Source organism: Pan troglodytes, chromosome 9, assembly GCF_028858775.2.
Source record: "Pan troglodytes isolate AG18354 chromosome 9, NHGRI_mPanTro3-v2.0_pri, whole genome shotgun sequence".
In the NCBI taxonomy this organism is placed as follows: domain Eukaryota; kingdom Metazoa; phylum Chordata; class Mammalia; order Primates; family Hominidae; genus Pan; species Pan troglodytes.
This window is the reverse complement of record NC_072407.2, coordinates 97,269,825-97,414,003: the sequence shown is the minus strand read 5'-3', so window position 1 is coordinate 97,414,003 and position 144,179 is coordinate 97,269,825. Positions and strand designations below refer to the sequence as shown.

Genomic DNA, 144,179 nt, shown 5'->3' with positions numbered 1-144,179 from the left:
CTTCCTACTTTTGCTGGACCAGATGGACAGGATATCAAGTCTTAAAGAGCAGAATGTTTCTAACAGAGCCACTTACCTTTAAACTCATCAAAGTCATAACCTCTAGTTTTCTGTAAAGTCCAGCTAGCAAATATGAAGTTAAAACCTGACATCTCAATAATTTCCCCTAGATGACACTGAACAAGATTACCCTTAACAAGGCAACTTTGGACTCCGGGGACCAAATTGCTGATCAGGCCATGAGCCTCAACTCCCCTTCTGACTGCGGGTACAATCTGCTTCTGTCTTTGGAGGTGCTGTGTTGGGGTTGTAGCTTGGCACCCTCCCCTCCCTGCTCCTCATTCTTCTGTGAATGTGTGGGCAGAATGCACTCAGGAAGCCATTAAGAGAAAATCTACTTGACCTCAACATGCCACGTTTCAGAGTACATGATGTTTACTGATAAGTAAATTATAAATATTTTCCCCAGGTTAGTCACCGATTCCCACCTGGCACAGTTCCACTCAGCAGACTAGCTCCTGGCCCAGCCAGCTTCACCCCTGGCTGGCTGGTTACTTGATGGATGCCATATGCCTTGGCTTAGCTGCTTGGCTTGGCTTTTTGAGCTTCAGGTTCTTTTTGACAGGGTTCCAAATGCAAATCTCCTTTTTAGACCCAAACTACAGAATCCATAACAGTTCCTTGCTTTCCTGGATTCCATTCCACCTTTCCCCTAACAAGTCCCAATTCCGATGCCTCACTGACAGACTGAGTTTAATAAATAATTGCTTAAGTCTCCTTTTGTCTTACCTCTTGAAAAGGGCACTATTCCACGGCTTCAGGTTAGGAAAACAGTGGTGTGGGCACGCGAAGTTATTTAGATAGATAGGCCTTGATTTCGTTAGATTCTCAAAACCTCTTTCTGCCTTAGATCTCCCGTTCTGGGAGGAGATCTATCCACTCCTGTGCTTTTTACCAAGTAACATGTCTCCAATCTTTGCTTTTAGTCAGGCTTCTCACCAAACCTTTTTTTTTTTTTAAACCGAATGAGAATTTTGAGTGCAGCACACCCCTTCCCACCTTGCCTTACCCTGCCTTGTCCTTATCCATTTATTGTCTGATCCTGACAACCCACTTCAAGTTCATTATAAAATCATCACCCCCCAACCACATTTGCATAGCACATCCATAAAGCTACCTTTGTCTTCAGTAGGAAGGGACTTAATTGTGCTGCACATAATTAGGGCAAAAGACTCTTCATTACAATCCTATATTTCTACAGAAAAGTAGATGAAATTTTCATTAGTTTCCTACTACAGACAATGGATCCAGATAATTCAGGATAGCAAAGGGCTGATGTTCTTTATTTCCAGATTGACTTTCCAATATCCAACAAGGTGACTTAGAAAGAATGCTGCATTTAGGATCAGAAGACTTAGGTTCAAATCCAAGCTCTGCCACTTACTAGCTGTGTGACATTGGGAAGGAGGTTTAAATGCTCCAAAGTTCAGTTTACCCATCTGTAAAATGGAGACAATAACATCTACTTCGCTCAGTCACAGTGAGGATTGGATGACCTGCAAGTACCAGCTCTGTGCTTATTCAGTGATGGGTTTAACCTTAGCCTGGTTAGTTTCTGTGAGCAGACTGGAGTATGACAGAAACACTGGCTTTGAAGATTTCCTTTTGCCCCTTAGTATTAATAGCTGTGTAATTGTGGGCAATTAATTACTGCAGCCTCTCAGAGATTTGATTTCCTCATCTATAAAATGAAGATAATGTCTCCTTCCCGGCTTATATTATACAGAACATTTTAATTTGAATTTGCTTTGTAAACTAAAGCACGTTGTATAGTGTTATGATGGTGCAGCTCCTTCCCAGGGAAGACTGAACTAGGAATTTTAACCAAAGTCTCCTCCTTCCCTATCTCCCAGACCCTCAACACTCCCCACTACCTGCACCCCCAGGTCTCCCCTGACTCGCTACCTTTCTGTGGCTAGTGTACTTCCCAGAAGATCAAACAAGGAGATCTTTACTGGCTCCTCTCTGGGAAAGTAGGGCAGATTCTATTAGCCTGGAGGGAGTTGGGCCTGAAATTAAACCCTGAGGCACTCCTAGGACTTGGAGATACTAAATCGTCAACCTTCCATTGGTTGGCCTGAGTGACAACTAAGCTCCTTAAAGTCCCCTAGAGAAATTCAGCAAGAATAAAGATTATTCATACTATTATTTTCATCCAGTACTTGTGAAAAACTGATGTGCTTAACAATACGGTTTTTATTCAATGGTGTGTTTAACCCTAGCTTACCCATGCAAATATTTTCCATTAGTGTATGTGTTCCTGGTTTATCACACCCCCTTAGATCCTGGACCTTCTAAGGAACCATGTTTCACCCGAAAGGCTGAGGATGATCACAATGGATGTCAGCTCTGTTCCCAGGAGACAACCAGCTGGGGTTAAATAACAAGGCATAATAATTGCCTTCAGGAATGCTTTCTTCCGAGGGGAAAAAAAAAAAAAATCACAAAACCTGTAGCTCTCCAGGACTCCTCCCAGGCCCTAGACTCTGACCCGGCTCTGCAAATGTCCACTCTCAAAAGGTTCTGGAATGGTCTACCGGCATGTTCTTTGAGGCAAACAGCCTGACTTCCGCCCTCCCTTTATGGGGCCCAAATTATCAAAGGCTTAGATGTCACAGAAAAGTGCAGGAAGAGGTGGGAGGAGAAAGGGATCATGTTTTGTTTTCTGATAACCATGAATTTTCGTTGTTTCATCTGGCTTTCAGCTTTCATCAAAACAAGTTGTTTACCGAGATTAATGTTGGGTATAATAAAGGCCCCAGACAGTTCTACCTGTGGGTACTGAGACTCAATAATGCCGTTCTCAAATTACACTCTTTGCTTCCATGGGGCAGCTTCAGTGTGTTATTGTGAGCTGCTTTCTGCTGATTTAAAGTGAGATGACATGGAAACAGATTAGTGAAAACCACAGACATTATAAATTGCAATTTGGCCTCAAAAGATGAATGAAGAAGAAATGCTTTGATGTGTGATTCAGAGCTGAGCTGCAGTATTTACAGAAAAACATGTCTGCAGGGAAAGAGAGAGAGAAAAAGAGAGAAGCACAGAAAGGAGCCTTTGGGTATGGAAAAGGATATTTTCTCAAATTATAGATGACCTAAATAAATCTGAGGGCTCAAGTAGAGAGTGCAGGGGTTTTCTTGCAACTTCATTAAGCCCATAAGGGTTGATATTGAGGGGATTTACACGATAGGACATCTGGTCTGAGAAAACATTGCAGTACCTAATCTAATTCTTACCTGGCAATCCTGTAAATTCAGGGCTGCAGAGAGACAAATGGCTGCAGGGACCCCCTGCAATATTTCTTTATACTTGCCCTGCTCCCCAGTAGATGTTTAATGGCCACTGCCTGATCAGAACAGAGGCCCGCTGGGACATTCATCCCTCTGCCCTTCTCCCAGTGCAGGATATACAGCCATTCTGAGTACTCTCTGGAACTCTGAGACTGAAGACCGCAACCATGGCAGCTCCCTGACCTTACAAGCAACTAGGATGTCCCCAGCCAGTGCCCACCTCTCCCCCGACTCCCACCTCAGGCCTTGGCTGATTTAGACTTAGTGGCATCATGAAATGTTAGATAAGAAAGGCCATTAGGGAATCAGAAAAACAATCCTCCTAAACTTACAAATGGGTGATCTAAGGCTCAGAGAGGTCACTTCACTTTCCCAGGGATACACAGTTAGCTCTTGTGCACCCCACTGGGGAACACAAAACTTCATAACAGAATGAACATAGTGAAGCCCTAATAAAAACAATGCCTAAGAAGTGTGTAATGCTCTTCCCTCCAGCTTCCTATATCTGCTACCTATAGAAATAAGGGGTGCTCAGAGGCCCTTTGGGCTTTCCCCTTTCTTGGGGTAAAGGGCACAGAAAAACATGGAATCTGTGAGTCAGATGTCAAATTAGATTTTACATGTAACTATTACTGCTGATATTTATTGAGCAGTTACTCTGTACCAGGCACTGCTTATATATATTAACTCATTGATTTCTCACAACTACACTAAGAGGTAGATACATTTATTCCCATTATACATATAAGGAAACTGAGATTTAGAGATATGACGCAACTTCCCCAAGGTCACACATAAGGAATGGCAATGCAGACCTCTACCCTAGGCAGTTCTATGTGAGCCCAGAGTCTGAGTTCTTTAACCACTGCCAGCAGATTTCAAACCCTGGCGCATCTCTGAACCACTTGGGTGCTTGTGAGCAACACAGTCAGCTGGGTCTCTCCCTTGGACTCCTCCCAGCACCTCCTAGTTCAGTGCCGCCAACTCCCAGTTCTCTCCCCTCTCCTTCTTTCATCCTGAAAACATTCCCTTGCCATTTGCATAGTTTATCTGACAGCTGATCACTCTCCCCTGAAACCTAACTGTGCCCTCTTGACTCCTCATTTCTTGTGTGATCTCTATTTTAAGGCTGCTCTGGCTCTCTTTTCATCTTTTTACTATACAGACAGTAATGCTTTATAAACACCAGTTTACATTGACACCTGTGCTAGCAGTATGCTTACTCTATTTGGAGGCGAGGAGCTGGGATAAGGGGAATTTGTGCCAAAGCCTATCTCCTTTTGATGTCTCCTGTTCACCTAGCAAATATTCATGGAACAATTTCTGTCTGCTGAGCACCTTGCTGCTGCCCACATAGAATTGAGTAAAATATAGCTCCTAGCCTCAAGAGTTTATAGTCTAGCTCTTCTACCTGAAAAATAAGAATACCACCTCCTTCTTCACAGAACTATCCTTCATTCATTTACTCACTTAGCAGATGAGTATTAAGCATCTTCTTTTGTGCCAAGCAACTTTTAGGAACTAGTAAGAGGAGCTTTGATCCCTAGGACCTTATAGGGGGAGAGGTTCTGTAGAGGATTATACCTCAGTGTAACTGTGGGAACCAGAGGAATACTTATCACCTGCCAAAATGAGCCAGAAATATGCTCCCTGCGGCACTCTGGAGCTAAATCTTGAAGGACTAAATGGCTAAATGAGGAAAGGAGAAGGGAAGGACATGCAGGGAATGACAAAGGCAAAGGCAGAGAGAGACATTAGAAGCAGATTGTGTTAAAAGAATGCATATTGACTTCTGGGGCTCTAGGTGGGGCAGCAGAAGGGGAGAATAGGAAGTGAAAGTGCGAGGGTTGTCTGGGGCCGAAAATAGGAAGACCTTCCCTTTCTGTTCAGCCTGCTTCTTGACCTTCCTTCACTAATCTAGGATGCTAACGTTGCTTCTCATAGGTTTGCGGGAGTGTGAGGATTTCTCTCTACTTACCACTTGCCCTGTGTATCACTTACCCATCGCTTTGACCATCTCTATGGGCATCCCTCAAGGATCCTTCTGTTTAGACAGTGACCTTGGCATCACTCTGCCCAGCACCTCTGTATGAGTCATTAGCTCACCACACAGACCGCCAACCATTTAGAGGTCAAAGCTAGTTTATTACAGCAGAAAGAAGTCTCAGCGCCCAAATGCTATACAAGTATTTAATTATGGGTGCACAGTTTAATTACTTAGTCCAGCTTTATATGACTTAATTTATAAATATAATTTACAGTTCCCTTGATTCTTTCTCAAGCCATTTAGTTCATTAATAGTGCTGACTATAAGAGCTCTTCAGTCCTTTCCTGCTGGGCTACAGGCCAGTGGTTACCAAGGTAAGGGGAAGGGGGGCAGGGATGTTGGGAGAAGTCTGCTCCTGCAAGAAACACTTTATCACTGGTGTTGCTAGGAATTTCCAGTGCATGGTGATAACAAAAAGCAGACTGACTTTTATTTGGTGTTATTATTGCTTTCAAAACCTGTAAATGCTAACACCCCCCTCCACCCCATTGCCTGCACCCAGAATAGACCACTTGCCCCTCTGCCAACCCCAGGCCTCTTCTCTAGGCACAACCTTTAGTTCCTCATTGAAGCCATTTCTCAGCAACAACCTTCTAGGGCTTCCTCTTAGGTCTCCCTAAGTAGCATTTGTTCATTCAGCCAGTGTTTATTCAGTACCTACTATGTGCAAGACATTATTAGCAATGAACTGAAAAACCAGGGTAAAATATAATACAACAATTAACAGTTACTGCACACTCACTATGCACCAGGAACTGGGCCAAGCTTTTGCAAACATTGCATTTAATATTTAGAAAAACCCTGGAAACAAAGCTCAGATTGTTTAAAACAGTGGCTGTTGACCCTGACTGCATAGTGGAGTCACCTGGGGAGGTTTGACGCTGGAGCCGACCCTCTAGAGTTTTTTATTTAATTGGTCTGGGGTATTTCCTGGTCATCCAGATATTAAAGAACAAAATAAAACACCTTTTCAGGCAATTCTAATGTGCAGCCATGTTTAAGAGCCACTGATATAAGTAATTTTCCTAAGATTCCACGAATAGAGCAGGAAAGACAGGCGGGCTGGCCAGCTAGCCACCTGAGCCCTACTGCATGCCAGACTCAGCAGCACTAGGTCCTTTTACTACTAAGGATATAACAAAGGACATGTGCCATAAAAAAGATAAGACAGTATTAAAGTTCAAGGGACAATGAACTTGGACAATTCTTCATGAAAGACCTAACTTATGGGTTATCATTGTAAAGCATTTGCAGGCTATGCAGAAGTAGTCAAATGGTAGGGCAGGACTTCTAGGCAGAGACAACCACATAAGCAAAGGTGTGGAGGTTGAAAAACATGGACAATGTATAAGGATCAGTGAGCAGACACCATGTGCGCTGCAACAGCTGAGGGCAATTAGGCAGGAAAGGTAAGTCAGGGACAGGTCGTAAAAAACAGTTCTTCCCAAACTTCAGATTAAGGCACGTGTAGAATAATGATCATATGTGTAGCGTACATCAGGGGAAAAGGACAAGGCTCTGTGGTGGATCAGCATCTCAGCGTATCTGGCACACCCACTGGGAAGTTTTGGTATAAAGCCTTGAATAGGATCCAAGAAGTGTGAGCTTCATTCTGTGGGTAACAGGGAGCTGATGAAGATTTTATATTGAAGTAGGAAATTGTGATAGGATCCAAGCTGGATATTTTTAATACAAATCTAGGCATGGTCACAATGGCCTTCAAAAGACAAAGGCTTGACTTGGTAAGTTTCTGCCAAGCATGACTAATAGAATACTTTCATAATATGTTATGATTTGCTATACAGGTAGTGTCTTTCCTGCTAGACTCTGAACTCTTTAACAAGAGAGACTGTTTTATCTCTTCAAAAAAAATTCCAGTGGTAGCACAGGGCTTGGCACACAGGAGGTATACAATTAGTATACCACTCATTAAATTCCATTCAGCAGGCAGCCATCTATTTCAGAGTCAGGGAGCAAAAGATGATGCAAATGCATGTATATTAAAAAGAGAATAGAGACTAGAAGGCCCTGGGCAGACAGAACTGGTTTTCGGGGGTAGTTTCCTTCCTCAAGCCTCTGCTCCTCTTCTGTAACAGCAACAATAAAAACTACCCAGCAGGAATGTGGTGAAATAACACACAAGGGGTGCATGGCAAAGGCTTGGCACACAGCTGTCCCCCATAAAGGGGCATTTAATATTTAATTTTCAAACGCTTTAAGTCAAATAATGAGGATCATATTAATAGTTCCGATTTGTATGAGTTACATTTTCCTTTGTAAATGTATGTTTTGTTAGATGTGTGTGTGGCAGGGTTGCTGAGTTTATAAGCCTGAAGTTCTGGTTGTTGCCCTTAGTTAGCCTTCCACACAATCACCAGGTGTGAATAATCACATTGACTGCTTGTTGAGAATTCACTATGTTTTAGGTCCAATGTAATGGACCAATACATAACATATATAGATAAAACATTAGGTCCAATGTTATATATTTTATCTCACTTACTCATCTAACCCTGCACAGGGGATGCCAAGTATGGCCCTGGGACTGCTTTGCATAGCCCTCAGGATAATTGTATATTTTTGAAGGTTTATAGAAACAAAAAGAATTTGATACAAAGACTATCTGTATTGTAAAGCCTAAAATATTTACCCTCTGGCCCTTTTCAGAAAAAAATTTGCCAATCCCTACCCTATAAGATAGGTACTAAAAGTGTGTCCAGTTTGCAAATGAGTAAACTGAGTTTTCGAAAGGTAAAGTAATTACCCAAGGCCAGACAGATAAATGGCAAGTCTTGGTTCTAAATCTAATCTCATACCCATGGCCTTAAACACTAGCTTTATTGCCTTAAATTACAGTAAAATGTTTCCTTTCCCTTTAATGTAAGCCCAAACTTGACCCATCCATAGCTTGTTCCTAAAGAGTTTGTGACATGACTTCTCTGTTGCCAACATCCCTGAACATGCTGCATCTCACCTCTCCTTATGTTAAAAACAAAGAACAGGCCAGGCATGGTGGCTCATGCCTGTAATCCCAGCACTTTAAGAGGTCAAGGCGGGCAGATCACCTGAGGTCGGGAGTTCGAGACCAACCTGACCAACATGGAGAACCCCATCACTACTAAAATCACAAAATTAGCCAGGCGTAGTGGCGCATATCTGTAATCCAAGCTACCAGGGAGGCTGAGGCGAGAGAATTGCTTGAACCCGGGAGGCGGAGGTTGCCGTGAGTTGAGATGGCACCATTGCACTCCAGCCTAGGCAACAAGAGCAAAACTCTCTCTCAAAAAAAAAAAAAAAAAAAAACCAAAAAACTGGCCCCAACTGTCTATCAGTTTCCTCTCCCATACTCCTCACAGAGTTTCCAAAGCAGCAGAGGGTCAAGGGCTTCCAGGAGAGTTACAATCCACAGGAGAGCCTGCTGAGAAGGAAACAAAGTTCATTGTCTTCAGGCAGTCTGGATTGTAGCTGTGGGGGAAGGAAGAGAACTAAGGGTTTCCTTCCAAAGGAAAGCATGGCCAGGGTCTTTCAGTAAGCATAAATCCAAGCCACCTCCTTGTCACTCTGTCTGGGTTTTGGGGGAAAAAGACACCTGAAAACCACACTGGTTCAAGCTCCAGCAGCTCACCAGCTGAGAAGAGCAGCTGCGCCCCTTTCATCTGTTACATATTCAGCAGGGTGATTAGCTTCATGTTCTGACCCCGAAAGAATGATAGAATGATGCCTACAGTAAGCGCTGTGCTATCCTGTCCAGCTGGGAAGTGAGGTGCCCTGTTTTATCAAATACACTGTTTCATGGGAAGCTGCCACATATACCATCAGTGGGCAACCAGGATGCAAGGACACAGAATTCATAAAATACACTTTGTACCTAAACTATGCAGAAGGTAATTCCATTTTTTTTTTTTTTAAGATGTTTCAGCAGTCATGGTGCCTCAGAGCACTGTCCTGGAAGGAAGAAGGTGCATAAAATGGAAATCACATTTATCAAGTTCTATGCTGCTGCTAATGCTGAACAGGATACCTTAAACAAATATGCCTTTTAACACTGACAATCCCCAATGCTTGTTATATCTACTTTATAGAAGAAAAAAACTGAGGTTCGAGGTGGGTTCCTTCATTCATATGATATTTAAGTGCCTCCTAGGGACTTCAGTACTGGGGACACTAAAATGAACAATAAAGACCCTGTCCCTGCCTCACAAAGCTTGCATCCTTGTAGGCGAGTGTCAATTCAACAACCACACAAGTAATTAATTAATTATGGTAGGGAAAGTGAAAATGCTGTAAGAACAAGTAGCAGAGGGAGCCAACCCAATCTGGAGATCCAAGAGGACCTCCCGGAGGAAGCGAGATTGAAGTTGAGACCCGAGGAATTAGGAGGGGGGCAAATGAGCACTCCCCACACCAGCACAATGGAGCCCCAACAGCAGAAGGAAGCATGGCCTTTCAAAGAAGGGAAAACATGCCAGGACAGGTAGAGCAGAGGCCAGAGGTGGAACCATCATAAGGTGAAGCTGGTGAGATTAGTACAGCCTCAGCCACCAGCGCCAGCCTTGCAGACCAAGCAAGGATGTTGGACTTTATTCCAGGAAGCGGCGGAGAAACACAGCAGTCCTTCAGGAGGTCAGACTTTCTAGTAAGAAGCAAGTGATCAAACCGAGGGTGGAGTCTAAAGTCCATGCTTTTTCCACTGTACCCAGCACATTTATGTGATGAAGAAAAAAAAAAAGTCTGCGGGTGTGATTGATTGATAGGATCTTCTAGCTCACAGAAAGAGTCTGGAGTAGAAGGAAAGCCCTGGAGTAAGTCAGAAATCTTGGGTTCTAGTTCTGCCTCTGGCCATTCCTAATTGGGCAGCTTGGCTACGTCTTTTAACCTCCACAGACCTCAATTTCCTTACTTCTAACAGAAAGGGTTGGACTAAAGCCATGCATACCCCATAGTAAATACTCAGTAAATCTTAGCGGCTACTTCTATCAGCCTCTTTGCTCTCTAATATTCTCTGACTGTCAGTATAAATTCCGTGACTATGATTGTACTTTCTCAAATTCTCATTTACCAGGCATGGTCATCAACCTTAGTTATCTCTAGAGTAAGGTGGTATAATTATTCTTTTGACATAATCCTGGAATTCTCAAATAACATTTAGGAACTCTCATCTCCAGAAGGAATCCTGGATTTTATGGCTCACTTAAATGTTCACATAATTGATTTGCCCCTCTTACAGTATTTATCCATATAACCCACGGGCAGAAATTGAATTATGGTTCTGAAGGGACCTACTGTTATAATATTGGCAGAGTTTTCATAGGTCAAGTGATAATTAAAGTTTAAATTTCACAGAGGTCACACAGCTTTTAAGTGTGATTCCCCCCACCACTATATTATAACAAAGACAATTTGGTTTTTGAAATGCAAGATAATCTTAAACAAGAAATTATTTTCTACATTATATGTAAAGTTGTGCTTGCTTTTATTTGGTTTCTTGATTTAGCAATAATAAATTTTCACGTGTGTGTGTGTGTGTATTTGTGTGCTACAACATATTGATGTGATTTGGGAAGAGCTAGGAAGGCTATATTTTATTATTATAGCAAATATTTAGCCCTAGACCCCTTCCTTTATGACTACCCCTATCCCATCACTCACCAAGTTTTTGGACCCTCTCTTTTCTTTCCCCAGCTGGTGTGTGCTTTCTCTGGGAATGCAAACTCATTTTAATATTAGCTTAAGCAAGGCATAATTAGGAACACAAATCTGCTGCTGCAAGAAAACAATGCAATTCATTCAAAAGCCAAGATTCAGTGACTTTTGGATTGTCTGTCGTTAGGCTTTCTTTCCTTTTTTTTTTTTTTTTTTTTTTTTTTTACATTCTCATCTCTCTCCATTCCAGTAATTGAAAGCTGTCTGCATATTTAAGTATGGAGCTGTAATTGGCCCACTAATATACTCTTCCCAGGCAAGCTCTGTTATTTTGCAAGAAGAAATAGGATAGCTCATCTCCCTTTTGCAATCTTAGTAGAAGACGAGGATGAGGTCCTATCTAGATTCCTCCTGTGACAGACACAAGAATAGAACTCACTATATGCTGGAGCTGAGTCACACATCAAGGGTAATTTTTATACTGGGTACTATTTCTTATCTTCCATAATAATCTTTTCTTGAGCTTTGTCTTCATACTTAACCATTTTCCCTCTCCTTCAACAGATTCATTTTGTCTTAAGACCTTGTGGCTTTACTCTTTTGTCGACATTACAAAGTAGTCATTCACCCCTGAATTGTCAATTTTTGTCATTGGAGGACTTCATAGTCTGCACAAAAGGGATCATGTCAAGTGCTCTTTCATAAAACTTTGTGTGTATTTGCGTGGATGTCTGTAAATGTGTATGTTAGCAAAACCTAAAATGAAAAATGAATTTATAACAACACGTCAAAGTCATAGAGAGTGTCACACCATGATTGGGCATTATGCAGGCAGAGGACCTTTATTATATAACGCCAGCAGGGTAACAAAATCCTACATGATTTCACTTCTGTGTTTCCAGCTTCATCTCCTGACACTCCCATGCTGTCTTCTCTATGCTCCTGCCATACTGGCAGAATAGAGCCCTTGAAATCCCTGCTCTCTGCCTCCTCTAGGCCTCCACACATGTTCTTGGTCTATCTGGAATCCTCTTGTGCCCCATCACAATCTATTTACTCCTTATTCTTTAGGCCTCAAGTTCATTAACGCTTCCTGTGAAACTTGGCTGTGGACCTGGATCCACATACAGTTGCATAGGCTTTCAACCACAGCAAACATTTTAAAACTCTTTCATTAGGCAAGTATGCATGCTAGGCACTGGAGGTAGAGGGAGCAGGGGAAAAGGGCTTCAGGGGATCATCCAAAGGCCTCTGGTATGCCCATCTATCGTACTTCCAGACAAACTGATCCCTAAGACTCTCTAAACTGCTAATGTCCTTGTATTATGAACCATCTGATTTGATGACTCTTTATGCCATTTTGTACAGGACTCTACTAATTTTTACATTCTAAATTCTTTACAGAAAGGATCTACCTACAAAGCTTAGCACTGATATGAACACATAAGAAATACCTGACAAACACCATTGACTAATTATCTATTGACATGCCACTGGGTTGACTTCCACATGAGTCACTTGGCAACCTGGTGAAATGCCCAGGGGATTGTAAACTACATAAAGACAGAGACCTCTTCTACCATATTCAGTATTTTCCTTAGGACTGAAGCAATGTCTGGCACACCATAGGCACTCCCTAAATATATATTCAGTAAATGGATGAATGAACAAATAATACAAAGCCAATGGTGAACACAAGTTCTGCCCTAAGGGAAATTCTAGCAAGAGACATAGTCTCCTCTCTCCTCCGTAACTCTTACCTTCATTGAAGATTATTTACATTTTCTCTCTCATTTATTCTTAAAGATCTTTCAAAATGGAGTCTTTACTCTTTTTATAGGAAGTCCTTGTAAGGAGAAATAATAATCTCCGCAGAAACACAAAAGCAGGAACCTTCTCCTGCACAATTTTAGAAAACACCAGGAATGATGGTTGGAATGACTGCTCTCCCCTAGAAGGCTTCACAGAGGTAAGGTTAAAGACAAGCCATTCGGTTTATGGCCTTGTTTTGCTTATGTACAGTCAGAAACAACCATTAATAATAATAAGAGAAAAATCTGCAATTCAATATAAGCCAACAAGTATTAATTCTGCATTGGGTATTTGAAATTTAAAAAGTGAAAAGATAAGTAAGAATAGAGTGCAGTGAATGAGAGAGAATGTAAACAACAATCATATAATGTGGTAATTGCTATGCTAGAGGGATGGACAGAGTGCTCAGAGAATAATGAAGATAGTGCAATTAATTCTGTCTCACAGCATGGGGAGAAACTTTACAAAGAAATTGATCATTGAGCTAGACCTTCAAAACAGTAGAATTTTGCAAGTAGAAGAGGTTAGATGGCATTTGAAATGAAGAAGGCATCATGAAAGCATCAAGCATGCATCATATTCCAGGAGTCACCCCCAGATGGTTGACAGTAACTAAGATAGAGGTTCCTTGTTGAGAAATTTTAACACCAAAGAGTTTTTTTAACCTCTACGTGAAAACAGTTGTAGCTTTAGCGTCCACCAATTGGGAATGCACATAACAGCAAAATTTACTACGTTTAGTAAAGTTTTTGAACAAATGTGTGTTTTATTAATCACTCTAACACCTACATACAGTAAAAGAAAAATGTGGTATATAATGTAAGACTTAATGTTCACATCTATTTCCATCCTTTAAATGTTTCACTGAAACAAAAATGAATAATGGTTGTCTAAGGAAAGTATTTCTAAGGAAATGGTTGTCTATGGAAAATATATATAATATATAAAATTATATATATTTATATATTATATTATATATATTTATTTATATATTTATATATTATATATATTTATTTATATATTTATATATTATATTATATATATTTATTTATATATTTATATATTATATTATATATATTTATATTATATATATTTATATATTATATATATTTATATATTATATATTTATATATTATATATATTTATAGATATTTATATTATATATTTATATAGTATATTATATATTTATATATTCTATTTATATATAAATATATAAATAGATAATTTATATAAATTTAATAAATAAATTTATGTAAATATAAATTTATATATAATATATAAATATATATTATAAATGTATTTATATACAAGGTATATTTTACATATAAATATATAATTATATATAATATATAATATATAAATTTATATGAATATAAATAAATAAATATAAATATAAATAAATACGTCTAAGGAAATGGTTGTCTAAGGAAAATCTTCCTGGAAAATTCACCTTGTGAGAGTATCAGAAAAGAAAACTAGGGCTTTAGGTAGTTCTTGAACCTCCCACACAGACATACAATAGTGTGTTTAGGGGGAAGAGGAGGAGCAAGTTGAGAAATTACAACGAAAGGCAACTCTGCCCTCAAGTGAAATACTGTCTTCCTAAGTTCTCTGCCACCAAAAAAAAAAGTCATCCTCCTTTGCAAGTGTAGGTAGGAACCCCCAAACTGCCTTCTGGAGGAAAACCTACTTATAAAGAGCCTAGAAGTAGCTCTTTAACCCAAGGATCTATACAGTTGCAGAAAAAGTATAGCTGATGGCATAACCCTTGCTCATAAAGATAAACTGAAAATTATCAACAGATATTGGAAGAAAACCAACAGCATATAAAGGACTAAAATCACAAAGGAAACAGAGATAATCCAGGGAACAGAAAGAACCTTTTCAAAACATTTTAATTAAAATCCTCAGATATTCAAGATGTTGCATCAATTAAATAAGAACAGAATGCTATGTAAAAAGGAGCAACCAATCCAAAACAGGAAATTAAAAGTTCTAAGAAGTTTAAAAAGTGGACAGGAATATGCTGAATACAGTGGACCCCAAAAAATACCTCAAAATAATTTAGATACTCAAAAAAATAAAGTCAAAAAAAGCTCCCAAAATGTGGATCAAAAAAGTGTTTTAAAAAGTAAAATATGAAAGAAAAAATAGTAGACAAGCAGGAAGAGAGTGGGCAATGATGTAGTGTTACTTTCTGATCTTTCATAGTCAATAATTCTCTCCAGCTGATGATAACAAGAAACAGAAGGGCAAGTATATTTTCTAAAGTTGAGTGGTTACCAGTAAAATTAAAAACACAGCCTGTCAATAGTGACTGCTTTCAGGACATGAAACTGGGAAGCTGTCTTTGGGATGAAAGAGTTCATTCTATGGACTCATATTTTCGTTGGGGAAAAAAATACCACACTACATTTATTTTAATGTTTTTCATAAAGTTATCATTAGAAATTATAAACCATTGAAAGAATTGAGACACCATTTCCACATTCTCCAAATCCTCACCACCCATGAGAATTACCTAAGGAAGGCAAAAATCAGTCGATTCTCTGCCAAACAAGGGGTCTTTTGTAACAAAAGAAATCCTGGAAAGAAGAGCATATCCTGCTGTGTGTCAGGGGCTTTTCCAGGTGCTCTGGATAAAACAGTTAATAAACAACAAAAATCCTGCCCTCATAGAGCTTACCTTCTTCCCTTAGCACATAAAGCCATAGTTATTACTTTGCAATTAATAGGCTCAATGTCATTTTAACTGAGGAGTATTTCTCAGGTGAGAATAGACCATATGATATTCAGAAGAAAAAAATTAAATATTTCACAATTGTGAAATTATAATTTAATATTAGGTAAATTCAGGTGGAACCCATCATCTCCCAACCCCGTTCCCTACAACACTCCATGCCAAGAAGAGACCTTCCCAAGATATTTTCCTTTTCCCAAGGAGAGGTTGGGGTAGACCACCCGTGTGAAGGATTTTAAAGAGGAAGTTTCAGGAAAGAGACGACATAGGGGAGATCAAGGCAGAGAATGAGAGAGCTGCCATGAGGGACTAGAAATAGGGGCACCTTTGTTTGGTGTAGGGGAACAGGTTAGGAAAACCACCACCATCACCACCACCACCACCACAACCACCACCACCATCACCACCACAACCACCATCACCACCACAACTCCCAATTATCAGGCTCTGTGCCCTTTAAGGCTGATTAACTGAACCCTTGAGTAAAAGAACAGCCTGCTCCTCCTGAAGAGTTTGCTGAGGCATGGTCCTGGGGCAGGTTGACATGGAGACACTCAAGAGCAGGCAGGCTCTCTTATCACAGGGCATCTTGCAGGTTCACACATCAGGGATAGTTTGAAGGATGCTTGTTTGGAGAAGGTGAGAAATGAGGCCAGAGAGGTATATTGGACAGATTTTGAAAACTACCTCTTGTGTTACACCAGAACTTCAAAAGGAAGTCGAGAAACATACAAAGGCACAAAATATACAAAAAAGAAAGGAGTAAGGGAGGAGAAGCCTTTTAAGAAAGAAAGAATATAATCAGATCTGAATTTTAGAAACATGATTCTGGTAGAACATTCACAGTGGGCTTGAAAGAAAAGAGATTCACAGGGAGCTCAGTTAGGAGGTTACTGTAATTATCCAGGCAAGAGATGCCCTAAACTAGGGTAGTGACAGTTGGGAAAAAGTTATATACCTCTTTTGTGCTATTTCAAATTCTTCCTGCCCTACCCTTTACTCTGACCACTGTGGCCATCACCATTTCTGCACAGACTTCAACTAGCTCTGGGCAGGTGCAAACAGAGCATGGAGCCAAGACCATGTACTCCACGCTTGACCTGATGTTACTGCATGGAATGCCCCAGGAACCCGCTCTGCACTCTCACATGCACAAGCCAGAAATATGATGGTTCTAATCCCCATGGGGCCATGGTTGAGTTATGGTATGGAGGAGTTCTCTGCATGGACAATGGTGATGCATTTCACAAGACTCTTTAAAAGATCCCACAGGATCAAAGATTTGCAGCGGTGGCCAACTCAGTAATACAAACTTGATTCGGCTGTTTGCTCCGTGTCTGTTGATTCTGCTATACCTTTCACTGCTCCCTGGGTCCACTCTCATATTAAACCACTGTATACAAGACTTGTCTCAGGCTTTGTTTTGGTGGAACCTAGGCTAAGGCAGATAATCACAGAATCTGGTAAATTATACCATGTTGGGGAAAGGAAAGAAGAAACTTCTAAGATGGCTGAATTTCCATTGCAGGTGATGGAACTGGCATGTGCTGAAGCTATCTGATATGACTGTGTCTGTCTCTGACATATGCATACACACACACACACACACACACACACACACACACACATACACATACCCACAATCCCCTTTTTATTTGTAGATGGCTAGAATCTGGCTTCTGGCTTGTGAGTAGCCAACTTCATTGTAGTTCTGACTTCCTTAAGGCTGTTTGCTTTCTGATTTAAATTATGTTGTTCTTACCCCACTCCTTCTTCTCCTCGTCCTCACTCTGTTCTCTTTTCTCCTTTCAAGTTTTTCTTTTTTACTCATATCAAAACCTAGTTTTGTGATATGAAGCTAGTGGTAAAATCCTAACTAAGCCAAATTTACATAGTGAGAGAGAAAGCAAATAATTACATTTTTATTAAAGACAGGAAGGCAAGAGTAAAGGTAATCCATCACTTTTCAGGGTAATTTGTTATCATCTTCTGGTTATTTGGGATCTACTGGGGACTGACCACCTAGGTTTTTGTGTCATGCAGTCATCATTTCATTTGTTTTACCACTCACCGGATGTGAAGGTGGCCCCTGTACAGGTAGGGTTTGCAAGCAGCCTGAACTCCCTCATCAGAGGCTTTGTCAGTGTGCAATATTGTGTTGAAGTGGGTGGTGCAGCAGTGTATAATTTTGTTTGTCAGTGAGTCATGTTACAATGAGACTCACATTACGCAGCCACAGTGACAAAAATGTGAGGCTGGAAATGTGAGCATTTATCTCAGTCCAATTTGTGTTACAATAACAAAATACCACAGACTAGGTCATTTATAAAGAAAAGAAATGTATTTCTTACAGTTCTGGAGGCTGGGAAGTCCAAGATCAAGGGGCTGCCATCTTGTGAGGGCCTCTGTGTTGTATCATCCTATGGTAGAACATGAGAGGCTAGAAAGCACATGGGAGAGAGGGCAAGAGGGCTGAGCTCATTCTTTTATCAGGAATCCATTCCCAAGATAACTAACCCACTCCTGCTTTAATCCATTCATGACGGCAGAGCCTCATGACCACATCACTGCTTAAAGGTTCCACCTTTCAACACTGTTGCATTCGGGATTAAGTTTCCAACACATGAACTTTGAGGGACTCATTCAAACCATTGCAACATTCAATTCAACAAATATTTATTGAGCAATACTTTCTTACTCTGCGTAATCAGACTCACTGGTGCAAAATCTTAGGCATTTTTAATTACACAGAGAACCCATTTCTTTATAACTCATACCCCAGAACTTGAAGTAAAGCAAATCAAAGTGGAGGCCAGTATCCTCCATGTGTAAGCCTCCATTCCCTTACAAATGGTCACAAAATTCCACCACTGCTTCTTTCCAGCCCCTCTGCCACATGCTCTTCCCTTTAGTTTCTCTTGTCCAGGTTACAGAAATCCAGTTCCTTTCTTATCATCTATAGAGTAGAGTAGTTCCCCCTTATCTGTGGTTTCAGTTACCTGCAGTCAACTTCATTCAGAAAATATTAAACAAAAAATTTCAGAAATGAAACGATTTACAAGTTTTAAATTGCATGTCCTTCTGAACAGCACAGTGAAATCTCACACCTTCCCATCCTGGACACAATCATCCCTTTGTCCAGCGTATCCATACTGTGCACACTACTCACCTTCTGGTTACTTAGTAGCTATCTCAGTTATCAGAGTGACTGACACAGTATATATATAGGATTCAGTACCATCTGCAGTTTGAAGCATCCACAAATTTATCCCCCACAGATAAGTGGGGGCCCACTGTACATACCAGAGGCAAGTATTATAAGCACCTTACTTAAAACAAAAATTCTGTCTTTGTAGCAAGCTCTCATTTTTCATTTCCTTCGAAGTCAGACCCCATCTCTGAGATCTGCCCCTTTTCATTGATGCCAGCAGGAGCCAACCTCTTGTCCAACTGTCCTGAATCCCTTACTGTCAGTCAACCTTTGACTAGAAATATTTATATAACCAGAGAGAGAATGAGCACATTTATTCTCTTAAAAAATTCCATGTTCTGTATTCAAGGCCAGTTTCCCAAAGATCCACTCCGGGGGTCGGGGGGTTGGTATTGAGGTAGCTTGCCAATGGAGCTGGGTAGAAAGTGGTCTGATGAGATGCCATTTTTTCACATGCAAACAGTGGCAAAGAGATTTGTTTATGCCTTGTCATGACTAGACAACCCAAATACCACCACGCCTGCATCAGCAGTTGAGTCTGGGTTTTGTCATTGTCAGTCCCTCTGGCATTCAGAAGAGATGCTGGCTCAGGAGGACCAGCAGAGTTTAATTTCCGAATGCATCTGAAATCCTTTAAGCTCTTTGTTGGAGCCATTGCAAAATCGTAGTGGGTATAAGCCTTTTTTTCCCTTCAGTGGTTGCATCACAGTCACTAAGACAAGCACAACTGGCTCTTTCTCCAGAGAAACGTAGGCATCCGTGGTCCAAAGGTTAAGTATGCTGGGGCCTGGCTTGTTCAATTGCATTTCATTAGAGAGCCCAAGTGAGTGCAGGCTGAGCTCAGCAGCCTTGCTGGGGATGGGGAAGCAATTGCTGGCTGTTCTTTCTCCAGGGAAGGGGAGCAGCATATGGTGCTCTGCCTGTGACACAAACGGTTAATTTCTACTAGCTTTTCTGTAGTTTCAGCAACTCTGGGATTAGAAAGGACAGTTTCTTTACAATTCTCTGCAATATCTCTCAAAGTTACTTTCCAAGTCTCTGCTTTTGTTCTGCTGATTCTCTTTCAGCAGCTTTGTTTTGCTAAGGAGTAAACACTTGGTTTGGGATTGAGGGGGATTTAGCTGCTTTGATTTTTCACTGCTCTTGCCCAGGGTCTCTGGAACAGTTATTTTGAATCTTGAAATAGCCTTAGATGTTTCTCCCTTATATGCATGCACAAACACTTCTCTCTTTCTCTCTCTCTCTCTCCACCTGCCCTGTATTGTTTATTAATCACTGTGGAACCATACTGGTCCATATGGAATAAAAATCAGCTGAAGCAAAGACAAGGTATTTGATAGATTTAGTGGTAGTGGTGTGTGGATATGAGAGAGAAAGAGAGAGACTACTATTAATAATAACTGTTTATTGAGAACTTTCTATGGACCAGGCACCACACTGCTAAGTACTATACAAGCATTCTTTAGTTAAATTCTCTCCAAGCTTATAAAGGCAGGTGTTGTTACTATCCCCATTTTACAGAGAAGAAAATTGAGGCCTAACTTGCTAGAGACACAATTTTGAAACAAAATTTGATCTTAATTATGATGTTATAATGCCTAGCCCACTCCCATCTTTCTCAGAATTTTGTTTTATAAGAAAATTATATCACTGTTTTTTTTAATGGCACAAAATCCTGAGACCAACAAGGATAATGACAAGAACTATAAATATTGAAACTCTTACCTATTAGACACTGTGCTTGATCTCACACAAACTTGCCTGTATATAAATAATAATACATATTATTCCCACTTTAAAAATGAGAAAACAGAATCTAAGATGTTTTAAGTAACTTGACCCAGCTCTTTCCAACTGACCAGTAAATGGCAAGTTGGAGTTCAAATACAAAGCTGCTGATTTCATTGTCCAAAATCTTCTCAGAGCCTCTTTCATTTTTTCCTCATTGTTTTCTTAGGGAAAGAGCCCGCCCAAGCAGGGAATCATTGTTTGATCATTTTCTAATTTATCCATGTGTGAGCACCAGCACTTCATTCCTAATGTATGTACAGATTCATGTATTTAATATACAGTATAAGTACATTGGGAGAGATACAGTCCTCAGAAAAAACAGAAGCCAGCATTTATTGAGGTTCTATTACATGCCAGGCACTATGTTAGGTGCTAAGATGTGATCCCTGCCTTTAAAGAACCCTCAATCTTACAGGGAGATAAATTCTTAAGACATGAACTTTCAACAGAAGGTAGTGAGTCTAGTGAGGGGCTGTCATATACACTCCCAGATCAGGAGCATCTAATGTAATTGCGCCTCTGAGAGACCTTGGTGCCATCTACTCATTGTTTTCAGATGTTCACATTTGCACAGTTAACACAATTCTAGAGGGAACCAATGTTGCTAGCAGTTCATAAAACTGAGAAACAAAGCAAAAATAGCAAAAAGTAATACTACTAATAATAAGTGAACTGGAAACTCCTACTCAGAAAGTTTCCTAGGCTCTCCACTTCCCTGGAACTACTCAGCCAGGCCATCTGCATGACAAGTCCCCAGTCCTGCCTGCCCTGCCAGAATTCCCCTCCAAAGGCACCCAGCCCAGAATCTGCTGAGTGGGCAGCAAGTTCCTGATGCCTGCCTTCCAGTGCCAGGTGACTTGGCTCAGGTATCTCCCAGAAACTTTGTACCACAAGACCTGGAAATGATTGCCTTTGCTCATCGCCAGACATTAGAAATGAGTATCTGTATCAGAAAAATAAGTAAATACAGGAAACCAGTAAGGGAAAGAGAAGGGTGAAACAGACAAATAAGGAGAAGTGAAGACAAGAACTAGAGACAAAACATCTCACAGGAGACACAGAGAGCTTTTGAAACTTCCTAATTTCCTACAAGGTTCAATGAGCCTAGTTGTACTTTCCCCATCTTGAATTTTGTGCAATCTTTCTATTTTATTTTACTAAATCCTTTTAAATGTGTTAACTCATGTGTGTTTCTCTTTCTTCCTACCAAAAAAAAAAAATATTTGACTAGAACACGTTCAAATTCTTCTCTTTTGAGTCATACATTTATCTTTTTAACCCACTATTTTGCCTCAGGAGTGAGACCCAGCCAGAGCTATTCATTATCTTGCAAATGCATTTAGCCTTTTGTTGCCTCCATTTCTTGGTTGTAGGTTCTCTCTGCTCCAAAGGCCTGTTACCTTCATGTCCAAGTATCTATATGTCAGCCAGGCTTTGAGCCCCAGGGGAAATCTCCTCCATATGGCTTCTCTGAACCTTGCTGGCCACAAGTAATCTCTCACTATTCCATAGGGCTTCATATGTAGGTCTCTTGATTCCAGTGTTTTCTTCCTTATAGTAGAGCTATTAGTATACCCAACTTACATTTCCTAGTATATTATAAGCTCCTAAGGGCAGAGATTTTTGTCTTACCCTTTACAAACTTTATCGGTGTTTTGCATATAGTAGACACTAAATTCTCTTTACAAAATGAATGAATAAATGAATGAATTCAAAATGCCAGAAAGCATAATGAATTGAAAAGTGTCAAAACTCCAATTTTGGAGGAAATAAAAACAAATCGAAAAATTAGATCCTATCAAACCTATAGGCAAAAAACAAATTAAAGAATATATTGAGATCAGTGCAAATTCAAGCAAACCTTGAACTTAATCTCTAAGATTTCTTCCACTACAAAATAAAATAAAATAAAAATCCATGCCTATGTTATTCTATACAACAAACATCTACAGCGCTCCACAGGGAGACCAGAGTTTAGGAATCAAGTCTTGAGATGGTGCACATTTTTAGTGATGAAAAGACAATCCTTTTATCCATTTACCATAGTACTTATCATTACATAGTATGATATGTAATTATTTATATACCTATTTGCTTATGATTTCTCTCCTACTGAACCTACTGAAATGTGAGTTCCATGTGGAAGTGATCTTTGTTTCATCCAGTGATGTAGCCCGTGTGCCTAAAGAATGACTGGAATAGAGGTGGCACACAATAAATAATTGCTGAATGAATGATTGAATGACAAATGAATAGGAAATATAAAAACACATGAGCTATAGCCTCTGTCCTCATTAAGCATCCAGCTGTCTTTAATATAGAAGACACTGCCCTGCCCATATCCTTCACCAGACCAATGCCCTCAGCCCCCAGCTGCTATAAGTGTTGTCTGCTAACAGCTCAGAGCTGCCCACTACTCCGGAGAATTGCTCTCAGTGGCTGGAAACATCTTTCCCAGAAAGGCATGGGAGGTTGCACATTATCTCCAGAGGTGGCCAGTAGCCAATGACTGGTTGATAAAGGGCTCCAAAATGTTGCCTCCACACCACTCGCCCACAGTACCTCTCAGTGTGGGAAAGTTTTGCAATGTCATTCGCCATCTAGAGTTCCTCAAGTGATCAAAGGGAGTGCACATCTTTGTTTGGTCCCTCCTCATTCTGCTTCTCTCATTCCCTCCCTGACAAGTTTTTCTGAGAGCACTCTCTCAATAAATCACTCACATAAAAATCCCTGTCTCAGGCTCTGTGTCTTAAGAACCCAACCTAAGACATTTGGAGTTATCTATTATCTATTATGTGCCATGTGCCATTTTTAAGACTTTATATTCAGTTGGAAATTTAATTACTCTAACTTTCATAACCAATTTGCATGACAATTATCACCCTGGATTTACTCAAGCTCACAGAGGCTAAATCAATTGCTTAATACATTCTACATGATCAAGGTAGGATCTAAACATCAGTCTTCATAAATCCAGAATCTCAATTGCTCACATTATTCTTCATTAGTACAAAAGTCCATTTATATATCTCAGAAACATTTTGAATGACAATAAGAGAAGTAAAAGAGGTTTTATGGCTGATCCTCAGTTAACCAGAATATGCAATTAATCCCAACTGCCCCATCCCTAAAATTCAAGGTAATCAAGTAGTCTCACCTTTCCCAAACTGGCTCTCTCCCTTCACATTCTGATGAAAGTCTGATATAGGAGTTCATGTATTATGGAGTCTCAGTACTTTTCACTGCCATCAGAACTTTAAGTAAATTCTCAGCACTGTGGGGAAGCAGGTATCTGTTGACCTTTTCTGTTGATTGATGAAGACATCCAGACGTTGAGTGATATTCCCCAAGGCCACATAGCACATCTTCATCAGACACAAGCATTTCAAATTCCTTCCCCATGCTTCAGACTTTGGAATTGTTATCTTGTTCAAATCCACAGCTTTCACTCTCACTGAGAGCAAGTGAGCCACTGATGGAAACCTGTTTTGACTCCTGTCTCTTACTAGCTTTGTCTGAATCCACTAGTCAAGAATATGGTGGAATCATGTATATGTGAAGAGGGATCAGCTTTCCCAGGTAGCCTTTGCAGCCTCATAGACAAGATTAAAATGGAATTTGAAATAAATAATCTGTTGAATTAAAATCTAAAAGAATTTAATATCAAGCGAAATGGACAATTCGGATACTAATTTTCTACTTGGGATACTTGGACTGCTTTGCTTCCATGGCCTGTGTCTTTTGGAAATATATTGTATTTTCATAAAGGAGATTTTGAACATGTAAATACTTTTAAAATTTCTTGCCTAGCCTGAGTAAGCAAGGATAAATAGTAGGTAGATGTATCAGAGACCAAATGTGGGTTAGAATGATAAAAAAAAACATAATGTTTATAGAATGGGAAATTATAGTGAGATTTTGGCTCATAGATGCCTCTGGTTCTTTCAATGGAATTAATAGAAAGAAACATATGTTAGATTATGAATTTCTATATTTTTTCTATCACTGGTATTATTTGTTTTTATCGAAGCAATGCTCCATATTGTCAGGCCCTATCTAAATTTGATTTGCATTTGGCAACAATAGACTTTGCAACACAAAATAAAATACAAAAAAAGGAGATTTCAGATAAGTCTCTAATATAAAAAGGAGAATTACAATGTGATCTCCAATATATAAAAGATAAAATTTATAACTACATTCTACAGAGGGATACACTTTTTTCTTTTTTTTTTTTAACATGGCAAAACCATTCATTATTATTTTATGTACTCAATCATTCATTCAATGAATATTTTCTAAGCTTAATATATAAATGACAATAGGGTGAATGCTGTAGAATATTTCAGGTATTGGTGTTGTATACAACTCACTTAAAACATTATTAGTAAGATATACTTTTTTCTTATTTTGAACAACTCCATGCTCTAAAGCTAAATCTCCCAAACCAAAGATTTCCAAACACATATTTGCACTGTAAAAAATGAACACTTGGATATCAACATCTTGAGTAATGATGATAATGTGAAACCCGAAGACAACATCACGAAATGGACACACCAGTGCCCTGGGCCTAGGGACCTGGCTTCTAGCACGATACAAGTTTACTCTGTAATATTGGACATTTGGCTTATTATTTCTTGGCTTCAGTTTCCTCAAAATTGTACATTGAGAGAATAAAGCTAGACAATCCCTAGGGTTTCTTCCAGCTCTGTATTTATGTGAATTCACATTTATGAAATTAAAGTTCTGTGGTGAAGAACCTCAGAACCTCTGTAATAGCTTTTTGAAATTAAGTAAATTATATTTCTCAGAATATTTCGGTCTGGGGTATGGTGATATAATGGAACATAGTGTTCTCTCCAGAAACGTATGTCATGTTGAGACCTGCATATATAAAATATGCTGGTATTATTATTGAAAGCATGTTGAGGACACATACGTGCTCAAGGAAAATAGAATGAATGAAGTGAAATGAAATTATATAGAAGAAAAACTCTGAGTAGTGACTCTGGAGAAGTATTCAAGACTAAAAAGGTTGGACAGACAACATAAATCTACAATAGTCAGAAGTCAGGTCCGAATGAATCAGCCAGTGCAGGAAGGGTGGAGCAAGTACTGTAAGTTGAAGCAAACAAAGTCCAAAGTCTGGGATCAGAGAATAGATAATAATAGTACTGAAGGACAGAAAACATCACGGAGAGGCCAGATTTTAGGGCATAGCTTATTTTCCTGTCTATGCTGCTAATATTTCCCTCTTGGTATAGGTAGCTGTGTCCATAAGGCTCATTTTAATCCGAATACTATAAGAGAAGTAATATGGATGAAGTAAGATACTGCCTCAATTATCCAGTAAGATACTGACAAAGATTTTGGAGGATTGCTTTCCATCACAAAACGTTGGAAGATTCAGATAATTTTTTAGTTACTAGAGGCAGGAGATTAGATAAGAAAGAAGAAAGCAATATGTGCTTGTGTTTCTTCATCACTTATTTTGCCCTTGCCCTGTATGGAGGGAAAACAAGCCACTCCTTACTTCCCTTATATTCTCATACCAAGCTGAACTAGTAGAGTTAGCACAGGGAATGTGGTCTGGGTAATGAAGGCATGGCCACAATCCTCACTCGTACGAAGGACTCCACACAATAGCTGACACACCTTCGCTTCTCTCACAGCAACCCCTCATGTGCTCTCCACAAAAGAACAGTGTAGAGGGCCACCCTCTATAAGGATTCCCTCTTTTCTACTTCCATCTGGTTCTGTGTGAAGATGCTCTGACCCATTCATTCCTCATTCAAAAAGAAAGATTTAAGAAAATAGGCATCATAGGAATACATGGCAACACAGAAGATACTGTGGACACAATAGAAGTTTCCCTCCGCAAAGGAGAATTTTTATGTATCAAGTGACTAGATGGAGAGAGATGTTTTGATTTATATTTTCAATGAATTTTCTAGTTGCCCTATGGAGAATGTACTTCAGGGAGGCCAGAGTAGATGCAGAAAAACTAGTTAAGATGTTTTAGAAATCTAGGTGAGAGATGGTAGTGAATTGGAAATGTAACATTCACTTAGGTCTGTTTTCCTCACCTTCCAGGCCCATCAAAGGATTCTTTTTTATCCCCTTTACAGTTAAGTGGTGCCCTGTAACTGGTTCTGGCCAATGGTTTGGGGGCAGAAATGATGCGTATCACTTCCAGATTAAAGGACCTGATTGCTAGGTGAGATTTTCCTGTGCTTACTTACTCCTGCAACTGTCACTGGGGACATTCCAGATCGTGGAGCCTTTCCAGTGAGGGGCCTAGAGTGAGAAAGAAGTGGAGAAGAGTTTCCTTTTGATATGCAATGGACATGAGTGATAAGGAAACATTTATCATTTAAACTGCAGAGATATGGGGATTTGTTCCCACAGAATAACCTAGCATATCCTAACAGATATAGAAATTGTGAAAATTAATCAGAGTCGGGATATAGTTCAGAAATTTAACTGATTGGACTTTGAGACAGATTGGAGATAAATAGCAAAAGGAAGAAGAATCAAGGATGACCACAGAACAGTAATGAGCTCTGTGATTAGCAATGGCTGGCATGGTTAATCAATTATAGCGCTTGCTCCCACTGAGCTCAACACAGCCTCACAATCCTTGTTAACGCAGTGCTATAGAAATGAGCTAGAGTGAGAAGGAGAGATAAACAATATGACCTGCCATATCTGTGATTGTGTGGTTGTATTTGTCCATTTTCATACTGCTATAAAGAATTGACCGACACTGGGTAATTTATAAAGGAAAAAGGTTTAATTGACTCACACTTCAGCACGGCTGGGGAGGCCTCAGGAAACTTAGAATCATGGCAGGAGAAGAAGGAAGGCACCTTCTTCACAAGGCAGCAGGAAGGAGAAGTGCCAAGCAAAGGAGGAAGAGCCCCTTATAAAACTATCAGAGCTCATGAGAACTCATTCACTATCACTAGAATAGCATGCGGGAAACTGCCACCATCATTCAGTTATCTCCACCTGGTCTCTCCCTTGACACATGAAAATTATAGGGATTACGATTCAAGACGACATTTGGGTGGGGACAGAAATCCTAACCATATCAATGGTCTCTTGCATCTTCTAGCTTTAACAGTCTGATTCCATAACGGGCCCAGTGAGGACCAAATGGATGGAGATTTTTTTTAATCATTAAATTAACAGATTTGGATGAAGTGAACATAACTAAATTCCCAAAAAGTAAAATTAAGAACATTTCTACATCATCACTAACTATGGAGAAAGTCAGGAAATAAGCATTAGAAGAAGTCCACTTCTTTTTTTTTTCTTTTTTTTCTTTTTTAATTATACTTTAAGTTCTAGGGTACATGTGCACAACATGCAGGTTTGTTACATATGTATACATGTGCCATGTTGGTGTGCTGCACATATTAACGTGTCATTTACATTAGGTATATCTCCTAATACTATCCCTCCCTGCTCCCTCCACCCCATGACAGGCCCTGGTGTGTGATGTTCCCCACCCTGTGTCCAAGTGTTCTCATTGTTCAATTCCCACCTATGAGTGAGAATATGCGGTGTTTGGTTTTCTGTCCTTGTGATAGTTTGCTCAGAATGATGGTTTCCAGCTTCATCCATGTCCCTACAAAGGACACGAAATCATCCTTTTTTATGGCTGCATAGTATTCCACAGTGTATACGTGCCACATTTTCTTAATCCAGTGTACCACTGATGGACATTTGAGTTGCTTCCAAGTCTTTGCTGTTGTGAATAGTGCCGCAATAAACATATGTGTGCATGTGTCTTTATAGCAGCGTGATTTATAATCCTTTGGGTATATACCCAGTAATGGGATGGCTGGGTCAAATGGTATTTCTAGTTCTAGATCCCTGAGGAATCGCCACACTGACTTCCACAATGGTTGAACTAGTTTACAGTCCCACCAACAGGGTAAAAGTGTTCCTATTTCTCCACATCCTCTCCAGCACCTGTTGTTTCCTGACTTTTTAATGATCGCCATTCTAACTAGTGTGAGATGGTAACTCACTGTGATTTTGATTCGCATTTCTCTGATGGCCAGTGATGATGAGCATTTAAGAAGTCCACTTCAATAAATGTTTTGCAATAACTAGAAATAAGAAAGAAATAATTATTCTTGGATAATAGCTGTTGATAGATTTAGGTGTTCAAAATACATTACCCTAAAGCTAGTATTTCACTGAACTAGATTAAATGGAAATTTTAAAAGCCTTTTGTTGAATAATCCCTGCCTTCCAAACAGTATGTTGGCTCTGACACTAATTGTGTGACTTTGGACAAGCCACTCTATCCTCTCTGAGTCTTCGTTTAGTCATTTGTAAATTGGGAGTGATTATAAGGGTTGTTTTGAGAATTAAATATGGTACAAAACTCTTGGTAACCCACGTAGTGCTAGTCTAATATGTGGAATTATTTATATTTTTAAAGAGTGAAATGGCCAGGTGTGGTGGCTCATGTCTATAATCTCAGCACTTTGGGAGGCCAAGGCAGGCAGATCATGAGGTCAGGAGATTGAGACCATCCTGGCTAACACAGTGAAACCCTGTCTCTACTAAAAATACAAAAAGTTAGCCAGGCATGGTGGTGGGTGCCTATAGTCCCAGCTATTCGGGAGGCTGAGGCAGGAGAATGGCATGAACCTGGGAGGTGGAGGTTGCAGTGAGTTGAAGTTGTGCCACTGCACTTCAGCCTGGGTGACAGAGCAAGACTCCGTCAAAAAAAAAAAAAAAAAAAAAGAGTGAACTACAACTATAGGGGCTTCTCTTTTATTTTTGAGCTCATATATAATCCTGATGAGGCTGCAGAGGAAAGATGAGAAGTCTAAATTATTATAAATTCAAATCATGACACAATGGCATTTTCAATATATCACTGGCCCTCTGATCCTACATATCAACTCATGAGGGAGAAAATTAAATCACTATTCACTATGAGCATTATTAGAACTAATGAAATCAGCAGAGCATGCTCTCATTAATTCAAGTATTTGTTAAGCAGTTTATGGTAATAATTACATAGACTAAGCTGCATTCTCCCCACCCCAAACAAACCCAACCTCTAAGAAGCTGATAGAAAAAAATGTCTCTGAACCTAGCTCCTAAGATGAATTTCTTAATTCCCTAGATTTTAACAATGGAATAAGAGCATGACAGCTGAGCATCAAAAATACAAAGATAGTGAAGGAAGTAGGGGAGACCACCAAAAAGAATCTCTGAGTGACCTTTCAGCTTAATGCTACAGCAAATACACAGTAGCATTTTACTTATAAGGTTAGACAGACATACTACAACTCTATTACAGACCTGCCATAGAAAACAAAATAAACTAGTCTTGGCAATAATTTGAGAGTGTAATTAAATCCAGTAATGGGTGTGATACAATTTTAAAGAGTTTCTTTAATGAGGTTTTAAACAAATCTGACCATATCCTGATTATTTTCCTTTGGGATATTCAGTAACTTGGATAAGACGTGTCATGTCTATTCTCTAAGTCATTAGTTTTAGTTAACAGCTAATTGAGTCCTGACTTTTGATATCAAGTTTCCTCTTTGTATCTATATCCAGGTCTACACAGCACAAGGCAATTAAGCAGAACAATTATACAGTAAATCTGGGGATGCTAACCGATAGGGCATATCAGACTATAGATCCTCCTGGAGTAAGCTAATTCAAAATTATCTGAAGGCCTGTTTGTGGAGTATGAATTCACAGGATGATTTCTGGTTCTCCACTATGACAATGGTTTTAGGAAACACTTATTGAGTACTTATAATATGCTGGACACATGTTCAGCACTAGGAGCACAGAAATTGTTTAAATTTCTCAGCCCTTAAGATGCTTACAGTCTAACGAGAAAGACAGGAAAACAAACCACATTGACACAATATGGTAAATGTTTAAAGAGATTCACAGATAATATGGAACTTTTAGCACATCTTGGCTTCCTTAAAAAGGTGATAGCTGAGATGAATTTTAAAGACACATGAGGGTTAGCCAGGTGAATAAAGGCATGGAAGGGCATTTTAGATGCAGGTAACAGCCTGGTCAAAGAAATATAGGTACTGTGTATTTGGAGACAAGGATGAGCTCAGTTTGAGATGTGTTGTGGGAAAATTAAATAAATCTAGCAGGCATTTTGATATTATAAAAAAAAAAAAAGCTCAAGGAAGAGTTAAGGGATGGGGATATAGATTTAGGAGTCATCAACTGATGAAGAAAAGATGAAGCCAGGGAAACAGATCAAGGGAAAAGATCAGAGGGTAAGACTGAGACCCTGGGGAGAACCCAGGCTTAAGGAACAGCAAAAAGATAAAGAATTCATGAAGGGGCAGCAGAGAAATGATCAGAGTGGTAGAAGAAGAACCAGGAAAGCAATCCAAAATGTTGAAAATTTCAAGCAGATGGCCAACAATGACAAGGAAACACAAAAATACAACTAATATAGGCCTAAAATAATACGGATTCCATTGAGCAATGTGAAGAGCATTTGTAACCTCTTAAGAAGCAATTTTAATGGCATGGGGGTCACAGGAGGAAGGAAGAAAAGCTATTATTTAGATTGCACTTTTTGACTAAGAACAGGAGTTGAAGAAAATCTAAGTTGAGAGAGGACAGTTTAAAGCAGAAAGAAATTAGAGAGCATTATAAGATGAATGAAAAGACTCACTAGAAAGTAATACATCAAATACGTAAAGAAGATAGAAGATAATCAAAGAGAATTCTGTTGAAACGTGATAGGTGGGGAGAATGACCTTAAGTAGAATGGTGCTCTTAATAATTTTGGCTGTATCCCACTGTAAGGAAAATATCTCACTAAATACCCAGTATATTCACAAAGATATACACGTCTTCATATACATAAAGACAAGTTTACAAACATAATATTTGCCCTTACTACATATTTTGTACCCTGATATTTCCTTTTCTGTTCTATTTTATTTCATTAAAGCATGCTAGTCACAACCCACTAAGTTGATTTCATGCTCCACTAACCAATTAAGGCTTACAATTTTAAAGAACACTGGAATGAGAGAAAGACTATTCAATCTCTAAAACAGAGCAGAAGAAATAAAGCTGGGTAGAGATGAGGCTGAATATACACTTATAGGGAGAAAATTGAGGCATTTCAGGCCTGATGACCTCACATTTCTTGAAGCAGGACTTGAGGTCATGTGTTAAATATAAGTAGAATGGAGTCAAGGTAGAGGGTCAAATGAAAATGATGATGAATTGGAAAGGTCACTGAGGAAATTGAAGAGGACACTGAGCAAAAACAAGGAAAAGGCTACACTGCACTGAAGCTAGCAGCACTGAGGACCCATTGAAGCCAGAAATCAATTACTTATTATAGCACCAGCCCAGATTGTTCTGCAGATCAGACACCCAGTTCCACCAGGTTTGTCAGTCTTCTTTGGTACTCTTATACAGAATCTAGTAAACTCTCAATACTTAGTTACTGAATGAATGTTGAATCCAAGATATTCCATCCCTGTGAGCTGGTTCACTGCCTGAATTTGAAACTATACCACTGTCATTTCAATTCCTCTCTATCTTTCCCTTGTGTGGGAAAGGCATAGGGCACTTTCGTTAGACTGTCTTCCCCAACCCCTACACCATTAAGGCTTTCCTTTGGAGAATTTGAACTCAGAGAACTGTTCAACTGTCAAGTTGACAGCACCAAGCATGGCACTTGGCATTCTATAGGTACAAGTCATTGATTGATTGACATCTAGTTTGCAATGTATTGTAGAAGTATGCTATGTAACCAGCCTTTGTGTTTATACAGTTTGTCCAACAGATTAAGCAATTGTCCAACAATATTATGCAATGAAACTGTGACTGTTTGAAACAATCTGGCTCCATTCATTCATTCAACAAATATCGATTGAGCACTGACTACATGCCAGGTACTATTCTAGGTGTGGGGACAGAGTGTGAACAAGAACAACATGGTGCCTGCACTCAACATTGCTAACATCCTTTTTTCAGGGAGGAATGGAGATGATTTTGTTTTGTTTTGTTTTGTTTTTTGGTGGGGTGAGGAGAGGAGGACAATAAACATGCAGGAAGAGAGAAAAGCTTGTGCAAACTTGAGGATGGGTACAACATGAAGCATGATGCTGGCATGTCCCAGAAGCTGAGAGAAAGCCAATGTGGCTTCAGCCCAGTGATGGAGAGGACAGGGTCCAGATTGTGCAGGGCCTTGTGTCGCGTTAAAGATATTCATTTCTCTTCTAAGAGCAAAAGGAAGCCATTTAGACAGGAGTATGATGAACAGATTGCCATTCCTGGATGTACCTCGGAGTCTGAATACTTAGCCAATTGTTTATCCTACTGAGGCATCTCTCAGCTGGCAGATTACTCAAAGTTCTGGTTTCCGTTTGGCTTTGCTTTTGCCCCAAACACAAATATTGCTGAGCAGGGTCTGCATTTTGAGCCACTTCCCTTCCACCTTCACAATTCACTTTAATTGTCCAGGGCCGTTTCTGCTTCTACCCCACTCCAAACTTCAAGCCAAATGGTAACAGAAATCTAAAATCCATACTATAAGAGCCTGGGGTTGACAGAACTAAAGCCACTAGCACTCAGAACAGTTTAAGAGAGTTTAAATTTCAATATCAACACATAAAACAGTACGAAAACATTTATCTTTGTTAGAGTAGAGGGTTTTGCCTCTATTCTACTCCACTCTGCTTACTTAATTACAAATTGGAAATCTTACAACTGCTAACTCTATTTTGCCTTTTCAGTTTCCTTCTTGATTGCCTGTTGCCTGGAAGCCTCAAGATCCACATGACCACCTCCCTTCTTTTCCCTGCATTCCAGAGGTGGCTGTAGATCTGGGCTGGTAGACAGAGCTGATTCCAGGAAGTGCACCACACTGGGTGTGACAGGAGAAGCGTAAGCTCCTTATGTCATGCAAGTGTCTGGCAACTTGGTGTGTTAGGCCATTCTTGCATTGCTATAAAGAAATACTTGAGACTGGGTAATTTATAAAGAAAAGAAGTTTAATTGGCTCACAGTTCTGCAGGCTTTACTGGAAGCATTGTGCTGTCATCTGCTAAGTGTCTGGTGAAGCCTCAGGGAACTTTCAATCACAGTGGAAGGTGAAGTTGGGAGCAAGCGCATCACATGGTGAAAGCAAGAGCAAGAGACAGAGAGAAAGAGAGAAAGAGGGTGGGAGGTGGTGGTGTGCCACATACTTTTAAATGACCAGATCTCACGAGAACTCATCATCACAAAGACAGTACCAAGCCATGAGGGATCCACCCCCATGATTCAAACATCTCCCACCAGGACCCATCTCCAGTATTGGGGATTACAATTCAACATGAGATTTGAGCAGAGACAAATATCCAAACTATATCACTTGGCTTGTGTCTGGGAAGTGTGAATCCCCAGGCTGAATGATTAATTAGAATGACAATAGAGGCCTGGTCAAGGTGGATGCCCAGGATTCAAGTACGGCTGCATCACAGGCATAGGGAGGCCTGGTAGACTTGTCCTTGTGGCATGGGCCATGGAGCCAATGCACCATGTGGATTTTATTGAAAATATCTGCCCTTTACTAGAGAGACTAGAAACCCAGTCTGAAATATGCCACCTACCCCTATCTGACAATGAGGGTGGGAATCTATTTTTGCCTTACAAGAAAAAGCAGGAACTTGTTATTTTGTAATTATCTCTACTTCATTTGCTGCCCTTTGACTTCTACCCTTTATGCATACTGAGCCTCCCTTTTCCACCCCATTAAATCAGCCCCAATTTAAGAAAGTTTTGCGTTGTCCCTCAGTTCTTTGTACCTAACACATACAATCTTATTTAATTTTTTCAAATCTCTGTAATTGCAATGCAACCCAATTAGCTCATCAAATAAACCTGGTTTTGAGTATAAGCTGTGTTTTACTTCTTAAGCAGTCTAATCTCACAGAACCTTATTTTCTCAATTATACAATAGTGGGAAGCCACCTCATTGGTGTTGGGAAAGTTAAATGAGATAATGCACAGTGTCTGGCACATTGTTTGTGTTCAGTAAAAGTTAGCTGTTATTATTGTTCCCACTAACCCAGGCAGGAGGAAACCATGTGGGGGTTGATCTTGTCACACAGAAATCTTAGACACTTGAAGACGATCCACAGTTTCTCCACTGCAGCTCAGTTGAGTATTCTTTGCAAAATTTAGACTGTATTTTGTTCTATGCTCTAACTACCAAGATTAAGAGGCTGAACGTCACCTGTTAGACACAGCTCTGCGTTATACAGATGTTCTTTAGAACTGCATGCTCTTATAAACAAATGAGTTTTGTAATAGAAGCACCAGTACTTTTTATTTCGAGTCAAAATGCAGAGACAGGCGGGTCTCAAGCCAATAAACCCAGGGTTCCAAAGTCCTAATTTCCTAGAATGTGGTGAAATCCTCCCAGACACTACTGGTGGGTGGGTTTGGAAGCAACATGATAATCAGTCCCATGCTTCATCTTTTGTTTGTAGCGATCCCCATGCCGGAGACCTTTCTTTTCTGTGGCTAAGCAATCTTCTCGCTGGGCTTCTGGATGCTCATTTCAAGAGCACTCCATTTCAGTGACTCATAGCTAATTTACTGAACCTTGGATGAGGTTCTGGGCTCTGTACAAAGTGTTCTGGAAACACAGTCCTTGTCCTTAAGTTCCCTTCAGTGTTCTATTTATTAGTAAAATTGTACTTCTCCTTGTCTCCAAACATACCTGGCTCCTTCCTGCTTCTACACTTTTGCTCATAATATTTACTTCCAGGAATACCATCTCCATTCCCTACCCTCCCTCCCTACTCACATCATCTCTACTTCTCAATATTCTTCTTATCTGTTTTAGCTCAATTCAAATACTTCCTTGCAGCTTTTCTCCTGCTTTCCCATATCCCTCTTTCTCTTCCAAAGTCTCATCTTAGATTCCTTATCTTATTCAAATTGTCATTTTGGAGTGTCATTTTCTATTTACACATTTGTCTTCCCTAATTCAGGATAATATACCAAAGAGAGAAATCTGTTATTCCCTTTTGGGTCTCCCACAACATTTACAGAACTTCGCAGTGGATACGAAAGTTTGAGTGACTGATTGAATGAATTCATTCACTCAACGTATATATTGACTACCTGCCCATTGTGGACCAAGCACGTTTGTAGGAGCAGGAGACATACAGATGATTAGATAAAGTTCCTGTCCCTGGAGAGCTCACATTCTATGTGAGTTAATTGCAAAATGGTTCTAATAGTAGACATGCAGGATGTTAAAAAGAAAAAAACTGATGTTACCACGAAACAAGAAAGTATTGCAAATATTTAACATCTTTGTTATTCCTATGCTGATTTTTCCCATCAACTAATACTTATCTTTTTTTGTTTGTTTTTTGAGACAGGGTCTCACTCTGTCACCCAGGCTGGCGTGCAGTGGCACAACCTTGGCTCACTGCCATCTTCACTTCCCAGGCTCCAGTGATCCTGCCACCTCAGCCTTCTGAGTAGCTGGAACTACAGGTGCAAGCTGCCACGCTTGGCTAATTTTTTTTGTATTTTTTTTTTTAAAGATGAGGTTTCACCATGTTACCCAGGCTGGTCTCAAACCGCTGGCCTTAGGCCATCCACCCTCCTCAGCTTCTGGGGATTACAGTGCTGGGATTACAGGCATGAACCACTGCACCTGGCTCTATATGTTGTTTACTATTTGCTGAGAGCTAGCCACTTTAACAGATATCATTTCATTTGATCCTTACAACCAAGAGAAGAAGTAGGAGCTATTATTACAGTTGAGGAGACAACAGCTCTTGCAGGCTAAATAACATATCCGAGCATGAGAGTGTAAGTGAATGAGAAGGCTGAGATTTGAATCCCACTCCACCTAACTCCAAAGACGCTAGTGATCAACAACTGTGTCATACCACCATAGACTTTGGGACAAGAGCCTCAGTGCCAACAGCGGAAACAGCCTGACCCACAGCATGCATTCGTTTTCCCCTCAGCATAGTTTCCCTGTATCAGCCTTCATTGCCACAACTTTACACACCACTTTTGATATATGTTATTAGCTGAAAACATTTTCTTCATAAATTTTAACAAATTCAATTTCTACATTTAGAAAACTGTGTTGCCAGCAGTTCCTTCATCCAGAGAGTGTAGGTTAGGAGAGCAGTCATCATTAATTTGGGTTTTGCCATGTCACATGCAGTGACAGCCTGACTTCTTGAAGGGATTGCCACACCCTACACACCTAATAGATCCAACCACTGACAACGTTTCTGTATTCCACATACCCAACCAATAACTAACTGTAAATCATCTTCTAAAAACTCACAATTTCAACGTATGATGGCTCTGGTGACAGCTGTGATTTTGTTCAAGGTCACCCCTGGGGAAACCAGATTTGAATAGAATCAGTTGAACTTCGAGGCAAAGTCACACAGTCCTTAAAATAGGGAAGGCACTGCAGAGTGAGCTTCGTGAGAGGAAAAACTGTCTTGGAACTCTATCTCCACTATCTCTGGGACACACTCCTCATTCAATAGGTGTTTGTTAAATAAAATGAATACATAAATGATTTCTTTTTTAACATCACTCTGGAAATAATTTGTTATTATTATTATTATCATACCACCACACTCCAGCCTGGGTGACAGAGCAAGACCCTGTCTCAGTTAATAATATAATTATTAATTATTAATGGCTCACTGCAGCCTGGACCTCTCGTGCTCAAGTGATCCTCCCACCTCAGCCTCCCAACTAGCAGGCACCACAGATGACTGCCATCGTCCCAGCTGTTTTTTTGTTTTTTCGTTTTTTTTTTTTTATTTTGGAGAGACAGGGTTTTGCCGTGTTGCTCAGGTTGGTCTGGAACTCCTGGGCTCAAGTAATCCACCATCTCAGGCTCCCAAAGTACCGGGATTACAGGCATGACCCATCTCACCCGGCTGAAAATAATTTAAAATGAGATGTATAGTGTGGCCAAAAGAATATTGACCTTGCAGTTAAAAAAAAAAAAAAAAAGTTTGATTCCTAGCTTCAGTACTTGATATTTATGCGTGGCATGATGCAAATAAGTAAACTGCGTTAACATTTTTTTATCTGTAAAATGAGCATAATGTTGTTACACCTGACTGTTGTGAAGAAAAGACAGGATAACAATGGAGTGCCCAACAGTGTCAGCACACAGTAGGTCCTCACAAATGTTTCTTTCCTCTGGAAAGCAAATTTGCTCAATTGGTTTGCACTTTTTCATAAAACATAGATCAAAAGAGTCAGATTAGGTCTGGAGTGCACCTTTCTTATCCTCATTTGAAAAGTCTTGTTATTTGGACACAGCAGTTGACCATAATTTTAAAAAAACCATTGATAGGCCAGTGGCAGGTCCTGAGTTACTGTCCTTGCCAAGAGTTGGCAGTGGTACAGTAGCACACAAGGGACATTAAAGTGCCACTTGAAGTATCTCCTGCAATATTCACAGGAAGGCTGTAAGTCCATTTAGCCCTTTAGTCTGAGAGCTTCATAATGAAAGGAGTTTCAAGGCACCAGAAGTTCCAATTATCCCAAACAGGTGAATGTTACTCTAATTTCCCAGAGGTTTCCTGTCCAGTGATCTGATCTGCTATCTCCAGATATCTTGGTTGTTGAGTTCTGAATGAAAGGGAGTAAAGTGAGCAAGAGCTTCAGAAAGCACTCAAGAATACTGAAGCATGAGAAGGTTATGTCAGCACATTTGATTTTTTTCACCTATTTCCATAGGCTATGCCACCAAGAGTAGCTACAAAAGCTACAGGTAAAGCTGTTGGCATACAGCAAACCATTAACAAATGCCACTTCCTCTCCTCCTAGAAGAAATCCTCATGTCACAGCCACAGTACTTAGGCAAAACCTCAAACCGGATCCCAGACAAACTAAGAAAGTATAGTGCAGTGACTTTAGCAGCCACCAGGCAATGTGGCCTTGAACAAGGTTTTTCACTAGTGTCATCAAGTGACAACCACTTGAGTCAATTATCTCTTTCTACCCTATTATCAGTTCTGTGAGACAGATATTTTTATCCTCATTCTTAAAAATAAAGACAATGTCAAAAATGTTAGAAAGCTTCCCAAGGTCTCACAGCCTGTGAGTGGTTAAAACCTTAGATCCCTTTGACTGCAAATTACAGTTTTCACTGTACTTCTAGATCTTCACCTCTGAAATGTCATCTAGAAAAATCTTCCCCAGTTCTAAATATCTACATTTTTATTATGCAATTTAATAAAAAATTGAAGTTCTACTCAGGTTTTCCTATGCTAGGTGTAGTTAGGAGATATCAGGAAGAATAAAATGTGAAATCTATATTGACACACGCACACAATAATCACAATACAAGACTGAAGTGGGAACAGTCATCAAGAAGTACTAGAAAAAGGGCTGAGGGGCTTCAGAAAAGTGAGGAATTGGGTCTTGCAATTGAGCGGGCCAAAGGAGACTTCCGGGAGGAGGAGGAAGAATATGCTCTAGACCTCTCAAATGTCCACTCAGTGTTCAAAGAAAGATACTTCTATTTCATAGGCACCAAGACTTCTGTGCTTTTTCTGCTTCTCCATTTAGGTTGAGAGAACCCCTCTGTGAACTGAGAGCATGATATTATTTTGGACAATTTAAAGACAAGAGAATTCTTAGTGCCCATAATAAGGCGTATTTCAAAATGCTTGCTTTAAAAGACTATGCTATTTAAGGTTCAGTTCATCTAAATCCTTTCACTTCATCATTATTGTCATTTCTTCTATAAATCATGCACACATGGACATCTAAATAATTCAGAAGGCTTACTGTCAAGCATCTCCTCTTGGTTCAAGGTGGGTGGGTAGAGGGTTTGGATTTCAAACCTTGGACAGTAAACAGAGCTCTGCTTGTTTAGAAATCATACAAGACAAGGGAAGACACAGGTTGCACTCACCATGTGCCGGGCATGGTTCTAAGTGCTTCACATGTACTATTCTCATTTAATATGCGCAATTATCCTATGAGATAGATACTATTAATATTCCCATTTTACAGATGAAAAAGCTGAGACACCAAGAGGTTAAATAATTTGCCAAGGATCACTCAGAAAGTAATTGTCAGAGCCCAGGTTTAAATTAACAAAGCCTTGTTCTTGAAAATGTGTTATTCACCACTGTTCCACATGGCCTCCCCCTATGTGTACACAAATGGACTCATCTGGTTTAAAAATCAATAAAAGGAGAAAAACTATCATGATTCTAACATTTGAGGAAAACCAAAAGTGTGTGTGTGTGTGTGTGTGTGTGTGTTTTACTGTAAACTTCTGGCTCAATGTATGATTCATAGTTTTAATGGTCTGAATTTTATAGGCTTAGATTTTTTAAATTATTGTTAAAATGTATATATTGCTATTTTTGTAATATTGAATGTAAATCAAGATCATTGTAGAAAAATGTTATACACAGCTTAGTATAAAGAAGACAACAAAATCACTTAAGTGACTGCTACTTACATTTTTGGAGGATTTCCTCGCAAAAAATTTTTTTATATGTATACCTATGTATTTGCCTTCTCTATGCACATATTGGGGACCATGATATACCCAGTTTAATATATTGATCTTTGTCCATGTTGTCACATCTTATTGAAAAATTTTTGGCCGGGCTCAGTGGCTCACACCCGTAATCCCAGCACTTTGGGAGGCCGAGGTGGGCGGATCATGAGGTCAGGAGATTGAGACCATCCTGGCTAACACGGTGAAACCCGTCTCTACAAAAAATTAGCTGAACATGGTAGCGGGCACCTGTAGTCCCAGCTACTCGGGAGGCTGAGGCAGGAGAATGGCGTGAAACTGGGAGGTGGAGCTTGCAGTGAGCGGAGATCGCACCACTGCACTCCAGCCTGGGCAACAGAGCGAGACTCTGTCTCAAAAAAAAAAAAAAATACTTTTTTTTAGTCTTCATTTTAAGGGCAGGAAAATATTCCATCAAATGAACATTCTATAATATATTTAATAAAATCTCTATTTTAGGCATTCTGGTTTCCACTTTTCTTTTTAAAATAAATGTTTCAATAAATGTCCCTGAACACTTTTATAACTGAATATTACTTTCTTAAACTTTGTTAGGTTTATATCTGATTTACTTAATTCCATAAATATATACTAAATATCTATAAAGTACCAGCTGCAGTTGAGGGGCTAATGACACTGTGGTGTCACTGGGTCAAAAGGGATGAATATGGTTAAGAATCTTGACACATATGACTAACTACTTCACTTGAAAGGTTGTTCCAGTAATTTATGCTACTTGAGCTGCCTAAGATTTTGCATCTCACTAAATCCTATATGCATTAAGCATTATAGTCCCCAATTTGAAAGTGAAAAATTGTATCTCATCCTTGCCTTTACATTTCTTTTACTTCTTGTGAGGTTATACCTTTTTTTGTATATTTATTATTCATAAATGTTTAATTTTTAAACTCTTGTTCAGGGCCTAGTCTAACTGAAAAAAATCCCATTCCATATTTCTTTATAGCTTGAGAAAATGCATATCAAAAATACCTTCAGAAAACCTTAATGTTGCCTTTTAATACCCATAAAAGTCAAGGTCAGGCTTTTAATACTTCCAGCTCTCAGAAATCTGGGTTATTGGAGAACATCAAAATGGGCTCACTGTCTGCATTGAGAGCTTAGAATGACCTGGGCAGGGACATTAAACCAAATTGGGTAGAAGACAGAAAATCTGTTGGCCTCAGCTCAAGGAAGTTTAGCAGGCATATCAATAGTTAGAAAAGTTCTTTCTACAAAATATTTTAAAAGACTCAGGTTTGTCTCGAAGGCAAATTGTTATTTAACGTAACGTAAAATAATGTAATAATGTTACTGAATGTAACATGTGCATCTCACTGAATCCTATATGCAAAAAGTGTTTCAAAATACAAAATCTCTTTGTAACCTGTTCTTAGAAATAGCATCCTCTCATCTTTGCCATATTCTATTCATTAGAAGTGAGTCACTAAGTCCATACACATCAAGTCATTATAAAAGGGCATGAATACAAGAAGGCAAAGATTGTTGGGGACCATTTCAGAAACTGCCAATTACACTTTCTATCCTTTACCATATTTTATGTTCTTCATAGCACTTAGTGTTCACTAAAATTATTTGTTTGCTTATATTTTTATCATCTATTTCCCTTCTCTAGAATGTAAGCTCCATGAGAACACGGACTTTATCTGTCTTGTTTGCCACATTATCCCCAGAACCTTAACTGTATCTGGCATATAGCAGGTATTAAATAAATATTGTTTAGTTGATTAATCAATTGATGAATCTGATAGAATACAATGGACTTGGAAAGCATGTTTATTGGTCAAGAAGATCTGTTGGCTCAAACAGACTTGAGTTACATTCCTGTATTTGCCACTCACCAGCTGCGTGACCTTGGGCACATCACCTAACAATTTTCTATCTCAATTCCCATGTTGCAGTTAGTTGACTTGCAGATTTAACTTGACCTTGACATAAGTCAGAGACAGAGAGAGAGAGAACTTGGCCCATAGCAAGTGTCCAATACATAGTCATTATCCTTATAATTCAAATGATGGTTCTGATCTGTGTGTAAGACTAAGCCCAGCAGGTCAGCCTCGAACTGGCACCAATTTGCATTGAAGATCTGCTGGGGAGAAGTGTGTGCATCATTCCCCAGGAGGCTTCACTTCTTCCCCACCCACCTGGGGCCTTGTTTGGCCAAACTTACCCATGGAGGAAGAGAAAGAGGGGTTACCAAAGCAGAGATCCACATTGCGAGGAGCCCATTTCAGTCACCACCCAGCTCCTGGCCACTGCCCTCAGGCTGAGCTGCTGACCACCCTGCTGAGTTTGTGCTGAACCCTCTGCACTCTTTCACTCCATCCTCATTCAAATGGAAAGGGAGGCCTTGCCCTTCAGAGTTTCCCAGTACCATCTAGTTAGTTCCCAGCTAACTAACCCCAAATAAGAGCAGAACTGAGGAAACCAACCTTCTGCACACACTCTGACCAACTGAACTAAACCACTATGGCCAAAATCTGATTGAACAAGTCAACTTGGTTGAGTAGGGGTTAAACTTTTTCACTTACCTCAGATGAGTTGAAGATTTTCACAGTAAACAACAGTACATACAAACATTTATAATAGTTAGAACTTGTTTATTATTTATTTGTCCATCCACACCACATTTATTTAGTTTAGTTTAGGGCACATTTATTTAGTTCATGCATTGATCTGGCAAGATTCACAGATGGGAGTACTGATTTAAGAAAACTGTGACAGAGTGCAGTGGGATCTGGGAGGGAACACCTAACTCGGGTATTCATATTTTTAAAAAAATCCTTGAAACGGATCTTGAGAATAAATGATTCCTTTCTTCAACTCATACTTACCAAGTTTTTACTATCTGCTAAGGAAAGTACTAGGTAATAGAGAAAAAACAGTGAATTGAGGTCAGGTGCAGTAGTAGCTCATGCCTGTAATCCCAGCTCTTTGAGAGGCTGAGGTGGGAGGATCATTTGAGCCCAGGAGTTCAAGACCAACCTGGACACCATGGTGAGACACCATTTCTACAAAAAACAGAAACCAAAAAATTAGCTGGGTGTGGTGGCCCATACCTGTAATCCCAGCTACATGGGAGGCTGAGGCGAGAGGATCACTGGAGCCCAGGAAGTTGAGGCTGCAGCGAGCCATGTTCATGCCACTGCACTCCATCCTGGACAACAGGGCAAGACTGTCTCAAAAAACCAAAAACAGGCCAAGCACAGTGGCTCATGCCTGTAATACCAGCACATTGGGAGACCAAGGTGAGTAGATCATTTGAGCCCAGTTCGAGACTAACCTGGGCAACATGGCAAAACCGAGTCTCCACAAAAATTAGCTGGGCATGGTGGTGTACATGGTGGTGTATGCTCAAGTCCCAGCTACTTGGGAAGCTGAAGTGGGAGGATCGCCTGAGCCTGGAAAATCGAGGCTGTAGTGAGTTGTGACTGCGTCACTGCATTCCAGCCCGGGCGACAGAAGAGACCCTGTTTCAAAACAAAAACAAAAACAGTGAAAGAAACACAGTTTCTTTCCTCAAATTGCTCCTTGTTTTGTGGAGAATAAAAGGGCAGGTGGGAAGTCCCTAGAGAGCAAGTGGGTGCAGGATTTAAGCAAAGAGAAGTTCATAGGCCGGGTGTGGTGGCTCATGCCTGTAATCCCAGCACTTTGGGAGGCCGAGATGGGAGGATCATGAGGTCAGGAGATCAAGACCATCCTGGCTAACACGGAGAAACCCTGTCTCTACTAAAAATACAAAAAATAAAAAAAATTAGCCGGGCGCAGTGGCAGGCGCCTGTAGTCCCAGCTGTAGGCTGAGAGGAGAATGGAGTGAAACCGGGAGGTGGAGCTTGCAGTGAGCAGAGACCGCGCCACTGCACTCCAGCCTGGGCGACAGAGCGAGACTCCATCTCAAAAAAAAAAAAAGAAAAGAGAAGATCATGACTTAATATTTCAGTATGGCTAGAACGCATCAGATGTGGACATGAGAGGAACTGGGAGGGAGTTCGTGGGAGACAAACCTGAAGAGAGATGTTGGTCCAGATGTGAAGAGCCAGGTGTCAAGCTAAAGAGTTTCAACAGGATTCTGCAAGCAGCATCAGCTGTACAGGGGGTGTGTAGGGGAATTATATTATCAGATCTCTGTCTACAAAGATTCCACAGGCACTTATGTTGTACAGTGAGAGAGTGAAAGCAAGAAAAGTTTTACAGTTTTCCAGGCAATAAATAACTGGGCCCTGAACTAAGATACAGGCAAGTAGAAACAGAGAGATAGATAGGAGTCAAGAGGTGGATCAAAACACTGGGAGATACTACATACTCTCAAAGGAGTTTAGAGTCCTTTTAAGTCACCTACTCCACTCCTATTTCACCAGTAAGAAAACTTTCTTCCAGAGGGGTCAAGTTATTTACTCAAAAATCACACATAGCTGGAAGCTTTTCCCAGTTTGGTCATTTTGGTTATTGCCATATATATTAGTTTGCTAGGGCTGCTGTAACAAAGTTCTACAAATTGGGTGGCTTAAAATTATAGAAATTTATTGTCTCCTACTTCTGGAGAACTCCAAAATCAAGGTATCAGAAGGGCCAAGTTCCCTCTGAAACCTCTAGGGAACCCTGCCTTGCCTCTTCCTGGCTTCTGGTGGTTTGCCAACAATCTTCGGTGTTTCTTGGCTTGTAGATGTACCAGTCCAATCCTCTGTGTCACGCGGCTTTCTTCCTATGTGCACCTGCCTTCACACTGTCGTCTTCTTATAAGGACACCTGTCATGTTGGATAAGGAGCCCACCCTACTCCTGTATACCTCATCTTAACTAATTATATCTGCAGTGAACCTATTGCCAAATAATGTGATCCTTCCAAGTAAGAAATGTATTTAATCCATGATACCATATCAAATTGATCTGTCAAAAAAGAAAAAGGACTCTCTTGGAATGAATTGGCTTCCCTTTGCCTAAATATAGGTAAAGATCTCTTAGAGCCCATATCCAGAGATCCAATTACTCAAAACTAGGCAGGTCTTGCACTCTTGGTTAAAGGTACTCATTTTAAACTTCTCCATTTGGACTTGAAGTGATTGGAATAATGGAGGTACTGTCTGAAGATCTCAACTTCCGGTTTCATTGTTTCCGCATTCAGTATCTCCATCCTGATGTCCTAACGTGATCTTTCGCAAGTCTCTGAGCTTACCCACAGGCTGTCAGTTTATCTTTCTGCACACCGGGAAGAAAGAGACCTTCTCTGTGTTGCAATAAACTAAGCCGTGAGTGGACAGCGAATCTACGAAGTTATGTCTTAGTCAGCAAATGCATTCCTCAAGAGAAAGGACCAGTAGCAATAGCAGAATGTTGCCATTTCTGTAGTCTTCTTGATTTCTGACTAATGAGGAACCAAAGAGTCCAAAATAGCTGATTTGCCCTCACCCAGGAAATGCATCCCCTACCCGACTTCCTCCAGAAGTCTCTGGGTTCTACAGCTGCTATAACCTCATACCTTCCCAGGGCTTTCACCTCTGTACAGACTCCTAGTCTGCTCTGCTCCGTCAAAAGCTTTTCTAAACTTCTCTGGGCACCAGAAGCACCCCTTGAGGGATGTTAAGCTAAGGAAAGGGAATGGTGATAACAGCATTGCTTCAGATACTTCATATTTACGTCTTTCTCGTAAAGAGTGCCAGGGCCTTATAGAATCACTCGAAGGCCCATTGCATTAATCTCAAGGCTCCCAAACAAGTGAAAGTTAGATCACACTAAAGCCACCTTCATTTAGAGTTTGTGGTCAATCAAACAGAGCCTAAACTGAAATTTAATTTTGCCCTAGCAGTGAGAATTTGCTAAGCAAATTAATGCTAGAGGGCAAACAAGGCTTCTTGAGTCTGCCTAAGAGCCTTTAAAGGACAACATGCTTTCAAGGGCTGGAAGCAGTCTTTTTACATGCTAATTACAAATCCTACAGTATTTGTGAAAGCAGGTCCCTCTGGGATTTCTATCAGCCAACAAGTTGTTTATTTCCAGTTTAAAGGGGGTGGAGGGTTTATGAATTATTGAGTAGCTACTATGTGTTTTGCCTGTGCTTAGTGGTGAGAGATTGTTTATCTTCACAACCGTCCTTGGAGCTAAGCATTGCCCCAGTTTGCACCTGTGGAATGGAGAGGTGGCTGGAAGCGCAGAGCTGGGATTCAAACGCTGGGAAGCCTAAACTCTGGAAGCTGTGCTCTCTCCTCCAGCGTATTACCAACCTTTGAATGTAATGTCGGCTTTTCTTTAAGGAATATTCTCAAATCCAGCCTTCTTAATATTTCAGAATAGCCCGTCCCTAATTAGCTCAAATTAGCTAGCTTTGTAAACCCTTTTTCATTTCAGTAATGAGGAAAACGAGGCATTCGGCCAAGAAGCAAACTGTAGAAGGATAGGTTGCAGCAGGTCTGGGCTAATAAATTGCAGTACATGGTGCTTCCTGAGACCTACCAAGGACTCTGAAAGAAGACAAGATGAAAAATCACTCCCTCTCTGAGATATATATTTTCTTTTGGAAAGATGTGTTTTCACCACTCACAGGAAAAACTGCTTTCTGGCCTTAGATAGCACAGAAATTGTCCTCAGATAATGCCAGTGAGGAACCTGCCTGGGAGGTCTAATCGACCTGGGATATGTCATAGGTAATGCCGGGTAGGTAGCTTTAACCCTTCAATTGCACCCTTTTCCAATACTGCTGTCACTGCCTACTAAGATCAGAAAAACTGACAAAATATTGGGAAATAACTTCATGTTTTCAAAAATGCTACAAAGCCCTCTCCACTCCCACCCATGAGACAATGTCTACAAGTCACATCATATCCTTCCAGCTTAGACTTATTTTTGAAGCACACACAAAACACACTTTAGTGTAATTGGAGAATTAGCACTTTTGCCCCAGAAATGAAACAGCTGTTGATTTCCAGGCTGCTTGTCATTAGAGAGAAGACTTGAAACATCAGAGGCAAGTTCAAACTCCCTAAGAGGCAATATTGAACTTTACTTGTAGCTCATGTGCCAAGAGCTGCCCAGCATCACAATGCATGAAACAAAACAGATTTCAAGCAATTATAAGACACAACATATAAATCAAGACTTTAGAATCTTTATTAATGCTGAATTTTTTATTGCAAAAAAATACTTTCAGGAAAACAAATATGACTCATGACTTATGAGACTGGCTGCTTGGATGCAAATCATCTTAACTGCTTGCACACTCCTTGGTACCTTTTCAGCTAAAGAGCCATTCAGCCTCAGCTTCAAGTGCAGAGGAAGTGCAAATAACCCCTGCACTTCAGAGCACAGCTTGCTTTGCTAAGAGACAGTTGAGCAAAATCCCAGCACGCTCTGATTCATTCTGCCTGCTGATTGGTCGTTCTCCCTGGCTGCTGACATCATCCTGTTGCTGGGTGGAAAACTTATGCAGCACAGCCCTGATGCTGACTTCTGATTCTTGTGAAGGGGACATTGTACTCAACAGCGAAATCAGATTGTAGCTCAAATGGAATTGGAAGATATCTTTTTTGTGTGATCACTTCAGTCATCTTATGCCTCTTAAATTATAGCGCCCTCCCAACCCCCATGCCGTAATCTAGCAAATGCTATTGTGTGGCACTTTCTCTTCCAAGCCACCCAACCCCCAACAGCCTCTAGAATACAAGAGAATAAGAAAAAAACCTTATCGTTTGCCTTCGACTGTAGATGGAAGATGTCTTACACGTCTCCTAGATGGGGCTGGCCTTCTGATTAGTTCATTTGCCTTTACCATCAGTATTAAACTATGTCTTCACTTGTTACAAAGAATTGTGAAGTAATTTTTAGGACTTTCTATAAAAAATGCCTTATTACCTCTCATTTATTTTCCCAGCATTCTGTAAGCCTTAGGTAAACTGGGGAAGTAATGACAAAGGCCAACTTGTCTGTTGCCCTTTACAGTGCGCAAAGAACTTTTTTATATACAATGTCTCATATGTTCTTCACAGCAGTCCTATGCGTGAGGTACTATTACTTCCCCCACTCTATAGATAAGAAAACAAACCCCTAAATATTAAATCCGTTGCCAGCCATATAGCTTGCATATGATGAAGCTGGGCCTCAAACCCATGGTTTTTAATCCTAGTTTCTGAACTCTTTTCACTCAGACATAGACTCTTTCAACCTTGGGAGGCTAAGTGATTTGCAAGAACCAGTGCAAATTAAGTAGCTAAACCAGTGCCAGAACCCAGCAATTCTTGTTCTCCACACAAGGCCTTTTCTTCTAAACCTCTTGGTAGCTCTCAAGACAATGTTAGAGATGCTCTTAGATACACATTTATTTTAGAAATCTTTAGGCTTTCACAAGCTTTTACTGATTAAGTGCAGCTTTGAGGGAAAAAAATAGAAGCCTAATAATTCAGATGCACATTTGCATTTATTACATAAGGCTTCTGTAAGGGATAAGCTTATCCAGTTGCAGGCTTATTTTAAGTTTTAATGGAATGATTTTGACAGATCAGAAATAGCAGGCTTAGTAACCAGCTCGGTAACTTAGATGTCAGAGACATTTCCATGGTGGATAGCGGGGCTCCTTAGCTCTCAGGAGACACTAGATTTCTCTTGTTTATCTCTGACTGGGATGATTAACCACCCTTTGCTTGGCTTTCATCTTTCCTGGCACAGCTTTGTCTTTCATCTCATTCATTGCTCCAAACCCTTCTTCTCTTTAACTTTTAATACACATACAAAATATTTCAGCTTCCCTCAGTTATTTTTACATAAGCAGAGCAGGAAAACATGGATATACTTCACGGAGCCTGCCACATCTGGTTTGCTCAGATACTCCCTTACCCATCTTTATTTTTAAGTGAGACAAAGAATCCTTCAAAAAAGGCTTAGGAGACTAAAATGTTGGAGGAAAGGAATGAAAGAATGGGGGGGCAAAGATTACTCAGACATGGAGGTGAATATTTGCATTTTCTATCTTGATCTTTGTGACTGCAGCCCCAAAACACATAGTGTGGTGACTTATATTTCACAACGTACATAGCTGCTTCTGTATACTTTGCATTCTTCTCTCATTTTCCCAGTAATTGCCTTTTTTCACTGTGGGGCTTTTTGTCCCCTTGACCCCCAGGTCTCCTACTTCCTGTGTATGACTTAGGCACATGTAGCTCACTCTAAATTTCAGCAAAATGTTCTCTCTGAAAGTGACTTCTTTTCACACCACTCAGATCTTCACATTTTCACTGCCTGTGGAAATATAAACTTACTGATTTTTGTCTTTCTGTGTTATTTGAAGGTAACAAACAATTTATTGTGCTGAAAAACAGAATTGTTGTCTCATAGACTCCCCAGAGTGATGGGCAGTTCCTACATCCAGCTCTCTGGCTCCCTGTTCAGTGGACCTACCACACCTTTGTTCCTGCTGTCTGTTTTGCCTGAAATGTGTGTCTTAAAATATGGCACAGTAGATGCTGAGCAAAAACAACAACAAAATCCTATGATCACATAGTTAGCGGCAGTTGAAACTGAAATTAGACCCCAACCTCACATGATTATTAAACGAACATTTTAATGATAAAGAAAGACATTAATGCAGGCTAAAAAAAAATGTGTGCACCATCCAATTCCAAAACCCCAGACAGGCACAATGACTCACACCTGGAATCCTAGCACTTTGGGAGGCCAAGGCAGGTGGATCACTTGAGGTCAGGAATTCGAGACCAGCCTGGCCAACATCATGAAATCCTGTCTCTATTAAAAATATAAAGAAATTAGCCAGGCGTGGTGGCAGGAGCCTGTAATCCCAGCTACTCAGGAGACTGAGGCTTGAGAATTGCTTGAAGTCGGGAGGCGGAGGTTGCGGTGAGCCGAGACGGCACCACTGCACTGCAGCCTGGGTGACAGAGCAAGACTCTGACTCAAAAACAAACAAACAAAAAAACAAAAAACAAAATTCCAGACATGAAAGTCCCTGCTGGGAGTCTGGGACTTGGAATCAACCCACCCAGCCCTCTCCCACTTCATCCATTTCCCCTACCTATTTTTCACTCTGGGAGATTCATTTTGCCCAGAAAGTAGGAGCAAATCAGGTCCACAGCTAGACATTATGTTCTAAGCTAGATGATCTCTGAGGATGCTTCCAGTATGACATTCTGTGACTTTGAGCCCTTTGCAAAATTGTGTGTGGGATTAAGAGTTCAGGCTCTGGAATCAGGTCCTATTCAAACCTCAGCTCTGCAACACACCAGCAGACTACAGGGAGAGACGGAAACCAAGATAAGAGTGGGGATGATTTAACCTCCCTCTATTTCTTTCTTTTTTTTTTAAAATAAATCAAGCACAGTAACATACCTGCCTCTTATAGAAGAGGATTAAATAGGATAATACCTGTGAAATCCCTAACACAGAATTGCATGTGGGATGTTCAAAAATCCCAGTAAATGTTGCCAAGTATTTTTGCCAAACTGATAGAAACTCAGATACATTAAGAAAAAAAAAAAAAAGATGGAGAGGAATTAATGAAAGCAAATTTCAAAAATGAGAATCTGTGGTCCTCATAGTTTAGATAATCAAAGATAAAGGCAAAACACGTGGGGACAGAACAAAAAACTATAAATATCTCAAGATGGTTTACATCAAAAAGAAGAATTTTTATTTCTCTTTCAATGAGCTTTCTCAAATTAAGCTGTAGTTTTTATTATATTTATTATGTATAGTATACCTGTTCACCAGAGTTCTATTGTCAAATTCTAGGCTCTTTCTACATGTCCTGCCCATGAAATTGGAGATCAGTGATAAGGGGGTTACACGTCTCTTTTCTCCTGATTTCACTGCATCATTTGTAAAATCTCCGAGATAATCTGAAGACACTAAAAACTCCTATGACATATCAGGAAGTGCTCCAGAGACCAAAGTGTATGATTCTGTGGAGCCAACACCAAGGCATGAACGTGGGACCCAGTTCCTAACCACATAGAGCTAAACTGGGAAATGCCAGAAGGGCTAAATTTTATATTTCAACCCTCAAAATTTATCAAATAGCCTGGATGTTTTGAAAGTCCATAAAAAGCTGGGCATGGTGGCTCACACCTGTAATCCCAGCACTTTGGGAAGCCAAGGCGGGCGGATCATGAGGTCAGGAGATTGAAACCATCCTGGCTAACACGGTGAAACCCCGTCTCTATTAAAAATACAAAAAATTAGCCGGGCGTGGTGGCAGGCACCTGTAATCCCAGCTTCTCAGGAGGCTGAGGCAGGAATCGCTTGAACCCAGAAGGTGGAGGTTGCAGTGAGCCAAGATCACGCCACTGCACTCCAGCCTGACAACAGAGTGATACTCTGTCTCAAAAAATAAGTAAATACCTAAATAAATAAATAAAATAAAGTCCATAAAAAATCATGCAGGTTAGGTCACCGAACAATGTTTATTGAGTGTCCGTCACATGTAATACAAATACACTGTGCTCAATTTTGAGACTATGGTGATGAATAAAACGACAAACCCATACTGATAGATGCATAACAAAATTAAAATGTAATGTCACAAGTAGTGTGGCATAGGTATTCACAGGTGCTGTGGGTGCCCATAAATAGGGCACTTATTTCTGCCTATAAAATAGGGAGAGGCTTCCCAGGAAAAAACACTGTATGGTACCCTACGTGTACTGACCAATCAATTAAGAACCACCTGGAAAGAAATCTCTACTTGTGCCATGCTAAAGGGCTTAAGGACCCTCTGAGATCTGTCACCAATTTTTTTTTTTTTTTTTTTTTTTTGAGACAGTCTCACTTTATGGCCCAGGCTGGAGTGCAGTGGCACAATCTTGGCTCACTGCAACCTCTGCCTTCTGGGTTCAAGCGATTCTCCTGCCTCTGCCTCCCAAGTAGCTGGGATTAAAGGCGTGCACCACCACACCTGGCTAATTTTTGTGTTTTTAGTAGAGACAGGGGTTTCACCATGTTGGGCAGGCTGGTCTCGAACTCCTGACCTCAAGTGATCTGCCGGCTTCGGCCTCCCAAAGTGCTGGACCAATTTTTTAAGTAAGATCTTGAGTTAACAAAAAGAAGACATGTTCATCAGATCTGCATGTAGCATAAAGTTGGAAGAGAGAGCTAGTAGCAAGATTCAAAAAGATATAGCAGGCAGGGAGGATGGCCTGAAACCAAGAAAAATGTAAAAATTTGTATTAAAAAAAAATCAAATGTATAAGAACAGGAGGTGAAAAAACTGGTTCAGAAGCACTCCGTGTGAGAAGACACGGAATGATTAGCTGGAAGTTCTTGGTTTGACTATTAGCTTCTTTAATGAAACAAAATGTCATTACTAAACTGACATATCCTTAAGGGCAGGAGTCACATCTTAAATATTTTAATCTCTCTCCCTTGTCTAGTACAGGGCCTAAAACAGAGTATGTGCTCAATATATCTTTCTGAAATGGAGTCAAAACTAAGAATGCCCAAAGGAATAGGCTCCACTAATGAATGGGCTGTGGTCAGAACCACCAAAGAAGCCTGTTTCAGTTCTCCCCTCATGTACAGTCTTTCTGACACTGCTCTAGGCTTTCTCCTCCCATTTTCTTCTTAAGATAAAAGTCAAAATCTTTTGCATGATTTAGAAGGCGGGACCTCTTCCCCATTTGACCTAAAGCCCCACTTCCCACTGCTCTCTTCCTGGCTCACATACTGCTCCCACTCTTTCAGTTCCTTCCAGTCTGAACAAGTGCCAGTCTCTTTTCATGGAACACTCCTCCCCAGCCTCTCACACTCACACACATGCACATGCACACATACTTTCCACCTGTTTAATCTGCTTCACCGCAGCTTGTCTTTTAACCTCCCCCTCTCTCTCTTTCTCTTTCTCTCCCTCTCCCAACTTTCCCTGTGAAGCTTCAGTGTAGGGGCCCAACAGGTCCAGCACATTTCTCCCCTAAAAACACAAAGCAAAGAAAGGACAGCTGGGAGTATGGATGAACAAAGCCTCATGACCGCAGGGAGGGCTGTTCCCTGGAGGAACAGAGAATCACATACCAATGCTAGACCCACTGCATGTTGGGGGAGGAGACTCCTAGAACAAGGACAGGGCTGAATGCAAAGGAGGGGGCAATTTCGCAGACCCAAGCTGGCCAAGAGTTACCCAAAGGATGACAAAAGTAGCAATTACTCACTGCAGCCTGAACACTAATTCCTATCCTGAAACTTACAACAATATTCAATGTTACATTTACACATGATACATGATATAAATTCAGTTTACAACCACTGGTTATTAAAAACTCTTGAGTAATGCAACTCATATTTTATTAACCTGATAAGAATTCACTATGCTTGTAACATAGATCAGACAACTTTTCTGCATGGACTTTCTTTATTTATTTTCTTCTAAAACATTATTGTATTGACGATGTAATGATGAGAAAAAGCGTCCTCATGAAGCATATAATCTCGTGGAGAAGGCAGCCAAGCAAAAAAAAAAAAAAAAATTGCTGTATCAAGATGTAAAATGATAAAGTGAAACAGTTTAATCAAGCTCCTTCATGACTAAATATCAGTTTTCTGTGTTAACTTGATGAAGATGGCAGAAAGGTTATTTTTGCTAAAGTAATTTAAGTTTTTCCCTGGCATGTTTGAAGAAAAGGCATCTACTTGCTTGGAGTATCCAGTTTCAAACTCAGCGAAGGCACTACTGTAACACAGCAGAACTGAAACCGGCACCTTTGGAGGCACGGAAAACATAACAGATTAGTTCAGGTCAAACAAGTGGCTTCTATCAGTGGTTGGGTTGTAAAGAATAAAAAGGGGGAAAAGTGAGGAGATTGGCAATGTCTCGAATCCCACAACCCTCAATCCCTTATGTCATCCATAGTTCTGACGTGGTTCTTGAGTCTCACTTATTTTTCTCAGATTGATGCTTTCAGCTTTTCTAACAGGCTGTATGACCTCTCAGGTGTCACCTTTGCTGTGGATGTTCTTTTTTCCATCTGCAGTGACATGGCATATGACTCAACCTTCAGAATTTGAAGTTAATGAAAAGGTTTGGATGATCCCGACTCTTCTCTTGGGCAGATAATAGCAAAGTTTTATCTTACTTGCCTTTCCAGCTTCCATCGTATATTTCAGGTTATTTTGCTTCTGAATAATGGCAGTGGTAGCTGAATTAGAAAGTTCACTGGAATTCTGATCTCAGCTTTTCACTTGTTTTTAAAAATGCTTCCTGTTGCTTGTTAAATCTTAGTTGCTATTGTTAAGTAGCACACTGTATTTACAGTGAGTTAAGGAACATCAAGAAAACTGCTCTGGATTACTTTGTCAACCCTTTCACAGAAAGCACAGATATACTACCCTCAGGTGACCTAGGAGACAATGGGTTCCACTGTCATTGCTGGCCCACATTATGTACCCAGATGGACTGACATTTTAATTTCTGCCTCTTTTGTGCCTTCCATTATCCTGGGGACCAAGGTATAAACGTGTCTGGAATCACAATTTGTGGAAGGTTAGTAAAATTTTGAAACAGGGCCAGGACCATTCAGTGCTTGAGATGGATTTTTTGGAGTCTCTCCAAATGTATGGGTTGTCCATTTGTGCCATGTGTCCAGACTGGAGTCTAGAATAGACAGTTAAGACAAAATTATGCTTACTGCAGGCTAGTTTTACAATGGAAAAAAACTGAAGGGAGCAGTCTGGAGAGGGTTGCCTCTGTGCTTTAGAAGGCTTGTTCCATAGAGGAATGCTGCTTGAATGTAATAAGACTTTAGGATCCTTAGGAGGCCATTACTATATAAAGGATGATTTAAATGGAAAATGATGGCTAAGACTGAAAAGGCTCTGGTTGTTGGCAAATGTTCTGTCTACTCAAAAGGAAGATAATTCTATGTAATAAAAAGGCAGGGCGTTTTTATTCAGCCTGAGTTGGTATCCCAGCACCACCATGTATCAGCTGTATGAATTTGAGAACGTTAACTTGCTTCTCAGAAAAGCAGTGGTATTATGAAGTTAGGGTTAAATGAGTTAATACATATAAATGTTTAGCATGATGCCTGACACATTGAAAGTGTTCTGCCAAATCCTATGAAGAGACAACCTAAAATATAATACTCTAGTGGTTTATAAGGTTTTTGGGGTTCACTTTGGGAATTTGATGAAAACTGTAGATTCTTCCTCCTCAGGAAAATATATATATATATACAAATTTTTTGCACAGTTTTAGGAAATTCAAAGATCCAAAGCAGTACAGTGATAGGTTTTAGGTTAAGATCCTTTGTTCTAGGCCAAGACCCATTCTCAAAAGAAAGAATAAGGTCCTCAGTTTAATTTATATTTTATATATTTTTGATCATTTGTAATCATAATCTCCTTTTTAAATTTGGAAGGGATCTTATCTAGTCTAAATTCCATATTTTATTTATTTTATTTTATTTAGTGGTAATGGTACTAAGGTCCTGAGAAAATACTTGGTATTTCAATTAAGCTGAGAACTCTTTATCAATTTTGCATTTCTATAATCAAAATTAAGTGCATTTTCTTTATCCACTACCCTTCATGTTTGAGATCTTCCTTAAATTTTACTTATTTCTACTTTGTTCCTAATCCTGTTCTCTGAGATACATTTATAGCCCTCAGAAATTCATGTTTATTCCAAGGTCCATGATGGATACAACAATCTTTTCATTTCTGTGTATTTAAATTAGCACATTAAACTCTGCCCTGCCATATCCAGTTGATATTGTGGTATTTAATGGAAAAGAACCTTGTTCTGTGCTAGAGTAATAACTTCATCAGGTAGGAATTTAAATTAACAAAGACTTATTGAACACCTACAATGGGAGAAGCTTCATTCTATGTCACCTGGAATACATAAATGAACAGAATCCAGACACAGTGTGTGCCCTCATGGAGCTTAGAGTCTAGCAATGAAAATGGTCTTTCTTTCAGAAGAACATTCTGAGGTTAGAATTCAGTTCATGGATGGGGCCAGAGATGAGCTGCAAATTTTCAGCCATGTGAATGCCACCAATGTCTCCATTACCACTCCACAAGGACACTTGCTTTCATTTGCTTAAACAATCCCTGATTCATCATGGGCAGCGCAAAACACAGAATGACCAAAGTATGTCTAGGCAAAATCCCATGACTTCCCCCTGGCAGGAGCATGAACTACAGGTAGCAAATAGGACATATTTAGGTAAGTCATCTCTAGGCTTTTCACTGCAAAAAATATTTTTAAGCTCTTCTACTTTGCTACCAGGATAATTTGGGTGACTTTTGAGGAGAATTTTAACAATAGAGCAAAGGTTCTAGGGTTTAGAAGTTTGCTATAGTTAGAAGGTCGCAGGAAGTAGGGCAGATGATGTGAAAAGAAGCAGATTAGTAAAAGGGATGGGAGACTGGGACATGAAAAATTGGAAGTATATCAGATATACGTGACAGGGCCAAAAGCAAGAGACATGAAAAGGCCTTGAAATCATGTAACATTGTTGAAACTGGTTATTCCTCAGAGCCCGTGGATCCCAGTGACATGTTAGCTCTTCTGACTTTGCATCACCAGTGGTGATTCATAGGCTCTAAGGAATTCACCTAATCTCACTCCTGAATGGGGTTAAATGATGTTGCTGGAGCCCTGAAGACAAAAGGCAAAGAGAACAAAAAGCTGAGCTGGCTGAGAGCTGGTAGGGTGTGGCTCCAGCCTCTACTCACCCTGAGTTGTTGCCTCATCTAGGGGAACGGACTGCTGGTCTTCATTTCAAAGCTACTATGGGAAGCACCAGGGCTATGGAAACTATGATACCAATACATAAAGGCATCTACCTTCTCTTTACTTTTTCCACCCAGAAAAATGTTACCCTATTTGGTTACCCTCCATATCTAGAAACTTATTCTTGTTTGGCTAAATATACCCTCTGGTTCTTTGAAAAAGGGGAGAAATTCTTCCCAATGTTCTTAGGAGGAATGAACTCAGACTTTGCTTCAGCCCTTCTTACCTGTGATGCCACTGCACAATGAGCTAAGCACTATAGGTGAAAGACGGAAATTAGATTTATGATATCTGAGGAAGGTGAAATCAACCTAAATGAGTTGCATCATTAGCTCAAGGGAACAAAATCATTTACTTATGACCTGGTAAAGCAGGGACCTTTTCATGAGCATTCATAATTCATAGGCCGCAATATTTTTTAGCAGAGGAATTGCTTATCTCTTCTCCCGGTGACTGCTTTGATAGACAACATTATAAATATCCTATAGTATGGGTCTTTGGTTTTGTAAACAACCAGAAATAAATAAGGCATTTTGCCTGATGACTAAACCAGACTTACAAAGAAAGAGGTTTCTACAGACAGAAGGCAGTCATAAAAGGCAAAGAAGACCTTTTAGAAGAACTGCGGTGCTTGGTACACACTTAAATACTTTTACCCATTTACCACCAAGGGGACCCTCTCAGCCCAGCCCCACATTTATAAAAACCAGACCTATTTATGTTTGGGTTCTTCCTTGAGTCATACAGAATATATTGGACATATTATCTTCTATATTTTGTTCATATCACAACAGGTAGTTGCTTCCTGCAGAGTGAAAGTAGGAATCATTACCTATGGCTAGTAGACAAAGCTCTAGAAGTATTCCAAAGCACTCGATCTCAGAGTTCCAGCTCTTAAATGGAAACAATATTTCCTTTTCATTAACTGGCAAACTGTAATTTTTCAGTTAAAAACTTAAAGAATGATCTTTAGCTTAGAAAAAAGAGAATTTGTTGGGAGCAGGACACATAAGGGTATATATACGTGTGTGTGTTTTTGTGTGTATACACATACACTCATCTTCATACACATGTAAAGCCAAATTTTAGAAATCATCTTTCTTCATCTAGAGAGAGGTTAGAATGAAGAATACATTCGTGTCATTTAATTTCTCCATGACCTTCTTCATTATTCAACAGTATCACTGACACTGAGTTCTCTCAGAATCTGACTGGATAGACTAGCTAACAGAAGACAAAAATGTACTTTGCAAACACAAGTGCAATAAAGATGTTTAATGATAAACCCTGAGTATTATCAAGCACTTGAGGCCCTTTTAAATCAAAACAAACTGTCTTGGTAAATGGTACTAGGGAACCCAAAACATTAAAATTCAAGTAAATTTCGATTGCTGTTTAAAAATATACTTTTGTATGAAATCTTTTAAAAATAACACAAATAGCTAGCATTTACTGAGTACTAATGATAGGGGAGACACTGTTCTCAGTGCTTTACATATGTCTTTTAATTTAATCCTCACAAAAAAACCCTATGAAGTAATGAAAAATGAAGTTTGAGGAGTTTTTGAACAGTGACTAGATTATACAATATTGAGGTTAAAAAAATGGAAAATTTTCAATTTCACCCTTATAGAAGTCTTAGGCAATACATTTTAGGTCACAGCTAAAGTTACACTTGCATAATGAGAATGTTTCCATCTGCTTCCATTCCTGGACACTCTAGTTCCCCATAGACATGTGGAATGTCTAGATGTTCATGTCTTCACTGAGAAATAGAAAATGCAAAGTGACAGGTCTGGTATATACAGAAATAACAGTAGTGCTATCTCATCAAGAGCAAGGCCAGCACAACCACAACCCATCTAGTACTGCCCAGGGAGGCCATTTTATTTTCTTCACCATACCTGAAAAGTGGCAGAGCGAAGTACCTCGTTTATTTTCCAAATGTTTAGTGAAACCTAAGAACTATTTCACATGTCAGATAGAAAATGAGTTCAAGGGTTGCTGAGCTCAGCATGAGTCCAGGATAAACTAGGGGAGGAGAGAGAGCGAGAGCGAGAGCGAGAGCGACAGAGAGAGATTTAGAAAGGAAAGGAAGGAGCAGTGCCTTCCGCAGAGACTGAGGAATACGATGCAAAGGAATGGAAAACCACAACAGTCCAGCTCTACTGTGATTAGCTGAGGCTCTTCTAAAGCCAGCGATTGGCCCTAAAGAAATGTATCAGTTAGTTGTCCAGGGACATTCTACCTCTGGCAAGTTGAGTAAAATTAAAACATTTACACATATTTACATTTCTAAAACTAAATGACTTCCTAGTATACACCTGGTCCCCTTTATAACCACCCCACAGAGGTCACCACAGTGATCTTTAATTTGTATCCTGAGACAAAGTGCCCTCATTCCCTTTGTTTTTGTCCTGACTACTTCCTTCTTGAAAACTTTTGAGGAAATTTAACTTTGATTTTTGTTTTTATTGCTTTGTTTTTCTTTTTCGTTCATAAACTCTGGGAAATCATTAAACCGGACCTGCAGGCATTAAGTCTGAATGAAGGATAATGTGTGGAAAAGGAGAAAGCCTTTGTCTCTCAGTTTTCTGTGTAGGCAGTTGATAGCACACACATATTAGAATCACTCTAACATGAAACCTGGAAAGGAGAAGCACTTTGGGTAATAGATTACTGATTGCCGTTCTCTAACTTGGAACAAAAAAAACGTTCTAAAAAGTTTGAGGGTTTTGCACAGCAGACATTCTTAGTGAAACATAGACTGTAAGAATTTTTCTGTGTAAAAACTGAAATGGGGGTTTTCTGGCCGAGTGAGTTCTAGTTCTTTCTTTTGGAATGTCCTGACTTTCACATCCATTTACTAATGAGAACTAAGGGTAATATTTCATATGTATAAGTGCTTGACGTGGAAATGAAGGAAGATTATTTCCGTCAGTCTCTTTTGGATGAAAGAAACAAAATTTAGTTACTTCACAAAATCAGCAGTGGGAGGAGATTAGATCGGTGAAGGAAATTATTACAGAGATACACAAAGACTGGAAGTGGAAACACACCAGGATTTAAGGAACTCTAAATACCAGTGTCTTAGCTTCTTTGCTTTCTTTCTGTGCCTTGCCCCCTCCTCCTACCCCTCCCAGCTTCTTCACCCTTTACTTCCTATCCGTTCTGTTCCTTCTTCGTTTTAGTTTGCATATGGTTCATGACATCCTTTTACAATCTGACTTTGCTGCCAACTGGCTTAGTATCATAGTTTCCTGATGCCAAATTTCCAAGAAAGGAATCTGATTGGCTCAGATTATCATTTTGAGCTAGTCCATACAGATGGATGGCTAGGTTACGGAATGACTGTCTTTGAGTCAAGTGTCTATTCCTCGGTTGACTCACATAGTACAGAGCATGATTATTTAGAATAAGGCCACCAGCAAAAAGATTTACTTAGAGGAGGCTGTGGATAAGACAGGTTGATATGAACATCTTGAATTTGCTGGCGGGTTATGTGGAAACCAGTTTATTCATCTTATTTCTAGAGAATCTAATCCCAGCTTATTGCAATAGACCTGTACTTGCCTTGATATAGCATGTGAAAGTACCAACAGCACCTCCTTCCTCTACCCTTAATTGTTAATTTTATCAACTTTATCTTCATCATGTCCATCACTTTATCTCCGTGACTAGCCAAGTGCCTAGGAATCTTCAGACTTATATCTCAGAACATTTGGAATTTTGACTTGGGTGCCAACAAAGGTAGTTTTCTTATCCAAAGATCACCAAATATTTTTCACGTAATATGCCAGTGGGTAATAAAATACTAGAATAGAGAATAATGGGTATGTGTTCGCCTATTCTCATAGCATTTATTTCAATAGGTGTCCAGCGAGCTATATTTGGTAAATGTATGAGAGATTTAATCTAGTGGACCTTATAGTTTGGTAACTTAACACAGATAATTAGTTCAAAGAATATTTATAAAAATGACTAACTGAATAATGCCAAAGCATGATTTTATAACACTGTAAATCCTGGTGGCATCAAGCAGATCTGGGTTCAAATCAGAGCTCTACCTTGTGTGACCTTGACCAAATTTTCAGTCCCTATAAATCACATTTAAATGGAGATAATAATAGCTACTTCATAGACGTTTTATAAGTATTAGGCAAAATAATTTATGTAGGTTATTGAATAATTATTGGCACATACTAAGTACTCAGTAAATGATAGTGGTTGCTTCTATTACCATATCTATGATGATTATCATCACTACCATGAAGGTTATGGGGATTACAGAATATGGATTAGAAATATGATGGTTATCTTCAAGTACTTTACTGTCTTAAGACAGATAATATCGATGTACTTGTTAGAAATTGTGCACACATATCACTTGCACATATACAAATGGAAATCAACAGGGTGGGGGCTAAGTGTGAAATGCTAAATGTTAGATAATAAAGTGATATTATTTAATTCGGAAAAATAGATTAAAATTTTGGTGAATTTTTAATAGGGATAGTGCCCCTCAGAAAAGAAAGGAAGATTTGCACCCCTCATGGAAGTTTGCCTACTGCAATGTAAAAAGCCAGGATACATAGGAGTTTTGCGATTGGAGCATGAACTATATTAAAATGGGGAACTGAAACACTGGGAAAGGACCTACTAGGGGGAGTCTCTGGGAGTTGCTGTTGGAAACCAGGAGGCAGACCACTTCTTGGGTTAACATTTCACTTCCTCGGGGAAGGCCTAGACCAGGGGAGACATAGACCAGGTTTGATCACCCTGCTTTGTGTTCCCTTCCTGTGTTTTTCCCTACTATAACACTCATTACACACTGGGATTATTTGTTTAAAGTCCATCTTCTCTGCTAGGTTATAAATTCTAACTCTTATGTTCATCACTCTATCTCCATGACTAGTCAAGTGGCTGGCACATAGTAAGCACTCCACAAACATGGAGTGCTTGAACGCATGAATGAGTGAATTAATGAACATGGAATTAGGAGGTGATTTCATCATACACTGTTTTGTATTGTTCTCTGGTATTTATAGGGGTTAATCCTGTCTTCCTGTTGACATTGTACATTGCATCGAAACACAGCAAGAGTTCTGTATCATATGTCTTCAACACTACCACTGAGATGTATCCAGTTATAGGCATAAATGCTCAAAAGATCTTTCTGGACTCTGCTGATAACCCTTTTTACATTCTATTCTCCATTTTCTATTCATCTTCTGTAACAATGCAGAGATTATACTTCAGTCTCACTATTAGATTATAAGCCTGTCCTTTGTTACTTTTATCACCAGGACTTACTACTTGGTAAGGGTTCAATAAATAAATGACTAAATAAAGGATTATCTGGACAGCATATATTTCAAAGCATAATTTTCCAATTTTGCAGCCTTCCAGAATCTCAAAAGTTGCTGCTGTGATTCCAAGTTTGCAATTCATGTGAGAATGCATCATCTCAAGACATTTCATCTTTGAAATTGCTGTCTTTGTTGCTATCATTCACATACACTTTGTGAATGTGTCTTCTGGCTCATAAGGCAAATTTTACCTTTGTATAAAAATATATTTACAATTTTAAGACATTGGGAATTTTTTGATTAAAATAATCTGTTCACTTGATTTCTAGCTAATAAACTCTAATATATCTAATCATGTCATCCAATGAGTTTTTTTGAGCACCTCTTAGATTCCAAGTACTAGAAATATTCAGATGAATCAGTCTTGTCCCTAAAGATGCTCAAAGTCTAGATATGCCATAGTCACATCCAGAAGATCTGAAAGTAGAAGTATAAATTATTCTATTCAGAGGTCCCTTTCAATCTCACCTCAGTCCTGTGTTGATTTCCTGTAAACTCCCTACAATAGAATACTACATTATCTAAGACTTCTAAGTCAACAAATTATAACTCCTCTTTACTCCCATTAACTATATCCTACTCCCAACCTGCCTTATGCTTGTGTGACTTTTTCTATTTTATTAGTCTATTCTCATTTTTAACACCCAGACAGCCAGTATATTTTACAGTAGTATTATATATATATATATATATATATATATATATATATATATAATATTTCAGTCTTAATTTCCTCATTTCTGAAAGAAGGGTTGAATATTTGGGACAGTGGATTTGGAATATCGAGAAGACTGTGACTAACAACAACAAAAAATCCCTCAGAGAACAAACAAAAACCAACACAACTCTAGTGATATTTGAGAATAGAGCTTCTTTTACTTTTTCCCCACCTACTTGAAGAAATTCTCCTACTTCTCCTATACACTGTTTCCACTAGATTCTCATTGAAATATACTGAGACAAAACAAATCACAAAATTATAGAGTTTAAAGAGGGCTTTGAAATTCTCTACTCAGACATGGATTAAGCGTGAATTTAATAAAGTTTAAACTTTAGGGTCCATCACTAGCATTGGCCCCTTCTGAGGTCCTGAGAGAGGTCCAAGCAATTTACCCACATGGTCATACTTTTAAATACATTTCAAAAGTAAGCTATTATAACCACCACTGGTAAAGATCACAGTTTCTTTGTATTCCGATTTCCATCCTTCACAATCTCCCTCATGCTGGAGGCATTGGAGAAGCTGTGGGTATCTTTGTTGATCTGGCTAAGGGGAAGTTGACATGGACATACCTTTAGCTTGGGTTTATGAGTTAAATTTATGGGGATCACAGTCATTTCAGTGTATGGTTATTATTTCCAGTAGTCTCAATAAAAGAATAGGTTCTAGGAATATTCCCACTGCCCACTGGGCCAATTCGCCAGCCATAATATCACAAAGATGTAAGGTCACAGGCTATTTCATGACACACGTGTCCTAGGACACTCAGAACTGGGAATGTGTGCTAGGGGAAAGATTGAATTCTCTTTCCATTCCCTCTAAAAAAGATAGTATTACAAAAATCATTAATAGGACAGGCATAGTGGCTCATGCCTGTAATCCAGCACTTTGGGAGGCCAAGGTGGGTGGATCATGTGAGTTCAGGAGTTCAAGACCAGCCTGGCCAACATGGCGAAATCCTGTCTCTACTAGAAAAATACAAAAATTAGCCAGGTGTGGTGGCATGCACCTGTAGTGTTAGCTACTCTGGAGGCTGAGGCAGGAGAATTGCTTGATCCTAGGAGGCAGAGGTTGCAGTGAGCCAAGGTCGCACCACTGTACTCCAGCCTGAGTGACAGAGCAAGACCTTGTCTCAAAAAAAAAACAAAACAAAAAAGTCATTAACATATGAAGAGGAAAGTGGAATATACAGCCCCAAAAATGTAGGGAAAAAGTAATACAGGGTTGTGTCAGGCAGTTAATAAAAATTTGTTTTTTTTTCTGGCTTCTGTGATTTTATAGTATTTTTCATCTTTTAAAAATTTATTGTGATTTTATTGCTGAGTTTAAATACGTATTCATTTTCATAACCATTAATAATTTTGCATCCATAATTTTACATTCCTTTTTTCAAAGAAGCTTCCTATAGCATATAAGTTTTGGCCCCCACAAAAACTGGATCTGCTTGGACCCAATTTAATCACCCTGCCACATTTAATAGAAAAGGAAGTGATTCCAAGTGATAGATAAGCTGTGATTCCAAGCTTGCATATATCATATAGTTCATATATAGTTCACTGAACTAAACCCTAGGTCTCTTGACTTTCTGTCCAGTGCTATTTCTATTACCCTATATTAACTTACTTTTGAGACAAGTATCTCAAAATCAAAGATCTTCACTGGAAAAAAAAAGACAAATAAAAAAAAATCTCCTAACAACAGTATATAATAATAGAACTTACATAGCATTTCTTATAAGCTAGGCATTGTTTTAAAGTGTTTTATGTAGAATTCATTTAATCTTTAAAAAACTCTATGACAAAACTAATCTTAATATCTTCATTTCTGCAGATGACGAACATTGAGATACAGGAAAGTTAAGTCACTAGACCCAGGTCACACAGTATGCAGAAAGTATAACATCCTTTATATTGTGTCAGTTCACAGTAAGCATTTATTTAGGGCTTACAATGTATCAGTCACTTTGCTGAGCACTATAATGCATTATTTCAGTCCATCTTTACAATTGCCGTTTGAGTTAGGTAGCATTATTACTCCATCTTACAGATGAGGAGATTGAAAGCATAGAGAAATTTAGTAATTTGCCCAAGGTCATACATTTAGTAAGAGGCAAAGTCAATACTCAAATTTATGTCTAACTCCAGAACCAGGGCTTCTAGCCTCTATGTGATGATGCCTATCAAATAAAACACTTTCAATGCATCAGGCCTGGCTTCCTTGCTCTTCCAATATTACCACATTACCTGTGGCTCCTTTATCCTAAAGCAACAATTAGAATAGGGATTTGAGCAGAATGAGGATAAGAAGCGGAGTTAGCAGCATAAAGGACATAGTAGTCTCTTCTTAGTTAGATAATTGTTCAGCCCATTGTGAGATATATATACATACTATATACAGTGTATATATGTATATATATATAATATATATATTAGGTCATTTTCACACTGCTGATAAAGACATTCCTGAAACTGGGAATAAAAAGGTTTAATTAGACTTACAGTTCCACATGGCTGGGGAGGCCTCAGAATCATGGTGGGAGGCAAAAGGCACTTCTTACATGGTGATGGCAAGAGAAAGATGGGGAAAAAGCAAAAGTGGAAACCCCTGATAAACCCATCAGATCTCATGAGACTTACTCACTATCAGGAGAATAGCATGGGGAAAACCAGCCCCCATGATTCAATTACCTCCCCCTGGGTCCCTACCACAACACGTGGGAATTCTGGGAGATAAAATTCAAGTTGAGATTTGGGTGGGGACACAGCCAAACCATATCAATATACATATATTTTTTTTTCAGGGTACCTGACATCATCATACATCATACATCACAATATTGCTTGCATGTGACCCCTTTCCTTTTGTTATAGTAAAGAGGTGACAAATTTATTTTTAATTAATGTTCTCTGATAAAGTTAACAGTGATAACTAACAGATCAGTAATTTAGATGCTGGAGAAGGTTTATGGAGGTTGCAAATTCAAATCCCTACAAAGGGCAAGAAGATAATGTAAATAAAATGGCAAAATTATAACCCCTAGGGAGTGGCAGGGACCTTAGTAAACAGAAGAGTGCATGTCCAAACCAAATAGCAGGTAGTGAGCTCGACAGATGGTTGCCCTGTGGGAATATAAGCCCAGTGTAACCAGATCTGACAATTTTTCTAAAGAAAATGGAAATCTAGATTTTTGGTTTAAAAAAAAAAATCCTGAATTGGGAATATTTGAAAGCAATTCAAAAAATTTTTAAAAAGCATCATGCTGGCTGACTTTGTGCAAGCCAAACAAATTAACCACACCCTTCACATCTGTAGGCCTTTTGTAGTCTGCTTTATAGTGGGGTTAAATACAGAAAACTCTGATCTGAAATGTTAGAAGAGCAAGCTGACAGGAATTTGGGTCCTGGTGGAATATTTGTTTTTTGAAAAATGAGCTTCGATAAGAATAATCTTAGTGGAGGTGGGTGATTGAAGAGGTGGAATGGGGTGGGAACTAAAGTAGTGGCCTTTTGAGAACAGATCCTCTTATTTCTCCTTTGGAGTAGTACTGGTCTTGGGCCTTAGAAAAAAATAGCAGGAATCTAATTAACAGCTCTGAGGGAGCAATCAATTTACAATTGTGTGAAGTGTAAATTCCTTTGTGCAAGAAACAAATTACAGTATTTGCAAATGTGTAAATAATGCAGCACTTTCCCAGCAATCCAAATGCTTTGGGTGTCCCCTTGAGAAAGAAAAAGAAGACTGAAGAGGCAAAATGTTAGAAAGTGACCTATTGTCTCAAGAAATGGAGTTTTAAAAATATCTTTAGTAACTGATTTTTCTCAATTAACTCCTTATTTTGAAACTATAGAGGAACTCAGTTCTTTGGTCAATAGAATGAGAATATTTAAAGAAGTAAACAATTTCAAGTCCAAAGTCACAGCATATTATTAACAGGGTAACTTCAATCAAACGTGCTAAACACAAAAATTTTCCTTCAACCCTTCCTACACCTCCAGTTTGTGGTAACAACTTTCATTTTATAAAAGAGAGAATGATGCTCAACCCATAATAGTTAATACGTTCAATGTCAGAGAAGGATTGGTGACAGGTAAGAACATGAACCTAATCTCTCTGCTTCAAAGCAGTGGATTTTTCTGAACAATTCAATTCGCATTTATTGGGGGGCTTTTATAAAGAGTGAAATTCATTACTTTCTCCAAAACTTTTTTTGAGCACTTCCCTATCAGTTGAGCTAGGAGCCAAGGATACAAAGTAAACGTTACTCTATCCCTGCCTTCAAGGGGTTTGAAGTCTAATGAGAAAACAGGAGTTAAACCTATCATTTCCCTAGTGAGCTTTTTGGTAAAGAAGAGGTATAGAGGGGCACTATGGATGCTTGGACAAGTGCTTGATTCGGGAAGTGTTTCAACAGAAGATATTCACCAGGCAGAAGGAAGAAGGGAAAGGGATTAAGGTAGAGGTAGGTGGAATACTGATGGGCCTTATGCAGAATGATAGCTTTCAAATGATTGCTCTCACCTGTGTTCTTATTCAAATCTTTCCACAAAATATTATAGCAAGTTGCACCATGAGCCTTAAGACATATGTATACCCTTTTACTCAGAAATTCCAGGCCTAGGAATCAGAGATGCTGCCAGAAACTTAAGTATGAGGAAGTTTATTTTGTTATTTACAATCATGAAAAATCTGAAACAACCCACATATTAAACAATAGCATAAGGATTAAGTAAGTTATGGTACATCCAAGCCATGTGATTTTATGGATTCTTTGCTTAAAAAAATTACACTTTAAAAGAATAATCCAAAACAAGCAACATGATTATGAGATAACAGTTTTGAAATGATGTACAATGTTTAATGAAGTATCATCCTAATTTTGTAATAAAAAATTAAAAAGTAGTTATCAACATTGGTTGTAATTTTCACTCATATCCTACTTTTCTAAAGTTCTTTCTTGTTTTAAACATACCAGACAACAAAAGGGGTGGAGTTTCTCCTTGTTCTATGTGCAATAAAAAGAACTGGCTTTTGTTTCTTTTCCTCTTAAGTGTGATCCTGGGTTTGAAATAAAATTCCCTTTATAATATTCAGGCTGGCCAAGAAAGGAAGGAAGGTCAGGTGAAGAATGGAAGAGAAAGGAGATGTCCAGAAACTGAACATTTCCATGAGAGAGGAGAATAACTATGATGGGAATGAGGGTGTGAGGACAGATCAGAAAGGGTGGCTGCTGTGTTAAGAATAAGGTACTGGCATTGAGTAGTTGAGGGCAGAACATAAACACATACATAATGGTTCACTGTAAGAAATGTCACAATGTAATACATGATTAACTTCCAAATAAATAGCACTACAGACAATACATATTATAATAGTTTGGAGGAATTTGGTGCAGAGAGCCATCATATGGTCAGATACATGTATGTGACCATGTATTATTGAAGATATTCATCTACTAAAATCTTCCTTTAGCGATCTTTGTTAGAGGGTGTTATTGTATAGGACTAGATTCTCTCGGCTTTCCTTTCTGGAGGATTTAGTTACTGAAGAAATTAAAGGAACTCATTTCGAAAGGATTTTAGCTGTCAAGTGAAAAAAGAAAAGAAAAGGTTATAAGAAGAATGTGCTAGAAAACAATATGAATTTAAAATTCTATTTGAGAAAATTCAATCTGCACAAAAATTCACTTCATCCTTCAATTTCTCCTTTCCTTTAAAATATACTCAAATAAAATCTGCTTTAAAAGCCAGAACCAGCCAGGAATATAGCCCAAGAAATTTACCACTAAATGGGGACACATATGTGTTTCTTAGAAAAACTGTGCCTTGCTGACTTTCTCCCTGCATTTCTTGGTTCTCTGCATCGAAGGGCATGTGGTAATTCCCTCCTTTTCTGAATTTACTTGCTTTTACAGTTTCTTCTAACTGAATCTTAAGCACCTTCCCCACACCATTCATTGCTCTTTAGTTATATATGTCTACACAGCATCAAGCGACCTTTAGCTAACACTGGCTAAATAGATCAACACCTTTACCCAACTACATAACTTAGACCCTTTTGGGGTTTTCTACTCTATTTTGATCTATTTAAACCTGATACTAGCAGATTTCCATTACCTTTGTTTCTTGTGTAGACTTGGTTTATATGTGTTGGTCTCTAAAAAGGGACAGAGAGGAGACAGCTGTTGAGAAATGAGAATGGCAGTTTTAACCGCACAAATTGGTCTAATAGCTTTGATATGCTAAACTTGCTAGCTCCTCCAAGTGTACCTTTCCGATTTTGCATAACACCACCCTGAATCCCTAAGGAAACCAGGGTTGTTTTTTTTTTTTTTAATTAAAAAGAAAAGAAAGAAATGCAAACCAGTGAAACCGTTCTTTTAAATCATCTCCACATAGATTTCATTCTACGAACTTCAGGCCTTCACAAATCCTGGTACGCTGGAGACCTTTAAAAAAGGAGAAGCCGAGAATACTGATTAGGTTCTAAAAATCGAAAACAGGTGATGTCATAATGCACAGTCCTGTGGCCACGGCCATGGCCGGGTGGGGAGCTGGGCTCCAGTGAGCACAGAGCTCCTTGCCAGTAGGCGATGCAAGTTATCTCTGGGGCCCGGAGGACACGAGTGAGGACCGGGCACCAATCAGGTTCTCGCTCTGCGCCGGCCTTTGTTCTCACTCTGGAGCAGGTTGCGGGCGTCTAGCATCGGGAACCCGCATTCGACTCGGACGCGCATTGCTAGCCCCTTCGGGAGACCTGGCTCCCCTACCCGTCTGTCCCCCCACACTCGGTCAGCCTGCGCTTTCCCCAGTCAAGTCTGCCTTCTCTCCGCAGAACGTGGACGCTAAAACCCTGACTTACCATTTTAAGCTTTAGAAGAGGTAGGTTTGTCCCAATAGTTTTAAACGGCAATTTGTTCTCTGAACCTTCCTTTCTGAGCAGGGCGCTGTGCTCTGCATGTATCCGAACAGCTGCCTCAGGAAGGTCTTTTGGGTGAGAAAACAAGCCCCTTTGGCCTTTTAGTGCTGGACAAGTAAATGAACTTACATCTCTAAGATAACTGCTAGAAGGTGCTTCACAAACAAGAGGAAACCGCTAAACCAGAGGTTTTGTGTCTCTCCCCTCAAACTCGATTACTTGCGTAAATATATATATAACTCAGACATTTATCCCCTATCCGCCTCCCAAGCCTCAAGTAACTGAAATCTTTGCAAAACAAGGTTCACAATAAATGATGCGTAAAGTTCTTTGAGATCCCTGGATACAAAGTGCTACATAACTGCAGTCTTCTTTACAGCTAAAGTTAGATTTTGGTGGAGAGAAAGCCTAACCACTGCCCTGAAGGAAGGAACATTTAATCCTCCCACTCCCCTCCCCCTTTCTCGAGAGATCAGGAAATATTTAGCTCAATCTTAGACTCTCTAGCGAGCTCTAGCTCCCAACTATTTATCTCATTCTCCTCACCACTTCTGCAGGGACCTGGAGAAGGGGGCGTAGCTTATCTTGGGGGTGGGGCTTGGAGGGCAGTATATTTGCATATGACACACCCTCGTCCTCTTATTGGCAGAGGAGAGCAAACTGTTCCCTGCTACCCTACTACTTAGCTAACCGCCATCTCCCTTCAGTTCCGAGCCTCGGAGATAAACTTAACTTGCCCGGAGATTCAAGGCTTCCTCGGCCCCTGCGATTGGCCGGCGCGACTCCCAGTCGGGCTCTCGTTGCTCATTGGCTGCGGGCTAGCGCCCTGGGGGCGTAGCCGGAGCTGTCCGATTGGCGGGAGGGGCGGTACCGGAGCGTGGAGGTGGTGAAGGTGGTGGGGCGGCGGAGGCGGGGCCGCACTGAGGCGCTGCGGCGGCGGCGGTGGCGGTGGCAGCGGTGGCGGCTGCTCGTCCTAGCCTGGCGGGGGCGGGGGTCTGGAAGATGGGGGCGGGTGGAACAACGGGCCGGTGAGGAGCAGCCGCCGCCGTCTCCGCCGTCGCTGGGGCAGCTGCCGCGGTGGTCGCCTCTGGCAGTGCCGCTAGCTTTCAGGCAGTCGCCTCTCCTCCCGACATCCCGCCTTGAGGAGGCTGAGGCGGAATCGCGGCTGGCGGCGGGGGGACGGACCGGCCCTGCAGTGGCCGCAGTGACAGCCCGGACCCGGCCCTCCGCCCGCTCTCGCCTCGGCGCCCGCAGCCACGATGAACCGGGGCGGCGGCAGCCCGTCGGCCGCCGCCAACTACCTGCTCTGTACCAACTGCCGGAAAGTGCTGCGGAAGGTACGGGTTCGGCCCGGGGTCCTGCCGGCGAGGGTCGCTTCCTGCCGGCCGGGGCTCGGGCGGCTCGTCCCCGGGCGCGCACTGGGGGAGGCTGAGAGGGATCCCCGGGCACCGTCCCTCCGCAGGGACTGAGAAAGGGGGCGTGGGTTGAGGGCAGGAGGGTTTGGACTGCTGCGGCTTTTTATTTCCGCCGGGACAGACCCAAGTCTGGAGGGGTTGGGATATTTTTTCTTCCCTTGTTCCTTTTATTTGGTGCCTTTGCTCTCCTTTACGGCTCATTTCCCTACCTTGCTACCCCGGGTCGGCTCCTTGGGCGGAGGGCGGGAGGGATCCGTTCGATCCTCCTCCCTGTGCAGTTTAGCTGTTGATGGAGGTCGGTGTGAAATCAGAGCAGCTGGGTCGGATCCCGAGGAACCTGGCCCCTCTTTGCTGTGGCTAACTCTTGCGAGTGTTGTTTTTGTTTATTCGGTTGCTTCTGCCTTGCGCGCCTTGCTCAACGCCCCCCGTTTTCAAATTGTTTGGATGGTAGTCCTGTGTCTGTAGTTCAGTCTCGAAAGGAACCAGTAAAGCATCTTGAACTTTATGCCCATGGGAAATGCAATTCGACCTGGCCAGTTCCTGAGGCTGGGGTTGGGGGAGGAGAAGACTGAGGTGGATGTGGGTTATTCCTCCTTAGCACCCCCCTCCCCCCGTGTTGATCCAGAAAAATGAGGCGCACCATCAGTTTATTGCTGCTTCCTAGAGTGACTGATAGAAAGTTTACTCCAGTATTGTTTAGCTTACTTGGCTTAATCGCCCCGTGGGGAAGGGCGAGAGGGATGGGGAAGGGAATGAAAAAAAGGTCTCTAGACTTTTTGATCAGATTTTAACAGCTGCCCCAAAGTAATATTATAATCAGTTTATTCGTATTCAAACTCTATTTTTACATTTTATTAAGTGGAAACGTTAGGTGAGACGCTTCTGTTTGTTCACTACAAATGAATTAAAATTGCTGAGCTGTGCAAATGCATCGGGACTGAAAGCGGAGATGAATATGGTACCGTTTTTAGTCAACATCTCTAAATACGGTTCACTTTGGGATTGTTCTTTCTACATTTTTTTTTTAAAAAGGAAGAAAGAAAAAAGCACATAAGTAAGCAAGCTCAAATATTTGCGCTCTTTGTCCAAAAACTGTTTTTCTTCCTCTGTGGGTCAGGCCAAGTGCCAATCAAAGTTGTTTTTCAAGCCTCTTTTCCCTGCAGTAGGGCTGCTGCTTTTTTTTTTCTTCCTATTTTATTTGAGAGCGTGAGAGCAAAGGGATTGCAGATTTGAGGTTAATTGAACAGTTAAATATGCCTTAAATTGTGTTTATTGGATATGTTTCTCTTGAAACAGATTTTTATTAAATGTGCATGTTGAGTATGTGCAGTTATTTTTTTCCATAAACTCTAGGATCAAATTACAGTTGATACTTGCTCAGCTCATTGTAGGGTAGCTTGTGAGAAATGTAATGGATCAGAAGTGCAGATCAGCTTAGTTGAATGTTAACTCTTTCACTGCAGGGCCAGATGTCATCTGAACTTAGCTTTCAAAAAAATTTATTTCTTAATTTTTAAATTGATGTTATGTCTTTGACATGAAAAAATGTGTCATTTAAGACATGTTTGATTAAAGTGCAGCCTGGTTAAAATGACAGCAAGTTATGTTTTTTAATTGAATAAGGAAAAAGAGCACTGTATTGACTTTGATAAAAAAATTTTTTAATGGCTCTGGCAATTTGTTAGGCTAATAAAATGTTTGGAGGTAATATTAGGCTTCAAAATGTATTTCATTTTTCTTTTGAGAGAGCTATGGCTATGGATCCATGACACTTTGCTAGCATTTAAGATATTACATCTTTCCTTTAGCTTTTAGGAAACTATTTCTGTTTACCTAGAAAGAACATCCTCATTTCTAGCCATTATTAAAAGAAACGTGGAAAAAGAGTATTCACATTTTCGTATTTTATAATTGCTGAGCACATCTCTGCCAGTATTCCAGTTTTTAGTAACTCCAAGGTATTTAATATTGATTCATGCAGTGGCATGAAATAACTTAATGGAAATAGGATTCTTTGAGCCAGTTATAACATGACTTGGCAACATTTGCAGCTTTTTAAAGAGTGCCACTTTGAAGTGCTCTTAAGAGAATCAGTATGTAGCATTTTAAATGTTTCATCATTCTTAAAATAACAATGAAAAGTTTATTTCTAATAAAGACATGTTTTTCTTGTTGATATAACTCTAAGTTAAAAGTCATCTATAACTCTCAAAATGTGATTCTTAGAGTTTATCTTGTTTTCCATTTAATAAAGTGTTCAGTAATGTAGCCAAGTGAGTCATAGTATTTTGAATGTTTGTTCAGTCTAATTCATAATGGAAGAATGAAACTCATGCTCATCCAGTGTGAATTACTTTTGCTTTTATATTTCTATATAATGATGGAAGAAGGGTCACCTTTATATGGGACAGAAAGTGTTATTCTCTCAGTAGGTGGCTTAATTTGTTGCAGTGTGTTGAATTTTAGGGCAACTTCACAAGGAATGGAATTCACCTTCAAATGAAATAATATGGTTTAACCCGATGCCTGAATATTGAATTATATATTGTATGAGAATTACATTTATTCTTAGAAGTCCGTTTACGGTTTTGATTTAGTATCCTCCAAAATAAAGAGACTTATTAAAATATTGAATGTACCTAATTTGGTAACCTTAGGTCAGTAAAAAGAATGGAGAGGTAAACCATATCCATAAATAAATTAACCATCAAAACTATCCTGAAATCCCTAACTCTTAAGTCTAACTTGCTCTATTGTCAATGGGGTAGTTCAGTAAAGTTTTTAATAAAAGAGGAAATGCTTCTATTTATTTTGTAAAGTTAACGAGTTTTTAAGTTTAATCTTTTACTTGAAGAAATTCTAGTGATAACTACAAGAACATAATCCTTTAATTTGAAAAGTCATGTGTCAAACTGCATTGAGGAAGGTAGGTAATTATCAGTCCACTCATCTTCCAGTAAATAAAAAAGTGGCATATTCCAATGTACTTTGGGTATTGAGCAGTTAGTGCTACTTAAATGAATAGTTTTGTGCTCTTTAGAGGATCTAACATTTAAACTTTTTTAATGTTAAGATAGTTATAGTGATATATCTTTGTATTGTTATTGCACTTTTCACTTTGTTATATGATCATATATTTTGACATCTTTTTGATGGTTTTATAAACAAAGATACTGTCAAAATGAAAAATACTAGATTGAGGACTGGGCATAGTGGCTTATGCCTGTAATCCCAGCACTTTGGGAGGCCAAGGTGGGCAGATCACGAGGTCAAAAGATCGAGACCATCCTGGCCAACATGGTGAAACCCCATCTCTACTAAAAATACAAAAATTAGCTGGGCGTGGAATCGTGTGCCTGTAGTCCCAGTTACTCAGGAGGCTGAGGCAGGAGAATCACTTGAACCTGGGAGGCGGAGGTTGTGGTGAGCCGAGGTTGTGGTGAGCCAAGGTCGCGCCACTGCACTGCAGCCTGAGCAACAAGAGCAAAACTCTGTCTCAAAAAAACAGACAAAAAAAGAAAAAAGAAAAATACTAGATTGAACTATATGAGCCTCATTTTTATAGTCAAAATTGTTAAGTAATAGCAACTTTATATGGTTTAGCCAATAAAATGTATTTGCTCTATCTGTGGACCACTAGTTACATTATGCCTTGGTTAATCAGTTTTCTTGTGTTACATATTTTTGATTGTCAAAGGCAGTTTTTAACTTGATTATCTTAAATATCCTAAGCAGAGATCAAGTAGTTAATTAGTGATGGCAAACCTTTATGCAATGGTTTTCAAACTGCTTCATATGGACCCTTAAGATTCTTTGGGGTTTTAAAATGCTTGAGTTGCATTAAATTTTTAAGTATATTTTAACTTATTTTAAAACTGTAATTTAAAAATATGGGTACCCCCAAATATGTACACATAATTTTAATAACTGGAGTCTAACACCATTATCTTTCATTACAAAATTATTCTTGTGCAGGTCTTGAATTACAATTTGTTCTGCTATCTTTGTACAGATATTTGAATTTTTTTTTGTTACTGTGTCATGTATGAGAAAGATTGTCATTGATTGTGAAGGAACTGGCTTTTTAAAAAGAATTCCTTCCATATTTACTTAAGTTAAATGTTTACTTGTGAGAACACAAATTTATTGTTATCAGTAGTTGTAACTTTATTACTAAAATACTTGAAAGTTGCTTGGTATATTTATATGCTTTATAGTTCAGGTTCAATAGAAGATTTAATTTGTAAAAAGTATTCTGCTGCTTCCCCCAACTCCCCACCCTAAATAAATACAAAACGTAACTACTAATGTAGTGATACTGGAAGCCACAGATGTGGTTGCAGTTAGGTCTTTAACAGATCTTTTGATTTCAAAGCAGAGTTTTCTCTGTAAAATGTTGATAATTTTTACTTGCCTTACAGATTGCTGTATAGTTGGAGAGAGATAGATGTGTGTTAATGAACTTTATAAACCGTGTAAGAAAGAAAAGGACAAGTCCATATATTTTTCCATTTTCCCAGACTATGTTAGTTCTTTCCGTCTTATGGGAATATATTTCAATACATACTGAGTAATTTGGTTAATACTCACTTTTCTGTCCTGTTTAATTATTGTCTGTAAATGAGAGGTAAAGATTATGCTTTTAGTCAGAATGACTTTTTTTTTTTTTTACTTATTTTTGATTTCCATATTTCTGTCTGTATTCCCTGCCCCTTTCCCACCCCTGCACTTAAATAGCAAGGCATTGACTTTTGATTCTCGAATAATTAAATTGCCTCCTTGACACTTCAGCAAATAAGGGGAATTGGTATTTAGTTTGAAAAGACTAAGAGTTAAGGAAAATTGTGCTTAATAAAAGGGGGGGTGGTAAATCTAGGGTAAAGCAAAAATTTTTAATTAGTTTAGGAGAAGAGATGGAAGTAAAAGTCTTTTAACCTTTTCTCCCCATCTCTTCAGCCTTTTCATTTTCTTCCTTTGAAATATTTGGATTATAATAACTTAAGTGTGTATTGACCTTCACAGTTTTTAGGGTGCTTTCACATTATTTCAGTTGATTCTCACAAACTGAGAAGATTTAAGTGGCCTGGTCTCAGTCATACAACTAATAACAAAGAAATCCATTTAATTCTTAATACTGCCTTTGTAATAAGCTGTTTCTAATTGTCCTCTGCAATATTGAGGCTGCTAGGGAATATCCCTACTCCCAGCTTCACCATCTGTGGAATGCCCAAAGATACCGAAGATTCTCCAGGTAATATTGGTTGGAAACATGAAAGTTAGCCATACTTTAAATACTATTGTAGATTAACTGAAGGAGTAGGAGAAGAGTAAGCTGGTCACTTTTATCTCTCTAACAGTTGTTTGGCTAATTCCTTAATAAGATAAAGCAGCAGGTCTCAAAGTATGGTCCTTGGATCCCTGTGGGTCCAAAACCCTTTCAAAAGGCCTGAGAGGTCAAAACTGTGTTCATAATTATACAAAGATTTTATTTGCCTTCTTCACTGAGAGCAAAAGCAGTGGGGGTAAAACTATGCTAGCCCCTTAGTATTAATCAGGTTAGTGGCACCAAACAGTTATCACTGTGTTCTTTACCACTGCACATTGAACAATGGGGAAAAAATTTCAATATCACTGAATGTCCTTGAAGAAGCAGTGAAAATTTAAATTTTGTTAAAGCTTGACCTTTTTGTGTGCATCTTTTTAATACCCCGTATGACAAAATGGAATGTGTATAAAGTGCATCCATTGCATAGCAAACTGGTTGGCTCAAGGAGAAAACTCGTGCAGTTGTTTTAGTTGCAAGCTGAACTAGCCACTTTTTTCATGTAACCCCATTTTTACTTGAAATAACACCTGTCAGACAAACTTTGGTTACTCAGACCTGGGCATTTGATAAACATTATCTTATAAATGAGTAGTATGACCCTGAAAATTCAAGGAAACTAATTGACACTATTTGCTGCCAGTGATAAAATTCAAGCTTTCAGGGAAAAATTAGAATTTTTGAAAATATGTATCTGTCACCAGTAGCCTTAAAGCTTCCTGGTTCTTAAAGCTGTCCCCTTGAGATCAAGTATGATATTAGTGGATGTAATTTTTTGATAATCTGTAATAAAATCTGTCAGTATTTGAAAGATTTACATAACTCATTGAGCCAATATTTTTCAATTGACCAACAGAGAAAGACATTATTAATTGGGGTCTTTCTTTCCTTTTCAGCCAAGAGCAGCCAATTAGAGCATAATGGACAAGGTAATCTTTGGATCTGACCATTCTTTTTATCACTGACAATGATTGTTGTCAGTTGTTTTCCTCTAGTTTTCAGGATCATTTTGCTTAATTTTGAGGAAATGTTTATCAAAATCATATATGGGTAAAATCCATTTAAACCGCAAAATGTACAAGTGGATTTTAATATGATATAAACTGTTGAGGTCATGGATATGATTTCAGATACATTGCAATTAACCTTTAAGAAGCATACTTGTTGAGTTTTAGTGTGGTATCAAAGAAAAATATTCACACTTATCTTCTTTTTCCAACTATGTAGCTATGTCAGGTTCGATTTTTCACGCATAGTTCAATCAAAACACATCACAACAGATTGGGGAAAATTCAGCTGTCTTGTATTAAATAGACATTAAAGAGATTTGCAAAATGTAAATGTCAGTCTTCTCACTTTTTATGTTTTGGAAAATACAATTATTCCAAAAAATATGTGATTTATATTATTTTGTAATAGATTTTATTACTATTTTAAATGAATTAAACATTTCAGAGTTTTCTCAGGTTTAATTTCTAATACAGTAAATATGGGCAGTTATAACCCACACATAAACAAAGGCTCTTTGGGGTCCCCAATAATTTTTAAGAGTGCGAAGGGGTTCCAGGACCAAGACATTTACGAAGGGGTTCCAGGACCAAGACATTTATGAACTACTGAGCCAGAGTTACTACTGATGCCAGTATATGGTGTAATTCTATGGGGAGAATAAAAAGCTTAATACCACTGACAGAAAATATTGATAAAGTCAACTCAGTTACCTCTGTTTGGTGTGTGTATCACTTGCAGATGCTGTCTACCACCTTTTCAGTGACATCCTAGAAGCTTCTCTACTACCACAGTAACTGGCTAACTAGAAATGATCTTTCCCTAATTTTCATGAGCATCTTTTTTCTGATATAAACCAGGGAGGGAAAAAAACAAAGTTCCTTCACTTTGAAGGAATATTCTCCTTTAGTACTGTGCAACAGCTGAAGAAAGGTCAAATCCAAAAAGTATGTCCATTATACCAAATTGATTGGTTCTTGGCTGCAAGGGAAAGAAGGACCCTGAGTAGCAAGGTTAGTCTGTTTGGCTTGAAAGCTGAGAAGTGTGGGAGAAGCAGCAGCAGAAGGAACAAGAAAAGAGAGAGAAGAGACAGAACTATTAATGCAGGGTACTGATAACAAGCATTGTTTGAATGTGGGAGTTCCTAAATAAATCCACAAAGGTATAGTGGACTTTCTATTGTGTGTGTGTGGTGGGTTTGCGGGGGTGGGGTCGGGGGGATTGTGGTACACTATACACAAAAGCTATGACAGCCAGCAACTACCTGCATTCAGTGTGGTCTTGAAGGCATAAGCATAAGGGTCTATTTACTCTGTCTGATTAGATCTGCTGAGACCTATAAGTGACTAGCTGTATCTAACTTGTCCCTTAGACATCACTGTGGTAGGAGTGCAGATGGCGGGGAGGAAGTGGAATTCACTATATAAAGTAAATACACTACCAAGTCAAAACGTTTAGTCATGTGTCCCCATAACAGTTTCCTTAAACCTGTGTGATTTAAACAATTTAAAATGTATATCCTATATAACCTAAACCCGTAGTTACCATATAGAATTCCTATTTGTCTTTCAAAAATCTGAAGAAAGACTGTTCTTCAAAAGTCTGACGACATTTCCAAAAAGCCTTTTCTAATCTTCCAACTCTTCCTTCTCCTTCTATCCTCTGGACTGCCATGATATTCATTTGCACTGCATTTATTGCACTTAGCATACTGAATTATAATTAACAATTACATAAACCTTTCTCCTACTAGGTTGCCTCTTATTTGGGATCTAGTTAATGGAGAGTTTATTGTTAGCAAAATAGGATTTTGATTTAAAGACATTTATTTTAAAAATATCAGTAGTATGTTTATATTAGATACAATACAATATAGCCAATAATATGAAAACTTTTCTCATTTTCCAAAATATGTCTGTTCTTCTATGGCTTTATTTTGTTCTCTTTATAAGAAACACTTTCAGAAGTGCAATAGCAAAGATTATTTGAGAAAATAATCTTATAATGCATTTGTGCCTGGACTTCTTTGTTTCTTTGTTTTTGCTTTCGAGCATTTCATTATCCTTGTGGCCATGAAAATGTTTCAATTAAATATCATCACTTTTGAAGGAAATTCTAATAGGGAGCAAGAATGTCCCACCAAGAGACAGGGTCAAGACACCAGCCTTAGCTGCTGGTCTTTCTCAGAAATGTAAAGTGGCCATTGCTTTTAAATGGACACATGCTCCACTTCTTGGAATCTGTTAGTGTTTTATAAGGGATGGCTGTTTTTGAGTAGTTAAGGGTATACTTTCAAACTTCCAAGATTCTAGGTGAGCCTAGGGTTCCAGTTTTGACTCTAGAATTCTGGCTTAGCCTTTCAGTCTTCCACTTCCTCACAAGCCCTTTACTTTGAAAGTCTCCCAAACCAGCTATGAACCCCTTGGCCAGCAGGCACTCCCTTGGTAAATTTGAAATAGAATTGTTCATAGGCCCAGACTACCCCATAACTAGCCTTTACTTTTTAGATCCACGCAGAAGTGAGTCATTTATTGGTCTATGGGCCAGTATATTGACTGCCCCTTGAGGGACACATGAATATTATGAGATATTTTATTCCTATTTAGGCTGGTTGAAATATCTTGCATTATGCTGCCCAACACTTCTAATAAGGTATGACAGGCATTTAACCTTATGTTTTACAGAGAATGTACTGAAAATATCATATGTGAATAAATATGACCAAAAATTAAAATGGCTGATTTAAGGCCGTATTATTTCTTGTACCATCAGAGACTTCTTAACAAGTATAAAATATGTATTTTAGTAAGACTTATTTTCTTTTTATTCTCTGCTAATTAATAGCTACTTGTAGTGGAAGGATATGTTCTTCTTTCTAGATACATATTTTATTTTTACATCTTCCTATACTGAGAAGATGGAACTAGTCAGTTGAAGAAATGAAATTTGTCTTTTCAGTTATCAATATATATGCTAAATATTAGAAAGATCACATTTACCTTATGGGTAACTAAAGCTGGGTTTTGTGGAAGATCATTGTAATTATCTGAAACTGTGACTCTTACTTCCTTTTTTTTTGGAGTCTCACTCTGTCACCCAGGCTGGAGTGCAGTGGCGCCATCTTGGCTCACTGAAACCACCGCCTCCCGGGTTCAAGCAGTTCTCCTGCCTCAGCCTCCTAAGTAGCTGGGATTACAAGCACCCACCACCATACCCGGCTAATTTTTTATATTTTTTGTAGAGACGGGGTTTCACCATGTTGGCCACGCTGGCTTCGAACTCCTGACCTCAAGTGATCTGCCTGCCTTGGCCTCCCAAAGTGCTAGGATTAAAGGCACGAGCCACCCAGCCCGGCTGTGACTCTTACTTTCAAAACACATTTTATAATATCTATAATGACAATAGCTTCTACTGAATACTACTTATGTGCTAAGCATTTAAACTCTACATATGTTATCACATTCAAGCATCACAATTAACCTGCGATGAATTATTACTCACAGTTTATGGATAAAGAAACTAGGGCTCACAGGGCATTCTTCACTTCTTAAAGGTTATATTACCAGTAAGTGACAGACTTAGGATTTGCAACCAGGTTGAACTCCAAAGCCTGGCTCATTATGCAGGTATAAACACTGCCTTGTCTTATATTTCATGTTTTTCTTTGTGTGAAAGGCTGTTATAAAGTGTAAAACTAATGAAACTTAATAGGACGTGATTATTCAAGAGTTTATAGGAGTGATTTCAAATTCATATGTATTGTATCTTATTTTTACATTAGAAATGCAAAAAATCATTTTATAAGATTAAATCTATTGAGAAACACATTAAAGTTCTTATTGAACAGTTTTATCCTATATAGTTATCTCTTTTATCTGTGTAAATCCTAATTATGTGACCATTCTTTCTTAACCTCAGGATTTTTTTTCCCTAACTTACCAGCATACTTTGCCCTCCTCCTCCTGCCAACCAGTCATTAATTAGTTCAATAACATTGAATCATTTAATACTGCTCTAGTGTCTGTGACAAAAGATATTATCTGGAAACATTTTAAGTATGTGTCTCGCGAATTGGACCTCTAAGAAATATTCTTTCTTTTTGGTAAATTTTTTTCAGTAAAACTATTATTTATGAAGATAAATAATAACATGAATGCTCATTTCCACCACTCATTTGGCTTTCATTATATGTTGGGACAAAAATTTTGATTAAAGGAAGCAAAGAAACCCTTGGACTGTTATCATTCCCCTGCCTACATACCCTATAGTCTACAGAATCTACATCTCTAGAAGAGTTTCCAGTCTTAACAAAGGGTTTGTGCTGGGGAGAGGGATTTATGGCGAGGTGTGGTTCTGCTATTTATTTTAAGTTAGAACTCTTATTCTGAGAGTTTTCCATAGAAACACAGTAAGATATGTGGTTAAGTTCCAGAGTACTGTTAATATTACAGGTATGTTCAGGCATTTGTTAATTAGCCTAGAAACCTAACCACTGGGTATAACGTTTCCAGAGGAACATATATCCTGAAATTCAAGTAACTGCTTCACTAGAGACTGTCTTTCCTAACTTGTTTACTCAGCATTAAAAAGGTAATGATTTTGGCAAAAAAAAAAATATTTTTCAATATGTTTACTCCAAGGATGTGCTTGTCAGTTGTGCTGTGTCTAATAGGAAAACTGTGTTAATGAAGTTCCATCCAATATTTAGGTAGGAGTTGAAATGAAGAAAGAGATAAAGTTGGGTAATAATAAGCAGGGTGTTGGGACAACTGATGGCCAATATCAAACTGGCTTATCCTTGTTCACTTTGTATTGACCAAGGTTTGGGCTCAGCATGGTGAATTTTAAGTGGGGTGGCATATTTGTTATTATTTATTTTTGTCTTTAAGGTAACACAAATGAAAAAGAAATCACATTTTACCTACCCAGAAAGTTCCTCTTTGATATAAAATTAGACATTTAATATGTATATCTTAATTTTTTGGTGTAAATTAGTAAAGTAAAACAAGTCAGTCCAGCAAATGTGCTCCAGTAAAGAAAAAAAAACTTAAAACTAATAAAAATAAAAGGCATTTAAGCTAAAGTAAGATACCTTAGCACCAAATTCCATGTAATGTTCAAATTATTTTATCAAAACTGTTTTGTATGTTACTTGAAATTAATGAATTCTCAGTTGGGGTGTGGAATACCTATTTGTGTTGTAGTTTTATTGTTTTAATAGAGTATGACCTATATAATTAACCTCCTGAGATTAATTTTTATATTGTGTAGCTATTAAAAATAACTAAAGCTCTAGTTTGTAATATTCTTTAGGCAAAGTGCATTATTGAACACTCAAAATGTGCATAAACTAGTAAGTATTCTTTTGATTATACAAGAAACCTATTTAGTATTTGGTGCTCTTAAAAATAAGGGTAAATATGGCCGGGTGCGGCGGCTCACGCCTGTAATCCCAGCACTTTGGGAGGCCGAGGCGGGCGGATCACGAGGTCAGGAGAACGAGACCATCCTGGCTAACACGGTGAAACCCCATCTCTACTAAACAAAATGCAAAAAATTAGCGGGCTTGGTGGTGGGCGCCTGTAGTCCCAGCTACGCTGGAGGCCGAGTCAGGAGAATGCCGTGAACCCGGGAGGCGGAGCTTGCAGTAAGCTGAGATCGCGCCATTGCACTCCAGCCTGGGCGACAGAGCGAGACGCTGTCTCAAAAAAAAAAAAAAAAAAAAAAAAAAAAGAGGGTAAATCTATGTTTAGGTAGATGGGAATGTAGAAACAGTTTTTTTTGTAAAATTATACAGATTGCTATTTTATGCTTATCAGAATTCTGTGTCAGATGCTATTACCTTTTCCTGGCCTTCAGATTCTTAGGCAAGAAATGTTAAGGCTATAAACATTTATAAATCACTGAATACTATATGAATATCTTTAATTAGTTTATGTATTTTGGAAACATTAAGTGCTCTCACCTGTTAGGCACTGAACAGACTTAGAATGAGAACATCAGAGTTTTTACCTACGTAGCGTGATGACTTGCAACTTATGCCTGGGTCTCATAGATATCTTCAAGGTTATGCCTCCCAGTTGACACTACAGTCAAGAGTAGGATTTGGTAAACTTTCTGTAAAGGGCTGGGTAATAATATTTTGGGCTTACAGGCCATACACATAAGCACAGTAGTTCTTCTATAGTAAGTAATTGTAAAGCTTTGAACTAATTGTCTTATTGTCTTAAAATCCTAATTCTCTACCTACCTTCCCCAACCAACATTAGCATAGTGGTGCTCAAGAAATGTGTCATGTAATAAATGAACCTACACTTACTCCAGAGGGGACAAAGGTGGTACCTGATGCAGGAATATGTGAGTGTTGGTGTTGGAGAGTGTTATGAGAGGAAGATTATTCAGCAGAAACAAACCCTTCCTCTGATGAGCAGAAGTGGTGGATGTCAGTAATTTAAAAATGGAAAATCAAGTCATTCAGAATACTTTTTATAGGGATAATCTTTTAAAATTGCACACTGAGCATTTAATCAATGTAATTAATATGGCACCATTATCTAGGTTGCACATTTGTGAAAGCATCAGTATATGATGCGTTCCATGGTTGGGATCTAATGATACCCAGATCAAGCCATGACATAACTAGTGCAGTGTGCAAGATTCAAGCCCTATTCAGTCAGAATTCTTCCTTTGAAATGAGGATTGACAATTAAGCTTTTTTTTTTTTTTTTAAACGGAGTCTGGCCCTTGTCGCCCAGGCTGGAGTGCAGCAACACCATCTCAGCTCACTGCAACCTCCACCTCCCGGGTTCAAGCAATTCTCCTGCCTCAGCCTCCCAAGTAGCTGGGATTACAGGTGCCCACCACCGTGCCCGGCTAATTTTTGTATTTTTAGTAGAGACGGGGGTTTCACCATGTTGGCGAGGCTGGTCTTGAACTCCTGACCTCAAGTGATCCACCCACCTTGGCCTCCCAAAGTGCTGGGATTACTGGCATGAGCTACAGTGGCTGACAGTTAAGCAGTTTAATAATGTATGCTTCAAATTATATTTGACAGGGAGTCCCCTGACTAACTCTTGTTATAGTTGTGCAGTTTTATGATTACATATGGGAGAATTAAATGCACAAAAAGCATACATTGATATGGGTGACCTTTCTTATCTGTCTTTTATCTTGTGAAGTAATCACTAGTCTAAACACATGCGGTTTTAAAAAACAAATTCACATGATGTATAAGCATATAGTAGCGGAAAATATTTTACTTTTTTTTTTTTTTTTTTTGAGACAGAGTCTTGCTCTGTTGTCCAGGCTGGAGTGCAGGACATGATCGTGGCTCACTGCAACCCCCGCCTCCAGGGTTCAAGTGATTCTCCTGCCTCAGCCTCCTGAGAAGCTGGGAGTACAGGCATGCACCACCACACCCAGCTAGTTTTTGTATTTTTAGTACAGACAGGGTTTCACCATATTAGTTAGGCTGGTCTCGAACTCCTGACCTCATAATCCCCCTGCCTCAGCCTCCCAAAGTGCTGGGATTACAGGTGTGAGCCACTATGCCTGGCCAGTATTTTACTCTTAATTGATGTTAAACTTTTAAACTACAAGACATCTGTGTGGTTTTTTTTTTTTATCTTGCCTCCTTTACTAATTATTGCTAATATCTATGGGATTTTATCTTACTTCCTTTACTAATTATTAGATTTTTATTAGAGCTGTTGTGGAGAACATATTTGTCACAATGGAAAATGGAATGAATTGATAATAAGCACCTCAATGATATAACTCCATTTGTAGTTAGATATAGATTATTTATAGAAACAATTGGATTTTTAAAAACACTGAATAAGAAATTACCTAGAATGTTGCCATCAATGTGCTGAAGCATTTCATTTTTCATTTTAGAGTGCTACTAAAATTTGAACTCATTGTGACAGTGTATATTTAGTAAATTTTGCATTTAATAAACTACTGTGTTATCATTCATAAAAAGTGCCATGATATCACAAAAATGAAGTAATATGTCCTCTAGCAGTCCTAACCTGTCCATTGCCTTTTCAGTGATAGGTATACATTACATGACTGTCAAAGAGGAGTCCATTGTTACTATAAAAGGCCATTTCTTTTTGTTCTACCTTTATAGTCATCTTAACACATCTTATTGTTTATGGATCATCAACTATTTGACAGAAGGTGTAGAGCACTTAGAAACTAAAATGCAGTGTGCTGTCTATTGTATATCAATCAATTTAAGATAAAGGATTTCTAAAATGAAGACATAAATCAGTGGAAAAGCTAGATTGGATTCACAGAAACTTGATACTTACCTTTTCTAGAGCATGTGTGACACATAATTGGTTTACAGTTATTTCTAGGAAAAATTCACATTCAAATACTAAGTTCCTCTTCATTATTTTATGATAGATATTTGTTTGTCAAGGTCAGTTGAATTCATAGGGGACACAGACCGTTTACTACATGTCAGGTATTTACTTTCCTGAATGTCATTGTAATTCAGCAGTTCAAACTAGATAACAATTTTTAGGAATCAACTCGGTCTTCATTGAATTAATATCTTTCCCAAATTGCTATGATTGACTGTTCCTACTTCCCCTCCCCCAGACCGGAGCTATCGTTTTATTTAAAATGTTTCATTTTGAGAAAGGTTGAAGTATTAACCAGCAAAGAATAACAATTCCGTAGGCAAATCAGTTTGTTTAATATCTAGGACGATGGTTCTGCAGTGTGGTTCTAGAACCAGCAGCATCAGTATCAACTGGGAGTTTGTTAGATTATTACCCCACCCCCCACCCCTAGACCTGCTGAATCTTTTGAAATTCTGGAGATGGGACCCAACCATCTGTAGTGTAACAAGCCTTCCAGGTGATTCTAATACTCTAAGAATTTAGTACCACCAGTCTAGTAGTATTAACCAAATGCTTCCACAAATGAAAATTGTTTACATCCACTTCAGTTTCAACATGCATTATCAGTTGTTTGAGATGATATTGGCAGCGCCAGTGCTAGAATCTGGAAGATTCCTTTTGCCTATTTTTAAAAATGCAGATTTGAGACCTTCAGATATAATATGCTCTCACTGTAAGAAAAATATATCTTATTTTATTGTTGCTACATTCTGAACTTTAGCTTGGGGAAAAAGGAATTGGGTTTTGAAAGCTTGTTTACGATAAATCAAGTGAAAATATCTCTTGGACGTGCTTGCTTACATAAAAATAAGCGTTTTGGCACTAACATTGGTAGACTCTGGTAGGTCTTTCCATCTTAGATTATTTTTATTTCAAGGAAGATTGATATTTTAAGCTTTCATAAAGAAAACTTTTTTTAATCAAAGAAGAAATGATAACATTTGTCCTGATGACAGATTTGGGATTGATAGGTTGTTTTTTAAAAATTCTTTTGAATCTCTTGGACAATATTAAATACATATATATATATAAATTATGGATGTTCTCTTTCACCTATAGTAGCTTACTCTTCAATTAAAAATGGAGTGTCAGAAAGTCTCCATTTGGAGACAGGAGGCCTACAAATTGAAACAGAAGAAACCCAAGGCATGTGTATTATATATGGACCATAGGTAAATAGAAGATTGCTCTTTGAAAAGCAAAGATTGTTTCAGTTAGTTGCAGTTCTATCTAGGACAGTAACTATAAGTCATTTTATTTTGTTCTTTGGTTGTATCTAATTTTGAGGTAATGGGTGTTTTCCTCATATTACCTCTAAGTTAATACTACAATTTAACCTGTATTGATGTTACTTATGTGAATAACGGGCTGTATTAAATTACCCCACTTTAATTCCAAAGTTCCTTACGCATGGGCTGCCCCAGAAGCATATGTAATTACTTAATTCTAAACCATGGTAGGTGATGCTTTTCTAGTGACCATTTTTCTATCCTTCTGTGAGGAAAGGGCTAATATAGTACCTTAAATAGAACTGTCTCCATGGCAATGGACAGTCAGCTTTTGACTTTGAATCTCATGAAAAAAGAAAATTTAAAAAGCATTTTCATGGTCTAAAATAGCAGTATGGCAAAAGTAAGGTATGAGAATATTTCCTGTCAGTTATTGCATGACTGGTTAAGGTAGCAGAACTTTTATCTTTTTTTCTTTTTTCTTTTTTACATAGGACTTTTTATTTGAGTATTTTGAAATGTTACCGAATTCCTTCTCTGAATTAATGAATGATAATTATTATCTTCAGATTGATAGAGAACTAGAGAAGCTTAGATATAGGATTGGGTCCATGCCTGAGAAAAAAAGAGTTGCCTAGCTCTGGTTGTAATTTTACTCTCATAAAGAATAAAAATACTGACTAAATTATGGGTCATTCATAATTACATTTAAACAGAGCTATCTCATGGAACACTGGAAGCAATAACGATTAAAAATAAAAGCTTAACAAATTATGCCAGTTTTTTTTCAGCCAACTCCTACGATTTGGGGTCTACAGATCACCTATCCTATTTAAAAGACTCCACTGGCAGCCTGCCTCCCTTGTTCTCTTTTGCATCCACACTTACTTAAAGGCAGAGCCCTTTGATTCTAGCTGCTTGTTCACCTAGCTTTCAGTAAAGGTCAATGACAGTGCTGTATATTAGAAGCTAGAGAATAAAACCACATTGTCATCGGTAATCTTACTTTGTCTTTTTCCTTTCTAAAGTTGTTTGCCCCTTGACTAAATCTTATCTCAGTATAGGGGTCATTTTCAATTGAATCAGCTCTCATCTTTAAAATATCATCAGTAAATGCTTAATACTCTGAGGTTACTGTTAATGAGGGAATTGGTTAAACAAATTATGTGACATAAGTACAGTGGAATACTGGGCAACTGATCTATGTATAGAAGTGGACAGACATCCATAATATGTTATTGATTGGAAAAGACCAAGGTTTTTTTTTATTTTTTAGGACTATGAAGATTTTTGTTTTCATTTTAAAAAAGATAAATAAGGAATCCAAAATTAACAGTATTAATTTCTGGGTGGTGGGGTTACAGGAGATTATTTTTACCATCTACTTCATTGTCCTTTGTTTTTAACAATAAACACATATTTTATAAAAGTTTAAAAAGCTATTACTGATTTGAAATAATAGAGAAGAAGAGATAATTTAAGTGATGGATAGTACAGAGAGCAGATTCAAATGAGATGTCAAATTAAAGATGCATTGAGATAAAGACAAATGTTCACAGGTTTAATAGATATCCAAAGTAGCTATGGGTAAATCACCAAGGGAATAATAATGTGTGTGTAGGAGGCTAATGAGGGCTCAGATGCGTAGACATAGATAAATACAATCTGGAAATGAATGAAGGTACTGTGCCTATCTATAGCATATTTTTTTATGTTGTCATATCAATCATTCTCTTTAGGAATCTGATGTGCTTATTAATATTTCATCAGAATATTAGTTTGTTTCCTTAATTATGAATTCAAGAGATAGCTGCAATTGTATTGCTCTACTTTTATACCATATGGTAGATAATAAAACTTACTGTATAAATTTCAGGAATTTAAATATATAATCTGAGCACTGTGTGTTAATCTAGAGATATTATCTATTAGGAACTGAAATAGAAAAAGATGGCTACTTTATAATATAATGTAATTTTAGAATTATTTAATTAATATGTATGCTAGGATTTTTGAAGACTTAAAAAAGGTGTATGGAGTCTGTCCTAGGTTTTAGAGAGCTTTCTGTGTGGTTAGAGAGAAAGATGTTTTCTAAATAATTATAAAGATAGCTAAAAATGGAAAACTATACCTTTTGACTTTTTGTAGAGGTTAATAGATTATTATGTATCTTCACTTGTGAAAGCATGGATAATGTTTCAGTTAATTTAATACATTACTGTATGGAAAAGAAGGGTAGTTAAATATTAAATACTTGTTCTTATGTTTAAGGCTTAGGTATGTGGTTTCAGTGGACTGTCTATTTTTAATGATTTTTTAAAATATATATTTGAATTCTCAAAAATGCAAAATGTGTTATAGATAACATTATAGAGTATCTATAACCAGTTATTTTATAAATGGGTGTTTTCTACTTAAGTGGCTTTACTTTCCAATTTTATTTTCCATTTCTAATAGGATGGGTCATTTGTTGAACAAAATATCGAATTAATGACCTACTTTGAGCCAATTGATAGTTTTCTAAACCCAGCCTATTCTGTAAATCTTTTCTTTAGCTTGTAAGACAATTTCTAAACATGTTGTCTAGTTGTGTTATACTAAGGAACTCAGTATTGCATAATTCTAATAACAGCAGTTACTTTTTTTTTTTAAGACGGAGTTTTGCTCTGTCACCCAGGCTGGAGTGCAGTGGTGTGATCTCGACTCACTGCAACCTCCGCCTCCTGGGTTCAAGTGATTCTCCTGCCTCAGCCTCCTGAGTAGCTGGGACTACAGGCGTGCGCCACCATGCCCAGCTAATTTTTGTATTTTTTTTCGGTAGAGATGGGGTTTCACCATATTGGCCAGGCTGGTCTCAAACTCCTGACCTCGTGGCCCACTCGCCTTGGCCTCCCAAAGTGCTGGGATTACAGGCGTGAGCCTTTTATAGTTGTATAGATGATGTCACACTCTTAAGAGCTTTACAGATATTTATTCATATAATATTCTCACTGCCTATTTTAATCGCCTTCTATTCACCCACTGCTGTGGGAGGGACTGCCACTCTTGGGTCATGGGGGTGGCTGAACGTATAATACCTAACACTGGACAGATGAGATCAACAGTGGTTTATTAGTCACATATACTCACAGTCCAGGGGAAGAGGACACTGCACACCATGCAGTGCACTTGGAAGTTGTATTCTGGAACAGAATGAACAACAAGGGGCAGTGAGAGACAGGCTTTCTAGAATAAAGAGGGTGAGATGCCCCAAGTTTCTACATGAAGCTATGATTGGCTTGTTTACATGATTGCATGAACTGGAATACTTTTCTATGCACCAGGAAGTAATTAATGATTATCTGGGATATTTATTATTCTTTTCCACTATAATTGTGTCAGAGCATCTTATCATTTCTCTTGATAAAACTGGGTATCTTTTTCTCTGAATTTTTCACATAATGCAAGTGTAATTGTAAACTAGCTGCTTTTGTTTTTTCCTTTTTTTTAGTCTGGCCAAACCTTTGATATAAAGAAGAATGTTTATAGAGTATTATTTATAATGAACTCTATGTCCTAATTAAAAGCAGATTTACCAAGTTTGGGTTTTTCTCATTCCCTTTATCTTGCCTGTGAACTTTGTCAAATTAACTTTTTAAAAATACAAACTGTTTATTAAAGAGTCTTGAATCTAGTATATTGGAATAATAAGTTTCTTTAGTCTTCCTTTCTGTTTTAATAAGAGCTATGCTTAAGTGATGTAGTGGTAGAATGCAAAATGCTCACAGTTCTGCTGTAACACTTAATGAAAATTGGTTTTAATTGATGTATTAGGGAATGATTTGAGCATATCAGTGAATTTTGTGTATTAGGATACATACTTCAAACATCTACCCTCCACCTTAGTTCACCAGTGTATTATGAGCTCCATCCATTCATATCTGGTGTTACATTGTTACGTCTTATTTCAGATCATCCTTCTGCTGCTGCTTCATAACTTACAGGCTGTAGGCCTTGCAGTAACCACTTCCATAAGCAATTTTCTTTTTCAAGGTAGAGTGCCATATACATATATATTTTAATTGTACTTTAAGTTCTGGGATACATGTGCAAGAAGAACGTGCAGGTTTGTTACATAGGTATACATGTGCCATGGTGGTTTGCTGCATCCATCAACCTGTCATCTACATGAGGTATTTCTCCTAATGCTATCCCTCCCCTAACCCCCTACAGGCTCCGGTGTATGATATTCCCCTCCCTGTGTCCATGTGTTCTCATTGTTCAACTCCCACTTATGAGCAAGAACATGCAGTGTTTGGTTTTCTGTTTCTGTGTTAGTTTGCTGAGAATGATGGTTTCCAGCTTCATCCATGTCCCTGCAAAGGGCATGAACTCATCCTTCTTTTTTTTTTTTTTTTTTTTTTTGAGATGGAGTTTCGCTCTTGTTGCCCAGGTTGGAGTGCAATGGCGTGATCTTGGCTCACTGCAACCTTCGCCTCCTGGGATCAAGCAATTCTTCTGCCTCAGCCTCCAGAGTAGCTGGGACTACAGGTGCACACCACCACACCCGGCTGATTTTTGTATTTTTAGTAGAGACGGGGTTTCGCCATGTTAGCCAGGCTGGTCTAAAACTTCTAACCTCAGGAGATCCACCCGCCTCAGCCTCCCAAAGTGCTGAGATTACAGGTGTGAGCCACCACGCCTGGCCAAACATCCTTTTTTATGGCTGCATAGTATTCCATAGTGTATATGTGCCACATTTTCTTTATCCAGTCTATCATTGATAGGCATTTGGATTGGTTCCAAGTCTTTGCTATTGTGAATAGTGCTGCAGTAAACATACATGTGCATATGTCTTTAGAGCAGAATGATTTATAATCCTTTGAGTATATACCCACTAATGGGATTGCTGGGTCAAATGGTATTTCTGGTTCTAGATCCTTGAGGAATCGCCACACGGTCTTCCACAATAGATGAACTAATTTACACTCCCACCAACAGTGTAAAAGCATTCCTATTTTCTCCACATCCTTTCCAGCATCTGTTGTTTCCTGACTTTTTAATGATCATGATTTAATCATGTGTTTTTGATTTGCATTTCTATAATGACCAGTGATGATGAGCTTTTTTTTCATATGTTTGTTGACCACATAAATGTCTTCTTTTGAGAAGTGTCTGTTCATATCCTTTGCCCACTTTTTGTTGAGGTTGTTTTTTTCTTGTACATTTGTTTAAGTTCCTTGTAGATTCTGGATATTAGCCCTTTGTCAGATGGATAGATTGCAAAAATTTTCTCCCATTCTGTAGATTGCCCGTTCACTCTGATGATAGTTTCTTTTGCTGTGCAGAAGCTCTTTAGTTTAATTAGATCCCATTTGTCTATTTTGGCTTTTGTTGCCATTGCTTTTGGTGTTTTAGTCATGAAGTCTTTGCCCATGCCTGTGTCCTGAATGGTATTGCCTAGCTTTTCTTCTAGGGTTTTTATGGTTTTAGGTCTTATGTTTAAGTCCTTAATCTACCTTGAATTAATTTTTGTATAAGGTATCAGGAAGGGGTCCAGTTTCAGTTTTCTGCATATGGCTAGCCAGTTTTCCCAACGCCATTTATTAAATAGGGAATCCTTTCCTCATTGCTTGTTTTTGTCAGGTTTGTCAAAGATCAGATGGTTGTAGATGTGTGGCATTATTTCTGAGGCCTCTGTTCTGTTCCATTGGTCTATATATCTGTTTTAGTACCAGTGCCATGCTGTTTTTGTTACTGTAGCCTTGTAGTATAGTTTGAAGCCAGGTAGCATGATGCCTCCAGCTTTGCTCTTTTTGCTTAGGATCATCTTGGCTATATGGGCTTTTTTTGGTTCCATATGAAATTTAAAGTAGTTTTTTTCAATTCTGTGAAGAAAGTCAATGGTAGCCATTTAAGTGAGGAATTACTACCATATGCTCTGATAGTTATAAACACATTTCGCACACTGATGATCATGCAGCTCTTCTTTTAGAAAAAAATGTATTTTTTGGAGATTACATTCTTGGGAAGGAACAGCTGTATTTGAAGTCCTGTCATGATTATATGAACTCTCTACAAAACAGTTACATAAAGTTAAACCTCACTAATATATACAGGACCAGTAATACTTCATGCTGGAGCTAAAATTATTTAATATATTTCTAAAATAAAAATATGTGAGGACAAGTCCATACATTATTTTGGAGGACTTTCAAAAGTTATTCATACTACTAGATTATAAAGGTTATTCATATAAAGATTATTTAAAAGACTACTCTCACCATTTACATAAAATACCTTAAAATAATCCCTTGATTCATTTTTTTTTAAAAACTAAGGAAAGAAGAAAATCATTGAATACCATAAATCCTGACAATAAATAGATTATTATTATTTCTTTTTTTTAGAGTATGGTATGCTTTGTTCACTGGATCATTTATGAAGAACATAAATTAGCTGGGTGTGGTGGCTCATGCCTATAATCCCAGCACTTTGGGAGGCCCAGGCAGGTGGATCACTTGAACTCTTGAGTTCGAGACCAGCCTGGGCAACATGATGAAACCCAGTCTCTACAAAAAAACAAAACAAAACAAAACAAAAAAAACATATAGTATAGAACATTGAAGAGAATTTTAGACATTTAAAATTACAGTTCTTCTGCTATTAAATTATGTAAATTATATGATATTATATGATATATATCTACAATAGACCTTTTTCTAATCTTGGTTTTATAACATTTTACCAAAAATCCAGAACGTATCAGTTTATTAATACGTTAAGTAAAATTATTTTTAAAATAAGAAAACATTTTTTAAACTAGCAAAATAATGAGAAAGTAATTTTAAAGCATTTAGCTTATTTTCTTTCTGAAAACTTTCTACCAGCATTTAGAATCTTTCACAGCATTCTGTATAACCATAGAATGTTAATGCAAAAAGGCCCCACGGAATGTCTCTCATTTTTTAAATGTGAAAATTCCTTGAAAAATGATCAAAGCTCTGATCCTTTCAGTGCTAAGAAGGGAAAATAACTCAGGTTTTAGTACCTTTTTCATCGTATCACCTTACCTCTAGCATTCAGGTATATATTACTTTGTTTATTACTCTTTGGGTGTCTATATCTAATTTTACCAAGTAGTTTGTAAACCCCTTTAGGCAGTTTTTATACTTTCTGTTCTTAAAAGAGCTATTACATAAGCTGCTTAACAATGAATTTAATTGGTACATACTGATTGGTTGGTTGATTTCTTTGATTTGAAAGTGTTTTAAACTTAGAATGCCTAGTGCAGGCCTCTGGTGTTCACAGATGTCCTTTCAGTACTTAAAAAGTAGTAATGTTGGCCGCGCGTGGTGATTCATGCCTGTAATCCCAACACTTTGGGAGGCTGAGGCGGGTGGATCACGAGGTCAGGAGTTCGAGACTAGCCTGGCCAAGATGGTGAAACCCCGTCTCTACTAGAAATACAAAAAAAAAATGCCTCTGTAGTCCCAGCTACTCGGGAGGCTGAGGCAGAAGAAATGCTTGAACCCGGGAGGTGGAGGTTACGTGAGCTGAGATCATGCCACTGTACTTCAGCCTGGGCAACAGAGCAAGATTCCGTCTAAAAAAAAAATAGTAATGTTTAGGTGATATGAATGACTGTTTATTTTGAGTTAACTGAAAAACTATTGATTTAGTACACTAACACTGAAACCTTAAGTACAGGCTAAGGATAACAAATCCTGTTATCCTTAGTTAAGTTACTTAAAAAAGAAAGATAAAGAACAGAAAAGGGCCTGAATAGCATCTGTATGCAAACTAATCTGGAAAATGGGAGGAGACATCAAGAGAATGACAAATTAAAGGAAGTCTTTGTGATCATTAGAAGATAATTACTTTCACAGATCTTAATTATAGCATAATTATAGCTTTTTCTTTCTATCAAAAACTGCACTCTGAGAATTTTCTTGCCAAAACAGGAATTGAGAAACTTTGGATGTTATGAAGTAACTCTATTAAAAGAGTGTGTGTGTGTGTGTGTGTGTGTGTATTTTAGGACTGGCATAAATCCAGGATGCCAAAAAACATTTTAAGGTGGTTATGGTTCAAAAATAGTTCATAATATCATTAAATGTATAATAGGCTGAGTAATATATAGAAATAGTATGTTATCAATCAACATTTATTGGGCACCTGATTTGAATTAGTCATTAAGATAGAACACTTCTTTTATAATTAAATTAGTGAAAGAGAAGATAAACCACTTTTATGAGGTTTATCTTCTCTTTCACAAAATGATACCAGGCATCATATAAATGGGAATCTGGAAGACGGGAAAACTCGCTGTGGGTTTGAATGAGTCAATATACAGAATTTAGGAACTGTGTTGAGGCTTATGTGAAGTGTTCATATAAGGGAACACTTGGAAAACAAAAGTTGAAAGGTTAGGTTAGGGGCCAGAATGTTGGAGATCTTGCCTTTCTTCCTCTACTGTCCTTCCCCCAACTCCACCCCCTCAATAAACTAAGGATAAAATGATAGGCTAAACTGAGGTAGTAGTGGTAGAAATGGAAAGCAAATTAGACTCACTGAGAAGTTTGTGAACAGGTGGTGAGATAACCTAGTATAAAGTTGTTATTAAATATTAGAGTGTAATGTATAATAAAAGTTTGGGTCTTTAAATGCAAATTAAAATAATGAAACACTTGATTCTTGACAGTGCTTTCATCTCCTTGAAACCCATATCCTTCCACATTACTGTCTTATGAGCATAATCCCTGGATTGCTAGTATCAACCTAAATCTAAGCTGCCTTATTGTGTGAATTGCTTTTATATCAGTTGGTGTCACCATTATTCATCCATACAGTCATCTAATTCAGAATTCTGTGAGGAACCCTAGACTTTCCTCACTATTTTACCCTGATATTCCATTAGTCACTCAATTCTATTTAGTCTGCTAACTAGCTGTCAATATAATTCCTTTTCTTTAATCCATACTGCTTAATTAACCCAAATCTTCTCTTTCCTACATAATATAGTAGCCTACTAATAGCTCATATTTCCCCAGCCTCCCCCACCCCACTCTACTTTCTAATGGATGTCAGAAATATTTTCTTAAAAGACAAATATAATTATTTTACTATTGCCCATTGTTTATATAATATCAAAGCTCTTTACTCTGACATTCATGATGTGACTCTTGCCTATGTCTCTAGCCTTATTCCCTGAGAAAGTTTCAGGAATCATGTAGAACAACATAGTTCCCTCGATGTGTCATGTCTTTGTATATTTCTTTTTATTGGTATTGTTGTATCCACATAGACTTAACTATCCTTTTCTAGGTATCCTGACAAATTTCTGCTCCTTCCCAAGATTTATCTCATCTGGAAGGCTGTTTTAGTCCATACTCTTGCAGGCAGAGTGAGGCTTTCCTGTTTTGGTTACTCCCGTTATAGCTCCTAACATACATTGTAATTGTGCATCCATACTTATTTACCTGGCATTTCCTTGAAGTCAGCACTTGTGCTTCATTTATCTTTGTGTTTTCAAGTACTTTGTTCAAGACTTTCCAGAAAATGAGCTTGTCTTAGTCCATGCAGGCTGCTATAACAAAAACCAAAGACTGGGTGGCAGAAACAATGAATATTTATTTCTCACAGTTCCGCAAGCTGAGAAGTCCTAGATCAGGGTGCCCGCAAATTGCGTCTAATGAATGTCTGCTTCCTAGTTCATAAACAGCTATCTTTGCACTGTGTCCTCAACAGGGCAGAAGAGGGCCAGGGAGCTCTTGGGGTCTCTTTTATAAAGGGCACTAATCCCATTCATGAAGATTCTACTCTTATGACCTAATTACCTTCCAAAGGCCCCACCTCCTAATACCATCACATTGGGGGTTAGGATTTCAACATATGAATTTTGAGGGGGGGACAGGAACATTCAGTACATAACAGAGGTTTAAAAAAATAATCAAATGAATTAATAATTCTTCTTTTTAAAAGTTACAGTGTTTAATTTCAATCTTAGGTTTATTAATAACATTTATTTTTCATTAACTTGTATTATAAATTACAAAAACTTTGTTGTAATAATTGTCATTTATTTAAATGCCTATTTATCTCAGGTACCTTGCTAGTCACTTAAAAAATTATAAAAATTTCAAGTAACGCAAAAGCAGAAAAAATAGTGTAATGAAGCTTCATAAACCCATGACCAAATTTAATATTGGGAAGGTTTTATCACTCTTAACTTCATCAATCCTGTGTTGCTATTATTGCTGCTGAAATAATTAAATCTCAAAACTCATTTTCTTCTACCTGCTGTATACTTTAGTATACATTTCTAAAATATAAGGACATATTCTTATATAATTGCAGTGCCTCCTAACTTTTTGAATTTGCAGCAAGGGGGTCAGCTATCAGCAGGATCCAGTCGTACTGGATGAGGATGTCTTTGATCTGCTTCTTAAAAGCCTCATTTACGTATTTCTGGCAATAGGCTACCAGGGATTTGGAGACATACTGCTGGATAGCACAAATCTGAGCCACATGACCACTACTTTTCACATAGACACAGATGTCCACACCAGCAAACCACTCCTTGCCCAGAAGCAGAGGGGTCAATAATTTTTAAGACTATAAAGAGGTCCTGACATCAAGACGTTTGTGAACTGTTTACTTAAATGAGCATAAGAATGGTTTTAATTCTGATTACAGTAGGTTTTAAGTTTACCTGTGTACATTAAAGCACAATCTTGTAGTTTTCTGCTTATAGACTTGAGGATTGACAAAATAAAGCAGAAATGATGTCTTCATGCATTTACTATACAGATCAGATCTGTTCATTCTATTCCAGGTAAAAATGAAAATGTGACTGCTCCTTTCAAAACTAGGAATAAAGACTTCTGTTCTTTTAAGTTTTATTAAAACTGAAGTTTAATGTAATTCAAAATAAAATCAAATATACTTGAATTTACACAGTTGTGATCCTGGGGGGCTGTGTGAAAGGTACTTTCTCAATTTAAATGAGAACATGAGTTCTTATTTCTGACTCAGTGCGTAAAGAAGTACTGGTTTCCATATGGCTAAATGCTTATAATTTGTTTTGTAAATCTCTAGAAATCAAATGCATTTAATATATTTCCCTGATTCCTCTAAGCTGAGTAAGTGACTTGTATTTTATCATTGTGTTTTGAAAAATCTGAAAACCATCCTGTCATTCTGTTCCATTGGAATAACCTAAAGCCTTTTGATTTTATAATACTATAGTCAAGCTGGTAGATGCTGAATATGGAAGCTTGATTTAAAACTCCACTTGTCCCTCATACACCAAGATAACTACATTCACAGCATATTTTTGTTTCTCCAAAAGTACTAGTAACTATCAACCATCTACTGAGTAATATTAGAATGTTATATACTTGTCTCTAATGGGAATTTTACTTTCTAAAACTTCCAATTTTAGCTTCTTTTCATCTAATTGAGAAATTATTTTAATAGGTAAAGCTTTCTAAAATTCAAGGTGAAGTTTTATTGTTACACAATACAGAAACTTTTAAAAAATTATTCATATAGAAGTAAAGACCTTCTTAATACTTTTTTGGGACCAGATCTTATAATTAGTGGTAGAAAAGCATATTGTCTTTATGTTACTAAGGAAGCAATAGTTAAGTGCTTATTATGGACTTGCATTATCTCAGCTACTAAGATTTATAGTTCTCTCCTCATTTTCTTGTGCTATAGCTCAAAATTTTACTAGCATATTCAACAGCTATATTTTGTATCTCTATAGCTCTATAAAAAGTGTTCAACACTTAAAAGCTTATACAGGAGGCTTTGTTGCCCAAGATTAGTGTCACAGCATGGAATATTACTGATTTTTAAGAAAGTGGTACAAATTATGGGAAATTATAGATACTGTTTGTTTTAATAACTAAGAAAATAAACAAATAGGCATCCAGAGGGCACATGGAAGACAGTAAGTAGATTGATGTTTAGGACTGTGTTTTATATATTGGTTTAACTTATTGGTATTTCTAATAAGAATACAGAGAACATTAATTTCCTTAAATCCACAGGATGTTCTTGTTCTGTTCAAGGAGGAGAAATGGATGAAAGAGCCTACAGCCAGACTCCTATCTCCTTAATTCAATTCAAAAAATATATGAGAATCTATTATTTTCACTTTGCTGAGCTGTAATGCTACAGATATTGTGTTAGAAATTGATTCTACTCTTTAAGGAGCTTATAGTCTGAAAGGAGCAATAAGATAATGATATATGTTAATAGCTATAAGAGAGAGAAACAATATAACTGAACCTTAAGAAAAATAAATTTAAAGCTTTCATAGGAAACCTTGGGAGTTGGCAGGAGAGAAGGAAGACCAAAGGAGTTGGTATTTGAGACAGGGCTTAAAGGAAGTATGGATAGCATTTCAATAGAGAGAAAAAGGGAAGGCAGATCCTCAGGAATACACTGGTTCAAATATATCTAATTTCCACAGAGCACAGAAAAGACAAGTCATTTTAAAACTACCAATTACCTTTTAAATTTACAGGTGACTGTAGCTTTGATTTACATCACTCTCTGGCATTACATGGAAAGTGGAAAAAGTGTGTTCTTTGTCACTTGCCTCTGGGTGACACTGGACATGAATGTGATTTTAGATTTATTTCCAGTTTAAAGGACTAACTAGTAGTATAGTGCTAATGATGTAGCTTAAAGACTGTCCTATAGCATTTGTTCTTAATTATTTCCACCTTTGTAGATTTGTATAATTCTGGGGTCATACAGGGTTCTAGAGCTACCTTGAAGTGGTCCTTTTGTTTTTAGAAGCTTGTCACTCCATAGTCAATGTATAAATATAACAACTTGTTTGCACTTAGAACAAGTTCACTATGTGTTCTAATGAGTAAAAATTAAGGGATTTTGTTACTAGCCAAGCAAAAGCTTATTTGGAAGCTCAGTTATACTGCACTGCAAATTAAACCCATTAGCTGCCCTTTGCTATATGGATATACGTTTTTAATTCTTCATTCATTCTTCCAATTCTTTCAGTGCTGGAATGAATCCATTCATCTTTAAATACTTAACTGCTTCTACTACAATGAGTACTACTACCAGTTTCCACTAATAATAGCAGGACTCATGGCTGCCATTTCCAGAGTACTCACTAGGTGAGCTTGTGTAGCTTTGGGCTCACAGTTAGTAAAACAAGTAAAATTTATGTAATGGTTCTTACCAAATGGCACACCAAGATTTTTTTTTTATGAAAGTTACTTAATCATAATATCTCATATTATTTCTTAGAACTCATTCTTTTGGAAAAGTGAAATAGAAAAACATACTACTATGCAAATGACCACTATTACATAAAGCTGTAAAAACTAGACCAGAAGTTTACCTCACATGTACACCATTCTAAGGTTGAAGTAGTCAAGGATGAACAAGGTACTGACCGACCGCCCTACAAAGAACTGATGATTCAGTAGAGAGAGAGGAGGTAAAGAAATTGCTATAATACAGTTGATAACTCTAGTACTTTTGAGTGGAAATGTTTTGAGAATTCAAGTTAAAAATCGAATTTCATATGTATTGTTGAAGAAGGCTAGATTTCACACTATTAGTAACAAGATCTTTCCTATGTTCCTCAAATGACTCTATCCAGAGGTAAAACTGTTGCAGGAACGACTTGATAGCCTTGGTTTTAATAGCTCAGTTAAAAGGAGTTCACTCTTAAAGTCTCAGGCCCTTAGGATTAGATGAGATTCCCCATTATGAAGGAGAATTTTGAGTGCTCTTTGGAGTGTCAGTGAATTTCTGACACCCCTGTAATATCTGCTGGGCTTCTGATCCTCAGTGGTTCCTTGAACCACTCTAGCTTCAAGTAAGAGAAGAGATGCTGGTGTAATTTAAAACATTCTCACCCCTGGTGCCATTGCCATTTTCTGCTTTTAGATCTTTTCTTATGGAATAATCTTGGATCTCAGTTATTATAATCTGGTGAACATCAATACATATTTTAATATGGTATAGAAGTCACATTTTTAAAAATTATCTCTTGGATTTTTCTTTTAGAGATAGCGGGAACTGAATTTATGTTCCAGTTAGTGACTGGCCTTTAAAGTTAAGTTTACTGTAAAAGTACCAATCCGTTATAATTCATTTAAAACCTGTTGTTTTCTCATCTAGGGTTACATCAGCATTATTTCATAGCATAGAGCTGCCTGTTTATACCTACTTTTTTGTCGTTGTTGTTGTTGCAGTGTTTCTGCCAAAATGGAACATCTATAACAATAAAAGGAGGGTCAAAAACTGAATTTACTATTTGTATAGACCATTTCAATTGGCTTTCTTACATTCGTACCTAAAAATTTTGTTCGGGGCATGTGTTTTGTATTTAAGACATTTTGTCATTGTAGTGTATTTAAAAAAGAATGTTGGCACCATTAAATTATCTTCTAAGGATATCTTTAAAAATTGTGGGGTTAGTGTTCTCTATGGAGTCAAATTTTGCTTTACCAGAATGTTTTATATGTTGAACAGATTTTCCTTAAAAAAAGATCCTTAAGTATTTCTATGTAAATTAATTACACATTTTGCTCCCCTACAGAGATAAATTATAAGCAACATTTACATTTTAGTGGATAGAAATGTATGATTTTGCTTTTCCACTTTTAATAAAATACACTGAAAAATAAGTGAAAATTAATTTTAATAATTTATTTTAAAGCATTTAATAGCTTAAAGTGCTGCAATTAATTTTCTTTGGAAGTCAGTCTTTTTAGGGGCAAGTAATTTGCTGATTACTCCTAAAGACTCACAATTTTAAGAGTTTCTAACTTCCAAATACAAGTATCTTAATTTTCTGTTGGGATCAATTTATATCCTTTAAAGGGATCTAATAAGTTGCTTAGCTGTTAAGTGTCAAAATAAGTGATTTTCTAAATATAATTCATCCTCATCCTTTCAGTGTTTTGTTTTCCAGCAGATAATTACTTAATAGGCATAATCTCAACTGATGAACTTCAAGCGTAACTTTTTTCAGCTATAATGAGGTATCTGTAAAAATAAATTTTCCTAATGGTAACATTCTTGAGATTATAAACCATACAAAATAATCTCTTAGAGCACATACAAGTGACACATAGAAAGTGTGAGTTCCTATTTTATAACTAGTTTTTTTCTTGATTAAAATTATAGGATTTCATGAAAAATAGCTAATTCTGAAAACAAATCACAATAAAGTTATTACTGTTTAAAATTTCTTAAGTACTTTTACATTCCTTTTTTTAAACTCAAGTCAACATTTTAGATAATTTCTTTCATTCTTTTTAGTTAGTGATTTCAAAGTTGTCATCAAATTAAGACTGAAGAATGGTATCTCTCAACTTTTCTGTTATTAAGATTAATTGGTTGGTTTTATTGGGTTTTTCAGTTTTAACATTCAAATCAATCTTTTATTTCTATGAAAGTACTTTAGTACATGTTTATTATGCTATGTTTATTCCTGATTTTGTAGCCATTTTATATCTTTGCATTATCCTAGCAGCTGAACAATATTACAAAGCAACACTATACCATAGAACTTTTGGCAATGGTAGAAATAGCCTAGATTCACATTGTCCTGAATGGTATCCACTAGCCACATGTGGCTGTTAAACACTTGACATGTGGCTAGTACAATTGAACTCTAAATTCTTAACTTTATTTAATGTTAATCAGCTTAAATTTAAATAGGCACATGTGGCTAGTGACAGCGAAAGAAACTCAAGGACTTGTTTTGGTTTTTCACAGAAATAAATAAGATTTATTATTTAAAAGCCATTGTATAAGATTCACTAGATCTTTGACTAAATGATCAAACTCATTTATTCCCAAAAGTAAGATAGTAGCTTTAGCTGAAATGCGTAGAGAAAAACATAGCAATATTATTCCTCAAAATTAGTGCAGCCACTGCATATTTTCACTTATAGCATAGAGCAATCCTTGAATTTTTCTAATCAAGTAGCATCTGTTGAGAAAATATAGCTGTTTTCGTTTTGGGTTCTTTTTTTTTTTGACATTGAGGAAAATAAGCAGAAGAAAAATAAAAATATTTTATATTATGCTTTGTGTGTTTTACATTTTTATGTGGTATCTTCTCAAAGCTTCCCAACAATGGGGAAAGCTACAGTCTAGAATTGATATTATTCTCACTTGTGAGGGGAAAGGTTTCTTGGCATGAGAGAAATCTTACAACTGAGTAGGGGGTGTGGAAAGGATGACTTAAAGATTTAGTTGGTAAAAGACAGTTACAGGATTTAGCAACCATTTGAATGCAGGCCCCTAGGATAAAGAGTCCAAGATAACTGTGAATCTGAGCCAGGGTTGCTGGTATGTATGGTGATTTTATAACCTACAGAGGAAAGTGAGGAGGAACAGCTGGTTTGAGATAGAAGATTCATTTTAAACATGTTGATTTTAAGGTGCTAATGTTGCATCCAGGTTATGTCACAAAATACCCAAAGCCAGACTGGAGGGCGGAGAAGAGCTAGCGAGTTCTCTAGATAAAAAAGATTCAGGAGGCAGTTGCATGGGTTGCTCATTTTCATATCCTATGCCCTTATTTTTTCCTTCATCTGCTCCATCGTCTTCCCTACAATATAGTCACCATAACAAATTTGAGTAGAATTTTGTTTTGTGTAAAGAATATGGTAGCCATAGAAGAGAACATTGACTTGAAAGAATAATATTTATAAGGAAGGAGTTGCAAGGAACATCTAGGAAACATAAAAGTAAATGATCAAAGAAGTTAATGGGTTGGGTGGTAAAGTGTTATGGAAGCTCAGCAACTCGGGAGGCTGAGGCAGGAGAATCGCTTGAGCCCGGGAGGTAGAGGTTGCAGTGAGCCGAGATTGTGCCATTGCACTGCAGCCTGGGCAACAAGAGTGAAACTCTGTCTCAAAAAAAAAAAAAAGAAAAGAAAAGGAAAGAAAAGGAAGCCCAAAAAGAAGAGAGTTGCCCAGAAGGAGGTAGATTTGACTTGTGCAAAGAGGTAAGAAAGCAGGGGATTACATAGGGAGAATCTCAGCTGTGATCTAAAGACTGTGTTTACATAAAAAGCAAAAGGTAGAATGGTGGTTCCTAGACCTAGGGGTAGGGAGAAATGGGAGTTGCTGTTCAATGGCAATAAAATTTCAGTTATGTGAGATGAAAAAGTCCTAGACCTCCTCTGTACAACATCATGCATATAGTTAACAATACTGGGGTTGTACACTTAATTTAAAAGGGTAAACCTTGGGTGTTATTTATTTATTACCACAAGAAAGAAAGAAGGAAGGAAAGTGAGCGTGCCCTTGATACTTTTCTGGGAACTGTAATGTAAGCAGAAATTGAGACAAGGGTCCTTGGAACTGGCTGATAGTTTTTTTTCTTCCTAATTTGCCCAAATAGGACAAATAGGTTGATTGGTTCAGAGCATTTCTGCAATTACACTAAAATGCTTGGTTCTGGGATTGAGTAGGTGTGACCATCAAATGAATAACTCTGTGGAGCAGTCATTTAACATTTCAAAAAGTTATAAAAATGTCTGAAAATGCAATTTTAAAAAAGCAAAACCAAATGAGTCCAGAGCAGCACTGTCCGGTAGAACTGTCTGCAGTGGAAGATGGAAATGTCTGCGCTGTCCTGTAGAGTACACGTGGTCCTATGTGGCTGCCGAGCATCTGAAATGTGGTTAATGTGGCTGAGAAACTGTGTTTTTAACTTTATTTAATTCATTTAAATTTAGCCATATGTGGCTGATGCTTACCATGTTGGGGAACGTAGGTCTAGAGACTTTAGAAAAGTTAGTATGAGTGAAGTAGGAACTTGGTCCTTGGACATTTGGGATTTGAAAGAAAGGCGGAGGAAAGGCATTATAATTTGACCAGAACTCTAGCTTATGGTCTTATCTTAAAAAAAAAAATCAATCTTTTGGATATAGTACTATCCTATTTCTTTTGTATTTGATCTTACTGACTTTAAAAGCATGCAGAGATAGAAAAGTGGGTGGAAACAAATTTTCAGAATGAAATGTGTTTAGAGTAGAATTTATGAACTTTGATCATTTTTAAAATTGTATTTCACCTTCCTATGAATAGACAGAGCAGCCAACTGAGACAATACAGTAGTAGAGTCCTTGCCAGAAAAGATTCTCCTTATGCAGAAGCAGAAACTAGACTGATCATTTCAAAAATGGCAACATTAAAAAATATAATTGAAGAAGAATACATGATGTTAAAACTTAAAAATTGTGTTAGTTTTCTTTTGTGTTCGGTATATAAACAAATATTTTAGGTCGGGCCATATTTTATCTCTCCTGGACTATCACCAGAGCTTCCCAGCTGGGATTTTTCCCTCTCAGGCCCAGGGTCTACATCACCCTCAACACTATTAAAAACACAGATCTGATCCACATCTCTGCTTAAGAACTTTTTACTACAAATAAGCATACAATAAAACGCTTCACACACGTTTTTGAATGCTGCTTTTTACTTTTGAAATTAGTGAGTTAAGTGGACATTTTCTCAGCCGATGAAAATAAAATTGGTAAGACATTTTTGTTAGCATATTGGCAGTAAGCAACAAGAAGTTTAAAGATATTTATAACCCAAACCATAGTAAGTCCACTTCTGGGAATCTTCCTAAAGAAACTATCGTAAACACAACAAAATATGTCCCAAGTCTCTTTATATGAAGGTGTTCATCACAGGATTACTTATAATAGTGAAAACTGTATATAACTAAAATGTTCAACAGTAGGAAAATGACTTAAGTAAATGATAATTGCTAAAATGATGTCTTCTTTCATCACTTTTTGTATGCATCTGCGATGGTATATGTCATACGCCGTAGCTGGTCATATGCATTCTGCCAATCTAATTCTTATTTGTGTCCTCACTGCCTAGAACATTGTAGATGCTCAATTAATGTTTGCTAAATAAATGAAGAAATCAGTGTTGACACAAATGAAATTGAGTTTAAGTTGCTTCTTTTCAATTGCTAAACACTAAGAGATGTTATATTCATTTAAGTGCAGTACCTTTCAGTTCCATTTATAATGAAAATGTTTTTTTCAGATTTAAATCTCTCCTGTTCCAGAAAATATTTAAAGTAATAATATGAAACATTTAAAGGTAAATTTAGTTGCTAACTGTATCAAATTGTGATTTTTATCAACAAATTTAATAAATCATTTTTTGTTTCCAAAATCCCATTGTCCATCTTAACGTGAGTTTATATTTTGCTCCCCCTACATGTTCTCTAAATTTTATGTATTCTTTATTATTTAAAGATTTCGATTTATCTCCCTGTTGAAATTTTTTTCCTCAAACCTCATAATCATAATTTTTCCTCATAATCAGTTTTTCCAGCTGCTTTGTTCATTTGAAATGAATAGTTGTCCAGAAAATTGCTTTTCATATACTACTTCATTAAGTTTGTTGTTGTGGTGGTTTTGTGAGATGAGGTCTCTGTCACCTGGGCTGGAGTGCAGTGGTGCGATCATAGCTTACTTTAACCTTGTAGTTCATTGAGTTATACAGAGAGTGTTCGAAATTTTTTTTTCTATATCTTATGGAGACTAGCAAAAGGAAGAAACCTGTTATTTTCCTTTAAATTATCTTTCTGGGTAAGTCTAGATTTGGTTGACATAGACAAGAAATACCAATATTGGAATCCTGACTTCATCCTCTTAACATGCAGTCCTCCAGTGTACTTGACCAGGAGATTGAGGCCTTTGTCATAATTCTGTAAATATAACCTAGATGCCTAGTTATTTCTGAAACTTTACCAGGTTAAGAGTATTATTGTTTCATATATTTATTTCACTAGAACCCCCAAAATTGATGAAGATTGTGTGCAAAGCTCATGAGGGCAGAGCGCATATCTGTTTTCCTCACCCTGTATCCTCAAAGTCTATCACAGTATCTGATTAGGCTCTCAAAAAAATCGTGTTAAATGCCTGACTGCCTACTTTCACCAATTTGTTTTGTAACTGGTTCCTAATGAAGTAAAGGATTTAAGAGATCTAAATAACTATTTTGTGTTTGATAGGCTGTTTGATTGTAAGGACCAAAAAAGACTCAGGTTACCTAGTAATGGGGGGGAGAAAGGGAGGGTGAGAAGAAGGACCCTCTATTCTCTGATTCGAATTTTTATGGCTTATATCGCACTTAATGAGGATACTAAAATATTTTTCAATTTAAAAAAGTTAACAAATTTTTAAAAACTTAAAAAAAAATCAGCATTCAGACATACCATTGGCAATCTGTCAGTTGTTAATACCACCAATAGAATAGCAAGTGGAACAATAAGAATTACTATATTCCCCATTCTTTATATTGAACTAACCTCTCCTTCTCTAATTTTTACATTTTTCTTAAAGTTTCAAAACTTCATATTAGATATGCTTATTGATTTTAGGGGAAAAAAGCAGACTGGGTAATTGCTTTGAAGGGTTGTTATGTAATCTTTGAATTTAACCTTTTATTTAGTTTTCAAATTGATGTCTAACAGTATACTACTATAAAACACTATTTTTATTATGGAGGTTAATGGTTTTCAGGCATATCAGATGTGGGCTTAAAGTTTATGGTGTAGACTGTGACTAAGGGATATGACATTTTGAGGAGGCTGTGCTGCACTTAGCACTATGGTAGGTGTTTGCCCCATTATCTCATCCATACAGTGGCCCTATGGGTTTTCTTTGATCTGAAACCCAACACTTACTCTGGTCTCAAATAATTTAATTTAATTATTTATTCTCTTTATTTTAGTACCTTAGCAATAAATGTGTACAAATTTAACATTTCTTAGAAAGTCATCATTGATACATAAAACTTTTCTTTTAAAAATAGGATAAAAGAATCAGAGTGTCTCAACCCTTGACAAGAGGACCAAGTGCCTTTATTCCAGAGAAGGAAGTAAGTTTATCTGTCTTAAAATATAAAAAGTAAGATTTAAAAATAACTTAACTGTATCAAAGAATATCTCCTGTTAATATGAAAGTAGGAATGAATTTTGCTTTTGAGTTTCTTGTTCACATGTCAGAAAACCATGGAGATATTTTCTTTTCAGCTTCACAAATATTTACAGAGTGCCAATTATTGTCTTAAAAGAAGGGACTAGTAGAAATACAATAATACCAGATCATTGCCAGAGTCAACAGTTCTTTCATCATCAGATCACCTTTTTAGTGACCTTCCCACCTAAGTGCAGATCCAAAGTGACAGTAACATTTCGGGAGCTCAGTGACAATAGCTGATCTCGGTGAGGACGATGCACCATGCACTGAAGAAGCTATCCTGCTTATGCCTATTTTCCTCAGATAGCTTGGGGCTGCTCTAAGTTGCCTACTACATATAAAGACTTCCTGAAGCATAGTCATTTTTCACAGTATATATTTGAGGATAATCTGGTTTTTAGGATCTATTGCATCATATGAATCTATTAATGTATCTTAAGCATCCAGTTAGAACAAACTTATGCTGGGAAAGCAAAACAAAAATAACAAATATTCTACTTCTAATTATATGTGGTTCATCTGGATCCCATTATATTTTTAACTGTCTTGGTCCCTGTAGTTGACAAAATGGTGGGGAAGTGAGCAAATCAAAGTATACTTGGCTCCATAATGAGTTACGCCATTGTAGTTAACATTTCCTCACAATTTATACTTTTCAAACATTATGTTTCCTTTGGGATTAAATTTCCCTAAGTTAGTAGTGCCTTTGTATAATGTGTACTTATTTTTCAGACTGCGAAGCCAGCTCTGAAGAGTAAACAGTTTCTTAATAGCAGTGTGGATGTTTGGAAAGACCATTAGTCTGGGCTTTAGGGGATCTGGATTCTAGACCAGACTCTGCTATTAATAAAGTGCATGAGCTTGAATTTAATCTTAAATCTGTTTCCTTATCTCTAAAATAAGTCTAGAATTCCAATTCTGAAATACAAATAAACAATGAACCACTCTTAGAGTTATGCATCTCATGTCCATTAACTCCCACAGGGTTGAGTCTTTCTACAAGGTGCTAATAAACTCTTAACACCTTCAGAACCAGTTCTTGGTGCAATGCCCAAACTGTCATTGTGTATGAAGCTATATATAAATAATCTATTTTTGAGAAAACTCTTTTGATTTCCTAGGATGGACAATGTCCATTTCAATAACTTGCCTTGTTTTTAGTAATTATTATTGTTAGGCTCAAAATAGGAATGACAGTATTCTGGTGTCCTCATTAATTTTTCAATTAACACTTCTAAAATTTATTATATATGCCTTTGTTCCTGAAAAGACTTCAGAAAGTTTTTTTTATGTTAAATCACAAAAGCAAGCAAAGGATTAGACTGAAAATATTAGTCTAAAAATGATGTGCTTATCTTCATAGGCTGATGAGATGAAATTGTAAATGTATGTAATCAGATGCTACTGCTTGTGCTTTACCACACATTGGTGTGACAATGGCCAGGCAAATGGACCCTGAAGAATCTACCTAATATGCCTAGCAAAACAGATGGAAGCTTCTTTTCTTCATTCATAGCTGTGTGTATAATGTTTGATAATTTAACATTTGTTGTTTAATAAATTGTGGTACCAGAGCCAAAAACGAATGGTGCTTTCTTTTTTTATTTCTGTTTCCAGTATGAGCAACTGCATAATTTCAGTGTCTGTTAATATCAAATGAATATTCATTTGCTTCAATAGTGGCATAATTTATGTAAACCAGGGTGTGTTTATGTCTCAATAGTCATTTTGTTTTGTTTTTTTTGGTTATAAGGTTGTCCAAGCAAACACAGTGGATGAACGTACTAACTTTCTTGTGGAAGAATACTCTACATCCGGTCGTCTGGACAACATCACACAGGTCATGAGTTTACACACTCAGTACCTGGAGTCTTTCTTGCGGAGCCAGTTTTACATGTTGCGCATGGATGGTCCCCTTCCTCTACCATACAGGCACTATATTGCAATAATGGTGGGTGCTTATTTTCCTATGTTCACATAACACCTTCCTCACTTATTCTTTCTCCCTTCCAAAATAGGCATGTGTCCTTGTGTGTGTATAGAGCTAAGTATAATTTATGGACATAAGAACTGAAGAAGCCTATGGCCTTTTGGATACCAAGTGTCTTGGGTACATCTGGAATATGTTAAGCCACTTAATGCACTGAATGTTTCTCATTTAATTTTCAGTAAAATCATTTTTCATATTTAATCTCTTACAAATAAAGATGCTTATAGCATGCAAAATAATACCCCACAAGTTTTGTCTTTGCTCTTGATATCTTGTTTTTATACAAACACAAGTTGTTTGTGACATTTTTCTTAGTAATTTTATACATAAAGAATATCACTAATTTGGCCAAGTAAGAGGAAAGTATCAGTCAGCATTAATGGAGAGTCTGAATGAGAGAAGAATTCTTGAGTGAATTATAACACTTCTAAGTATAGTTCTGATTACAAACTGGTTAACTAGTTATTCACAGGCAATAGAGGTCAGAGAGGAGAATTATAAAGTTTTGTGTGTGTTGGACTTTAATGGAGAAAAAGAAGAACAAGAACATAATGAAAGTGCTATATATTTGGAGAAGTTGGGGAAGAAACTGGGCTGACAGGGCTGTCATAACTAGCCAGGAGTTAGGAGATTAAGTTTGACCACGTTTGATTTGATTGTCTTTTTTATAGTCTCACTGAACTTTTACACAACAACAAAAAGCAACATTCCATGTTTTATTGAATGATGAACTTCACTGAGGCTGTAATTTTAGCTTAAGGTTTTGATGACACTAAGTCTGAAAGCAGACTTAGAATGCTTGTAAAATGTGGAGAAATAAGATGTAGAGAATAGAAAGAATAAAATAATACTGTTTTACTGAGAAGCAGCCCTGAGGAAAAAAGAGGTCAATTGAGGGCTGATTCTGACTGCATAGGAAGAAAAGGGTCAGTGAGCTTCCATGTCATCTGAGTAGGAAGATGTGTACAAATATGACTGCAGTCACATTTATCTTAAAGAGGATAAGTAATCAAATTAGGATGAATCCTGAGTTGTTAGAATATAAGTTAATGAGATTTTATTATGTTTTAAGTAGAATGTAATAGGTATATTTGTCATATTGAAATGGACCTGTATTTCCTATTCATAGCTAGAAAGTGGGCTATGGCTTAAGCTATACCAACTTCCAGACAAAGAAATAATTGGCTTCATGTGGCAATTATTTGCTTATACAAGTATCAGCTTCACGTATTGAATCTATTACATCATTATGATGGATGTTTTAGAAAAAGGATTCTGTAAGAAAAGAGGTACTGGCTATAAAAATCATTAGCTCCATCTGAATTATTTGTTTAGAAATAGTGGAAAGAAACTCTACTGTGATTCTTTTATCAATGAATTTTTTTCTTTGTGCTTTAGGCTGCAGCTAGACATCAGTGTTCTTACTTAATAAACATGCATGTGGATGAATTTTTAAAGACTGGAGGTATTGCTGAGTGGTTGAATGGTTTGGAATATGTGCCACAAAGACTGAAAAATCTTAATGAAATTAATAAGCTGCTAGCACATCGACCTTGGCTGATCACAAAAGAGCACATTCAGGTACTGAATGTTTCTTTGAAATAAAAAGGAATTTGCTTAGGACTTAATTTTAAATATGTGTATATTAGGAACTTGGAACATAAATAATAGTGTCTTAGTATGTGTAGAAAAGATGAGTTTAGAAAGTCAGTTTAATTTAAGCACAAATGAATACTTCTCCTCTTTAAGTGATCATTATCTTCTACAACTACTTTGGTGAATGGCTATGAGAAAATTTGGTTTCTATTTTTAAGTAGTAGATAGACTAAAGAAAATACACTAGCATGATAGGATGCCTGGGATCTAGTCTGTACTCTGTTACAAGTTTGTGTCCTTTTAGTAAATTAACTTCTATGGGCTTCTGTTCTCCCTTCTACGGAATGAGGGAGCTAGATTAATTGAGTTTTAAATTTTTTTATAGTTCTAACATTTCATAAGTTTTAGATTCTCAAAAAATGATTTTGCAAATAAAAAAGTGATTTGCCAGCTGGTGTGTGAATGCTTAAATGCCTTTTAAAACTAGAGCTTAGACGAGAAATAGAGTTGTCGTGATTGACTAAGAGCACTTGTATTTCTGAAGGCGCTTCCATCAAAGGCCTACAGGGTGAGGTCATTATTCAATATGCTTAGCACTATTCTTGGCACGTGGTAACTATTCAATAGATGGGACCTATCATCTAAATTATCAGTGGAAACCTTTGTTATTTAAAATCTCTGTTCCTAATGCATAGAAATGTCCTTGGTTTTTGGGTCCTCTTGTTAGACTACATTTTTGTTATTTGCCCTTTCAACCAAACATAGCATTTATCAATCTGCATACTCTCAGATTTTGATGCTGTATCTGGTAAAATGTGAAGCATGATGCTGTCTTAAGATTTATGTTCTGATTTGATGATATGTTAGCTAGATAGGGGAATTAATCATTGTTTTTAATGTCATGTCTTAATTACTTTGTGCCAGATACTTTGGTGGGTAAAGATAAAGACCCTGCCCATAGATTTGCTTGGAGTCTAGGGGAGAAGAAGAACAGGGTAATGACAATAATCACAGTACAACAGTGTATGAATGTATGAATAAAGAGAATGGGACCAGAAAGTTTATTTTCTGAAAGAGGTAACATTTGAGCTAGGTCTTGAAGAATAAATGGGAGTTTTCAAGTAGAGCAGGGCATTTCAAAGAAAGAATAGAGTATTTAATATTATGGTATATTGGAAGAATAGCCAACAGTTTCAGATTATTGAAGTGCAGCGATGTTTATGTAAGGTGGGAACTGGGAAGAATTGAGATCGTATTGTATGACCCAGTGAATACTGTATTAAATAATTTGTATTTTATTCTCAGAAAGTTGTGGTCTTCAGGGTTATGTTATGGTACTCAGGAGGTACACGAGAAAATTTTCCAAAATATTAACAGAATATCTGTGTATGTGTATATTCTCATCTCATTCTTCTAAATTTTTGTATTTGTGTATTTTATGTTTTTATTACGGTACACATATATAAATATTCTATATAAAATATATTTTATGTGTATAAATTTACAAATAAATATACATAATATCTGGGGTTGGACCTTTCCCAATTGTTACATTTGGAAGTACATTTGATCACAAGAGCTAGGAGATCAATATGATAGAGAATCGAGAATCGTTAAAGGTTTTTGTGCCAAGTTGTAATATAAATATATTAGGTGATTTAGAAGATAAATTACAGATTGTACACACTGGAAGCAGTAGACCAGTCATAGTACTACACCTGAGAGGTGATTTTTTTTTTTTTTTAAGCCATGGGAGATACATAGGAAGGATAAGATTCTAGTAATGATTCTGCATGAGAGTAAGTAGGACTTTGGTGACTGGCAGGATGTGAGGATGGAGAAAGTGGGTGGGACAAGAGAGTGACTAAAGTGTCCTTCTTCATGACATGAGCATATACAGGCTGACAACAACTAAAAATGACATCTACAAAGTGATGTCCACTTACTAAAGGAAATACAGGTCTGTAACTCAAGATGAAGTGTGAGTTAAAAGTAAAATTGGATAGTTGTTTACAGATAAGCAAAGGTCAGGTTGAAGGAATGAATGGCCCATCCAAGGAGATACTGTACAAGGAAGGAAGATTGTGGATGGAATACAGCAATAGAGAAAGATCTTTCTCAGGGTAGCAAGAGTACTTCCCTCCCCAAAATGTGGAATTGTTGAAGTCAAGAGAGATTAATGTCAAGAAGGGAGAAAGTAAACAATGTAAATTCTGCAGAGATCAAATAAAATAAGGACTAAAAAGAAATAGTCAAATTTGGCCATTTGGAAGGTCATGTGTAATATTAGTAAATGTAGCTTCAGGAGTTTGCTTGAAAAAGAAACCAGATTGTAATGAATTTTTAAAAGTAGAAATGAATGTGAGGCAAGAAATTAGAGATGGTGAGTGTTGGCTGTCCTTTCAGGTTTAATGATAATCCTGCAGAGATTGGTGAGGGCATTGTAAATTCGAACAGTCCTTTTGGAAAGCTCTTTGGCAGTATTATCAAAAGTCATAAAAATATTAATACACTTTGTTCTAAAAATCCTATTAGGAAATGTTTCTAAAATAAGAATAAAACTATAGTATGAAGATGCTGTTTATAGAAGCAAATAAACAAAACAAATTTAGAATATGAATAATGGTATAGGAAAGGAGAAGTAGTTATATACATCTGTTGATATACAGGAGAGGCCTTGCTTAAAAATTAATATGGCACTTGGCCTAATGAAAAATGAACATGTCAAAATGTCAAATTTGAAAATCAGAAAAATATAGATATGTGTGGTTGTAACTATATAATTGCTTATAAAAAATAAAAGAAAATATGTAAAAGTTAGAGTGGTAGAATTTTTTTCAGTCAATATTGCAACCATTTAGTATATTTTGTGGCTACAAGGTTAGGTACATACAGATGTAAAGCAAGTATATTTTTCTGGTGTATATTCTTTTATTATTCAATAATGACCCTCTTTATTTACATTATTACAGATTGTAATAATGATATTTTTGTCTTAAGATCACTTTTTAAATTTTATTTTTTAATTAACACATAATCGTACATATCCATGGGGTACATAGTGATATTTTGATAATATATAATGTACAATGACCAGATTAATTAGGATACCCATCATCTCAAACATTTATTATTTCTTTGTGTTGGGAATGTTCAATATCTTCCTTCTAGCTATTTGAAACTGTATGTTATTGTTAACTATAGTCATCCTACAGTGGTATGGAACACTAGAATTTATTCCTTCTATCTATCTAGCTATAATTTTGTTCTTTAACAGATCTTTTCCTATCTCCCCTGGCCATAGGATGATAGAATTTGACTGATTTTCTTTTCTTTTCCCTGAGCTTTTGGTAATATATTAAATTATATATGGTGTGTAGTTAAATAGTGGGTAGTAAAGCAAAAGAAAGCAGTTTTATTTTTATTTTGTTTTGTTTTGTTTTAGCCATTAAGTAAGCCAAATGAAAGTTTTAGATTTGGAAGGAGGGAAAGAGAGGGATGAGATTCCCCCTTACATACACCACACACACACACACACACACACACACACAGTGAGAGATAGAGAGAGAGAGAGGGAGAGAAAATGAACACCGATGGGAAAGAATCCCTGATGGATTAATTGGTGGAATTCACTCTTGGACAAAGTGGAGGAATTACTGTTTTTAATGACTTCATTTGTGATCCATCATTCAGCTGGAGGGTCAAGTGAAATACAGAATATGAAAAAGTGCTTGGAAATTTTTTAAATTCTTATTCAGATGTGAGGTAGTATTCTACAATTTCTGTCATCTGCTGCAGGGTCTTTCTCCATTAGAAGGTATCTAAAGGATAACTGAAACTTGACTTGCTGAATTGGGGTTTTTCGTGATTTTGTGAGGTGAAGTTTCCAATACACCTTAAAATGAATGGTTTTGTTCGATAATCTTTAAAGTCCTATCTAGCTCCAGTGTTCTTTGATTCTCTAAAAGTATTTCATTAAAATAGCATACTATATAAAAAATACTTTGGAAGCAGAAGATTTATTGTATAATAAGGGATTTAGAAGACACTACAATGTAATTATATTGTTAGGTATGATAGTTTTAATGGTGCATTGGCCAAAATCATATCTTTAACATGTGAAACATTTTTAAAAGAGAGTTTTAAGTTTTATTACTCTAAGTGGATATATGAAAATTGGTAGATTTTCATTGAAATTGCTTTGTAGCATTCTAGAATTTTTATATTTGCTCTGATTTGCTTTCTCATTTCAGAAACTTGTCAAAACTGGAGAAAATAATTGGTCTCTGCCTGAACTGGTACATGCTGTGGTCCTCCTGGCACATTATCATGCTTTGGCAAGCTTTGTTTTTGGTAGTGGTATCAATCCAGAGAGAGATCCAGAAATCTCCAATGGATTCAGGCTAATATCAGTCAACAATTTCTGCGTTTGTGATCTTGCTAATGACAACAACATAGAGAATGCATCTCTTTCAGGCAGCAACTTTGGGGTTAGTTTTCTTAGCTATTTTTCTTTACTATTTTTGCTTTAAACTTCTAATATTAAAAATATCTAGAGAGAATTTTTCTCCAATTAGATAGGATATTATATACTTAAAATATTTTTGCATAATTTTTATTACTGTAAAAATTTGGTACCTGAAGTTCTGATTTATTTTAAAGAGGCTTTTAAAGCAAATACATATTACTGCAAATCATAAAGACTAAACAGTGATGCATTCTAGTGATCATAGGCTTTTAATGTTAGACCCTTTGGACAGTAGATCCCAAAACAATATACTTGTACGTATAAGATGCTGGAACAACCAATGGAAAACATATCTTATGACAGCAAAAAGTAAAACAATTGTGCTGCCTCATTTTTTAAACTAAACTATAATATTTAATATATGCCAAATGCTAGAATTGTAGATTTTATGCACACACATATATACTTATAAACTTCTATATTTAAAACTAAAAAAAAATCATACTTCTGAAAATGTTGGAATCTGTCATGATTTCCTTTGAAATTGGTGAAAAACCGACTTAAGAACTTCATAACTGTGCCTGTTCCGCTGTACATAGTAAGGTGACATTTGGAGATGGAGATATTTACTGGAACACTTTTAGTATGAATAGCACCCAACATTATCTTATCTGTTTCCAGATTGTGGATTCTCTAAGTGAGCTAGAGGCCTTAATGGAAAGGATGAAAAGACTTCAAGAAGACAGGGAAGATGAAGAGGCGTCTCAGGAAGAAATGAGCACTCGTTTTGAAAAGGAGAAGAAAGAAAGTCTTTTTGTGGTCTCTGGAGATACTTTTCATTCATTTCCTCATTCAGGTGCTTTTTTGCACTTTTTGCGTTTTAGTTGTTCTTAGAACCCTGACAGGGCAACTTCAGTGTTTTCCATGTGGATATGTAAAAATGATTCTGCCACCATCTTTCTCTTATTTAGTTCTCCTCTTCTATCTTACCCTCATGCTATTGCTTTCCCTCAGGCTGGTTCATCCTTGAATGTATTTCAGATTGAGTTGAGAGAAACTTTCAGCTTTGTAGTTCATACTCTATCCTGGATAAAATGTTATTTAAAGCAGATCAGTTACTTATAAAGTTAGATAGACATATTTAATTTATCCTACTTTTGTGATTTTTTAAAAATGATAAGTGAAATATTGTTTCAATAGATAAAATTTTTAAAAAACTGCCTTTTTTGTAGGTGGGGTGTGTGTGGGAAGATTATTCTCACACTGCTGCTTTTCCAGATTAGTTCTAAAATTACACTGCATTTGCATTTACATTTCTTTGGAATTCTATAAAAATGTATTATTTAGGTCATTTTCTTAGATTGAATTTGGAGGAATTCATCCTGTGTTAAAAGCTGAGATTCTTTGCTGTAGTCTTGAAAACAGTTTTTCTAATACTCGAAGAGACTGAAATAGGAAATAAACTTTTCAATTACAACTAAAAAGATATTGAACACCACATAGTAAATGATATTAAAATAGCATAGACTCAATACAAAGTTTAAACTCTTTAAAAGTAATCTATGTGCATAACTTTTTTTTTTTTTTTTTTTTTTTTTTGAGACAGAGTCTTGCTCTGTCACCCAGGCTGGAGTTCAGTGACGTGATCTTGGCTCACTGCAACCTCCGTCTCCTAGGTCCAAGCGGTTCTCTTGTCTCAGCCTCCTGAGTAGCTGGGATCACACATAACATATTTTTTAAAAATAGAGTTCTGTTGATCTAAAAGAGGCCTTCAAAACTACTGCCTGTCTTAAAACTCATCAATCTCATAAATTCTGAGAATTGTTTCAGCCGTAACTTGTTAATGTTAAACATAAAACATTGATCAGTAGTTCTCAGTTTTACCAGGAAGAACAAGAACCCTTTTTATCATTTCTCCTGATGATCTTTTTTATGAAAAATTTTATCTACCAAATTGAGTAACCATTTTAATCCTTTCAATTAATTTAATCCATTGAAGATTACTGTCACTAAAATCAGAGCCTCTAGTCAGCAGGAAATTCCAAACAAAGAAACCTAGTATTTGGATTATTGGTTTAATATTCACTCTGCAAACACTTATTGAGTACCTGATAGAGTTTCAGCATGGTGTTAGTACTAAGGTTTTAAGGTTAAATAAGGCATGATTCCTGCTCTCAGGGCACTCTCATTCTAGTAGCAAAAAAATAATTGTAACTCATAGCAGAATGTGAAAGATAGGAGCCCAGAAGAGGGCACTGAACCCAGTCTTGATAGGCAAAGGGTGTAGGCAGAAGAGGAACCTAGAGGAAGAATGCCTGCAGCCCTTGGCTCTAAGATAAATCTTAACCCAGTTGAGTGTGAGGAAGTCAGGTAATGACTGAGGGGCACAGGAGGACATGGTAAACAGCATCCAGGCCCAAGCAAAGGCACGATGGTAAGGAAACAGGATGCTGGGTCCAAGAACAAGTGGTTCTGTGTTGTTAGGACGTACATCATGAAACAGGTAGTGTAAAGAGAAATCTGGTTAGGTAGGTAGAGTCCCTACTGTAAGGATCTTGCTAACCTTAAGAAATATGTAACCTACCGTATTTTGGACATTTTGAGTAGAGATGTCTATAAAACAACCAGTCTGGAAATGTCTTGCACAGCACTTCTCAAACTTCAGTGTTCATGAGTCACTTGGGGAATCTTGTTGAGATGCAGAAGTTGAATCAGTCAGTTTAGAGTAGGGCCTGAGAGGCCACATTTCTATCAAGCCTCCAAGTAATGCCAGTGCTGCTAGTATGCAAGCCACTCTTGGAATACAAAGGGTAGAAGAGATGGGAAATCAGGAGAGGGCTTTAAGGTCAAGGCAAAATTTTAGAAGTTATCAGCATATAACTGGGAACAGACATTAAAAGTTGATTATAAAATTCATCCAGAGAGAACAGGTGAGGGTGAAGGAAAATAATGACTCTATGATGAACCTTCTAGGTAAACTAATATCTAAAAATGTAAACATTTATATTAAAGTTAGTAATATCTGTGTGTTTTCAGAAATTAATTTTTAAGAGCTTCATTAAGATCACTAAAGCTTGAAAAATATCAATGTTTTATTTCTCTTAGGTCTTTTGAAATATTAAAAATATACTTTGGATTTCAGTCTCTACCTTCTTGGAACTTTAAGCTGGGACTACAGCCTTCAAAAGTGAATTTTGACTACCAAGTCTTGGACCTTAGCCAAAAATTATGTTCTAATTTTAATAGAAGAGGCTATTTCAAGGAAATAATGTCAGTATACATACATATACCCCTCCGCATACATATATATTTACATATATACACACATATATATAAAAATACATATTTCACTCTTAATCATTGCCAGTACCAACTTTGCTGGCTGCACAAATAAAATATAGAAAAAAGACTCAGTACAATAGCTAATTGAGTCATTTGTGTAGACGTACCATGTTTTAAAATAGAAATAAAAAGGGGTTTTTTTGGTATTAAAAAAGTCTTGGTTTGACCAGCGTTATAAAGTATTCCAGATTCTATGTAAGGATTCTAAGAATAGTTTTTCAAGTCTTTTGAAGAAAATAAATGTTTAAAGTATTCTACAGGGGTCATATTCTGTAGCTTGGTAACAGGGTTAACTAGCTTTTACTGTTTTTTGTTTTTTCAGTTAGGCATTCCATTACTGCAACAGAATGTTTCCCGTATCATGTCAGTAACTACTTCTTAAGGGCAGAATAATGCAGATAATGAACAAAATACTATTTCTTTTGAGTACAGACTTTGAAATATTTGTTTAGATAGAATGAAAGCTAGAGTTTTAGATTTAATAATCAGAATGCTAATTTTAACTTCTTAAGATAAATTTAGGAAAAAAGTATTTGTGGATTGAGGGACCTTTGTACATTTCTTTCTGTGAATACAAATTCTCTAGGAAACAGGTGTTAATTGACTCCTAAGTTAAAAATTAATGCATAGAGATTTTTCCTAGGATCACTTCTCTTATTTGGCTGACTACTTACTTTTTACTGTTTATTTTAAAATGTCTAAAAGTCATACAACTTGAAAATGTATATGAGCAAAACAAAAACTACAGAACCAACTATGTAATAGTCAACTCCAGTATCAGTATTTGCCAAATGAAACCATTTGGTTGTGCAGTGTCAAAGGAAAAATCACATCTAGAGAGAGACTGTTTTATAGAGTTTAGTTATTACTTACCGTTTTTGGCTTTATTTTACTTTGCAAACCATAAACTTTGCAACCTATAAAACTACCTTTCATAGCAGCCTCAGTGATTGCTACTACATTTTATAATTTTTGCTTCATTTATATTATTATGTAATGAACTGAATTAAGGAAAGTATAAGCTGGTTTGTAAATGTTAAGAGATAATGCATTGAAAATGCCATTTTAAAAGTGTTTCTGTTGACCTGAATAGAGTGCTGGAGGACAAGGAGAAAATAAAGTGGTTATGGGATTGGGCTGGGGATAAGCCTGAAAATTCTCTTCACAGGACTGAAAAATCACTTAAAAACTTCAGATCAATTTAAGCATTTAATGTTTAGAAGTTTTTCACATCATCTTATACTTAAACATCTACACATTGTATTTCTTCCTGACACAGTACTGACAATGGTGTTAGTAAGATACAGTTAATTTATTTCTTAAATGGATATTTCTTCCTGTATTAATGAAACAAAAAATAGATAGTAAGTGTGTAGTATAGTACTTGGTATATGGTAAGTACTCAGTAAACACCGTCTCTTTTCTTTATATGTAATGAAGTTTGTTAAGAATTTTAATAAGATTTATCTGAAATTGGGTAACCGGAGCACTTAATCTTTCCTGCCATTATCAAGCACCCAGTTAGTCCACAGCAGTGACCTAAAGACAGCTGAAAACTTGTGAGAAAAGAATACTTAATGTTAGGATGTTCATGCAATAGCAAAGATTAAAGATAATGAAGTATTACTACCAGGTCTTTCTTTTGGAAGAATTAACATAATTACACTTGTTTTTTAAGTCTCTCAAAAATTTTCAGTTAAGAATTATAGTTTGTCTTTTATTATGCCATAATACTGTTCTACTATTTATTATTTATGAAATATGACATTTAATACTAAAATACTTATAATGAAAATATTGTTCCTTTCAGGGAAATAGCTAGTTTGTTCTTTTATTTTGAGAAATATATGTTCATTTTCTAGACTAGAAGCTAGTAAATGAAGCTTGTTCATTCCCTTTTAATGGTTAAAATCAGAAAAAATAGTAAAGACAGACCAACCTAAAATAAAAAGTGAGATAGAATTATTTTCCATAAATTAATATGCATTGGATATTTAAACTTTTTCAGTGGTAAATTGTTAATGTCATCAAGTATGCAGAAATCAGTTTTCTTAAAATATTATTATTGCCTTGCTATCTTCCTGAATGCCACTTTGGTAATATTCTAGTCACAGTCTCATTAGGACATTGTTTACTCTATATGTTGTGTTCTTTTTGTTTTCATATGCATAGAAAAGTGCACATATCTTAGGCATAAAGCTCAGTGAATGTTCACAAACTGAGCCCCCCTACTTAGCTCTCAAGTGTATTAAAATAATGATAACGACACATCAAAAACTCTGCTCTCCTCCCCACTGAGTGTCCTTTCTGATCTTTCTCCTTATATGCTTTTTTGCAAGCTAAAAATAAACTATATTGAACTAATTTTTACTGTGAATACATCCAGATGAAACACCATGTAATTTTAACAAAGTTTATCTTGACCTCAGAGTGGTCTTTCACCTTCATCTCTTCTCCTTCCTCTCATCCCACTTCATCCCCTGGAGAGATAAAAACAAAACCAAAAAAATGGTTAAGCTGCACTTCGGGAGGCCAAGGTGGGTGGATCACGAGGTCAGGAGTTCGAGACCAGCCTGGCCAATATGGCAAAACCCTGTCTACTAAAAATACAAAAAATTAGCTGAGCATGGTGGCACACACCTGTAGTCCCAGCTACTCGGGAGGCTGAGGCAGAAGAATCGCTTGAACCCCAGGAGGCAGAGGTTGCAGTGAGCTAAGATCGCGCCACTGCACTCCAGCCAGGGCGACAGAGCAAGACTCTGTCTCAAAAAAAAAAAAAAATTGGTTAAGCTTTATACTTATAGGCCTATGCTATCTTCCATTCCTAAATTAGTAAAACTAGCATATTGATCCTTTGCTACTACTGTTTAGATATTTCAGTTAGTCAAACTAACAGTTAGGAAAACTAGTTAAATGGTAAGATTGCCAGTATTTGGTAATGAAATTATATTTAAAACTTTAGCAGTAGATATTTTATATAAAGTCACGGAGTCCATGTTTTCACTTTAGAAATCCATGGAAAAGCTAAAAAGTGGAAGAAAATGGAGTTCCGTTTTATTGTCATAACCACGTACAGTATCCTTAACACTAGATTGTTCATTATTGTCCTTAGATTTTGAGGATGACATGATTATAACATCTGATGTCTCTCGATATATTGAAGACCCTGGTTTTGGGTATGAAGACTTTGCCAGACGAGGAGAAGAGCATTTGCCAACATTCCGAGCTCAGGTATAATATGTCTTTAATTCAGAGAAACTAGAACATACTGTCATTTTAACAGTTAAGTGTTTAAATTTTAAAAATTGGCACTAAACAATTTTTGATAGAATCTATAATCTTTGTATTTAACCTAGTTTCAGCCTAATCTAATTGGAGTTCCCAATAGATGGATAATTATTTCAACATTTTTCTCCCTAAGAAGACAAAAGGAAACAGTCTGCTTTATTCACTTACTTCTATTATTACATGGTATTTGCATAATGTTTATACCATTTTTTTGAGGGGGAACAGAGAGGAAAACAAGTGACATCACTTTTTCTTGGAATAAAATCATATACCAGTAGTCATGGGCTTAAGGGCTACTCTAATATTCACCCCTAGGAAATAGCCACAGGAGTGATATGACTCCTAAAGAGGGTATGAGATTGAATTATGACAAACTCATTCATGGTTATTTTAGATGATCTGCTAACTGTCCATGTCACTGGGTAGGTTTGTTCACATGGGAATATTCCAAGATCTCCTGGGGCCCTTCCAGATAAAAGGATAGTGTGCGTAGTACCTGAGTGTAGGAGATGACCAGAGTTCATCACTAACATGGCAAATCCCATACCCCATGAAGAAACATCCAGACACTCTGATCTACTAACTGATGTGAAGGGTTATTGGTAAAGCCTTAGTAAAGCTGAAAACCTAGAGCTAAATTAGAAATAGCCTCGCTTACTTGCTTCATTAGTTATATTTAATAAATACATAGAATTTAGATGGAAAATGCCCACTTTGTAATTAAATACATTTTATTCTTTTAGGACTATACCTGGGAAAATCATGGGTTCTCCCTGGTGAACAGACTTTATTCTGACATTGGACATCTTCTTGATGAAAAGTTTCGGATGGTCTACAATCTCACATATAACACTATGGCCACCCATGAGGATGTTGACACAACCATGCTGCGCAGAGCTTTATTTAACTACGTTCACTGTATGTTTGGAATCAGGTATGTTCATTGTAGAGACAGTTTTTTACATTTCTAAGTGAAAATTCAAGCATGAGTCTTATTTTTGTCCTGTTAGGGAGTATATGACTCTGGGAAGAAAATATTACATGTAGACTTCTGATTTTAAAAATTAATTTCATTTTATGGAGAAGCATTTTTCTTTAAGTGTTATGAATCTTAACATTGATGCACATGTAAATATAGTGGTAAAAATTTACTGAGGGAAAAAAGCATCAGTAATGATTGGGGATAGGATAGAATTAGACCAAATTTGAGAATCCTTCCTAGAAGAACAGGTGAGTTTTAAAAAAACAGGTGTAGTGTCCCTTTAGATCACTATAATAAATTCTGGTTTGTTTAGTTAGTTTGGTCTTTTTAAAACTTATTTTTTAAGGAATGGTAATTACGGTATAAACAAAACTATACTAGGTTGTGCCTTCCTAAGCTTACATAAGGTCACATAACACTGAAATTAAATATATCAGCCAATATAAATTAATGACTTCTAAATTTAGAAAATTAGCATTGAGAGGACAGTAAGTACATGAGATTGAATAGTCTAATCAAGAAAGCACTTTTTGGAGAATGTGCCTTTTTGAGTTGTGGTTTTGAGGCTTTTATGGAAATAGATTAACAGACAGAAAAACTTTCCAGTTACAAATTATTCAACTTGACTATATAGATATATATCAGAAAGACTTTATGATAATTAGAATTTAATCTCTTAAGCAAAGTATTTTCTATAATTTTAGCTGAAGAACCCCAAAATTTACTGATAAATCGCCTAATAACACGATATTCCATGTAATAGATTATGGTTGTATGTAATAACTGAGCTATTTGTCCATTTACCATGCTAGACAATGTTATCAAAGAATCAATACATTTTAAAACACATATATATCATATCTACCTACTTAAGAAAAATAAACACTGATAAAACTCAATTTAAATGCAATAAATATGTATTGGATACAAGGCAACAAATGTGAATATATCTGTTGGATGCTACAAAATAAAGCTTACATAAATGCATCAAGATACTCTTTTTATTAAACTAAGCATTATATGGGTTAAAAATTAACTGAAAATATAACAGAGAAATTCCACAAGTTCCCAATACTACATTTACCTACCTGTCTGCATCTGTGCCCATTTACTCTGCTGTCATTACTGTCTATGTTCCTATACACTTATGCACAAAATCCCATTTCTCATTTTCTAAAGATTTCAGTTCTAGCAATGCTCCCTTCTCTCTCCAGCATAATCAGCTTTACTCCTGTTTTGGATCTTTCCCATCAGCATTGAAACACACTTAATTTCTCCCATCTTTAAAGAAAATTTCAGTTTCACCTTTCATTTCCATCTGGCTTTCACCTTTCATTTTCTGCTTTCGTGCGAAGCAAATCTCTGACAAAATTGTGTATATTTACTGTCACTATTTTCTTATCTCCCATTCTCTCTTGAACCTATTCACAGTATCAGGCTTTTGTCCCTATCAACCAACAAAACTGCTCTTACCGAGGTTGCTAGTGACCTCCATATAGCTACTTCCAGTGGTCAGTTCCCAGTTATCTTATTTGACTATTTGGCAGCATGGGACTCAGTGATTACTTGCTCTTCCCTGAAACACTTGACTCCTACCTCAAGTCCTTTACACTTGCTTCTTTACCACCATCTGGTATTTGTTCAAATATCAAGGCTTTCAGAGAAGCCTTCCTGCCCACCCTATTTAAAATAACAACTCCTCTCCTCCCAGACCAAGTTCCATTTCCTCTCCATGGCAGTTATCACCATCTGACTACAATGTGTTTATCTTTTTAATTTTTTTTCGTTTTTTCTTCAACAAAATTTAAGCTCCATGAGACCAAGGATTTTTGTCTGTTTTGTTCACTAGTATATCACTACTACTGAGTACTCATGGCACATAATGGGTACTCAGTAAACATTTGTTGATTCAATTAATTAACGAGTTTTTAGTATTTAATTACTAGACAACAAATGTCCTTAGTATAACTTTGGAAATTAAATATTTTGATTTTGTCATTACAAAGCTATTGTTGTATTGCTCGTAGGTATGATGACTATGATTATGGAGAAGTTAATCAATTACTTGAAAGAAGCCTGAAGGTTTACATTAAGACAGTGACCTGCTATCCTGAGAGAACTACAAAACGCATGTATGATAGTTACTGGCGGCAGTTCAAACACTCAGAAAAGGTAAGTGTTTCAGTATTAAGCATTATACCATAGACAGTTCTTCAGTACAAGAAGTAATAGTTATGAAAAATGACACATGAAAGTATTAATAAATTATAGCCATTGACATGGAAGTGGCATCATCTAGCTATCTGGGGTTTTTTTGTTTGTTTGTTTGCCAGGCTGGAATGCAGTGGCACGATCTCGGCTCACTGCAACCTCCACTTCCCGGGTTCAAGTGATTCTTCTGCCTCACCCTCCCAAGTAGCTGAGATTACAGGTGCCTGCCACCACGCCTGGCTAATTTTTGTATTTTTAGTAGAGGTGGGGTTTCACCATGTTAGTCAGACTGGTCTCAAACTCCTGACCTCAGGTGATCTGCCCACCTCGGCTTCCCAAAGTGCTGGGATTACAGGCAGGAGCCACTGTGCCCAGCAGAAACCGTTGTCTTAATAGGTTAACTTTAGTGGTTAAAGAATCTCGAAATGGATGTGCCTTCTGGGCCAAAATACAATTATACGTAATACAACATTTCAGTATGTCTGATTTTTATTAATAGTTAGAACTGTAGACAGTTTTCCAAATGTGCTTTGAAGATATCAGTACTTAGATCTAGTATTTCTAAGGCTTACGATAAACTTTTATACGCTATATTGAACAAAGCATATAACCAAAATTGGGTTACTAGTCAATAAATCTGAATTAAAAAAAATTTTAAAAACCCAGATAGTGGCTGGGTGCAGTGGCTCCCGCCTGTAATCCTAGCACTTTGGGAGGCCGAGGTGGGGGTATCACCTGAGGTCAGGAGTTCAAAACTAGCCAGGCCAACATGTAGTGAAACCCCATTTCTACTAAAAAATACAAAAATTAGCTGGGCATGGTTGCGCATGCCTGTTGTCCCAGATACTTGGGAATCTGAGGCAGGAGAATCGCTTGAACCCAGGAGGCAGAGGTTGCAGTGAGCCGAGATCACTCCACTGCACTCCAGCCTGGGCAACAGAGCAAGACTTCATCTCTCGAAAAAAAGACAATAGATTTTTACCCAAACTTGGTAATTTAGTGTTTTGACAGTATAATTCAGGACCTTTGAGCCAAATATACTGTTACATAAAAATATTTATTTGAAAGAAATATATAGGAAACATTAAGTTAGAAAACCTAATAAATGTTAAGGATCTTTATCAACATCATAGTATAAGAGCTGGCCTTAAGTCCCAGGACTTTTAACCTTTAAGTTCAAGAATCTCCTTTATACAACAGTTTCGAAGCTTGAGAGTAAGAAAATCTTTTTAGGAAACATTCGCTAATAAACTGTATGATCTTAGCAGAGATGTTATGGCTTCAGTACCTAACAGATTTTTTGAAGTCTTAGAGCCACTCACATCAGGTAAATACCCATTTTACATCCAGCATTTCCCCTTGATGGGTCTTTATCCCATATTTATATGTTTGCTCTAGATTTTCTTCCTTTTCTAGATTGTATCTAGAAATTCTCTTTACTCTTCAGGAGAATATATCCAACCACATATCCAACTGGTATAAATATATCAAAAGAATATAATATTAAAACATATTTTTGTAGTAAATTTTGAAAACTTGTGGATACCCATTTTAACTTATCAGCCGAGATGTAACCCCGAAAGAAATGTTCTGCAGTTTTATCTGAAAGACTCTAGGGAAGCTATGTATGTCTAACAAGTATCAAACACTAATCAGAAACTTTAAACATCAGATTTTCACTTTAGTATCTTTTAAGTAAATACTAGGAAAAATTTTTTAAAGCTTTTCACAGGATAAGCATAAACTGTTAAAAAAAAAAAAAAAGAGGGCTGATTTTTAGCCATGTAAAATTTTATAACTAGAAAGAAATGTAATTTGTAGGAAAATTATAATTTATAAAAATTAGTTTTATTTTATAACCCAACAGATTGACTTTACAAAAATAACAACTTTAATAAAGTTATCAGAATTTTTTAGATTTTGTGGGTTATTTTTACTGCTTGCAGAGCCATTAGACACAGGTTTGAGTGTTGCATCATGACATGGATAAATATGCCTAGGTGTGTGTGTGTCTATATTGCTTATATACACATAAAAAAACCTTTGTGAATGTCTAATAAGATTTTCCAGGTGTTTATAATGGTTACTAAACTGATAACATTTTCACTTCTAGGTTCATGTCAATCTACTTTTAATGGAAGCACGAATGCAAGCTGAACTTCTTTATGCTCTTCGTGCCATAACTCGGCATTTGACCTGAAGTATCACCCAAGGAAAATGTCATACATGTGTAAAGACCTTTCACATAAGATAAACATCGAAGCTATTTGTGATATAGCATCAAAAATTATTCAGTTCTCTAGTGTCAAAGTTTAGCCGTTTGTTTTTTGTTTTTGTTTTTTGCGGCTGTAATGTGCAATGATGTGTTTTATTTTCCTTGATGCTTAACATTACTAACAATTGCAAAAATAATACTGAGGAGCACTACTTTGCATTGTTTGTAGTTGGAGTTTTGGATACTGATCATAAATCATGAATCTGGCGTATTAATGCTTAACTTCAGCGCTTTTGGGTTGTGTGTATGTGTATTTTTTCTCCCCCCACCCCGCCCTTTTTTTTTTTTAAGAATAAGGACAAGTGCTTATAATCTGCTCAAGCAATTGTTTTTCAGATATTGGAATTCAGCAAAGAGTGACCTCTCTGGCCATTCTAAAATTTTAATGTTGTGTCCTAAATCTGGTGGAGGAAAAGCATGCGCTGTTGAACCAAGCTGCTCACTGGACACATATTTGTGTCCCCAGGAGATTATTTGTCAGGCACTGTTTTTTATTTGTTTGTTTGTTCATTTATTATTGTTTTACTGCTATTGGCGATAACATGAAATGTGATACAGCTATTGCCCATAATTTAATGTGAAATTAATCATGATGAATTCTATAGCATGCTACTGAAATGCCAAATTCAGCTATTTTCTTTCTCTTCTAAAATGGAAGTTTCAGTTTTCCATATCAGATGTATATAAGTGGAATTATACACAATCCTATCACTGACAGTAATCCTCAGTCACCTTAAATAATCAGTGCTCACAGTGCTGCTTACAGTTCATTTAGTTGGCACATATAAACCTGTACCCACACAAGACTGACCAAAAATTTTCTTTGCACATTTTTCCTTTCTCATAGTTTTTTTCTATATTTCGTTAAGCAAAGGAAGGTTAATATGCCTATTTTTCCTGTTAGGCTTTTAGAAATTATTTTCCATGACTTTTGTTCTTATAATAGGTTAGACAGTTTATTATTCAAAGGTAAAAATTGTGTTTCTATGCATTAATGTGATTGAACTACAAAAACAGAGTGCAATATGTTCAAAAAATACTCAACTAAACTTTCCCCCTGTCATATCACTGCAAAAGTGTCCTTTTAAACAGAGCCATAAAGAAATTTTTTTCAAATTTCTTTATTGCACAGGCTTTTTTCAGTTTTACCTTTCTGGGATTGAACAATGTTCCTTTCATAATGCCAAAGCATTCATTTCCCCAGAAAAATCTCCTTGGACAACTGGTTTAAAAACGTTATTAAGTCATAGGGGAGGAATAAGCGGCCAAAAAGTCACATTTTTGCATTGGTTTACGTTGCTTGATTAGACTATCTTCAGAGAGCACAACATTATGTGTTTATAGCTTTAATTTGTATTATGTCAACGAACCAGTGAAGTGCCTAAAGAGATGCTTACAACTATCCAGTAGGACACAACTGCACTGCTTTTTAAACACTTTTTGGTTAGTTAAGGGTGACTTGAATTGTACACATACATACTAATTTTTGAAAACTTATCCATTTTTCATAGTAAATAATATAGATAAAATTTTCTGTTAGAGTTCCCGCAAATATTTCATTTTAGACTTACTTGTGATATAAGATTTAACTTTTCTTTTGTGAAAGAATCGTGAACTAGTGTTTCATGAAATCATTTTCCTCTTCCATTTATCATCCTCTTCTGGTACAATATATTGGGTTGCTTTCTTTTAGATTTTGTTCCAGATAGGAAAACAAATATGACTGTATACTTATTAACATAAGGTAGTTCTGCATTTTTGGATTCCAGGATCCTGTTTGAAATCTTCCATGTGAGGAAAAAATTACTAATATTTTTAAAGACAGGGTGGTTTATTTAAAGAGATTATTCAGAGAACTTGTGCCATATCTCGTCTGTTTTATTGCATATGCCATATGTTAACTTTTATTCAATATTACATTATGTAGATATGTAATACAAAGAAAATATTTAGGAGAATGGCAAAACACAAATGGCAACATAAATGTCCATTTGACTTACCTAACTTCACAACTTTCAAGTTGAGGATGTCATTTATTCTTTAATTTGTTTTTTTACTAGATGCTTTCAATTAATAGCCCTATATTTTTGTGCAGGCGAACTGTATAACAGGATAAAAAATGATTTGTATGTATTGAAAAGGAGGAGAAATTCTCACAGAACACCATATGAGCTTTAGACCAAAAGGGGAAACAAGGTTTAAGTAACTAAAATGGCCACTTAGTTTGTGTTTATTTTTTTCCCTGGAAATGTAAGTAGTTGGAGTTTAGGCTATGGAAATATTAGTGCCTTTAATAGATCTCTTTCCTTGCAAAGTTTCTTTTTAGCTCAGCATTGATCTATCTTATCAATAGGAAAATAAGTTGACTTGGAACTATAAACAAAAACAACACCATATATTTATGAACCTCAGTGAACCAGCCTAGAAAAATTGACTTCTGCAGGTGCTAAAGCACCTACTAATACGCAGCATGCACAGCATTTCAGGTTGTGAATACCATTTTACAACGAGTTTGCTGTTAACTCTCTTTATCCAATGCAAACTTGAAATTCTGATGCGGTTTTCCAGGGTGGTATTTTTTCAGAGTATTGAATTTACTATTTAGTAATTTATAGTATAGCTTTTTATATTAAAATGTGATATTTTTTAAAGAGATATCTGGTTCAATTGGTATAATGACGTGATTATGCAATATGCTGATCTACACCTTGCGCTCACATTGTGCCAAACTTAAATGTGCAAGTGTACGTGAGAAAAGCACATGTGAATGTGAATTCTTTAATTCTTTGCTTATTATGTTAAAATTAGTCTTCATAGTCCACTGATGTGTATGCTTGAATAATGTCTATTTACTTTGGAATTTCAAGATTTCCAGCTTCAATGGTAATTTACAACTTCTCAGATCACCTTAAGAAATATTGAGATACTCTCCCACCTGAAAATAATCTGTTCTTTAACCCACCTGACTATGGGAGTAGCCAGGCAGGTGCCTCACTGGCTTCTTCAGACGAGGCTTCCTCAGGTGGATATATGACTATTAGGGGAAAAGAGGCTTTTGAGACAGCTTATTACCTCCTTCACCTTTTTGAACTAAGTACATTGTCTCAGTCCCAGTATGAATTTGTCCCATTTGGGGTATTTTTAAAATAAAAGATGGCTAACATGGAATCTGGGGCATAGCCTTGGCCTTTAATTATGGTTGTAAGCCCAAATAATGGCAGAGAAACACAGGGCTGTTTTTACAACAGAAAACTCAATATAAGTTTTATATAAGAATCATAAAATTTGAACCAGAGCTCCTATTTAATTGTTATAATGTCTCCTAAAGATCTTAAATGCTTCTAAAAGCTAATTATTATTCCAGAGCAACATTTTCCTTTTCCCCCTTATAAAGTTTTTTTTAAAATCCAAAATCTTAGATTTCTGTGCCACAGCAAAATAAAATGATCAACAAACAATTAAAGATCTGTACTTAAAATAGTACACCATTTTTAGTGGAGGGAGGGTGCATGCCTATATGATGGTAAGATTCTTTTGAACTCTAAGGACAATTCCTCATGGAAAAAATAAATTTCAGTGCATATTATAAAAATGATTTGCACTGTGTTAGCAAAATAAGGTGTTTTAGGTTGTATTTTAAAGACAATTCTAAATCATTTCTCTGGAAAGCAAGACCTTAAATTCTTCTCTTTAATAGAACTGCTTTTATGCGAAGAGATGGTCTTAACATGGAGTAAACAGTACGTAACAATAATGTTTGTTATGTAAATAGTATATCACATTTGCTTAGTAGCACAATTCAACAGCAGACTGAAAGTGGTGGCTCCTCTGCTCAGATTGAGTTTTAAGTTACCTAATTTATGTAATCAGAATCTATTCTAGGTGGCCGTCAACGTAAACTGTGTTTCCCTATTATATCCCTCTGGAGACTGAGAATCAAATTAAATAGTCTTTCTTCAAAGCAGTACTGTAACATGAATGTATTTATCTCAGTCAACAGAACTTATATGCCCACTGTATGTGGAGCTTATTTCAATGCTAATTTGGCTTAGTTAACAGACCTAGAATCTGCCCAGGTGAGACCTAGAACAAAAATAGCTGGGGTGAAATGGATAAGAGAGGTAGAGGTATATGTCAAGGCAGAGCCCTATGAGGAAGGAAGAGTTTTCAAAGAATACGAGGAACATAGTGCTGAGAGTGTGGCTGCCTTCAGCACCGTACACCTAATCTAGAGAAAATATTTCCCATGTGGGAGGTCCTGTCTGCATTCAGTCCACCCTTTTCTGCCTGCTTCTTCCTCCAAGTGCCTCAACCTCTACATGCTCACTCTCCTCCCCTTCCCTCAGCCCATCTTGGTCTAAGCAGCTTTCACAATCCAAACCAAACATCACCAGCCACCCGCTGATAAGTCACCAGCATTTACTTTCCTGAGTTACTTTTTCTCCATTCATTGAGACTATGGATTCATCCCAACTCCTTCTAAATCCCTCAACCATCCAGCTATATTTTGGCTAACCTTTGCCCTAGACACTCTACCAGATGTTAATGCAGTATCAAGTGTAAATTGTGTCACCCTATTCTGTTCTACCCTTTTCCCTGCTGCCGAAATATCTTGCTCTCCTCTACCTCATCCCCAAAGAGCCTATAAATTCAGAGTATCCAACCTTTTCATGGATTCACTCACTGTTGTTCAGTAATACAACTTCCATATTTTAAATAAATCATAAAAGATTTTTGCCTTCTATCAAAGTAGGAAACTTTATATTTATACACGATACAGAAATTGAACTATTTCTATCGTTCAGAATTTAGCATATAACAGGATTTTAAAGTGATTGAATTGCCATCCTAACTTGGATTTGTATTAGGTTATGAATACTGTTGTTAGTCCAAGCTATTTGAATGTAAAGTTAAAATTCTCCAGCAATCCAGAATGACTTGTAACCCTTCAGTGGAATGGGAAATTTCTGGCATGCAAATAGGGTGGTGTTCCAGACATTTGTTTTATTGGTGGTGTTTGGGCCTTGAAACACATTTCTAATAGAATGACATATGGCAAAGGGTATTTAGATGGTCCTATGGGATCACAGAAGCCCATATGATTTAAAATATAGATAAAATAACACAAAATTGGGTACATAAGGGTTTAACCAGGCTTTCCTGGGTTAGACTAAGCCTCTAACCTCTGTTCCTATCCTGTTCTTATGGGAGGAAAAAAATGTTCCATGGGATGAAAAGAAAATGCATTGACTTTGTAGTCTTTATTCTCCTAGCCGCACTTCAGGTATATCCAGAAGGAAGAGGAAATGCAAAGAGGAAGAAGATGTAATAGTTCTTCTCTCCAGCTAGGTGCACTTGAGGTTGTTCATAAATGTAAAATTATGTCAGGTTTCTAACATGGGACACTGCACACAGTTGTCTGACCTGATGAACCATCCCATTTGAAAGTATAGATTATTATTATTTCTTGTAGTATTTGGTTGTTTTCCATCTCATTCATGAACAACTGAACCTGATAGTAGTATCCAATAAATGCCTTTCAGGGCTCAGGAATGAATTGACGTCCTAGTTAAGAAATGAGACTTAATAATGGAGACTGAATGAGGTGGTTTGTATTAAATTATATGCCATGAAGTGTTCATTTTAGCTTTAACCTAATTATGACTGTACCACCATGAAGTACAGAATGAAAAATATATTTATATATATATATATATATGGGGGGAAACAGAATGAATATCTGATTCTTTTGAATGCTTGTGGAAATCTTTGAGATCGTGCAGGGCATACCACAAAATAGCCTTTAGAACAAATACCCAATTTTACAGTTCATAGGACAACAGCAAACATTAGTAAGTCTAAATAAGATGAATAGAATTTTTGTTATGTAAATTTTGCTAGAACAGTCTATTTTCTTGCACCCCTCAAGTTAACCTCTTAAAAAAATGAATGTATAATTTCTACCGAAAGAATATCAGAGAGAATCTCTCTGGCCTATAGTGTTAAAATATTGTTCACAAATCCTGATTAGTTAAGTGCATACATTATGAAACTTACAGAATAAAACTTATTATACATCTCTTTCTTAAATTAATATCTTTACACATTTTCAACTGGCTCCCCAAGTCTGATAAGGAAGGATTAAAAGAAAAAAGAAATGTATTAGTTGGGTGGCCAAGGAGTTTCCTTTGTAATGTTGAGAGACTTCCGCTTTCTGAATTTCGCTGGTTCTCTAAGGTAAAAGAGTTAAATAGTACCCTTGTTCACCAAGGAAAGTGATCCAAACTATATATCTAGTGCAGATATTTCCTTTGCATTATTTAGTCTTCTCTGGAGAGAAAATACAGTTTCCCCTTCCTCTTTCTCTTCACATTTACTCTTTTCAACCCAAAATAAGAGACATAGAAAGCAAACCACAGCCAGTTTGGCATCTTCTCAGTGCTACTAGTATAGGCACATACACATACACAGTCTCAGCAAGGTTATAAAGAACCCTGTCAGGTCCACTTGGAACATGGCCTTGCTACTTGGATTAGCTCCTTTAAGCCTGAAAATAACTTTCCTGGTCATGGAAGAACTGGACGCATCTTTTAACTTATGAAATAGAAGTTGAACTTGAAAACTCTTTTTAAAAAATCCTGGTTTTGCAGGACAGCTACATAATGAATGTATATATTAAGACTGTAGCTGAATTGCACATGAAATCAGATTGCCAACTTCTTGACTTTCAACGTTAGACATTTATCCTTAAGTTGTGAGCGATATATGTAGCATGCTGTGAAATGTCTGTTATAGCTCTTTAATTCATCAGTATTAATACAGAATTATCTTTTGCGTTTCTTGGTACTTTTTATTCAATGTAATCAGAAGCTGTGATGTTTTGCCTTTGTAGTCCTGTGCTTTGTTACTGTAATTTTTTTTTTTTTTTTTTACGAAGCACGTGACTGGACTAATGTAAGGCAGATGACGTGATCTTTAAGACTGCTATATATATCAGTCTCTTACTCTATAAGGTTTTAAATTAGAATAAGCTTTTATCAAATAGATAATTGATGCAATTTAGGATTCACGCAAGTTTCAGTGTCAAATGGCGGTCTTATAGTTTCAATTCTGAAAATAGCAAACTTAATAAACAGCCACTTTAAACTTGTTCTGGCAAACCAGACCCTGCTGTAGATATAGTCTAAGGTAGTTAACCATATAAGCCTTTTCAACTCTTAATGCCCTCCACATGAATCAGCAGTTAAGAAGGTTCTAGAACCCATGAAAGCTTTTGTATGTATTACTAGGTTTTGTTTTTCTTATGTTTGCTGATTTTACAGTTCTGACTAAAGCTGACCTAAATGGATCAGTTTATGTGTAATATTCTAGTGCTTTAATGACTCTTTTTTTTTTTTGGAGGGAGGGTAACATTATTTGGACAGATGCAGAAGGAACTGTTAGTGAGTCAAGACAAACACATCTGAAATAAAGGAACTGTGTATTAACATGTTAACAATTCATAACTGCACTTTTTATGACATTTTGAAAATCTATTTATAGGTACAGAACAATGGGTTTTGTTAAACTGTATCACATTTATACTTGCAGAAATTTATTTCATTGTTATTAGTAGGAATTTTATTGGTTCAATAAAATTGGCAAAACTGAACACCAATCATTTGCCTACTTTGTTTATACTGGAGTAGCATTCTCGCTTGGTTTATTTCTGCTTGATTATTGAGACATGCATTCTTAAAGATATCAGAATTATAGGAGTCATTATTTTCACTATTTTTTTCCTGACCCAGTTTCCTGGTGATATTTCTTATCACTCACTCAATATTCTATTGGTGGAATATTGCAAAAGTGTAAGTTGTGCAAAATATATAGTTATTGTTACCTTTTAAAATATCAATTGTGATCTTAGCAAGAGGCAAATTAACTTTATTATTGTCTCTTGTTAACCAAAGTAGTAATTAGAATGAGGAAAGAGGCATCGAACATAAGGTTGGATTAAAGGCCTGGATTAAAAAACCTAGTTTTTTTCATATTCTACTAGCTTTGCGACCTTGAAAGTAAATTAATCTCTATGATCTTTGATTTCTGCACTACATTCTATCAGGAGTAATACCTTCTTGAGATGGTTAAGAATTAGGTGATGTGTACTCATGTATTTGAAATATACAGCACAATAATGAGCTTGAATGGATAAACAAGCCCAGAGAATAGTGTTACTATTTGATATAAAGTAGAAAAAAAGTAATGGAGAGAGGAAGATGATATATGTGTAATGTGAAGTGGTGATAAGACTTCTAAGTAGGAATGTAAAATAGGCTTTTGGAAAGCTATAAGGGATGTGCAGTCTTTTGTGCAAGTTTTCTAAGGAAGGACCTGACTTTTCATTTATCTTAAATTCACATATTACGTAAAAATTTATACCAAAGGCAAGATTTCTTCCTTTGTGCCATGTGTCTAGCTGTAATGGGAGATCAGTGGAAACCAGCTGCTTGCTGATTAGAGTCTATCTTTTGGCTGGGTGTGGTGGCTCATGCTTGTAATCCTAGCACTTTAAGAGGCCGAGGCAGGAGGACCTGCACTTAGGAGTTCGAGACCAGCCTGGGCAACATAGTGAGACCCTGTCTCTCAAAAAAAAAAAAATCTTTTTTTCAATAATATGCAACGCCAGGGGAGACAAAGGACAGGGTACGTTGGGCCAAACTCAGCTAACAAGCCAGTCCTTCTACAAGTTCTCCCCCAATTCAAAATCAGGCTTTTGACACTAGTTTCCCCATGAATTTATTAACAACTTTGAGCCATTTTTTAAAGTAAAATAATACTTCATGTTTATGTGTGTACTTTGTCCTTTCACGTATACAATTTCATGTAATCTTCACAACTTTGTGAAGAACAAATCCTCACAATAATTTTGCAATGACGATATCTTCATTTTATAGATGAGGAAATTAAGTCACAGAAAGCTTTACTAGTGTAAGAAAGTTGGTACAGTTTTTAGAATTGGCACAGTGGAGATTCAAATTCTGGTCTTTCTGACATTTTTTCTACTGAACTTCACTACCTTAATTCAGCTTAAGTTTCTTGTTGAATGATATAAATGACCATGCTATCTGCATGACATTTTGCTGAAAAGTAAATGGATGATCCATGATTCAGACAAGGTTAGATAACTTTCCTTTCTGGCTTACTTGCAACAATTTTACTTTTAAAGAATAGATTTTTTTCCCTCTGGTCCTAAATGAACTTTTGATTCAAAAGATGGTCCCTGAGGGGAAGGTTCACAGACCAGGAGATAAAAATCAGCACCTGTGAATTTAAAGGCTAAAAATTCTAAGAGAACAATGGGCCTAATCCTAAAGAAGACTCAGGAAAACTTAAAACTGTGTTGCATTTCTATTTTAGGAACATTCTACTGTATGGTAAGAATTATGAATTCAAGTCATACTTTTTAATACATGTAACTTTCTAACATAGGCTTCTCTTTCTGTGGATTTAGATGAACATCTCAGAAAATGTCTCTTCTCCCATAATCTCATGTACTTGACATGTTTCAAAACACAAATGAGCCCAAAACCTTCCCATAAAAAACTCTTTAAAAGGAATTTGAGGCAAGAATTTTTTTTTTTTTTAGATGGAGAATTGCTCTGTCGCCCAGACTGGAGTGCAGTAGCCCGATCTTGGCTCACTATGACCTCCACCTTGCGGGTTCAAGTGATTCTCCCACCTCAGCCTCCCAAGTAGCTGGGACTATAGGCACTGCCACCACACCCAGCTAATTTTTGTATTTTTAGTAGAGACAGGGTTTGGCCATGTTGGCCAGGCTGGTCTCGAACTTCTGACCCCAAGTGATTCGCTCGCCTTGGCCTCCCAAAGTGCTGGGATTACAGGCATAAGCCACTGCACCAAGCCTTGGCAAGAATTCTTAATACTCTTTCCTACACAGGAATGCTCCTAAAATAAACAAACAAATCCGTCATCTTCACATCTAGGTGAAATTCAGGAAAACTCTCCTGGTTACAGTACTTTTCAGCACACGTTGACTCTCTCCTTTACTTGCTAAGAGGCACGTAGTGCACACCTCTTGTACACCCCTTCACAGTCACCTTGCCCATTTCTAACTTCAGTGCTGGTGTGGTGGCAACCAGTTCTCTGCAAACTTTTGCCCAATTTTCACAGATACTGCTCTCGTGGTCCTGGACTGCTTACTTCTGGCCTCCTGCCTCGGAGCTTCCCTGAGTGCTTTTGGTAGGATGCCAGAGGGTACTGCCTTTCTGCTAAGTATGCACAACCAAAAGTGCAAGAAGTTAACTCTGGCTAACCCATAACCGGTGCTTCCTTTCATTGCCCAAGCCACAGTTTTGAAACTTAGAGGATTTGGTGGGATTGAGCACCAGTCCAACTCTATCAGTTGTCCCTCCTTTCCTATTTCACCCCACCTGTCCCTCACTCCTGCCCACCTCCTTCAACCCAGTGGCAAATAAACCTTGGTCTCAGGCTTTATTTCCAGGGGGAAGCCAGGCTAAGACAAGGAAGTACACACAGGGTAGGGGTTTAGAAATTAGTTCCTAAAATAAATTCAAATCTCAACTCCAGTATTGCTAATTGTCTGCCTTTGAACAAGTTACTTAATCGTGTGGTTCCTCAGTTTCCTCATCTGTAAAATGCAGAGAAAAGCAATAAGAAGGAAGACATAACCCTTGTCCTTAAGAAGAGGGAAGTGCAGGGAGCAAAACAGTAACACAGGCATTGGTTGGGCATTAAACAGTATAGAAAATAAGAAGATAATGGCTTGTACATGGGGTCATAAAAAAGCCATCATTTATCAAGGACCTTGTAAATGTTAGAACTTTTAATACAGTATTTTTATTATAATCATCCTGGAGGTGGATATTTTCCCCATCTTAGAGAGTTAAGAAAAATAAGCTTAGCAAAATTAAGCACCATGTCTGAGTCTAACAGTAAGTGAATGGTAGAACTGTTCTCAGATTTGTCTGAATTTACTTGCTATTTTTCCCCTCTCTTTGCAACATAAGGAGGAAACAAGCACACTTTTGTTTGGGATTATCAGTGAAGGGTTTTTTAAGCAGAAGGCCATATTTAAGCAGACACCATAGGATTGTTAAGATTTGGATTTGCAGAGACTGAGGAACATCATGTTGAAGGTAAAAGAGACAGAGGAAACAAAAATCCAGAGTGTGATGTTCAGGCCATATGTGTGGGACTTCACGTTACAAGATGAATTTGGAGAGTATAGTTTGGTCAAACAGTGCAGTGTCTAAAGGTTATAGGATAAGCTATTTGTACTTCTTCACTTAGAAAAGGAAGTGAAAGCCAGATTGAGGCAGATTTAAAAAGGAGCCATTTTCAATGAGTTTTTAGCACAATGATGTGTCCCACTTTGAAACAACAGCAGTCAGAGACTGTCTAGAATTTCAGGGCAGCATAAAAACAGGATCTTCAAGGTAACCATAAGGCATTCTTTGAGTATGTGGGAATTTTCTGAATATCTCGAATAATTTCCTGAATACATTGCACATCCCCCTTGATGTACATCATTGATAAAGTATAAGATACTCAAAGCAAACTGTTAACATGCAAGGCCTTACCTTCCCAGGTATGTGCACACAAACTTTTTTGATGCCTGGGAGCAATATGATAACCTTCAGAACTTGATGCCTTGTAACTAAGCGTTAGGTAAACAGGTAAAGCTTGGGTAATGGATGTAGCTGATTGTTTACATAACTGGCACCAGTGGATGTAGCTGATTGTTTGCATAAATCCATACTCAAACATTTTGGAATGTGACTTTACAAGTTCTCTCATCAAGAGGTAGAGTCTATTTCTGCACTCTTGAATCTGGGCTCATCCTGTGACTTGAATTGGCCAATAGAATGCAGCAGAAGTGACACTGTATACGCTGCAGACCTAGGCTTTAACAGAGTGCATGCTTCTCTCTTTCTGGATCCTGCCATGCCTGGGCTAGTCTGCTGGAGAATGAGCCACCTGGAGCAAGCTCAGTTGTCCCAGATGCTCTGGCTGAGGCTCAGCACATGTGAAAAAAACCATCTAAGACCAGTAAAGTCAACTAGCTTACCTAGAACTGACTGGAAACTCATGGAGGTACCCTATCAAACCCAGTTAGACCAGCAGAATCACCCAGTCAATCCACCGACTCATGAGCAAAACTTGATATTTACTGTTGTGCACCATTGAGGTTTTCTGGTTGTATATTACACAGTACAGCATTGTTGTAGCAATAGATAACTGACAGGATGTAAATGCTGGAGGTGGCCAGTGCTTTATCCATAGAGAATCTAGACTGGAAATTTTCTTCCTTATATCACAGTCTATTAAGGATAGCCTTGGATAGTCTTAGGGATTTTTACTTATATTACTAAACCAGAGTCACTATAGTTGGTAACTTAATAATCAGCCCTTTGCTCATCTCTGCCCTCAGAATGTTCACCTTTGTGGAGTTGAAATATATCACATTCCTGTTAAGCTTGTTCTTAGGCCTTCACCCTCAATGTTTTAGACCCTAAGCATGACTGTACCCATACCTGGACTGGTACAATTAGGACAGAAATACTCAAACTTTCGAATATAAGAATCACTGAGTGTGATGGTTGATTTTGTGTGTCAACTTGATTGGGCTACAGGATACCCAGATAGCTAGTAAAGCATTAATTATTCTCAGTGCTTCAGTGGGCACTGAGCCCATCCCTCTTCTGCTGAAAGGGAAAATCAAGTGCCCTGGCATTTCACTAGAATTATTGGGCTGTCCCGGTTGTGTCTCCGAGGGTGTTTCTGAAGGAGATTGGCATTTGAGTTGGTGGACTGAGTGGGTAAGGTCTGCCCTCGGCAAGGGCAGCTGCCATCCAATCAGCTGGATGCCTGGATGGAACAAAAAGATGGAGGAAGGGCAAATTCTTACTTTCCCTTCTGGAGCAGGGATGCCCTTCTCCTGCCTGGAGTTCTTGAATGTCAGAATTCCAGGTTCTCTGGCCTTTGGGCTTCGAAATTTGCTCTAGCAGCTCCCTGGGGTCTTGGCCTGCCCCTCAAAGTGGGAGTTATGCCATGCCATTGGCTTCTTTGGTTCTGAGGCCTTTGGACATGGACTGGACCATGCTATTGGTTTCCCTGGTTCTCCAGCTTGTGTATGGCCTAATGTGGGACTTCTCAGCCTCTATAATCACATGAGCCAATTTCTCTAATAAATCCCTATATATGTATATACATGGACAGAGAGACAGAGAAAGGTTCTGATCTAGTGAGTACAGCACAAGGACCCAGGAACCTCCATTTTTTAAAAAGCATCCTGTATAACATGGTCATACTCCAAGGGAAAACGGTTAGATTATAAAAGGACTAATGTAATAAAAAGGTCTAAATGTAATAAAACTTCAATACAGGTACACACCACAGAAGAATAATGGAAGGCTGTAAGGAAAAGAAAAGAATTTTAAAACAGCAAACCGAACCACAGAAGGACAGGTGGACACAGAGGCAATCATGAAATCATGAATGGGGGTAGGGCACAAGAGAAAAACATCTTTTTCTCCTGACTGTTCAATGAAGGTTCCTGCTACACTTTTTTTAAATTAATTAATTAATTTATTTATTTATTTTGAGATGGAGTCTCTGTCGCCCAGGCTGGAGTGCAGTGGCGCAATCTCAGCTCACTGCCACCTCCGCCTCCTGGGTTTAAGCGATTCTCCTGCCTCAGCCTCCCAAGTAGCTGGGATTTCAGGCACCTGAACCATGCCCCGCTAGTTTTTTGTATTTTTAATAGAGACAGGGTTTCACCATGTTAGCCAGGATGGTCTCGATCTCCTGACCTCGTGATCCCCCCACCTCCGCCTCCCAAAGTGCTGGGATTACAGGTGTGAGCCACCGCACCGGGCCCCTGCTACACTTTTATTGCTACCCCGGGTGGAATTTAGGCCAAATTAATAGTTCTCAACCATACTGCACCTAGAGTCATCTGAAGACCTGAGAACAAACCCCAACCTTGAGATGCTGATGTAATTGGACTGAGGTAAATCCAGTGCATTCAGTTTTGAAAAGCGTTCCTGGTGGTTTCAATGCCTGATACATTTTGAGAACCACTGGACAAAATTGTATTATTAACTCCACCCAATAGATATCTTCCTAACAGCAAAAATAATTGCAGCTCTGATTTACCAAACTGGCCTGCAGGTGAAATGGAAAGTCAACAGCTGAATTAGGCAGAAATGAGAAAAAAAAAAAAAAAATCCAGCTTTTTCTAAGACCACATCTTTAGGGTTGGTGCCTAAGAAGTGCTAGAAAGGTGAAATAGAAACAGGCACCCATTTGTCACATGACACCTAGGAAAGAAATGAAGTGCCTGTGCTTGCTAGTGAGCAGAATACTTTGCATACCGAAATCATTCTAGATTTTTCTGTGTCTATATGCATTTTGTGCACTTGAAAGTATGGCATATGGGTTATGTAATATTTTTTGAAATTACACTCCTCCCTATAATTTGCCAGTGAGAATGCTTGTCTAGTATTTCAGATATTTCTTGAATGCATGGATCCCATGTGACATACAATATTCCATCAAAATAAGATCTAGTAGCATTTCTTAAAAATGAAATAGACTATGGTAGATTACATTCTAAGCCGTGATTATCAGACCGCTATCTGAGCATCAAAATCTACAGGAAATCTTGTTAAAAATAGACATTCCTGGAAACCACCGTGACTTGCTGAATCAGAATGGGAGGTGAGGGGCTCATAAAATTTCCCGTTTTACAAGATCCCCACACAACGTTTATTCACTCAGCACCACACCAGTCTGCTTTTGGAAACCATATGTCTTTTGGGAGCAGCCTCTCTCTTCGACAACACTATTCACAGAGTTACACAGCCTTAAATCCACCTTGACTGCCTACACTCTCTTTCTGTGTTCCATATATAGCTGGGAAACTGACAGAGTTTCATGACGTTATTAAAGGAGCAAATCAAATAGAATTCAGAAGACGCGACATCAAAGATGGATTTCCCAAGGTGAAAACAAACGCCCCATGACAAACCTGTTAGAAACTGCTTTTGAAATGGAAGTTACTGAAATGGAATTTCTCAAACGGCAAAAAACACCCTTAATACTCTTGATACACATTTCTGAATTGCTTTTCAGAAAGGTTGTGCCAATTTACACCAATGTGCATGAAATGCCCCTCCCCTTGGTCATAAGCACTTCAGACAAATTGCATCTCCTTCATGAATTTGTACAGTGCTGGCCGTGGTGAGATGAGAGAGAAATACTCTGTGAATGGACTAACGACTCAGGGAGGGGCAAGGCCCAGACAGCCACGGGACTCCTGGGCAAGAGAGAAGGACCCTTCTTACCACTTGATTGAAGTGGAGATTCTGGGTAGTGTTCAAGAGAAGTGCGGCTGTCCAACCTGGCCAGAGTGCAGCAGCACTTAGGTCTCCAGCTGTGGCCCAGAGTTGGGGGATGCCTCTTTTTTTTTTTTTTTTTTTTTTTGAGACGGAGTCTCGCTCTGTCGCCCAGGCTGGAGCGCAGTGGCGCGATGTCCATTCACTGCAAGCTCCGCCCCCCGGGTTCACGCCATTCTCCTGCCTCAGCCTCCTGAGTAACTGGGACTACAGGTCCCCGCCACCATGCTCGGCTAATTTTTTTGTATTTTTAGTAGAGACAGGGTTTCACGGTGTTAG

General features: G+C 37.5%; 1 protein-coding gene across 6 annotated transcripts; it reads left to right on the top strand.

Moving 5' to 3' along the window:
- The first annotated feature begins 69,509 nt into the window (after nucleotides 1–69,509).
- On the top strand, nucleotides 69,510–136,135 carry SESN3 (sestrin 3). Of its 6 annotated transcripts, XM_063782547.1 has the most exons (13): nucleotides 69,523–69,890; nucleotides 77,562–77,594; nucleotides 100,337–100,455; nucleotides 100,589–100,781; nucleotides 108,160–108,225; nucleotides 110,080–110,277; nucleotides 111,715–111,897; nucleotides 116,166–116,402; nucleotides 117,062–117,236; nucleotides 122,835–122,953; nucleotides 123,754–123,944; nucleotides 126,020–126,164; nucleotides 128,317–128,705. In XM_063782547.1, exons 6-13 carry the CDS (start codon nucleotides 110,170–110,172, stop codon nucleotides 128,401–128,403), a joined length of 1,245 nt encoding a protein of 414 aa, XP_063638617.1. In that variant the 5' UTR covers nucleotides 69,523–69,890; nucleotides 77,562–77,594; nucleotides 100,337–100,455; nucleotides 100,589–100,781; nucleotides 108,160–108,225; nucleotides 110,080–110,169; the 3' UTR covers nucleotides 128,404–128,705.
- The last annotated feature ends 8,044 nt before the right edge of the window (nucleotides 136,136–144,179 follow it).

Bases quoted from the DNA above. Each gene is read 5' to 3' on its own strand.
- SESN3 (XM_009423958.5), top strand. From the start codon at position 71,187: ATGAACCGGGGCGGCGGCAGCCCGTCGGCCGCCGCCAACTACCTGCTC. The intron at 110,278-111,714 runs GTGGGTGCTTAT...TTTGTGCTTTAG, and splicing joins GGCACTATATTGCAATAATG to GCTGCAGCTAGACATCAGTG. The intron at 122,954-123,753 runs GTATAATATGTC...TTATTCTTTTAG, and splicing joins TGCCAACATTCCGAGCTCAG to GACTATACCTGGGAAAATCA.